This window comes from Tachysurus fulvidraco, chromosome 2 (assembly GCF_022655615.1).
Source record: "Tachysurus fulvidraco isolate hzauxx_2018 chromosome 2, HZAU_PFXX_2.0, whole genome shotgun sequence".
Classification (NCBI taxonomy): Eukaryota; Metazoa; Chordata; class Actinopteri; order Siluriformes; family Bagridae; genus Tachysurus; species Tachysurus fulvidraco.
The window spans coordinates 29,612,291-29,756,469 of NC_062519.1; the positions used below are offsets into that span (position 1 = coordinate 29,612,291).

The 144,179-nt window shown below is 38.1% G+C and overlaps 3 protein-coding genes across 12 annotated transcripts in view; 1 reads left to right on the forward strand and 2 right to left on the reverse strand.

Moving 5' to 3' along the window:
• samd13 (sterile alpha motif domain containing 13) overlaps positions 1-948 on the reverse strand; it is an 8,073-nt gene extending 7,125 nt beyond the window's left edge. Inside the window, exon 1 of one of the 3 annotated variants that reach the window (XM_047807198.1) lies at positions 795-948. The gene's annotated coding sequence lies outside the window, so the exon portion shown is untranslated. The other 2 variants (XM_047807208.1, XM_047807201.1) reach the window with 2 other exon arrangements.
• A 2,989-nt stretch (positions 949-3,937) lies between these two features.
• prkacba (protein kinase, cAMP-dependent, catalytic, beta a) lies at positions 3,938-21,657 on the reverse strand. 3 transcript variants are annotated; one of them, XM_027160408.2, is made up of 11 exons: positions 21,174-21,657; positions 13,007-13,015; positions 12,240-12,301; positions 12,019-12,147; positions 10,537-10,635; positions 10,349-10,431; positions 10,123-10,249; positions 9,929-10,024; positions 9,705-9,827; positions 9,336-9,500; positions 3,938-7,365 (listed from the first exon to the last, which is right to left on the reverse strand). In XM_027160408.2, the coding sequence occupies exons 1-11, from the start codon at positions 21,217-21,219 to the stop codon at positions 7,240-7,242; spliced, it is 1,065 nt and encodes a 354-aa protein (XP_027016209.1). In that variant the 5' UTR covers positions 21,220-21,657; the 3' UTR covers positions 3,938-7,239. The 3 variants fall into 3 exon arrangements, with proteins under 3 accessions (XP_027016209.1, XP_027016218.1, XP_027016199.1); XM_027160417.2 differs by lacking the exon at positions 13,007-13,015 and having other exon boundaries at positions 21,174-21,656; XM_027160398.2 differs by lacking the exons at positions 13,007-13,015; positions 21,174-21,657 and adding an exon at positions 14,812-15,086.
• A 2,748-nt stretch (positions 21,658-24,405) lies between these two features.
• Positions 24,406-102,415, forward strand: ttll7 (tubulin tyrosine ligase-like family, member 7). Of its 6 annotated transcripts, XR_007139965.1 has the most exons (25): positions 24,406-24,597; positions 34,508-34,819; positions 35,439-35,570; positions 37,128-37,249; positions 39,025-39,092; positions 39,286-39,444; positions 42,247-42,463; positions 42,778-42,942; positions 46,171-46,329; positions 55,479-55,573; positions 56,703-56,850; positions 57,540-57,613; positions 59,105-59,240; positions 61,750-61,836; positions 62,728-62,923; positions 64,274-64,608; positions 66,274-66,408; positions 67,560-67,640; positions 72,842-73,002; positions 74,450-74,626; positions 78,451-79,552; positions 82,869-83,065; positions 92,159-92,229; positions 100,283-100,396; positions 100,660-102,415. XR_007139965.1 is itself a non-coding variant. In XM_047810247.1 (22 exons), the coding sequence occupies exons 3-22, from the start codon at positions 34,795-34,797 to the stop codon at positions 78,557-78,559; spliced, it is 2,781 nt and encodes a 926-aa protein (XP_047666203.1). In that variant the 5' UTR covers positions 24,406-24,597; positions 27,123-27,197; positions 34,508-34,794; the 3' UTR covers positions 78,560-79,860. The 6 variants fall into 6 exon arrangements, 4 of the variants coding, with proteins under 4 accessions (XP_047666203.1, XP_047666204.1, XP_027016159.1 ...); XR_007139966.1 differs by lacking the exons at positions 92,159-92,229; positions 100,283-100,396; positions 100,660-102,415 and adding an exon at positions 83,529-86,612; XM_047810247.1 differs by lacking the exons at positions 82,869-83,065; positions 92,159-92,229; positions 100,283-100,396; positions 100,660-102,415 and adding an exon at positions 27,123-27,197 and having other exon boundaries at positions 78,451-79,860.
• The last annotated feature ends 41,764 nt before the right edge of the window (positions 102,416-144,179 follow it).

Genomic DNA, 144,179 nt, shown 5'->3' on the forward strand with positions numbered 1-144,179 from the left:
GAATATGATTTAAACTTAAACAGTTTAGCAGTACAGAATTTGCACAAAGTTGTCTGAACTTTTTTCACGATTTTCTCAGTAATGATTCTTGTGATCCATATCTGCACAAGCAGGAAAAAAAGCTCTCGTATTTTCACTCATTTACTTCTTTACACCATGACTTTATTATCAGTTTACTGAAAATGTTCCATATCCGGTGACTTCAGGAACTTTTTTTCCTCAGACATTTAATAACCAGAGAACCGTCATGAATAAAACATTTGCTCAAATAACGATATCATTTAAACCCATATTTGCAAATTCTAAATGAAAAGACATACATGATGTCTCGATAGAGTTAACGTAGATGTTTAACAAACATATTTGTCCTTAATAAGATGAATCGAATCTCTAATTGACTCACTAATACGATACCGAGTTGTTGTTAGCTTAGCAAAAGTCAAAATGTAAATATATCACTTCGGAGTTTCGCAAGAAAACCCACGTGTGAAACAAAACAACTTTTTTTCATGTTAAACACTCTACAAACACACACAGAGAGAAATTAAATTAAAAGATAAAAAAAACCAAAAAACATAGTAAACATGTCCACTAGCCAGCTAATAACGTTAGCACGTTAGCATCAGTCGCTTTATTACAGGCTGATTCGCTACAATAGTAAAAACACCCAACGTTAATTAAACTGGAGCTCACGTTACTGCAGGACTATAATTCTGTCTGTATTTAAACTCACACAGATTCTCTCCCACACACACACTCATCAAACGGGGAACACGAAAGAACAATAAACACACCTTTTTTGTTGAACACACTATCACGAACAGATCAATAGGATTGTGATGTTGCCTCTTGCAGCTCTGCTAAATTTGACACAAACCCATTTTAACTTCCGGCAAAATCCTTCGACGCAAACGAGCAGTCCAGCCAATCAGACGCGTACGGCTGGTGCTACCGCGATGCATTGTGGGCCATGTTGTTTTCTACATAAATCTATTTATTAAACATGACTTTTAATACAAAGGTGGAAACATCTGTACAAGTCCTAAAAAAGTGTCTGCACCGGGTCCTAATTCTGATTCAGGACTAAGACACTTCCTATGCATATTAATAAGCTTCCTGTTGTCTACATCAAGTCAAGAAGCTTTTATTGTCATTTCAACCATAGGGGAGAGTGGGGTAAGATGAGCCAGATTTTACTTATTTTTACTTAGTATAACGAGGACATCTACTGTTAATGTGGGATGTTGCCTATCAACTGAAAATATAAGAATGCACCTATGACATAGATCCTTGAAAATATGACCTCAGAAAAAAAAGTGTTCATGTGGATAAATTGACCATCCTATTTTATGCAAGTATAATACAAAACAAAACTTTTAAAAAAGTTTTTTTTTTAACAATACACTTACCTTTCCAAACAATGTCATTTATTAAAGCTACCTCAAACAACACAAAACAAACCAGTTAAAGTCCAACCTTTCAAGGTTTAGGAAGCTTTTTCAGCACATCATTCAGTGGGACAGATCCTACATAGAGGTGGAGGTTGAAGCCATGGGTTGATCTACAGAAGTAGACAGCACATCAGGGTTTGGTCTGTCTGACACCATGGATGGTTCAAACTCTGCATCAGAGAAAATATCTCTGTTGTAAGGAAAAATCCCTGTGGACCTGAATCCAGAACAGATATTCCATGGTGTCATTGCTGAAAGCCTCGTTCACACATACAGGGATGTGGTACAGTATGTGCTGGCTGTAATTGGTCTTGAATGGACCACAGACACTCTTGTCCAGAAGCTGCAGGCGATGAGATCTGTGGGGTGGAATTGTGAGCATAACAATCCCCTTTCTCTTTGCTTAAATCAAGTAGTAGCACTATGAGATGGTCAGAGGAGCACTTGGTATGCTGAACCAGATGTTCAAAGAACTCTGCAAAGGTGTCTTCATTGTTCCAACCACTGGTTCAATTTACCCCACATCATCTGGCTCACTTTGCCCCATAGCCACCATTTTGGTAAAAATGGCCTAGCTTAGCAATTCAGGCTAACTTTTAGCTTGATGATTCACATGGTTTTATATGTTGACAAATCACCAAAATGTACCATACACAACTTTAGACCTGGATAAATTTGCTTTGGCACAACAGCGAGTATACCTGAAATGCAAAAAATCAACTTTAACAAGCAAATAAGTGTTTTTGTGGAAAAAAAAAACAATTACTTATCTCTTGTTCCATGTGCCTCTCCTCTTCACAAAAAATTACAAATGATGGAATCCTTCAGAATGTATGGTCACATTACACCAAATTTGCATAGTTGCCCAGAAACAGGGGGTGGGTCAACTTACCCACTGGGTCATCTTACCCCACTCTCCCCTATATAGCTGTTTCAGTACACAGTGAAATGAGACATTTCTCCAGGATCATGGTGCTACATACAACATAGACAGAGCTATAAAGACTTAGTAAGTTAGTCCTAGATACATGAAGTGCTTCTGTGCAACCTGGTGCAAACAGTGTGAGACAAGACACAGCCAAACAGTGTGAGACAAGACATAACAAGACAGTGCAAGACAAGACACAACAAGCCAGACAAGACGGTGCAGGACAAGACACAACAAGCGAGACAAGACAGTGCAGGACAAGACACAAGAAGACAGTGCAGGAAAGATACAACAAAACACAGCAAGACAGTGCAGGACAAGACACAAGAAGACAGTGCAGGACAAAAGACAGTGCAGACAAAAAATTACAAGACATTACACAAAGACAAAACACAGAAACAGCGCTATTGTAAATACTGTAGGTTCAAACAATATTGCGTGTTCAGAAATACTGGAATGAACACAGTATTATAGCAGCAGGTCCCTGAGGTAATGTAAAGTGTTGTGCAAAACAGCAAACGACTGAAATGTGAGATAGCATGTGCAAAGAGCAAAAAAAAGTGTGTAATTCGTGTAGGTCTGTGCAGTCCATACAGTTGATGTGTGCGTATGTTGTGCTCAGTACAGTTCAGTTAAGTTATTAAGGAGTCTGATGGCTTGTGGAAAGAAACTGTTACACAGTCTGGTAGTGAGGGCCCGAATGCTTTGGCATGTCCATCCTCTCTTCTACTTTCTCTTGAATATATTAAGATAATAAAAAAAATCAAGCTTGAATTTAATGTTACCAGAGTAAAAGTGAAAAGTCCACTGTCATGAAGCGTTTCCCATGGCAGAAATCTGTATACATGTCTCCATACAGAAACCGTCAGCAGCTTTGGTAAGGCTTATTTTAATTCATTTAATATATGACTTTACATGAAATGTACATAAATAATTATCACCTGTGATTTGAATTACAGCCCGAAGACGATACATTTAGCAGACTGTGGTTAAATATGTATTATATTAAATAATAATTATAATTATTATATAAGCAATTTCAGAAATGAAAGCAGAAAAGGCACGTGGCTCATTTTTTACTCCTCTCGCTGCTCGAACCCTTAGAAATTTCAAGGCAGCTTCAAATTGTGCATACTCTGCAGTGGATTACACAATTAAACAGAAAAAAAATGAATCAACATCCACTTATAGTGGTACCGTGTCACAATGAGTAATATGCTGCCTCACAGTTCCAGTGTGTCCAGTTTGACCCGGAGTGTGGAGTTTTCTCTGTTGTCTCTGCGCCTGCATGGGTTATAGCCGCATTCTCATGTGTCATACTAAATCCCAAAAACATGGCACCTCTAGTCTAGGTGTGTATAAGTGTGTCAATGTGTGTGTTTGTGTGTGTCTGCATGGTGCCCTACAACAGACTGGTGTCCCATCCAGGGCATGTTCCCACTTTCTCCTGAGATCCAGCATGACCCTGAGCAGGACAAAGCTCATTCTGAAAGTGAGTTAGTGAACAATTCTTCAGTTCATACAGGACCAACGGTTTTAAAAAGTAAAAACACTGAAATACAAAGCAGTTTCCTTTATTTGCTACAGTGACATATTATTTAATACATAAAATATGCTACAGCGAAAAAGTGGACACATCCCTTAAAAATACATGTAGGCTAATAATGCAGGGGGAACAGGGCGCGCTTTCTAAATGACATTGTGCAAATTATCATACAAACTAAATACATAGACATTGCATACTAGAGCCCACACTGACGAGTGAAATACTAATTCATTTTTTAAGATATTGTTTTTGGGAATGCTGAACATTCAAATCAAATAAAACACTGGCTTCCACTAAAAACTGAAGAATTTTGAATGTTTTTTTAATTTCTTTTATTTATTTTTTGTAGAAATGTCATTCAGAAGGGTTCAACGAATAGAACATTATATGTATTATAAGTATTATAAGTCATCTTTAACATTTTGATAAATAAACTTCATAAAGAGAAACAGACATATGAAATGATAAACACAGTTCAGTCAGCAAAAGGATGTGTTTTTCTGTGCTGAATGTAAATGCCACGACCATACTAAAATCCTAGCGATCGAGTGAACGAAATAAAAAGCTGTGGAATGTAAGCTGGCTAGAAAAACATGAGGCGAAATACAGTAAACATTTGAGGATATTCTGGAAGAGTAACAGTGTGAACTGAGGAAGTGGAGTCACAGATTAAAAGCCTGTCTTTTCCATGCAGCTGTTAGGCCTGTCACAGTTAATATGATGGCTTAATCATGAGATTATTCGAACTGATTGAAAGAAGTAGGTCTGTGATGGCCTACTGTCTTACCTAGGGTTTATTCCTGCTTCGGATCCACTGACCGGAATAAACCTATACTGAAGTTTATGAGGCATAAAATTGGGCACTTATTATCGCCATATATACAGTACTGCACAGTGGAATACTTTTCTTCACATATCCCAACTTTGGAGTTTGGGGTCAGAGCGCAGGGGCAGCTATGATACAGTGCCCCTGGAGCAGGGAGGGTTAAGGGCCTTGCTCAATTGCCCAACAGTGGCAACTTGGCAGTGCTGGGGTTTGAACCCTTGATCTTGTGATCAACAACCCAGAGCTTTTACCACCTGAGCCACAACTGCCCCCATAAAATAAATGATTGAACGATTGTTACAAAAAACACTCAGTCATGCGATTGAGTAACGTCGACTTCCTGTTATCGGCAAAGTTGATCATTTTTCTCTACTAGAAAGTTTTCTTCCTCTTGCACTATAATGATTTGTCAGCATTTAATTATTAATGAGTGACATATTGTACTTTTACGTGAACATGTAACATTCTGGACTATCCAGTCGATCCATCACCAGCTTCTCTCGCTCTCTCTCTCGCTCTCTCTCTCTCTCTCAGCAGCTTGTCATGATACTGTACTTTATCTTGTACTGTACCTATGTTTTGGAGGAAAACCTCTGACCGTTACAAAGCTCTGACACCTGAGACTAAGCAAGAAAACTATTAAACATATCCCTACAGAAACTCTCAACAATTATATTCTATGTTAAATAATTTGAACTTCACATTTTATTTCTCTGCTTATCAACAGAACACATACTGATCATGTGCTGTGTCCTTCAAGATCCAAGTTCCTGTGAATAAGTAGCTACAACAGATAGAGAAATAAATTAGAACGAGTGCATTAATATAAACGTGACTTGAATTACAAATCAACAGTCAGAGCTGCTGTTCTTGAAAAAAAAAAAAAAAAAAATCAACACCTTTTGACCAATCAGATTCAAGAATTTAACAGTTCTGTGATATAAAATAACTTCAGTTCCATCACATACTGCGTGCAGAAGTTTATCGGCTTGTTATTTATCTACTCAGATCGCTGCACCATTATCACTATTTTCAATCAAAGACTTTAAGCAGGCTTAAATATTTGACTCGATTTTGTGGTGTAATAATTAGTGTAAATAGACTAACTCTTGGTAAAATGTGCAGAGATTAAAAGTTAGCATAAAACAATACGTTATTTGTTATTTCTAGTTTTTGCTTTTGTACCTTCTCATAAATTTCAGTAAAAGATTTTTTTTACATATTTCATGATTTGGAATTTGTGTCCCAGTGTTTATCGTTTTGAAAAAAAATTTCACTGTTGATAAATGCACAGTCTAGTGCAAAAGTTTGTATACCCTCATGAGAAACCAAAGAAAATGATGTAATTTTGTAACAAAAAGAAGGTTAATTATGACTGGGAAGAATTTTCTTTTCTGATATAAATGTTTTATCTAGAACAGATGTTACCCACTGACTCCTTTAGATTGTGGCAAAATGTCCTTTTACATTTTAGATTGTTGTCTTACTGATGATGCACATTTAATCTGTAGAATGTATTTGTATATAGTTAGAGTTCATCCTAAAAGCATGAGGGATGCAAAAATGCACTACTGTTAATTATACTACTGTTTTGCTTTTATGTAATGAGTAAGATAAAAGAAAGTAAACTGTAAGTGTTGGGATGCTAATTGTCAGGCAGAATTTTATAAATCGGACATGCCTAGCTGGCTCATGTACCGGTCTTACAAAAGGTAATGAGCATCTTAGCTAGGTCATCTGGAAATTAAAACACAAAAGTGATTCATTATTTTAATATGTATTTTTCTACAGTCTGCTCTGGATTTAATTGGGAACTTGTGTTTAATAATAATAATAATTATCATCATCATCATCATCTTTAAGAATACTCTTTCAGTAGGCTTTTTGACCACACACACATATACACACCACCCACACACAGTGATACACAAGCACACACACATTCACGCTACGTAGGCGGGAAGTGAATATGTCACGAACAGCATAAAGCTTCAGAACTAAATTAGCATGTAACTGATGTAATATGTTGCTGGCAAGAACAAGCAGCACCAATCCTTAAAAAAGTGCAATATCACAGACTAATAGTAATAATTTCCTCAAACACAAGTAAAAGTGGCCTCTTCGTTCATTACAGTTAAAAAAATAATTACAAGGAAAAAAAACAAAACATTTTTTTAAAATGATGCTAGAAACCTATCCAAAAAAAAAAGAGAGAGAGAAACAAATAAACTAAGAGTGTGTCTGGTGCTTTGTGTTGCAGCCCAAAAGAAACTGCATTTCGTGCCGAACTTCATCTATAGCTTGGTGCAAACTGCACGCAGAGATCATGGCACTCATTAATCTCTCGCAACCTCATGGAATGAAAAAACGTGAAACAGTCTAAACACACATGATGGTCGGAGCTTCACTCTCACCTTTGAAGGAGTGCAAAGTAAAGGAGGAAAAAAAAATCCCAACATGTAAGAGCCCTCTGAGAACTCTTGTCCTTCTAAAACTCCAAGAACTCCTTTGCACACTTCTCTGTGTCTGAAATCCGGATCTCCTCCTCTTCATAGTCATCGAAGTTGCTCGTGTCACCTGGCCCTCTGCACTTTGGTATGATGGGAGCCTCGACCTGAAAAGAGAACGCTCACAAAGTGGGTCCAAAACTCCTATCTAGTCATTGTACATGTCAAACGTTCCAACTACAGTATGTGGTGTCTGCTTTCTTTGCCTGGAAACCTAGTTAACAGGTCAAGTCAAGTCAAGACTCAAGTCAAGAAGCTTTTATTGTCATTTCAACCATGTATAGCTGTTGCAGAACACAGTGAAATGAGACAACGTTTTTTTAGGATCATGGTGTTACATAGAACATAGACAGATCTATAAGGGCTTAGTAAGTTAGTCCTAGATACATAAAGTGCTTCTGTGCAACATGTGCAGGACAAAAGACAGTGCAAACAAACAATACAAGACCTTACACAAAAGACACCACACAAAAGCAGTGCTGACCGGTGTAATTACTGTAGGTTCTATATTGCTTGTGCAGAAGTACTAGAATGAACACATTAGTATTACACATGCAGTTTATATGAAGTATTGCAATGTATTGTGCAAAGCAGCAGACGACTGAAATGTGAGGTCTAAGAAGTGGTAACTAATGGAATAGCATATGGCAAGAAATTGAGTACATTATCTGGGCAGGGGATGACTGTCCTTACTCTCTCCTGATAAGGTTATTGATGTCACATCACGATGTAACAAATCATGTAAATCTGGCTTTCGTCTTTATTTTCTCACATGGTTAACGATGGAGTGACGTATTGTGCTAGAAGGAGAGCTAGGCCACGCTCTTTCTTTTACTTGGCTTTGTCAATGTTTCCACATAAACTATATAGCTAGAAGTATGTACAACCTGACAATCAGAGCCACAAATGATCTCATTCTTAAACCATAGGCATTCCCATTTGCGCCTCAACTCTCCTGTGAAGGCTTACCACTTGACTTTAAAGCGAGGTTATGTGGATCTGTGCTCTTTCAGCCACAAGAGCGTTAGTGAGGTCAGGCAAAGGTTCCATCTGTTCAATGAGGTTGAGGTTAGGACCACTCGAAATCATCCACATCAAACTTAGCAACCCATGTCTCTATGTTGCCTGGTTTATGCCATTTGAATTGTTTTTGAGATATGATGTGTTTTATTTCATTTATTCTTAGCTGGGATGCTAACTTTACTACTCGTTTAAGACTGCAACCTTATGTAAAGTTTATTAGAAGTCTGAGTAAGTGAAGTGGATGGAAGTAATTTAATTTCATACAAACATCATATCGTTTCTGTAGGAAAGAACAGCAAGGTTGAGGTTAGGGGATAGTGGCAAAGATGTTCATGGCATTAATGAACTCCAACCACATCACTCTTATGCTTTCTAATTATGAATGAATTTCTCAGGAGATCAGGTTGACTCTATTCAGCAGCTAACAAATGAAAACATGCTACTGGTGTGGAACCAGTTGGCAGGTGGGTGGGCTAGATAATTTGCCTCACACCTCCAGGGTTCCCTCCTCTGCCATGTGTGTTTGGAGTCTGTATGTTCTCCCCGTGCCTCGGGGGTTTCCTCCAGTTATTCCGTTTCCTCCCACAGTCCAGAGATATGCTTTGTAAGCTGATTGACAGCTCTAAATTGCCTGCAGTGTGTGAATGGAGGCCTTTATTATTGCCACATATATATTACATGGGTGTGAGAGTGTGTGAGGGATTGTGCCCTGCGATAGACTGGCACCCTATCCAGGGTGTGTCTGCCTTGGGATAGGCTCCAGGTCCCCCATGGTCCTCCAGGTCCCCTATGACCCAATAGGATAAGTGTTGTAAAATAAGTGTTGGATGCACGATATGGCCCCCAATATCTCAACTACAAAAGTCTCCACTGTGTATTCTCCACAAAACTGCCTCGCTTATATTTGCGCATAATCTAAGAAAATCCAACATCAGCATTTGCGATACAACCACGGAAAAAAAGCAGAAATATGTAACGATTATTTCACATTAGAAGTGACTTCGACACAAAAAACCTTTTTAAATAATTAAAATGAATAAACAAGCAGGAATACCTTTCTTTCATAAATAGCGATCCAGTCTGTCGTAGAAAACCACTTGTGGTTTTTAATGTCGTTTACGCCGTTTTTTAGATTGCCAAAGCGTTTGGTGAGATCAACCTGAAGAAGATTTCTCAACAAGTCCTTCAGATCGGAACTGAAGTGAGAAGGGAATCGTACCTGGAACCAAAATATGCAAATGTTTACTAATGTAATTTCGACTGGAATAAAAACGTTTGTGTTGTTATTCTAAAGCTATGCTAAAATGGTCCAACACAGAAAAAAGAAAAACAAATTGCAAAGAAATGTCATTAGGAAAGCTTTGGAGATAAAAAAAAAAGTAAAAAAGTTTCTTCCAGATAACTATGGCATACAACTGTGTACCTTTCCAGATACAATTTTCTCGTATATCTGGATCGGCTGGTCAGCAAAAAAGGGTGGGTAACCTGCAGCCATCTCATAGATCAGAACACCAAGAGCCCACCAATCCACAGCTTTATTGTAGCCCTAAAAACACACAAAGTACAGAACAATATCATTATGTAATGTAGAAATAAATTAGCAACGTATATGAAAGCACTGCACAGGATATACAATGTAGTCTTAACCTTGCTAAGGATGATCTCTGGAGCCAGGTATTCTGGTGTGCCACATAATGTCCAAGTTCTGCCTTTTACTTTTTTAGCAAAGCCAAAATCTGTGACCTGACAGACACATGTTAGAGCTTGTAAAAAAAAAAAAGTAAAATGTAAGAAAACTAATTTAGGGTTACCCAGACGTATGGTGGGTGTAACTGGTTTACCTGAATGTATCCGTGCTGATCAATGAGAAGATTCTCAGGCTTCAGGTCTCTATAGATAAGGTCTAGCGAGTGGAGGTACTCGAATGTGAGCACAATCTGAGCTGCATAGAACCTGGCATGGTGCTCACTTTGGGCACAATGCAAAATATTAAATTAGTCCAAACTAATTAACAAATATTGCTAAAGATAAGGAGGGAAAACACATTCTTTCGGTCGTACTATTCACCTGAATCTTCCAATTCGTCGTAGGTGAGAGAACATCTCTCCACCAGGGACATACTCCATAACCATATACAAGTTTGAGTTGTCCTGTAATGCCAAAATGTGACTGTTAAAATAAGTGCTACGAACGTGATGAAATTATTACACACACACAGAGGCATTAATTGAGAAATCGTCCAACTGGCCATTTACCTTGAACGAGTATTCCAATCTGACCAGGAACGGAAAAGATACAGCCTGCAATATTCTCTTCTCGTTTAACGTATGTTCTATTTGTTTCAGCTTCACCACCTTAAAAAACAAGCAAAAAAATAGATGGACTGACTATAATGTGAACTTTATACCATTATATTTCCTACTTAACATTTTTTGTGAGTAGAAAAGCATTCCTTCTAAATGATAAGATCTTGGTTCGACTAAATGTGTATAATTTTGATCAACATCAGGAAACCCTTATTATTACTATTAATTCGACACATGAATTATTTTCTCACTACATTTACTTTCAGATGCCTTTATCCAGAGCGACCTACATTTCTCTCATTTAGTCTTATCTAGTGGAGGGTTAAGCAACGGCTTTAGTAATTCTACATCTTAACCACTAAGCTACCACTGCCTCCGTATTGCCATGTTGAGGAAAGTTTTCAGCTTCTGTGGTTTACACAGCCTTATTCTTATTGTACCAGTACTGCTAATATCCTTGCTTATTTTGTCTGTGGCTATATATAAAATTACAAACACTTGTCTCAAGACTCAATTTTATGTTACTTTTAACTTGTACATTGATATTTCAAATAGTATACAAAATCTTTCATATGATAATTGTGATACTTGCGTAGCGTGTTCAGAATGTTATATTAAGGTTCTCTTGACTGACATTATTTGATACACTAGTTAACAAACAACATGCTTCAGATTTATTTAGTCATGAATAATACAAACATATTAAATAAAATAAATAATACTTGGTCTAATTATACTAATCTTTCTCCACACTTTAACTCTGGGTCATTGTAAACTCCGGATAAGCAGAATCCTGAGATATCTTGATTTCCTTGTTCACAGTACACATTCATTACCTGGGGTCAACAATTACATTTTGGCTATTCGTAATCTGCAGTTTCACACCGTGAAACCCTCCTAAACCCTGGATGGATTAACGTTCATATTTTTACTGTCAATAACCATAACTGAATAACTAGAGCTTTAAATAACGGCTTGACTTGCACTTTGTAATCAGAGAAAAACAAACAAACAAACTAACAAACAAACAAACATTGAATTAAAGATAATCGATTAATACTTTTGTTTATTCATTTTACATTTATGTATGCTTTATTAACAATTATCTCCATGATCAATGAGGCACAATTAAGTCACCAAAATGCAGCAAATAATGTTAATTAAGGGATCCTTAATATAAGGATCATATTAAAAAAAACAGTGCCAAGAGAATAATAGAACATTTATAAAAGTCAATTTATCAATTTATTAAATGTGATTTGTGATTTAAGTAAATGTGTCAGGCAAATCTCAATTTTTAAAAGAGAAGATTTTTTTAAAGAGTGTAGGTGTCATCTTTAAGGTTTTACACCGAACACAAAAAAGTGTTTATTCTGTGTAGTAAACCCGGTCACCTAAAACACTGATTATTTTGTCTCGCATTCTACTCACTTTTTGCTTATCCAGAATCTTCATAGCATAGTATTGCTCTGTTCCTTTATGTTTCACTAACATAACTCTTCCGAAAGAACCGGTGCCCAGAGTTTTCAATCTCTCAAAGTCGTCCAGGCAGGTCGAACTCTGCAGAGATTAGAGAGAAGACTGCTTGTGTGAAAACGTTGTACATAGACATGGAAGTATCTCTTTGGAGAGTTGTATAGTAAATCCATTACCTGTGATGGACACTCCCATTTCCTCAAGAAATCCTCTCTGGCTTTGGCTAAAAATTCTTTCACTAACGGAAACAAAGAAAAATCGGATGTTAGGATTTTTTCCTGTTGTACATTTTCTATGCATGCAATGATCTAAAGATTAAAGGCACATTCCACCAAAAACAAACCTTTAAAAAAAAAAACTCTAAAAAAAATTAAAGCAATCCACGAGGAGGTGCAACGTTTTACAGCTAGCTGATGTACATGCAAACTCAAAGCAGACAAACCACAAGAAACATGCAGCTGTCCTAAACAGTAAATACATCTGCCCTTCATTTCAGAGACTGAGAGAACATGAAATTTCACTTCAATAATATTAATAGCAGTAGGAACAGACTAGCAAAACTGGAATTTTTCAGGATCATGATAAATGAATAACTGACTAACAAAGTAAGATGATAAGCTTAAAATTGTTACACAAATCATAACTATTGAAAGCTTTATAGCATTTGAAGAATTTCTGTTTTTTTTTTTAAACTTCTGATTTATTCACATTGGAGGCAGTGTTAAGATTTTGGTATCAGGCTAGAAAAATTTTCAGTGGGGATTCTCAGTGTGGGATTAAGAATAATATAAATAAACTTCTACCTTGTGCACAATGTGCATCTATTTTTATTAAATACTGATATTTTTTCATTTCGGTGTCAAATACCATAGAAGTTGCATTAGACTGTAGTTAAAAATCACATTCTCTGAAACACTGGGCAGGTTGGAAACCAAGAGCATACCAAATGCTTCTACAGTTCACCGAGGATTGCAGGAACATTCACCCATGCGGATGAAAAGAGAAAAGGGGATAAAAAAGAGTGGAAAAAAGTAATGTTTAGATAAATGTTAGAAATATTTAGATCTCTAAGTCAAATACAGTTTTTTTAATCTACACAATATAACACACTCTAAAATATGCCTGAAAGAGAAACATTTATATAGAAATAATAACAAAATGCTGTTTAAAAAACAAAATCTCCATTAGATTTTAAAACAGCTTCTAAGACAGGATTTTGTAGACCTCCAGTCCAGGTTACTAATAAGCAGGTACGTTTTATTTAACCAGGATAAAAAAACAAAATCAGTGTTATTAAATCCCTTTTACAAGACTGACCTGGCCAAGAAAGCCACAAAAGACACAACAACTAATCCAGATGCAACAACTATTAAAATATTGGGGAAGGGAGAGAGGGAAGGGAAAAGTTCAACACAATCAAACATCACAGAAACTTCCAACATGGCTATATAAGTTATTTACATGCCACACACTCAAGCAGTGAAGAGAACACGGCAAGCTTTAAGGGTTTCCCCAAGTTCCACGTTGATGAACTGTTAAATCTAAAAACTTTTTTTTCCCTACAACATGAGAAGGAAACAGAAGTCTTCCTGTCAGTGTGCAGATAGAGCTGTGCTAACCACAAAAAAACACAAGCCGGTTGGTCTGAAACGCCAACAACTGTATACACAGTCAGACTATACTCACAGTCCCAAATTTTATTAATCAGCAATTGATTTCATGACAAGTGAGGAGAAATATTTAACTCAACTAAGTGGTTAAAAAGGTTGAATGAAGGAAAGTGCGACAATGAAAAACCGGGAAAAAACCCCAAAAAATTTAATTCCACTATTCTAGTTTTCTATTTAAAAAACAGACGACATTTTAAAGTGTTTATCTTTGGACACTGTGTTTTTAATTTTTTTTGCAAATGTAAAAAAAGATGACTGAGCACATGCATTTCCTGAAAAAATAAAATATCAACTGACAGTTCTGATTTCTTACTTTGATAGTAAGCATTTAAAAGCTTGTAACAAGTTGCCAAAGGTGTTGAAGAGGCCGTGAAGAACAGCAAGTGAAACGTAACTACAAAAGTAAATGAGCAGATAAACCAGTATTAAATACTCTGACGTCTAAGTTTAAGCAAAGCTGCTATAATGATCTCTGGTTGCAGTAAATTTATACTGTAAATATTTGAAAGTTAAATAAGAAAGACAGCACACATATTCCTGACATTACCTACAAACCATCATGTACATATTTAAAAGAATAATGCAGTCTGTTGTCATCTTGCACAAAAAAGTGTACAATGAATTGACCTCAAACTTCCAAAAGATAAAAATTGTCTCAAATGTCAAAAGGTTGCAAAATAAAATGGCTTCACTTCTTTCACTTTCCGCTGTGTACAGTCTAGACAACTGTCTAAGAAGTCATTTTGTCCTGTTGTGAGGCCAATTTACCTTTACTCTCTTATCCATAGTGAAACATGGTGGATCATTTTATTCATGGTAATTAAGCAGGTGACTGAGATGCCCTTTAGCAACACATCACACCATTTATCCAACCATTTTTATTAAAAAAAAAACAAACACATGAACTGCACTGCCATAACTTGAGTTATGTATTTAACTTTGTTCTAATTTGTGGTATTTTACTGTACGCCAAGTGCATCCTCCCTGTTGCTCTGGTGTTGTGGAGGGTAAATTTCCCCTTGGGCGCTAATACATTACTCTCAACTCTCCTATTCCAGATCAGCTTGATTTCACTTACTTGTTTCGTCCCACATAACGGTGTACACGGAGACATGCGGCCCTTCACTCTCTTGTGATTTATCATTGTTTCCCTTGCGGTTCTTGTAAAAAAAAAAACGACTGGCCAAATTGTCCAGCTTTTGCAGAGCCGAGTTGGTGCCCACAGACTGGCGAATGTTTAAATCCCTTGCATGGGCCATTGGCTGAAGTTTTCTGTCCTATGACTGACTGATGTGTTCAGTGTGCATCGACTGTATGTTTCAGGGCCCTGCATGAAAAAAAATACACTTCCTGTTTGCGATACTTCCCTCACTTTGCTAAATAACAACGTTGGTCTGCCTTACCGCGAACACACAGCTAGTTCCACTTCCTGTTCACGTTAACCAGCTTCATATTTTTAAAGCAAGTGTTGGACACTGGTTCTGCTTAACCTTACTGAAACAATAGTATGTTATAATGGCTCAACACTTTGTGCATCCAAGACCTACAGTAAAGTTTATTGATATTAATTTAAATATCTATTCATAGGTATATATTTCTATAAATCTGCTTTGTGACAGCTTCTATTTGTTCTTCTAAGTGCTATAGAAAAATAATTCTTCTTCTACTTTTAGCTTTTCCCATTAGAGGTCGCCATAGCAAAAAATCTGTTTCCACCTAACTCCATCCTCTGCATGCTCTACTCTCGCACCAATAATGTCGTCTGTTAACACATCCATAGATCTCCTCTTTGGCCTTCCTCTTCACCTCTTACCTGGCAGCTCCATCTCCAACATTCTTATTCCTGCCTTTCCTATTCTCTCTGTCTACAAACCTTTCTTTCTCCTCTCCTTCCTCGACCAACAGTAGTCCAATTTCCGCCGACACCCCATAGGTCAACAGTGATGGCGGCGGTCGTCGTTAACCCGGGCCTCATCCAATCCGGTATGGAATTCCCTTTGACGAGTCATATGTTTAAATTTGGCACATTTTATGCCAGATGCCCTTCCTGACACAACCCTCTCTACGTATCCGGGCTTGGTACGAGCACAGAAATCACTGGCTTGCAACCCCATGTGGCTAGATTATACAAATAACAATAAAATAATTAATATTTCTAATTGAATTGATCTCTAGAATTATTGCCACCCTTCGGGCGAAGCAACAAAAATTATATATTAAAAGAACACTGCATACAGTGATTGAAAATATCCCATCAAACATTTTCCCTTACCCTAAATTCTTCTTCTTATTATTTTTTTGCATTTTCTCTCAAAAATATCTGTGAATCTTATTGCCAACCCTTAAAATGCCATTGCCAATAAAATAGATGAAATGAAAAAAATGGATGAAATGGGATGAAAAAAAATGGATGAAATGAAAATTAAAATGAATGCAATTACAATTAACACAGATAATCCGCTCCAAATTTATTCAAAAACAAACAAACAAAAAAAAAAGTTACTGACCTGTAGGAAACACATGTACAAACAACATGCCTTCAATTACAATTACAATCACAAACATAACAGAACAGTTTCAGAACAAAAGTCAGAGCAAGACGCATAAGCAGGATATTTTCCCCAATAAGAAAACTGGTTTCCTCTGAACTTGAGACTTTTCATAACATAACCCAAATCAACACTAAATGGTGACCTGTACATTAAAGTAGGTCCACATGCACAAACTCGAAATAACAGAAGAAAAAACTGGTTAGACAATAATGTTTTCTGTCTGAAGGTGAAGTCTGCTGGGTGGAATCAGTTGTAGCTCCTGAGTGAATGAAATTACATATAGATATGAACGTATCTGCTTTACAGAAAGTGGCTCAGTGCTCTTATTCTCTCCAATAAAAAAAAAAAGTTTTACGGTATTAATTGTGGTTGCTGTTTGTTCTGGAGCTGATGCCATAACTTTCACCTTTAAAACAGGGCGCCAATACTTCTGTGTATATCAGAACGAGTTGAAAGATTAGGGCTGGTGACGCTGAAGCCATGTGACTTTGGTATAGTCCATTTAATCAGAAAGACGTAAAAAAAAACACATGTAAGAATCATAAACTCTTGTTGTTCACAGAGCTTATTTTCTGCAATAATCCAAAAGCCAATGGAAAAAAATCCTGTTAGCTTTTAGGCAAAAAGTCCTCATCCCTACAGCACTCTATAACAGCATGCTCAAAGTGTTTCATTTGTTTCATTACTTAACTCCTAATGATTTCATAACTGCTGCCAAGTTCTAAACACAGATCAATGGAAAAGTCAATGAAATGAAAACAAAGAAAGAGAGAGAGAGAGAGAGAGAGAGAGAGAGAGAGAGACTCTAGATCTAGACCTAAACACTCATCACAATATTAACTTTCAACTAAAACGCTCATTTTATCGCATAATTAAATCAAATATTTACTTCAATAAAATCATCTTCATGCTTTAGCTGTTCTGTAGCATTAACCTAAGCTGTGAAAAAGACACAGGGATATTTTATGAAATGATAGACTGACAAATAAAACAACAACTGATAACTAAAACACATTGTGTACATACCAGTTCACAAACACAAGTTTACTTTTTCATTATTTCTTTTGATTCTAGCTAAAATTCAGCATGGTTTAAAATAATAAAAGCACATAAAGCACGCACCTTTATTACAATTATTTTTCTTTAAAAAGACATATTTTTAAATATTTTAAAATGTTAACAATATCCTTGCTTTAAAAAAAGCCTTACAGATTCAACATGTGATGTTCTGGTGTTGGAATAGAGTTTTGATGGCATACTGTCATTTGCCTTAGTTATTTTCTGTAGTAACTGAATTTAATGAGGCGTCATCCTCCGTGCTTCTACGACCGGACGCTCCAGGATTTCCTGAATTTGCGATCCCTCTCTGATATCAGAAGGAATTTGCAATTCTTCAAAATTACCACAGATTTTCCGCAGATTTGGCGCCAAGACTCGTCATGTGACGTCATCACAACACAACACACATTCAGCCAAAGCCTTCTTGGATCCATGTTGTGTCTTCACTGGTAGGAGTTTAAAATAAGAATCCTGTACATGCAATTTTATTTACAGCATTTGGCAGATGCCCTTTTCCAGATTGACTTACATTTTATCTCATTTTATACAACTGAGCCATTGAGGGTTAAAGGTTTTGTGGCCCAGCAGTGGCGGCTTGGTAGACCTGGGATTCAAACTCACAACCTTCCAATTGGTAGTCCAACACTTTAACCACTGAGCTACCACATCCCCCCAATTTTACCATTCACATTTTTTTCCACAAAAAAAATTAAGAAACTGCAAATTTTGTAAAATGCAGCAAAAAAAAAAAAAAATTAACAATCACAAAAACTATTGAAAGACTGCACAACCATATCTTACATACTGTATAACTCTTTACAGAAGTTACAGAAATGAAAATAATAAGTCAATAAAATGAAAATAAAATAAAACAAAGGAAAGTGAAAGAAAGTGCACATAAAATTGTGAAGCATTTAAAACATTAAGATAAAGTCTTGAGATGCAATCCTCAGTGGTCAGACTGACCTGTAAGCACACAGCCTGGCTGAACAACAGCCTCGCATTAACAGAAATTAATCAGGTTTCTTGAACCATAATTTCACATGCGATTCCGTTTAAGAAATTTCTCTTAAATGTCTTGCAGAGAAAACTTGAAACACAAAATCATCAAATGTGCCATCAAACCTTTTTTTGACACATTTGCTTCAATCTGAGAAATCTGTGAGCTATAATCAGTCCAATTTCACACCGGAGGCAGTGAATATCACTTATTACAATCTTGTGCGTGCATCAGCATGCTGAGCCAACAACTACACGACAAAATAAATGATATAAATACCTTCATCACAAAGCCATAAATCCATCATTCCCTTTCTTTTTCCTGCATCGTATACATACTGCCTCTCATGTGCCCCATTCAGGAAACGTCTAAACACCCTGAAAGTTGGGGGCAAATAAGAGCTTGATGTCTGCTCACTATGTATAAACTTTCAGAGAGAATCAGTCTCCAGTCGGAACACCTCCCGCACCAGGGAGGTAGATCTGGACCTTGAATTTGAACCCAAATGACACAAAACCTCTCTCTAAATGCAGTTGTATACCTAGACCATGATGATGGCATGTCTTCACCAATCTGGTCTATAAACCATGGCAAGTGTAGCTGGCACATTTCATGCTGTTAAACTTAAATCTGTCGTGTTAAAGCTAGCCTCTGTGCCAGGGTCCCTCTTTGGACCTGTGGCAGAAGATTTGGCAGAAAAGGCCTGGGTTTCTGAAACTGGAAACCTGCACAGCCACTATTTAACCAGTAGGGTAGCGTATGGTCCAGTGGTACTCATTTTTTTATTTCATAATTGCTTCTCTTACTACTGGAATGCACACCTGGGCATCTTTACAAGTTTTGGCACCCTCGTCCAAATTATCTGCGCAGGCAGATTTGGCCTCTCTGCACCTTTGGACCCTGAAGCCAAAGAAGCACTCTTAAAAAGCAAAAGCTCATACTATACAGGCCTTGTTTACTCTCATCTGTAAACTGGAGTGAGCTGTCCTACAGAGATTACCCCTACTGTGACTTTGGCATGCAACTCTACAAGGGAGTGTCTCCCTCTCATGGCCATTACTTAGAAGTGTGCTGCTCCAGGAACATCTGATGCATATGACACACAAAATTGAAAAAACACTTCAGTCAGAGTTCATCTCAGAGAAATCATTATCTGATCGGTTGGATTCTGCAAGACTTCCAGTGTGTCACGGCTTTTAACGGTCCGTCTGTATACAAACCATTGTGAAGCTCTGCTAGAAGAAAAAAGCTGTCATTTTTACAACTGTGACATCAACTATGTGGATCAACTAAATGCTGTTTTTTTCCAAAATGATGTGAAATTCACGGTATAGAATCATAGAGTCTGTTTATGTAGGGACATTGACTTTACATTTTCACGCCCTGAAACATGATGTTGAACAAAACGAATTGTGCTTTCTGCTTTACATGTCAGTCAGTCACCCTTTTGGGTGGTCCTTGGCCAATAAAAGGATTCCAGACCTTCTGTTGTCAGTCTGAATGTCTGGCAATGTGAGAATAGCACTGATGCTACTTGGTTAGCATGACTAGCATGGCATTCATCTTCCAGCTGGATTTCTCATGGCATTTCCACAACTGTGCTAGATTATTCGTGCTGATGTAGAAAGCTATTTACATATGTACACATGTAACAGTCATTCCATGAACACTGGATTATCAACCACCAGATACTTGGTCGTTCAATCAGTGCCAAGGAATGACAGTATTTGATTTAAATACTGTCATATGTCACTTCATGTCTTTGTGGACACATCTCAGCATGTACATGCAGTGTTCAAAACCACAGTAATATGTATCTACCATGACTGATTACTTTCTCGAAACCTTCTGAGAATTAAATGACAAATCTGTATTAACAATCGACACTTTTTTAAGAAAAGATATTTCAAATATCAAGTTCTTTTTTTAATAGACATGCATAGTAGTGATCCTTTTAATATCAGCTCCACTTTAACCTGGCGAAACCAGTTTTGGTCGAATAAACTGCGATTTCTATGCATAAAGCCACATCAGAACTAATCTTGTTCACAGCTCAGTGACTTTTCCGTATCGACTACTCTAATTCTATCCTCTTTGGTCTCTCTCACAAGACTTTACATAAACTCTGACAGGTTCCAAATGCAGCTGCCAGATCTTCACTAGAACTCCATCCATAATGCACATAACTCCTGTTCTGCTGTAGGTCCACCGTCTCCCTTTAAATTTCAAGTAGAAATCTAAAATCCGGCTTTTCACCTTCACGTCTCTTCATAATGCCACCGTACTCTTAGGTCCTCTTGTCTTGTGCTATTCAGCTCATCACATTGGGTCCAGAGCCTTCAGTTGCTCTTCCTCCCTTCTCTGCATCTCTCTCTCTCTTCCTCATCACATGTGCAGTACTGATTTTCTCTCCACCTTTAAATTCCGGCTTCAAACACACTTTTACAAACTTGCATCCTGACCTCACTACACTTAATGTATATTCTTATTTTTGCCTGATTTTAATGGTACTTCATGCTTTGTTGTTTTTAACTACTATGTATGGTGTCCTTGAGTCCATTGAAAGTCGCCCATAAATGAAATGCATTATTATTATTATTAGTAGTAGTAGCATTATATTAATCATTATTAATCTAGAGTTTCTGCTTGTTATCATGGTAAACTGTCCAAGTCAATGCAGGTTAAATCCTTTCAGACTGATAGCCGCAGTGCTAATGAAAGCTTGGACATTTTCAGGCACACAGTAAACGAGTGAAATCCTGTCCTGCTGCAGTATAACATTAACCTCGGTGTTAGCTAGCTGACTAATGTATAAACCTAGCCACTCACCGCTCTCTAATTCGTTGCCTTTCTTGGCTGCAGCGGCGTTTCCCATCGTCAGGAAGACTCGGAAACCCTGTCGGATGAGTATTGCTGGGACACCAGAGGACTCCCGGGTTAGTTGGTTAGCTCGCTAGCTAACAAGCGCTCTTCCTTGTCTCCAGTCCAGGTGGACAGCTGGCCTGTTAGCTAGCTGTGCGCTTCAGCTTGCTTTATAGTTTGCATTAATCGTGTTAGCAAGCTAGCTAGCAAGCTGTCAATGGTAGCCAACACCGGCGGCTAATCGACTGTACAGCTTCCAGTGGGAGCACTTTGTATTGCCTCACAGGCGCTTACACATCATCGGCAAATCTACCCGTTATTACTGACATTCATTCCTGTGCATTATTAGACCCGTGAAACGTCGCCGACCTAAAACAGTGCAGCCACAGAAAACTCTTCTCCGAGCAAAAATAAAAACAAACAAATCCCAATGAACAACCGGATATGACGCAGATTGAGTGGTACCGCTGCTGGTTTTAAACATAGCGCCAGTCAGTGGATCACAAGCCACATTACGGCCTGCATCAGGACCCGAAAGCATCACACGCCACATCAAGCATCACATTCTCTCTGTTGGTTAACGTCACAGTGCCTTCAGTTCAGTAAATTGAGTTCGGTAATGGATTTATCCTGGTCAGGGTTGCAGTGAATCCAGAGTCTGTCATTAGAGGTTGTACAGGAATAGTCTAATCGAGTCGAGTCGAGTCGAGTCACGTCACGTCAAGTCAAGAAGCTTTTATTTTCATTCCAAACATATATAGCTGTTGCAGTACACAGTGAAATGAGACAATGTGTCTCCAGGATCTTGGTGCTACATGGAACATAGACAGAGCTATAAGGACTTAGTAAGTTAGTTCTAGATACATGAAGTGCTTCTGTGCAACCTGGTGCAAACAGTGACGACAAGACAAAAAGACAGAAGGACAAAAGACAGTGCAAACAAAAAAATATAAGACAAATACACAAATGACAATACACAGAAACAACACCAGTGTAAATACTGAATGTTCAAGCAATATTATGTGTGCAGAAATACTGGAATGTACACAGTATTATAGCAGAAGTTACATGAGATATTGTAAAGTGTTGTGCAACACAGCAATCGGCTGAAACGTGAGACAGCATGTGCAAAGAGCAAAAAACAGTGTGCAACACATCATGTAAACAGTTTTGATGGATATCAATACACATTACAAAACCTTTGGGAGGTAGTAGGAGTAGAAATTGGGCCACTGTGGGAACATTTACAGAAACTTAACATGGACATTAACCTGGGTTCAGGATCAAAACACAAAATGGAATTGCCTTGTTTGTAAAAAAAAAACAAAAAACAAAAATTGCAATAGGTACTGCATTCATACATGGTTTTTTATATCCTCATGAAATTCCACATGCATGTTAATTAAGATCCACACAGACTAACTGCGCTCCTGTGTTAGAATAGTTAATACAAATAGTTGACTGAGTAATTATAACGTTAGCTATGTGTTTAAGAAGTTTGTGATGTATACAGATACTTGCATATTCCATGCTTGGGCAATGTTCTCATTAAAATGCAATGTTAAATAGGTTAAATGGACTCCTGCCTGGTCACAAAACATTTAACAATCAGATCAGCAGTCAGTGAAGTCACGTTTTTCCCCATTCTGAAGTTTAATATGAACTTTAACTGAAGCTCTTTGGTGCTACAGTAAATTTGTATGCTTTTATGACATGTCATTAGCTAGTTTCATAATTACATGCGTGAATACTGGTGATCCTAATGGAGTGGCTAGTGAGTATATACCAAGTTTATTATTACTAACAATTACAAACTTATGGAAATCTACATTGGTGTATGGAGGCAAGTGCATCAGTTTATCAGTCTTGATAAGCCATACAGTCATGTAGAAGCAGAAGCAGCCATGTAGGAACAAGCCATGACCAAATAAGCCTCTAAATTTTAGATCATAAGTAGATTTTCATTCACCACAGTTTGGCCTTTTCATCACCTTGGTAAAGGTTAATCTGGATTTAATGACTTGATGGCTCATATTTGAATTTCTGACATAGACATAAGCATTCAAGCCCTCAAGACCAGACTGTGTAACAGTTTCTTTCCACAAGCCATCAGACTCCTTAATAATTGGACTGAACTGAACTGTACTGAGCACAACACACACACGCACACACATCAACTGTATGGACTGCACAGACCTACACCGATTACACACTCTTCCATTATACTGTACATCCATCAAAACTGTTTACAAAATGTGTTGCACACTGTTTTTTGCTCTTTGCACATACTGTCTCACATTTCAGCCAATTACTGTTTTGCACAACACTTTACACTGTTCATTCCAATATTTCTGCACACGTAATATTGATTGAACATACAGTATTTACACTGGCACTGTTACTGAGTATTGTCATTTGTGTATTTGTCTTATATTTTTTTTGCACTGTCTTTTGTCTTTCTGTCTTTTTGTCTTGTCCTGCACTGTTTGCACCAGGTTGCACAGAAGCACTTCATGTATCTAGAACTAACTTACTAAGTCCTTATAGCTCTGTCTTTGTTTTATGTAGCACCAAAATCCTGGAGAAACGTTGTCTCATTTCACTGTGTACTGCAACAGCTATATATGTTTGAAATGACAACAAAAGCTTCTTGACTTGACTTGACTTGACTTGACTTGACTGGCCATATGCCCATTTGCATTTTGTTAAATTTGACTCTTACATGATTCTAAAGAGAATGCAATCTCTTAAGGTAAACAGAACAGTACATCACAAGCAACAAAAAATCATAAATATCTGCTGTATTTTTATTTTATTTTAATGTCTTCATTTTCATTTTATTTAGAATCAAATGTTAAAAAAAATAAAAAATGTAAAGTAAAGAAATACACATGTAAATAAAAAAGAAAACAAAACACCAGAATACAAATGAGCAGATTTCACTAATTTATCTAGATTATATTTCTAGAAATATTTCTAAATCTTTCTCGTGGAAGGCACCATATCCTAATTATAGGAAAGGGAGTCGGTAGATAGCATATTTCTCTTTAATAAAGAAATAAATATTAACAATATTAATATAATCAGGAAATAAAGTAAGTATTAGAAAACAGTTAGCAATGCCTTGGAGTATGTTTCGTGTCTCACCGATGGTTATTAAAACCATGGATCCCCCTGTGTGACGAATGGACCGGTCCGTTAACCCCCCCACTATACGCTTGTGTTGACTAGGCGACACACGACAGGTTCATTCTCCACTACTGTAGACAGCTAGCTATATTGTAAACGAATAAAAAAAACATATAATACTGATAACAAACGGCAGTGCGTTTAATAAAAAAAGGAAAGAAAACGAAAAGGACGCAGCAGAGAAGCTGGAACAAGTGTTCAGGTAAAACCTCACGACGTTCTCAGGGTTATTTATCCCATTCTTCACTTGCTAGCTAGCAGCTAACTCACCGGCTAAGCAGGTGATTGATTGATTGATTGATTCACGGACATTATCCTCCTTATACCGGTAACCACATAATAATTTATAGTTGTGTAAAGCTGTAGACAGATGTGTTGAGCACTAACGGCCCAGCCGAGTCTCTGTCACACTGCATTATGGGATATAATAGTGCAAATAGTGAGAAATCTGCGCCCATTGAAGAACCTGAGCAGAAATAGCAGCGCGAGCTAAATACTAAAGCCCTGTGTATTCAAACGCATCACCTAAAATTGCATACGATTCTAAACTGCTTACATGTTTATGCATGTGTATTTGCGTGAGATTTGACTTTGCAGATCCGCAGTATGAATCTGGGGCACAGGATTCCTTCACTAAGATGATCTCGGTGAACTATTGGCTTCATGCTCACTATAAAACTGTTATTATGCAGCAAAAAAAATGCGTCCCCATCTTGATTTACACGTCTGTAGTAGGGATTGCGGTGGGGCATTGACGTGACCATAGCATTGTTGTCACTGTTTTCAGGGGCAAGTAGCTGATGCATAGTCAAAAAGGTCGCTAGAAGTCGCCGGATGATGTCATTGCTTCATTTGTATATATTTGCATAACCAAACATTTTACATGAATATGGAAGTCTTTCCAAAAGCTTTTAAACACACAGAATACATTTTACATAGGGTCCTGGGGTCCATTATTATTTGTGATTTTATTTCATCTAGATTGGGCACGTTAGTGTTTTTCTCTGTGCTCTATCCAGAAAATTACAGGTCGAAACGACCTACTGGTTTTCACCCAACTGAATGATCATCTAATGATTTTAGTCCTTTGGTACACATTGTACAGATGTTGCCTCGTGTTGGGAGAAACAACCATCTTTGACTGCTGCTACTCACTGTATTTAGCCTCGTAAGCAAGTATATCAGTGTCTCATCCCCAGATATTAAACACTTCCCAAATCTCAAAGTAAAAATGTATGCTTTAGTAAAAGACACTCATCCATGTACTTGGTCTGGGTGGAAAAACCTTGACTATACTGTATTACTTTATTTTTATTTTTATTTTATCTGCAGTATAATATAAATGCATATTAGCTCACTAGAATAACTGAGTTCCTTAAATATCCAAATGTTAAATGCTGATAAATGCACACTGTCAGGCCCACTGTCACTTGTCAGTGATGTAATTATTTATATTCTAATTCTAGTTTATATTGTAATTATTACTTACAGTTATTACTTTATTAATAATTTAACATTAGATATTTCTGAGGATGACCACAGCAAATGTCAAACGTCTTCTAGAAACCCTAGAAACTCTTCTATACTTTCCATAGTGGAAATTCCTCAGATAATTTAATTTAATCCCAATACTTGACTTTTATCAGAATAGAGAGTAAAAAAAAAAGTCTATTTAAAAAATACTATAATTTCTATAAAGTAAGCTGACAAAATGAAGAATCATTAGGGAGAAGTTGTTAAATTATCTGTAATTATAAACAAGAATTGAATATTAAGAACAAAGAGGTGTGGGGTGAGACAATCAGTGAGTATCGATTGGTTGTTCGGAACAAAATTTGATCAGTGATTGGTGGTTGAGATCATTGACGATTAATGATTTATCATTAGGAACATAAGCTGTGTTGTCAACGCATGTCACCAGCAGCTGTTATTTCATGATACTATTTGTCATTGCTAACATCTGCTCAAAAAGTGAATAAATTTTAACCAAACACTAGACTGGAACAGAGAGAGCATCAGGGCAATGTGATGCCGGTTTGCCAAATCAGCATGAGAACAAATCTGATTCTTAATTTGCAGCCGAGAGATATATAATAGTAATGATTGTCTGGAAAAAAAAACAATAGTGACCTGCCTGTTCACCTGCTACAGAGCGGCTTGGATTACGCTAAGGCATGCTGGAACAAATGTTTATTGATACTGAACTTTTGAAACAGACAAAAGACTTTTTTTAACGCTTAGATTAGTGTGATCTGAATTCAAAGATCAATGTTAGTAAAAAATAAAGACAAGCTCATTTATATTTAGTATTTTCATCTTTGATAAAGATGAATTGTTTACATTCACACAATTATTTCATCATCACATTTCAGCAGTTATTATAAAACCTGATTAAACCACCTGGATTAAGAACAGGTTGTTGGAAAAAAACAAAAACAAAAATATGGTGAAACTAAATAAAAAAGTTTTCTCAAATAATTTGATCAAGTGGTCTTGAATAAGAATCAGCTGATCCAAAAAGCAGCCTGTAGTTTTATTGCAGTGTAAGCTTTACACCATCATTTTCTTTTGAGATGGAGTCTGGCCAGTTTCTTTGAGCTGGTCTGGGGTAGATAAACCATCAACTGTCCGTCATCTGTTGGCAGAGAAATCAGTGATGTACTCTTTATAAAAAAGACCCATTCAACTAAAACTTTATGTGCTGATTCTGTTTCTGTTTCTCTTCAGTTCGAGTCAGTGATGAACCTCTTCACTTTTAAAATTGATGTCCAGAGATAGGGGAAATTTTATTCGCATAACCAGGTAGCCACACACAAATCAATATACATTTCTTAACCATCACATCTAGGCAAAGGTTTTCTCCCCTATCCCATGTTATGGTTAGCTAGAAACTCTACATTTATTATAATCATGATCACCGGGGACTTGGATATCATTTGGATGTATACATGTTTATGACTTATTATGCATTTCCTATACAAAAAAACGTTTCAATATTCAAGAGCTGGTTGTCATATGTGAAGAAGACACTCAGTTACACGATACAGTGAAATTCTTATCCTTCCAGCAATCCCCGACAAAGTTAGACAGGACACATAAGATTACTTGGTCAGGTTGTCAAGTCTTCTTCCCAACAAGGTCTTACTCTGAACCCTTTCTGGTAGGGAAGCATTACACAAACGCTTTAAGGGCTTTCCTAGAGGGACAACAAAGAACCTGTACATGAATTAGTGGTATCCCAGTGGTTAAAATGTTGAACTACTGTTTGGAAGCTTGTGAGTTAAAATACCAGCAGTGCCAAACTGCAAATGCTGGACCCACAAGTAAGGCCCAAACCGTCATCTGCTCAGTTATACTGTATATAAAAGATTTGATAAGTATAAGTCACTCTGGATAAGGATGTTTATCAAATGCTGTAAACTACAGTAAACTAATATGAAAGATGTGTATATGTGGTAAACTCTAGTCACTTGAGTAATACTTTGTACTACTTGATTAGTACTTTGAGTAAATATTATAGTCTTGCAAATGTACTTGAGTAAAAGTATTTAATTCCAGTAACACTTGAGTAAAGTACATATCCTACATAGAAATTTAGTAAGTGCTGATATCTCTGACACACGATCTCTGCCAGTGCGTTAATGATTTGCAAACAAAGGAAAGATTTTCTTAAATGTCTACAGACAAACCGGTGGATGGGTTTCCTTTTCCAGGTGTCAGTAAAGCGTCAACTGTTCTTATACCTTCATCCACAAAAGCACTATGCTTTTACAGCTGAACAATCATTGTGTATGTGTCAGGGCGTGATGGATGGACCTTATCACACGTAGACCACACTTAATGCTGCTTCCTGGATCCACTTTAAACATCTATGTAGCTGTGTTTAATTTGAGCAAAAGCGATTGTAAAATAATCACACATCTCTGTTGTTTCCTCTACACCAGACAGACTGGGCCCGGTCATGACTGTGTGTTGTTCAAGGACATTTCTATTTCTGTTATTTTCTACTACATTATCTGTGCCGTGGCTGGTGGGATGTTTATGAAACATGGACTGTGATTATGGATTGACAATAATTGCTATAAACACTTCCCTTTTCTTGCATTTTAAAATAGTTGATGGTCCTTTATCTTTGGTCAGTTTTGTTTCAAATGATAAAAACTTCTTGTGGCAACATTAAGCATTTGTTACATATTTCTTGTGACTTATTGAACACACCCAATAAACGTTCACAGTTCAGGAGGAAAAAGTAAGTGCACCCGTGGAGTTAATAGCTGGTCGACCCTTCTTCAGCAGCAAGGACTTCAAGCAAGTGCTTTTGGTAGCTCTGCATTAGACCTGCACAAGGTTTAGGAGGAATTTTAGAACATACATCTTAACAAAACTGCTCAGATACATTTGTAGGATGTCTGGTGTGAATAGCTCTCTTGAGGTTATTCCACAGCATCTCTATGGGGTTATGGTCTGGGCTCTGACTGGGCCACTCCAAAAGGCACAATTTCTTTTTAGGAAGACAGAACTAAGTCTGTGGTGGATTTACTCTGATGCTTAGGGTCATTGTCTTGCTGCATCACCCAACTTGTAGTAAGCTTCAGCTGACAGATGGCCACCCTGAGATTATCCTGTAGGATATTTTGGTAAACTAGGGAATTTATTTTCCCCTCAACGATGGAAGTGGTCCAGGACTTGAGGCAGTGACCAAGCCCAAATCATGATGTTGTCTCCTACATACTTTACCAGTGGGATGATGTTGTGATGTTGGAAAGTTGTGCCCTTTTTGAAACGATTCAACTTTTGTTTCATCAGTCCATAGAACATTTCCCCTCCTTGCATATGGTAGACTCATGATCAGAGATGTTTGCCAGTTCCAGTGATGTCTTCAAGCCTTAGCTGTTACTCGAGGGTTCTTCTTTTACCTCATTGAGGATTCTGCCTTGCGTCATCTTGGCTGGGAGCCCACTTCTAGGAAGAGTAAACAGTAGTAAACTGTCTCTATGGGTAAACAGTCTGTTAACTGATGGATGTCTAAACACTTTGAGATTGTTTTGCATCCATTCCATCCTTATAGATATCAATTTTAACAAACATAAATAAGCTTTTGTTGAAGTAATTAGTCTACAGGTTCACTTTCTTTGGGTTCAAGCACTGTGAAGGTTTAATGTGTCTGTTTAATAAAAACACGAGAAAAATCGAATTGTTTGTGTGTTATCAGCTTAAGCACATTGTGTTTGTCTGTTGTTGTGAATTACTAGAGGATCGGATGACATTTTATGGCAAATTACTGCAGAAAACCAGTTTATTCCAACAGGTTCACCTACTTTTTCTTGACACTGTATCACTTCTGCAGTAACAGTGCTTTCACAGGGACCTGTATGGCAGACTTTTGCCAAAATTAAATGAAAAAACAAACAAACAAATTTAAAATGTAAGTCTATTTAACAAATTAAACGTACAATTGATGATAGAGACTGCCCCAATGCTAAGGAGCTGTCGATTTAACACTTAAATTATATGAGATTAGATTTGATCTGTTGCCATTATGCAGATAACTTGCAATGCAGTTAGCATCTAATTAGAAAAAGTACCACTGAGTGATGCAAGAAAGAGAGAAAGATTTATTGAACATTTTAAGAGGACTGGTGAGAGAACTGGTCACAGGAAATACAGTTGCTTTCCGTTTCTTTTGGAACTATCTTTTGAGAAGCAAATGTTTTTAGAGAACGGTGGGCTGTGGTAGCTTAGTGGTTAAGGTGTTGGAATAATGATCGAAAGATGTGAGTTCAAGTCCCAGGACCCAGCAAGGCCCTTAACCCTCAATTGCTCAGTTGTATAAAATGTGATTAAATGTAAGTTGCTATAGATAAGAGTGTCTGCTAAATGTTGGAAATGTAATGGAGGTGCAAGTAAAAAAAAAAAAGGGGCTATTGAGGGAACAACTGTTTATAGTTGCTATAACTACGGTGGCCGAGAAGTGCAAAACACATCAAGAAATCTGAAAACAAATTACAAATCTGTATATCGGTAAGTTTCCATTCACAAACTATACCTACCGTTTCCGGGTTGTCTGACTTGTCGTTGTGTTTTCGGATTTTTTAATGTGTTTTCGGAATTGTTGTTTTGTTTTCGCATTTGTTAATGTGTTTTGCACTTCTCGGCCACCGTATATAACATATCTGGTAAGAGGAACAAAATGCCAAATGTCAGTTCATCAATACATTTTTGTACATAGGTACAACATTTTCTACAGGAGTAGAACCGATGTGGTCTTCTGCTGTTAAAGTACTTCAAGGTTCTGTATGTTTTGCATTCTGAAATGCTTTTCTGTTTCTCAGTTGTACCAAGTTTTTTTTTTTTTTTTGAGTCTGACGGAAAACCTCTGACTGTTCTCATCACAAGATCGTTTACTTCTTCAGAACTGTCGATTGCTACGCATGTGTGTTTTTCCCCACACCATTGTGTGTAAACTCTAGAGACTGTTGGGTGTGAAAATCTCAGATCAGCAGTTTCTGAAATCTCAAGCCAGCCTGCCTGGCACTAACAACCATGCTGCTGTTAAAGTCTCAATTCTGGTGTTTACTTCTGGTGTTTACTGTGAACAGAAGCACTCAATCTGAATCTGCATGCGTTATGCTTCCTCCACATTATGGACTGATGGCATGAATGTGCAGGTGTGCAAATGGTTAATTAGTTTATATGGATGTTTTTTGTATTACTGACATATCACAAGCCTCGCTGTTGATAATGATACAGAAATTTTTGCTTCTTATACTAAATGGTTTGTGGCATCTTCAGTCAGCATTACGATTCGGTAGAGATCCTGTTCATAGAAGTGCTCGTCATTGCTGGTTCCATGACTGTGATGTGGCGGCATTTTAACAAGACAGAGTCAGCATAAATCAGATCCACTGATTATGGCATTTTGTGTACAATGAATTCTTAAAGGTGCATAAATAGCTGCTGGACTGCTGCTTTTTAAACCTAACTCTATTTAACCAGAGGGAGAAAGATGGAACTTCCACCAGTTTTGATGCGCTCATGTTTAACATTGGATTTCACCATCATGTCAAGTATTTGTTCCCAAGTACTTGTTAATAAGCAGCTAAAATAGAAGTATAATATTTCCACTTAAATTCTGTGTAAGGTTTTTCCAACAGAGGTAAAAATGTCTCACACTAAAAGCCAACAATGTCCTGACTAGTCCAGAAAGTCGATTTGGAATGGAACGCCAAAGTACTGGTAAAAAGAGTTAAGTATATTTCTTAGTCTATATGAATGTAAACATTAAACCTTAACTCTATGTCTGCTTTACCTAGCATATGAATGACTGTGCTTTTCAAATATATCATGGCCAAAGAATGTTTTACAGCAGTAATATCTCCTCTTGCTTTTCAATATAGTGTGTATTTCTAAGCAGTACAGGTTCTTATCTATCTATCTATCTATCTATCTATCTATCTATCTATCTATCTATCTATCTATCTATCTATCTATCTATCTATCTATCTATCTATCTATCTATCTATATATATATATATATATATATATATGTGTGTGTGTATATATATATATGTGTGTGTATATATATATATATATATATATATATATATATATATATATATATATATATATATATGTGTATATATGTATATATATATGTGTGTGTTTAGGAACTCAATGTGTTTAGTGGCTGTGGAAGCTGGTTCTTGGCACTCCGTCCAGACAAATGTGCATTTGTTATCATGACTAATTTAACGTTCTATGATCATCGACATTACAGCTTTGTTTTCATTGTGAACAGGACACCGGTTGTCCTGGCTGTGTTTGCTTCAGGGATTGCTTCAACACTGGGCTCTTTGTAGATCACTTACTATGTGTCCCATACGATTCTTTTGTGTCTATCTACAGCATCACAAGAGAGAAACTGGCTTTCAGAGAAACACTTGCATTCAAGCAGTTCTTGGCCTAAAATAAATGACTATTTTGTCACACTTCATTGGTTAGTTTTAGAAGTAAAGTGCCCATCTTTTACTAATAGGACTAATGAAATAGCAGCAGCAGTAGTATTGTTTAAATACAAAATAAAGCAGAGGATATAGATGCTCATATAACTTGCTAAGTAGGAAGCTAGCCTTTATGTAGCCCTATGAGCTTTTGCCATAACACGTAATTCTTTTTAATTGATCGAACACAGACACAGCACTGTAGAGAGCACAGTATTGAATATCTGTCAGGTAGTCCTGGGTTCCTCTAGAAAGCTTTTTATGCTGAATGAGCATTGCCTGGGATTGAGGAAGGGGGGCTGCGGGAAGCAGGGTTGCATATGGGGAGGGAGCTTCGGGCTTAGGCTTGGTGGTGGTGGTGTGTGAGTGAGTGAGAAAGAAGTGTTTAATAGATACAGCTTCACAAAGTTAATAGTATTTGCTGAGTGAACAAATTATGCCACAGATCACAGCACATTCAGGTTGTTGGATAGTACAGTGCTTTAGGGACGGCTGCGCTTCCTCAGCCTTTCTGTGACCTTCTGTCTGGTTTCTCTCAGTTCAGTGACAGGAGGATTATGTTTAAAATTTTATACAGCACTCATTGTAGTGTATAATTTTTGATGTTTGCTGGAAAAGTATCAAAAATAGCTGATTAAGCTTTTCATTTTTCAGGCTTTCAAATAAGGTTTTAGATTTAGAGCTATTATAGTGTCACCGCTATAGCGTGGATACTTGACCATCACACCTACACGTGGGTCTTCTTCAAACTGTTGCCGCAAAGTTGGAGGAACACGATTCTAAATAATGTCTTTAATTGTGTGCTGTAGCAGTACAGTTTCCCTTCACTAGAACAAAGAGGTGTTCTAGCCTGTCAGTGACGCTGTGCACTAAGCGCAGGCCCATGAAGACATGGTCGATTATACTGTAGGTTGCAGTGGAAAAACTCAAGCGACCTGCACTGAACAACTTTGGTAGAATTGGAACACCGACCTCACCCACCTTCAGCGCATGATCTTACTGATGATCTTGTGACTCAGGGGATTATCCCTGACGATGGGGACACCCTGGACGATGTGCAAACCCGTTGTAGGGCACAAGCTCTACACACTAACATTCACAAACTACTAACAATTTAGAGATACCAATCAGCCTACAACACATCTTAGGATTGTGGGAAACTGAAGTATCAGGACAAAATCCCTGAAGCACTTGAAGTACATGGAAAGTCCAAAGCAAAAGGTGGAATTTAGACCCTAGCAGTGGCAAACATGAGAAAAACGTGTTAAACACTAAGCCACCATACCTACTGCCTCAAAATCTAGTGAAAGCCTTTCCCAGGGATTATTACATGATGGACTACAATTGGAAGGGATGGTCAGGTGTTCACGTAATGATGGCTGGTGTATGTTAGTGTTTCCCCTGTAACAGCTGATTTATTTAGTATACTGTAGGACCTGAATTTCATTTTTGAAAAGAAGAAGAGCATAATTTCATCATTCAGAAATAAAAGAAACAGATCAGGACAGGAACAGTTTACCTCCTCTATTTCTGTTACTTCTGACACCGAAAGAGAAGAATCTGTAAAACATGACTGACATAAAATGTTTCATCATTTTGAAGTAAAGGTTTTTAATTTTTGCACTCAGCCGCACTTGAACATGTACTCAGCTGTGCTTCACAAATGAACCACAAGAGGTCAGGGTCGGGCAGTGAATGCATCAGACACAATAACCAGTCAGAAGTAGCCAATCAGGTCAAAAGTACTGAGATACACAGATGGACAACTTGTCATCTAAGACCTTATGATTCATGACACTGATTGCAATGTTAAATGTTTAAAAAAGCAAAACCAGAAGCTGTTAATTAGACAGCTGCATTAATGTTTTATCAGATTGACAGAAGACAGAACGTTGTCATCTGCTTTTAACAACTGCCGAAATCCTCACTCAGATGTTAGAGGGTGATCAGCCAAGCGAAACTGCTCATGTCAGGCTGACTGATATGTATTAGAACAGTTTGAGCAATGCAATTGCCACCCACCTTTAGCCCTGACAGTCTGTCTGTCTGTCTGTCTGTCTCTCTTTCTCTCACTCCGTCTCACACACACTTTATTTCCTACTCTCTCAATAGGCAACTTGTCCAGTCATCTATCCATCCACATAAATGCACTGTGGTTACATTATTTGGGAGAAGAAGTCCCCCTTCCCTTCCTCCACCCCCTTCCCTCTCCACCCTATTACTGAGAAAGAGAGAACCAGATCCAGGAGGGACAGTAAAGGCAGATGAACGGACAGTCTGCTGCTCACAACGCCACACAGACAGGAAAGACAAAGTAGATCTGTGGAAAGTTGCATCAGGCTTTGCTGGCAAGTCCCAGAGGCCTGGCGGAGGAAACGTCTGGTCCACACATCCCTGACATGCCATCACTCCCCAATGATGGAGGTGAATATCAGAATATAAGAAACTCCTTAAATATGTGCAGTAACATTCAGTTTATCATTTAACATATAACTCTATAAAACATAACATATACCTGCACTAGAATGTCATAAATGTGATTAAATCAGAGTAATTTCTGACACACACAAATACCAAGTCTATTAATGATACCTTGCTCTTATAATTAGGATTGTTCCAATTATGAAATTTTAATTAATATCAAAATAATCTAATTGTAAAAACATTGCAAGTAATGAATTAATTGTCATTTTTTGTCGACTGTGTGCCACTCTTAGAACAGCCATTTATCACCATTGAACATGTCAATCAAACGTCTGTGTTAAATGTCAAAACAGAAGAACAAAGTGAAATTGAAAGAGATAAAAAAGAAACAATGTGCTATAGCGAAATATAAAAATGATAGATAAAACGGCTTTAGCTTACGTAATGTAATGTAAAAGCATCATTCTATGTCTAGGAGATATTAGACATGACTTATGGCTAATAGAAAATATTTCAGGAGATATTAGTTGTGATACGCCTGCTAACATCTCATGTCAGTAAATGAGTTGGGTGCATGTGTAAAGAAGGGAAACTCACTAATGTTCTCATGCTTTCATAGATGATCAAAAGTCGTCCCCCGTGAACTTGCCATCTGCACTGTCCAATCAGAATGGTGTAAAGAGGAAAGTGCGCACTAAGAAGAAGAAGGGCATCATCACTGCCAACGTGGCAGGAACAAAATATGAGATTGGTAAGAACTCCCAGCCAGCACTATTGAAACTTGCTGCATTCCTTCCTGTGGATCACACGTATTACAACTTGAATTACTTGATCAAAAAGGTAAAATGGTTGCTAATGAACTAATTTACATGCTGAACAGATGCACAGTACTTTTTCATTCTCCCTGCCTCCCTTCACAACTATGGCTGGCCTTCACAAACAAAAGATGTGCGGCTGTTCCGACGACTTTACAGCTAACTGGTTAAAGGCAGCCAATGGCAGTCTTTGTAAAAACGTACCACTCGTTTCTATTCTGAAAGAATTTTCAGAATTAGGAATCACTTTGGCAAATTTTCTGCAGCCCCAACAGTGTAAAAAGTGATCATGCTGCCATTCTGTGTATTTACCACTTAGTTTCCTCATTCTTTAAGGAAATGAGGCTGAACAGGGCCATTAATTAGGACTTTGCTTGAGTAAGTTATTACCATACCATGTCACATTAGTGTCCTTCTCACAGGCCTCACTATGGCTGTTTCCTTTAACACGCTGCAAGCAAAACAAACAGAAATTCACCCATCAGCATTATCACATCTCGAAACACAACACTAATTGGACTTTAAAGTGCTCTTGTCTAATGATAATGACAAAATGAGGTTTATCAGCTAAATAACGGTTATATTTGAGAGATCACGTCATCACCAGGTTGTTGCATTAACACTTCTGGGCTTTACACTTTAGTTGTTATAACCAATTGGAAATGAAGCAAGAAAGTCATCACACAACATTAGATGTAACATAGATTTTAATGGACTGTAGAAATAACTAATATCCTGCTTCATTAAATTTTACTTTAGTGGCTTAATAATGAATAGTCATTGGTATAATGTACAAATTTGTACCTATTTGAAATGTTCAGCTACCCTTTGGAATTAAATACATTACTGTTTGTTCATTTATCTGTTTAAAAAAGGCATTTCTGGAGGCTGTGTACCACTTAGTGCACTGCTGGTGAATACAGTTTTCATCTAATGCTCTCTTCGGGTTGCGTCTTCGGTCATAGTCACTTACACATCTACTTCAGTGCCATCCAATTACAGGAAGCAGTTTATTAGTTTATTAGTATTTACATAATAGAAACATCACAATACTACAAAGTACTGGAATAAGGGAATAGTCTTTAGGAGCATTGTAATACATATATGTACTCAGCAAAAGATTTTCCACTAACACGAGGTAAAGTCATTTTTATAGCACGGGGATTAAACAATAAATTTAGAGCAAAGAAAATATATCAGTTATTTAAATAGGCATTTTTTCCATTTTATCTCTGTCATTAGCAATACGAACAAAATTTATGGTAATAAATCATTTTATTTGCCTGATTTGAATAAATGTGCGTGTGCGTGCACGTGCGTGTGCGTGTGTGTGGTGAAATGCAACAAAAAGCAACCTCACAAATTCCACATGTTTTTAAACCTTCCAATCCATATTTGCAATGTGTTATTGTGACTTAAATTCTATAGTATATACAAGCTTAGTATTGTAATCTATGCCCATTGTAAATTCCTTTTTTTTTTTTTCTTTCTAGTTCGTATTGTTGTTGGGGAGATGGCTTTCCACAAAACCAGAGACGAGGACGAAACAGCTAACCTCATCTGGAACGACTCGGCCGTACAGCATGAGAAAATCGCAGAGCTCAGGAACTACCAGGTGCAGTGCCATTCACCCACATCCACACATCAGGTTGCAACACCGAGCTAGCGACAGGCAGTCAGTAATACGGTGAAGGTCATTGAAGGAAGCATGTAGTCTTTCTGTGTGCGTGTGTGTGTGTGTGTGTGTGTGTGTGTGTGTGTGTGTGTGTGTGTGTGTGTGTGTGTAGTCAGGCATAAGGGCCTCCGGCTCCTACATTTCTGGGGTGTGTGTGGAAAGAAACATGTCTGGCTCTGCCAACGCTTCCAACTTTCTCCACTCTCCCCGCTGTCAGCCTGCCATATCCATGTGCCAGTCAGTCTAAACCCAGCCTTAACACTACTCTGAGTGGCAGGAACACATATGGGCCTGAGCACACCTCCTTTTCCTTCAGGTTAATAAAAAATCTTGATTGATTTATTCATTCTGTAGCACATGTTTGCGGTAAAGTCAATTATATCCTTTGACAGGCTTTGTCTTTTTGACATACGGTACGGACAAATTGTTCATTCTCTGCTGCTTATTTATTGTGGTTCTATCAGAGTGATGCTGAATCCCAGAATTTGACTGGTCAGATGGTGCTGATAATTTTCTGTAACATTACGCTTCTGACAGGACTGCAGGCTTTAATTTAAATAATAGGATTCTAATAAAATGACCCTTTAGTATATTTCTGTAGTAATAGGAACGTGTGGCGAACAGTCTACAAGTATCCTCGATAATCCTCGATATGGCCATTAATGGAAGGAGTCTCGGGGTCTGCAAATAATTGGAGAGAAAAGTGAAATAACACAAGTGATAACAGAATCTAATTTGTCTCACAGATATTCCATAGCATCAAATGAACAAACTGTAGCTACAAGAAAAATAAAACGTAGGATGTGCCGTTGTAGGAAAGCAACAATCCTGGTGGCTTGTCGTATCACACAAAATAATCATGGATCGTTTTCTGATAAAAGCAGGGCCTGTCATGATCTATTCCTTCCTAACCTCAGGTAGAAAGCTACTTTATTTTGTTTTGTGCATTTTGAAACAATAAGTAGCGTGAACTGCTGTCATATGTAGGTTCTGTTAATGTTTTCTGAAACAACAGTACACACTAACCAGCATCTTTTCCTTTGGCTGGTGACCTCCAGGGTTAGACCTTTTGTACAGAATGTTTCGTTCAAAATGATTTGTTTTAAATGTACACTATTGACTTTCTGGATTTTTGCATGTATGACATCCTCTCTCATGTCACCATGTTGTTGATCTTCTTCCTCCTTATGGCTGTCCCATCCAGATAATGACATATTTCTTTTACACTCACTAACCCCCCCCCCCCCCCCCCCCGTCCTTCCCAGTGATTTGCTCAGAAACTTTGCTGTCAAGCTGCAGTTCATACAGTCCTAATTAATGGCCCTGTTCAGCCTCATTTGCTTGCAGAATACAGAAAAGCCCACTTTTCATACTCCTTTCCTTTTCCCTCTTGTTGTTTTCAAAGCAATACATTCATCTGTCACTACCTACACTTGCAGGGGCTCTGATGCAGAACCAATTACTTTGCTCCTTGAAGATGAGATTGATTGTCTTTTTTTAGTGTTCATCTAAAATCATCTGGCCATCTAAATAAGGGTTAAGAAAGGTTTTAAAATTGGCTTTTGTTTTGTGTCTGTAATTGGGTATAAATGTCAGAAAATAATAGTTCCACTTCATGTTTTTTGGCTGTAATGTGTTGCTTTTATTTCTGTGAAGTGAATTTTTAAACGACCACCGAATATTATTATTATTATTATTATTATTATTTTCCTCAGCGAATAAACCACTTTCCGGGAATGGGAGAGATCTGTCGGAAAGACTGTTTGGCAAGAAACATGTCCAAGTAAGTCACTTTCACATAAAAAAAAACAAAAACAAACAGACTCAAAACATTTCAAGCACACACATAAATATTACAACACCTGATTAGCGACTTACTCATCAAACACCGTCCTCCAGCTCACTCTCCTAATCCAAGCTCTTGAGGGACTGTTTTTTTTTTTTCTTTTACTACTTTTTCTCCTCCTTCACTTCAGGATGATTAAAAGCCAGCCTCAGGAATACAGCTTCATTCCCAAAACTTGGATCTTCCCGGCGGAGTACACTCAGTTCCAGAACTACGTGAAGGAGCTTAGACGCAAACGGAAGCAAAAGACGTTTATCGTCAAACCGGCAAACGGTGCAATGGGTCATGGGTAGGTGCTTGAGTCTAGTCCACTTTGTACATGTGTGAGCAATGTTCACACAGAAATAGTCATAAATACTCTGCAAGCTTTGTTTTTGCCAGAAATGACTATTAATTATTATTTTTTTTTTTTACTGTGTCTGAACTGTCCCTGTATCTTTCTGTGTTAGTTGCATTTTTTTAAGACTTACATTTGAATCATATTGTTGTAAATTCTGTTTAACCGATTTCCCACATTTTGTATGTTTTTTATTAATGTTTATTAATGACAGGCCTACCCTAGAATCTGAAGTTGCACAGATCGATGGGATAAAGTGAATTAAAATGGATGTAGTGTTATTATTAGATATCAAATCGTGGCCTTAGGACTTAACGTATACCGCGTGGACACCTGAAGTTTACATCATTAGTACTGAAGAGATGATAAAATTTTCATCATAATTTCCATCTCATATATTTCCATAACAGCTCTAAACTTTATTACAAGTAGTTTTCTCAGGACCTTTGGCTTGTTGTCTTCTAATAATCACTTTCTGTTAACTTTCAGCTGGTAGTTTATTTATGCACCAGCAGATGGTGCTGTTGACACATAAGGCAGTAGAAAAAACACAGGCACCTTTTTTTAAATCATTTTTTTGTTAGTCGTCCTTTAGGTATATGAATGTGCGTTGCTTATGTACGTATGCTACAAGTAAGCCTGTATTTATTAAAACTAAGAGTCATCAAAGGTTGAATTATTGCAGCATGTTATAAATGTGAAAGAAGATGAGCTTAACTTGGCCACTCGCAGGGGGGAGAGGCGGGAGATTAAATTTGAAAACGCTCGGCGTGACGCAGGAAATGAAGTTATATCTTCCTCCGTAATTTATTTTCCAGTTGGAAAGCTAAACTCATTGTTTATGTCTGAGCTTAGGCACGTTAAAAAAACACAGAGCATCAGAGGCGTAAAGAAGAGATCCCCACCGGTGCCAAATTAAACAGTTGGCTAAAGTGGGTTTTGATTATCTGCCATCAGAGCTCATCAATCATGTCATATGATTCGCCACCACAGCCGCAAACGACTCTAACCCCGTCCGGATGTAGTGCAGCTCAGGGGAGTGGAGCCAGGTTTCAAAACAGTACATACAGACAACAATATAGTATGATGTATCACCATGACTAGGTTATGTAGCCGGTTGTATTCCATTATTAGTGTTAAAGACTGAGTTATAGATTTTTAACAGCACTTTAAATGAACAAAAGTCTGTTGGCCCAAATGACAGGTAGTATTATTGGCACTACACATGTAGTCATTAAAACATCTTGGAATGCTGCTGAGAAAAAATATAGTCTTATTTCTGTAATGGTATGATGTGTACTTAACATGGGGTCTGAACAACTGTATCATTACCACTGGCTTCACATTTAAAATATTACCATGCTGTGTTTGCATTGTAAGCAATAAACCACTTAGCTTTGCACTGGTATAGGAATATAATCAATAACTGCATGGTGTGATGCTGTTCCTACTCCAAAGTCGATTATTTTCTAATAAAAATAGCAGTTTATTTCTTTTATACAACAGAAATTTGCAAACGATCACAAATTTTAGTTTATGAACAAATGACACATCATGCTTTTTAACCATCTATAGTTATATATAGCTTTTTTTCTCCTCTTGATGTAAAGGAATAAACACAGCGTGTCATGCTTTTTAAGTCTTTCTGGTAACATTAAACCTTCTGACTGTTAAAACGCACTGAAACCTGTGACTCCATAAATAAGCTTCGAATAAATGTCTCTTTACACAGAACTTCACCACATCACCAAGTAGGCATTTATATTTGTTACACAGATCCCTGTGAATGAGCTGTTACATTTAAGGACACCTTGACATAAAGCCAGCACTAGATTTATAGGAAATTAATCAAGACTTTCTGACCAATCAGATTCAAGAGTTCAACAGCTCAGCTACAGTATGTTAGATTTATTTAATTTGTTAGGTTTAATGCAGAAGTCTGAGATGCTGTAGTGCGAGGTGCTTGCCAAATGTCTTTTGCCCTCATAACAAGATTTAGATTTATGCTTCGTTTCCCCAAAAGATTCCTGAGATACAGCTGTATTCCAAGATCAATGATATGTTTAATGGAATTGTTTTATTTTGTATGATTTTATTAATTAGCTTAATACTTTCTTTGATAAAAAGCCTAAACAAGCACGACCATTTTTGATGTGTCATGGGAAGCTGGAGGACAGCAAGTGTAACATGTCTGACTCTTAATAGGTTGCAGAACAAATGAACTGTATCTCACAAACTCTTTTCCCTCCACTTGCAAGTGGCTTAGTGCCGCAAAGTTAGAGCCTCGGCTAAACATTTTTAAACTCATGTAAACCAGAGTAAGAAAAGCACATAACCAATTAAGCTATCCTCGCCTGATGTCAGTATATTTTGCTGCCTGAAGAGGTTTTTTTAAGGCCCCCTGTTTGCAAAATCCCCAGCACTTCACTCCATCATGCATTCTTCCACTGGCGCACGTACTCATGACTGTGTGCCATAACGCCTGAGCTCCGGCGACAAGCTCCCCAAAGCAAATAAATGATTGCAGAGGCTGAAATGGTCCGTGATGTCTGATCCTATTAACCTGCGCCTAGTCATGGTCTAGAAACCAGCTGTAGAGGCAGTCTTAATAAACCCCGGCCTTTTTTTTTTTGTTATACTACAGAGATCCATATTGAATACCAGCACACAAATCCACTTCTTAAATATGTATGGAGCACAGTTCAGGAATGTTTCCTTTAAAAATAAAAACAAATTAAACCTTTTCTTTCGCAGTATATCTTTGATTCGGAATTGCGAAAAGCTCCCGGCGCAAGACCACTTCATTGTGCAGGAATACTTGGACAAGCCGTTTTTAATGGAGGGATACAAGTTTGACCTGCGCATTTACATCCTGGTCACTTCCTGTGACCCTCTAAGGATCTTCCTCTACAATGACGGCTTGGTGCGGATGGGGACGGAGAAGTATCATACGCCTAACGAGTCCAACCTGGTGAGAATGCCACACTTTATCAAAACGGAAAGAAAACAGCGTCAATATTTTGGCCTATTGGATATTTCCTTCCTGCAGTTCTTTGATGAATTCTACACTTTCTGTCATTTGATACTAAAATGATTCATGGAAATATGCCTATTATCAGACAATCATCTGGATACAATTATAGCGTGATATTAATTGTTAGCACAGACACGCACATAAATCCCACAGACCTCATTTGTTGTTAATAGGCCAACAGATCTTTTGTAACGGATACTAAATGGTCACTGCTAAAGCTGATTTAGTTATTTTCTTTGTCGTTCTCTCAGAGTCAGCTATACATGCACCTGACGAATTACTCAGTAAACAAACACAACGAGAACTTTGAGCGCGATGAGACCGTGGACAAAGGCAGCAAGAGATCCATCGGCTGGTTCACCGAGTATCTCCGCATCAACAACTACGACGTCGGCAAATTCTGGGGAGACGTTTCCGTAAGTCTGCAACGTTCAGAAAAATGACCGTGTGTGTGAGACGGCCTAGGGGAACTTCACGGTATGAAACCCTGATCTTTTCTACTCCTTAAATACGAAATCTGTTTCTCTTTCGCACGTCTAAAGCACAAGTAAAATCATCGCACTTTATGTAAAATCCTAGCATCTGGTTTCACCCTGAAGTAAAGGAAATTGCATTTAAAGATTCCATTCTAAGAGAATCTAGATGTGTTGACAGTCAGTATTCGATTACAACGTGATTGATTAAACTTTTGTCTATAGTACATGGCTATAGTGCAACTCAATAAAAACATACACTGTGTGAGGAAGTCACTTAGCTACTGAGGTTTTAAACACCTTCACACACACTCTTAAACCGGCCCCTTTCCCAACACGATCTTTGCAAGCAGGCAGCTGAGCGAAGGTTCGAGAATAAATAAAAACATTTCCTTGTCAATTTTATAAACTATATTTATGGTTTCTTGATGCTGAGGTGAGAAATTATGATATAAGCCGAGAAATACATCTAAACTCGAAATGTGAATTTTCTTGTACTTTCCCCAAGGCACCTGACATAAGCAGGAGTTTTTTTTTCCCTAAACATATTTAATACGTTACAGTTCACAGAAAACGTGCATTTATCTCTGTACTCCTGTGTTGACAGTGCGTGTTCAATTAAAACAGTATTACTGATGGCAGGGTATGTAGCCTGATCCGTCTGCATGAAACGTCCATTGTTGTTTCAATCACATTTACCCATATGTTTCTGGGTAGCCACTTTAGCCTGACACTTGGGCTACATGCTATTCCACTTTACCCTTTTTACCCCCAAGGGAACTTTTTTGTCTGCAGCCTGCAGTTTGAGCTGTCATTCTTTTTTTCCCCCCGCTGTTCTATTTTCGTCCTGTGCTTCTGTGTTTTACTAGCTCATCTGTCAGCGCTGCGGTGTCTCAGTGCAGCGTTGCTAGCTATAGTAGGCAGCCTCAACCTGTCCCACTCATGTAGCTGCCCTTCACCTCTCTGACACCCGTGAACGTGTGAATATGCAGCTATTAGCAATCCTGCTTTCCGTTTTTCTTTACCAGCCTGGTTTTAACGGTTTTAAAATCCTCCTGGATTTTGTAAACGACCAGCAAACGTTTCCTTTTTATTCCATCCTTCGTGATCCTTTTTTTCTTCTTCTGCTTAGATTGATCCAGTTTCCTGTCAGTGTGCTAATTATTTCTTGCACCTCTTTGACCATTTGACTCGTTTTATTACTTTCCCTTTTAACGTATTGTATATCGATATCCAGTTCTTACGCAAGATAAAGATCTATGCCGGGTTTCACTCGGCTTGAAAGGAACATCCATGCGAGTAAATGCCACACCCACCACGCTTCCACCATGTGGCTGGTTCTTGCTGATCCTTGACGCATTTATTTCTCTGTGTCTTGTTTAAACTTGTGACCAAATACTAATCACTGAGAACGGGCGGACAGATTATATACACATTAACTACCCCACAGGGCAAGTCCACATTTTGTTTGGCTGGAAAAAAAAATGGCATTCTAGAAAATGGCATCTATAATGTAATTGAACCCAAACAAGCTAGTTAGCAGGCTGTTCCTTTGAAGAAAAATCCCACCCTGAATCACAATAAATATGTTCATATTGAAATATTTGCCATGTGCTTAGTGATCCTACTGCTAATTTGTGCTGTATTCTGTGAGCAGTTGGCGGTTGTTTGCTGCTCTGCCATCACAGGGGGACATTGCCAGGTTACAGTGGTGTTGTATTTCAGCTCTCCATCATAAAGCAAAAGTGTAAAAGCTTATTTTCTTCCTCACAATTTTCCAGCGTATTAATGGATAATCAAATGCAGAGATGTTGGAGTTGCATGCCGAAATATTCCAGAATGTTATATATAACAGTTAACACCCCAACAGCATGGTCCAGTGTGTTATTCCTACCAAACCATGGCGTAGTACTTAATGCATGCAAGAGCACAGAATCACTCTTCACACAGCTGGGAGTTTGGAAGGGAAACAGAACATTTTACAGGAGTATCTCAGTACTGTTTTTGTAGCACACCACAACTCTAACCCGTATACTGAAATGTTGAGGAATCCTTTTTAATTCTTGATTTCTGTTGTTACAGTAACTCCATGTTAGTGAGGAACTAGCAGAGGTAAATGTGTGGGGCTTTTTCCCTTACACTAGCGCACCGTTTCGGGAGAGTGAACCAGACTAAAATAGCATGTGCAATAATGCGACTTGTTTGACTTTTACTCCGAGTTCAAATAAGTAGCACACGGAATCCTGTTTCAGGGTAGGAGCGATATTTGAAATATTACTTTGTAAAAACCAATGAAACACAAGAGGAGATTGTGGGTCTCTCTCATGAGCCCATTTGTAAATTAAACAACCCCGTGTGAGGTTGCGACTCCTAGTTTGGGAAGCCCTGAAGCTATAGCTCATGTTTTTCACGCACGATTTGTGTTGATCCTCTAGCCGTTTTCTTTAGCGTCATTTTCTGACCGCAGAAATCTGCTGGCTGGATGTTTTTGCATGGTGGACATTTCTTAACTGCTGGGCCTGATATGTCTCTGCCAGAATGAGACGCACACTAACATTTTGTCATCACTGAGAATGTTCCATCACCCAAATAACATATGTTCATCGGTGGTTCTTTTCAATTGGTGGATTCATTCTATTAACTCTGGGGTTTGACAGATTGCGCATAACAACAGACAGTACTATAGTCAGTAAATATAGACCTACAAAAATTCATGGCAGGCTTACTCACACTGGTCAGGGAGTATAGCTACAGTAGACTGCTAAAATGCTGAAGTACACATTGATACATAAACAGCAACCGAAATATGACTTCCGATGAAAGACCAAAGAACCAAACACTCACTCTTCAGTACTGCTGCTCTGTACTGCTCTGTACACGTAGAACAAAGCAGCATTAGCACATCTGAAGGAATTGAAGGCTTTTTTTTTTTTTTTTAAATCTTTTTATGATTTTTTTTTTTTTTTGTTAGGATGTACTTAATGGTGATGATAATTTCATCTTCCGTGTATAATTTACACCTATAACTTCATTAAACTCACTACTTGATATCACATGACATCAAAGATGTGAATTGGTGTGGAAAGATTTGTACGTCATAGAATAAACAATAAACATCATCGCTAATTCGACTAGTGTTCGTTTCTCATTTCTTTTTTTCTCCTACGGCAGGAGCTGGTGGTGAAGACGCTGATTGTGGCCGAGCCTCATGTGCTCCATGCATACCGTATGTGTCGCCCAGGACAACCGCCAGGGAGTGACAGCGTTTGCTTCGAGGTCCTCGGCTTCGACATCATTCTGGACCGCAAGCTCAAGCCGTGGCTGTTGGAGGTACGTATTTTTATTCTCAATCTGTGTAGTTGCTCTTAGATCTCAAGAGTATGTAAATGGAAGATTTCTGCTGGTCCCCAAATTTTCTGTAAAGTGGCAGGTAAGAGAGAGACAGATTGTTGTTAATGTCAGCGTCAAAAGTACAGACTCTATACTGAGTTCTCCGGTTTCCTGCCACCTCCTAAAAATATGATGATAAGTGGACTGGGTATGGTATTATTGCACCCAGTTGTGTGTGTGTGTGTGTGTGTGTGTGTGTGTGTGTGTGTGTGTGTGTGTGTGTGTGTGTCTGATGCCTTCTGATGGCTTTACATTCCTCCAACTGTATAGCACTCATTCTTCCTGGAATAGTCTTCAGGTTTTTCTTCCTCTTCCAGTCGACTCCAGGATATGAAGTGTCTTCTAAATACTACATTTTTTATTATTGAAAACACATTTTTCCTCTGCATTTTTCTACTTTTTCATAAGCTCTTAATAAATCTTTTCTAAAAGCTCCGACATTCATTGTTCCCGGGATAGGCTCAGGGATCACGCTGACTAGGATAAAGTGGCCACTGAAGATGGATGCATGAAAACCCAAGTCTCAATCCCAGCTTCGTATAGTACATTATACTGCAATACTGCATAAATCAGTATTAATACTAAATGTTTTATAAGGAGAAGGAAGCCATTTGGCATCCAGATTTAGTTTACGTAATATATAGCTGCTGTAATATTACTCAAAAAATATTGTAACAGCCCATAATCTGTTTAAAGAACCAGCTCAGACTGATGAAAGTCTGTATCGATCTAACGTCTCTGTTGCCTCTGAATTCTCTATTGATCTAACCACGGTAAGAAGAGTTCAGTGTAATCTGGTAATCTGGTTAGCATTTCAGAGAGACTTACATTTGAGAAAAAATGATCCTGAATAGTCGTAGAAGGTAATATCTCTAGGTAGTAATATTCTTGGCCATAACTGACGACCTATCATTAATATAGCTTTAAATCTACCTCACAAAAGACAAGAACATACTGAAGATAAATATAAAGCCCAGTCTGCATGTAATCTGCATTTTGTACTGCTTTTCTGTTCATTATGGCTGTAAAGAGTAGTTATTAGATACACAACAGCCGTCCGTTCAGCCAGAACTAACCTGCCATTCTGCTCTGCCTCTTTAATCAGCGAGGTGTTTCTACCTGTCTGGCACCAGCAACCATGCCAAGGTCAAAGTCACCCAGATCAAAAATAGCCTCAGTCTTTTGGTGTGAACATGAACTGAAGCTGTTGTCTTGCATTTATTTTATGCATTGTGCATCTGCTATAAGATTGGCTGATGACTGAATCATTGAGCAGGTTCCTGTTAAGGTGGTAGATATCGCAGGAAGAAGAGGAACGTGCAGTGCATCAGCGGATGTAGTAAGTTCATGGTTGTGCCTATTACACCAAAAGTCTTTTTATTAGCTGTGCAAAATCCTGTAATTCTGGAAACTTTATGTACCGTGCTTAAGCATTTAATACATCTGAGGTACACCACAGTTATTTCCTAGATACTTCATTTTAATTACATCTGCTTTTATCTAGAATTGTGTATACGTTTATATTTCTTTAATGTAGATATAATAGAGAAAGCCAGCGTTGCTGAAATAGAAGGGATAACTGGCACTTTTACCTGGCATGTTGTTTATATCGAGATGGTACAATAATTTCACAGTCTTCGGCCAAATCCTGAATAGAAAAAAGGCATAATTTAGTCATAATTTATTTACAGTTAAAATTTGAAAGTGAAATGCTTTACCCTTTAAGTGTGTATATATGCGATCTGTAAAGCTGGGTTGTGGTGCAGCACATGTTTCAGGGTATGTGGACGGTGAAGATTTAGAGGCAAAAGGCTGTCGGGAGCATCTCTTTTAAGACAGCAGCGATAATCAGGAAGCGAGTAATCACGTAAACATGAGGGTAATATGGCTTATTCTACATTCTGTGCTCTCTCTCTCTCTCTCTCTCTCTCTGTGTATCTGTCTCTGTTTCGTTTTCTCTCAGACTCACAAAAATGTAGGTCAGGATTGTAATTTCGGCAGTGGCTGGGGCCCGCGATTGCTAGAATTCTTTCTTTTTTTAGTTTTGTGTGTGTGTGTGTATGGGTGGGCGGTAGTAGTGCTGGTGGTGGTGGTAGTGGTGGGGGGTGTTAAGGATTTATGGAATGCTTGTTTCTGAACATTCCATGTCAGGTTTTCTTTCTGTCCCACACTGATGTCAGCCAGTTAAAGCATGACCCAAATCCTTTAACCCAAAGTGCTTAAAAAAACCTACTTCCACCCTTTTCCTTTCCCCTCCAATTGACTCCAGGATATGAAGTGGCTTCTAAATAGTAAATATTTTTTATTATTAAAAAAGTTTTTTCTCCCACCTACATTCTACTACTTTTTTATAAACTCCTAATAAATCCTTTATAGAGCCTTGAAAGTGTAAACACGCATGGATTGTTTCTCTCTGGTTACTTTGGTTTGATTTGTAGGTCTCAGACTGTGGCCATGTTTGCTGAATGCTGAATGAAGCTGAAGTTCACAGACCTGGTCCTCGTACTGTAGGTGTTTGTGCGTCTGTGACTGGGCCAGAGTGCTAACAGTGGTAGATACAGTTGTTACACTTCAACGCTAATGATCTCTTGGTGCTACTAGCAGCCCACCGCAAACTGTCATCAATTAACATCCCCACAAGTTCCGCACAGAGGGGGAAAAAAAGCTGTTTCTCTTTCACGCTACATTTACAGCGGTACACATTTATTTCCGATTTCGAGAGATTAGTCAGGAGACACTTCCAAACTCAGTCTCGGTAGAGGCAACATGGACTCACTGTAACTTTTCAAACGTGGGAGAGACATAAAAGTGAGAGCGCTGTTAGAAGCTATGTAATGGATAAATAATGTGTAGCTAGCACAATAGACACATTATGATTAGTCTGAATATAGAATTTTCATTTGTATAAAATGCAAGTTAATTTCACACAAAAATGTGTTGTGAATGCTGTGATGTCTAAAACCTATTTATTAAATAATTATAAATTGCAGAAGAAATATAATGTAACAATAATTATTATTTTCATATATTTTTTACATTTATTATTCTTTGATAATTATTAATTATTATTCCTGTTTTTTTTTCTTTCCCGAAGCACTATTTATTTCTCTTTTCCTGTGCAGATGGTTTCCATCACTGAGTCTTGGCTTGCCTGATTGGTGTCAGCCTAGATTAGGCAGCCGCTCTGATAGCAGTCCCAGCCCTCAGCCTCTAATGGTGTTAGCAAGGCCCTTTTCCTGCCTTGCTTCAGACAGCCTGCGAACTCCCGAGTGCAAGTAAACCTAACGAGGGAACGAATCTACGTCCCAAATCAATTTTGCGCACATATGCACACTCATCTGAAAGGTAGATGATGTATAAATGTAGAACAGGATTTTTTTCCCCCCACTTGCATGGCACATATTTCAAGGAAATGTCCTTCACATTAAATTTGGTAATTACACTACAAAGTAATTACGTTTTTCAGGCTTTATGCCGATTTATTCCTCAATATCTTCAGCCATTACGGTTTTGTGTACGTATTCATGCAGACAGAAGAACAAGAATTCCACTCCCATAGCAATATTATCTACTTGAACTGAAGCAAAAAAAAAATCCAAGAGTTCTATGTAAAAGACATTATAATATTTGCGCGGAACTTCCACGTGTACACCTGTGAAAATTATTCCGTAGTGCTTCACTCTTCGTCAGATGTATGACGGGAACAAGATAGGAGGCAGAGCAGCTCGGCAAAATGTTCAAGCTCGTCAGGCACACAGCATTGTGCCGCGCTGAGAGAAAAGGAAGCTTTTGTTACGATCCTTATCTTAATTCCCCAGGTTTTCGACAACCGCTTTTACCTCCCTTTGACATTCAAAACATTTGGGGCATTTACATGAGTGAGGATGCCAAAACAGCGTAACTTGAGAAGCCTCACATACTTCACTAGATGTGGTTAGCTGCCGTTGTTCGGTTCTTTAGTGACTGCTGCTGTTGGCATGCTAATTTTCAGGGCGATGTGATTCAGGCCTAGGTTGCTAGGAAGGATAGCCCCCTCCAGAGGTCAGGAGGATTCCAGAGGGACACGAACACCCATTAGTCAAATGCTGTGGTGCAACACTGATATCATTGCCCCCTGGGCACACTCTCTGTTTTTTTTTTTTTTTTGCTTCCCTCCCATCCGTTTTTTCCCTCAAGTCTTTGCTGAAGCCGGTCACACTGGAGCTGTTAAGCTGGCATGATGAATAATGCAAAGGCGAAAGGAAAGGGAGATATTCAGGGTACACAGAAAGATTGAGGGACAGAAGAAGATAGACAAAGAGGAAGAAAGGCAGAGAGAAAGCCAGATAAAATATACATTCACAATAATGTGTCCCAGGTCCATGAGGGCGGACTCTGGCTGGGAGGGGGTTTATTATGGTTATGAATTTTGTGTGGCGGCTTTTACAGGCCTGTTGTACAGGGGTGGAAGACCCCTCACAGCGTTCAGCCTCATTAAAGCACAGATTACTTTGTGGAATCTAAATACACGAGCACACACTTCCACACACACATACACACATATGCACATGCAAAATGTGCAGTGTGTGTGTGTGTGTGTGTGTGTGTGTGTGTGGGGGGGGTGTTCTAACCAATACAGTAATTATACCTGAAAAAGGATTGGTGGGAGTCTTTGTCCTCAGTGACAGGAGGGGTTACTGGGTGCGCACACACACACACACACACACACACACACACACACAAACATACACAAACACTGTCACTATCCTTGTGAGGACCTTTTGGCTCTTTTTTGACACACACACACACACACACACACACACACACACACACACACACACACACACACACACACACACAAGGATGTCTTACTATCCTTGTTGGGTCCTTGGATTGACATGATTATTAATCAAACTAATTAATGCTTAACCTTAACTTCAGCAAGCAAAAGATAACCTTTTGGCTATTTATTTATTTAAAATAAACACATAGTATATATGTATACATACATACATACACACACACACACACACACACACACACACACACACACACACACACACACAAATGCACTATAGTTATTAAACTAGCAATGAACTCTGCTTTCAAAACAAGGGCCAGAGCACATGACCTCAGCACTCATGGCCCTGTCCCTGTTTCTCTCGACCACCACATACTCAATCGAAAATAAACACAGCACCACGTGTTGCCACGTCTATGACGAGTAGTACATGCAGTTTTTTGGGCTTGTTTTTAGGTCATGTGGCATAATTGCCATCTTGCAGGGGATGGTGTGGAATGTGTGTTGTGGGTGATTGGCAGCCTGCGAAGGAGCCATGAGGCAGAAGCATGTCTCCATTACAGGGATAGTACTTACCAAGGGGCCAAAGTGTCTCCGTATCTCATCTCACTTCCATTCTCTCTTTCTTTTCGGCCTCCACGTCTCTTCTTTTCTCTCGCCACCATTCCAGCCCCGATCATTTCAAGATGAGCTTGGTCACCTTTTTCCCTTGAAAGGCGACATAAGCCAGACCTCGGCTCTTTCTTCCCGTGCAGACTGAGTGAATGAATGGAAGTGATCTGGATCAGAGAGCGTACACAAACAGAGGCCCATTTGAAGGTGCACTCAGACACGCCTGTTTGATCTTAGGGTTGTCTCTGCAACCTTATGACGGCCAATTCCCCCATGTTGCATTGTGCAGCCCGGACATGCATGCTTTCAGATGACACACTACAAAGCTGATGCATTCTCTCAAAGATATCAACCTAGTTTTTTGGGGTATGTCTCTACGCACATTCTTTCATTTGTTAAACAGTATCTGTGGGTTTCACAGGGACACGGGAAAAGACATACTTTCAGTGAAAAAATGTAAAGACTGGCATTTAGTTACACATGCTTTCTGAACATCAAGAATTTTTGCGCATGAAACAAAAATTTCAGATTCTTTTATATCTGATACAGGATTAAGCACTGGGTTCATAAATTATACAAGAAGGGCATAATTTTATAAGGTCTTATAAGGTTTCCTGTGTCTGTTAGTTCCTCTGTGTACATTTACCATTAAGCAAAATTTTGATTCATCTATATAAGCTGCTGTGCTGAGTTTTGATGAGTTCAATAACTCTAGATGGCAGTGTTTAGCTTTCCCGTGTGGTGCCATCGGGAGATTTATTAAAGAATGATAGCAGCCATCCATTCATCTGTCCGTCTTTATCTATACTCACACAAAAACTAAATTACACTTTTACTGTACTTTCTGAAGAAATAGACACCTTAAGGATGGGCAATGCTGCAGAAGAGCCACAACAGTCATACTGCCATTTATCATTAGGCCATGGGTTTGTGCAGCCCAAGAGACTGTGTGTGTTTGTCTGAGACCGTGTGTAAGTGTGTGTATGTGGAAGCCTTTTCAGCCGTATGGTAAAGGTGACCTCAAGGGCTGCAGGTTGGCTAGCTCCCTGACCTTTAAAATGCACAGGCGGCAGCTATTGAGTTTCAGTGCTGGAATTAGCCACTTGAAATGTGGCGAAGGAACAAAAAAATGATTGATAACGATGTGAAACGGGAGCCGAAAGGTTTCCGTAGGGCACCCGGCTGTAACGGTTTTCTCTTTCCACCCTCTGATTTGCATTGTAGCAGTCGGTCTGTTCTACACTCTGTATTTCCGTATTGATGTGTGTTTTGCTTACGAGAATCCAAGAAGCACCGTTTGTTTATTCTCACACGGGCACGGATATGATGATCTTTCTAAAGATAAATATCACATATCAAGTTTTTAAAATATTCCTCTGCAAGCTTTTGTGTTCCTCGCAAATATTTATTTTTGCACCTTTTGGCGGTCAGACTATGCAAAATTTATGCTTGCGTTCATTTCCTTGATTTCCACAACAGGAATATTCAAATCAAATCTTGTAAAATTTAGCTCACGCTGTGACTCTGCGTCTGCACTCGAAGAACACTAATCAAAATCGTTAGCCCACTAGTAGATCAAAGTAAACCCAAACCAAAAGCCTCATACATGTGGGACTAATCGCACAGAGAAATTGAATCACTGAAGCTTCGTCTCACACCACTGGTCCCTGAGATCACTGACAGGTTATTTATGTATCAAAGCCAGACATATTCAGGTGGGGAGGTGAAAACTAAAGACTCAGTCAGTATAGTTTACCCCATAAAGCATGCTGTTAATTGGATTGGGTTTTAAAAAATGCAGAATAGGAAAACCCCCTGAAAAATGATATTTATTTATGTTGTTACTGCCTGCTTTCTGTTACATTATTATGGGTTTGTCCGTACAACATTTTTTTTTAATTCGGGAAAAAATAGATAAATAGATCAACAGATCAACAATTTTATTTAATGCCTACTTAATCATGGCCGTTAAGACCCCAGCTAAAAGGTGCACGGAAACAATTGAGCACCGAGAATTACCGACTACAGGGATTCATTAACCTCAGACCTGCTCGGCTTCCTCAGCGTGAGCTTGCCCTGATCGCACCCTGATAAATGCGGCCTATGAATTAGAGCGAAAAGAAGCTCAAATGCTCTGCCACACACAATCCTGCGCTGTGTCTGATGTGGAAACCTATGACGACTCCCTGGGAGCTGCTGTGAAATCCAGTGTTTTTTGTAGGATCAAGAACAATAAAAGTTGAAAAAGAGCCGTTCTTTATACCTGACATAGTAAATGTGCAGCACACCTGGGTTGCCAAACTTGATGAACCCTCTTTGTTGGTTTGTGAGTCGAGCCATTTGTGTGGTTAACGTTGCATAGCTGAAAGCATCCACAGAGAGAGAGAGAGAGAGAGAGCGAGCTGCTAAGGTTACATCTGGTACAGTAAATTCGTTGATTTAACCCACTGTTGCCGGGCCTCTCTCCTTTTATTTGTGCCTGGCACTCAGTTGTGATGTAAATATTATCTTACAGCTCACTTCTAAGCTGGACACACATCAGTAAGCACCTTTGTGGGATTAGCATCCAGCCAGGGCTTGATTTATCCAGGGAACTGGAAGCCTTTGTGTAGCCGTGGCCGCATAGGAGGAGGGATGCAGCTGGGTTGCTCTTTTCACCACCTTTTTTACTCCATGTCCCAATCTGCCACCGTTGTGCGTGTCCGTTTGCGCTGCCCCTGCGGCCCTCTTAAACACTCCCAGCCTGATGAAACACACTAATTCTCTTTGAAGAGAACGATTTTAAAAAATACGATAGCGTGTTTACGGACTCCTTTCACACCGTTCTGCGATGCATTAGGAGAACGGCATTGACGCTTTGAACGGATTATTTCACTTTACTCGTGCACTCAGATCATATGGACAAAATGGGGTTTGAAATGTTTTTGTTTCTCTTAAATCTTGTAGTAGAAAAACCTTCAACAGTATTCTGTTGGCATGGAGTTTTCCAGAAGAATGTGTCAGATGGCAGTGTCCTAACGCTTGTGCTGAGAGGTGGCACTTCTACTGTTATTTGACCTCACTCTTTTTTTTTTCCACTGGCCAGCAATTCAATCAGTGCACTCCTTCGGTCCTTTTGTTACACCGAGCAGCTCTCGGGCCATCTGGAGAGACAGAGCAAAGAATTGATTTTGGCATGTTACAAATAACACTTGATACCTGAATTCATTGGCTTGACAACTGTTTACCTACTAAAAAGTAAAGGAAGGTTATTATAAGATTCCGTAGGTTTTTTGTGGGGTGGATGTGTGTGTGTGTATGTGTGTGTGGGGGGAGTTATCAACTTCCATGGCGACCCCTTATTAGCAGAGAACACGATACAGTCTCCTGATATAGTAGTTTCTCTTGTGATGCTGGTAAAGCCTAGAGTAGTTTTCAGCAGTTGGTTATAAACAAGGATGCTGAGACGAAAAGGAGGTAAGTGACAGAAAAACAGAAAGAATGAGCCTTTGCTGCTGACTGACAGGAGAATCTAACTATCAAATGACAGCTGCCCCAAGCTCGACAGGATGTACTCAGAGACAAGGTCAAAGTTCAATTCGATCCCAAGCACCCTGTATGTTTCTACTTCACTACAGTGTTTGCTACTGTTTCCTGGGAATGTAGGGAAGAAAGAAATGCTATACCCACAAAAATGCACTCTTGTATTTATTTCCAGATCAATCGAGCTCCGAGTTTTGGGACAGATCAGAAGATTGATTATGACGTGAAGAGGGGGGTCTTGCTCAATGCCCTGAAACTGTTGAACATCAGGTAGGCTGAAATGTGTCTTTCTATTGTTGTTTAGTTTCTTTTGCCACTCAACAGTCTTTCCTAGTAGAAGTGGAGGAAGTCTGGAAGGCACACGTTCAGGCATTTTTAGTTTTATCGATTAGCTTGAGTTCATCTGTAAAGGATCAAGCTACTTTTCATGTTTCCGAACGTCCCGATTAGAGCGTCTGTGAGAATTTAATGCACACTAGCTTTGTGCTTGTTTATGTGTAGGAATCTGTAAGAGTGTGGAATAATTCCCCAGTATTGTTTTCTCTAAAGCCCACTGACCAAAGTCACTTTTAACAATGCTGAAAGTATGTAAGTGATTGGGATCGTGTGTGTTTGTGTATGTGTAATTTGATATGTAGCATTGAACATGCCTCCTGTTTGACTGTGTACAGTAATTAATCACTTGCATACAGGACATACTGTATTTGCGTGTGTTTGTGTGTGTGTGTGTGTGTGTGTGTGTGTGTGTGTGTGTGTGTGTGTGTGTGTGTGTGTGCAAATACAACAGTCCCCAGGTAGTACACACAGTCCAGGCTGATTGATCATCTCAGACCTGACCTCTATGCTTGGACTCTTGTGTCCTAAATATAGCTCTCCAAAGCAGCGCCAGCACTGCATCAGGACATAAGAGGACGTGGAACGCTCTGCAGCTCACAGGATCATGTTTCAAGTGTAAACGAACCAAGATGCATTGTGATCCAACTGTCAGAGCGAATTCATTCTAGCCTCTCCAGACGTTTAGTGCGGTTCTGTGGATTTCCAGACTAAGAGTCATTCCTGCTTGAAAGCCAACACATTTCACCATTAAACAGGCAGTATATCGTCAGTGCCCGAGCGACCTGTCTTCCCCATTCCGGAAAGTTAGCATGACATCTTTAGTGCTTGGAAGTAGTAATACGTTGGCTAGGTGGGTTAGTTCTTCCAGCACAAGGCCTTCATGTCAAACAAAAGAAGAATTCAGAATTCAGTGACCTTAGGCAGCCTGAGAACAACAGCAAATTAAAAGCTCCAGTTAGTGAAGACAAAAAGCGAGGAACCCGTTAACAGCAAATTTTGCCGACATATACTACTGCATGGCAATTCGTAGCTTTTGGTCATGTTTACATTATTTTCTTCACAGAGCAAGTGATAAGCGACGAAACCTGGCTCAGCAGAAGGCCGAGGCACAGCGGCGCCTCTACGGCCAGGGCACCATGAAGAAACTTGCAGCAGGTTCCTCCGAGTGGGAAAAACAGCGCCTCACCCTGGAGCGGAGGAAAGAAGAGCTGGTGAGGCATAATAGATTTTTTTTTCTCCTGCAGTAACTTTCTCTAAAACTTCTCCCCAGGCACACGGGTAATGCTTCGTTGGCAGTTCAGGGCGACAATGCAGTATTTAATTATTCATGTTCAGAAATTACAGAGGCGATACATTTCAAACTTTTAAGTGGCAGTTCAGCGAGACGTGCTCTGTGCTCTGGTCCGGCTCTTGATTGGTCTTTCGGGCCAAGCTTTATTGTATGAAGTGATGAATGAATGTAAAATTGCCGCAGGTAGGTGGTATTTTCAAAGGCCAGGGCGAAAAGTGCATAAGAGGGTAAGAGCGTGGGATTGAGGAGGGGGGGTCTTCAGCAAGCGATCATGTTCTAGTGTTTAGCAGAGATCAGTGACTATAATTGGAGGCTCCCTGCTGCTCCGCTGCAAATTGACCATCTGACCTTTTCACAATTACCGTTTTTGATGTATTAAAATGGGAACACGGGACTTAAATCCATATGAATTATGATTCAACTCTACATATTAACAAGTGTAAGGGAGAGGTGGATTTTTGCATTCAGCTCTTTGTTCGCTCTGATACTCGACTTCATTAAGGTGCCTCTAATGGGGTACATAGATGCCTGATGTTGTTGTTTGTCGAAATAAACCCAATTGAGTTTGATCCTTTCTAAGGACCTCACCCTTGTATATTTTTGTTTTAGAAAGAGAGGCTGGCCCAGGTTCGCAAACAGATCTCCAGGGAGGAGTACGAAAAGCGTCATCTGGGGAACTACAGGTAGGCCACGGGAGCATCTCGTCCTGCGGGACTCTTCTTACATTTATAAGGTCAGCTATGGAGCAGGATGTTCCCAGGAGAATAGAGCACTAGCGAAAGTAACAGCTACACGGCCCAGTTCAGGGAAGAAACAAGAAGCGGAATGGGTCTGAAATGAGAAAAGACAGCGGCCAGGGCGTGAATTGAATGCCCCTTGGTATGCACACACTTAAACATGCACATTCATAGACCTACGGCATGTTATGCCAAAGTATCAGGAGCTTTCCTCTTACATGAGGCCACAGAGAACAGGGATCATCAATTTTTAATATTCGCCTGTCAGATGAGCAGATGCCTGCTTCAGAGGACAAGTCAGGGGTGGTTTGGCTTCACCTCATCCTTTGCTCATTGCCAATGCTCTTTTGCTTAAAAGAAGTGCTTGCTATACGCCACAGCAGTGCCCTGGGCTTTATTACCATTGCTGCTCTCTGTTTGTTACACTCGAATGCCGAGCGTCTGGTGCTGCCTAATGAAGACCCCCCAATTGGGAAGCGGCACTGGGACTTGATTAAGGCGCCCCTCATTAGTTGAGTCTCCCAACTAACCTTTTTTCCATTTACTAGAACAGAGTTCAGGTACAAGGAGCCTGCTTCAAAGAGGAGCCACAGCCATTTAGTGTCTGTAGCATTTATCACACTGCTCGATGAATAATTGTGACGAGTCGCTCTGGAATAATGCCACCACTTAAAAAGCACAGAGGAAGCACGGGGAGAGAATCTGGTTCTTAAATAGGTTGTTTTCCAGCTGATGTAATTTTTATTCCCTACATATCTATCCTAATAAAAACAAACCAAAAAGATGCTGAAACATTAAAAAAGCTCAGAAAATATGTGGGGCAGACCAAGATTTAAACATTACCACGTATGAACAAGGCGAGAGAAGAAGAGGTGAGAAGATTCAATGGCCCACGTCCCTCTAATAGGTTTATGCTGCCGCACAAGTTTGGCCATAATGTACATATGCAGGCCTTAATGGATTTTAGAGCTTTAGCCAAAGATCTTAACATTTACATTCCTTGATCCCTTAATTATCCAACAGCTGGTCGAGCTCCTGACTACGGCGGGCGTTCAAACATAACAGAATATTTACCAGGCAAAAATATGTATCTCCGACAGATATTAGTTAGAATTCCTACTAACCTTATGTTTATATAGATTAATATCATGACACGGTAAGTACACGTTAAATCATGATGTGTGACGTAGATAAAATGGAAGGTTTACACAAGACTTGTTATGTTATTCTGTTTAGTTTTCACCCTCGAGTTCCTTCCAACAAAGGCACTGCAACTCCATCAAGCCTTAATAATCATATTAACAAAAGTGCATTACTTTAATACCAACACTGGTGTCAAACATGTGATTGTGCATTGTTTAAAGAATATGATAAGCAGGTGCATTCTCCTCACTCACACTCTATGGCCTTTCTCTCTCTTTTTCTTTTTGCTTACAGACGTATTTACCCCCCAGATGACAAGCTGCTCTTGGAGAAGTATGAGGGCCTCCTCTCGGTTGCCTTTCAGACGTTCCTCGCTGGGCGAGCAGCCTCACTTCAAAAGGAAATGAATAATCCTCTGAAACGAATGAAGGCATGTACCTGAGTCTCAGCAGAATCAGAATACTCTTTCTTTCCCCCCCTCCCTTCTACCTCTGCCCTCTCTGTCTCTCTCTTCTTTCCTTCTATGTATTTAGAATATCCCTTCAGCTAGAAAATAGCAAGAGAAGAAAGGAATTGTTGCAAGATACTGTTGTGGCTCCTCCTTATGTTTCCTGCCATGACCTTGTTGCGTGAGTCTAAGGCTTTCCAGTCTATAGTGAACATGATGTTTTAAAGACCAAACACATCCCTTTTTGTTATAAGCACCACCTGCCTTTTTACTCGTTGTTTTTTCCCTTCTGCCTCTGTCTTCATTCTTTATTCGCCTGGAGTTCATCATCGTCCCGTGCCTTTTCTCAGTAATATTTGGAGATGTTTGAAGAGGATTTTCAAGGCATGAATATATGTCAGCTCAGGCACATCAGCCTGCTGCATTGTTGGACAGCCTCTTTAAATATCGCCCATTCACACTCTCCATCTTAATGGAATTTGAGATGCCTGTGGTGGGATCAGTTAGACATGCATCAGAATGGCTGATATGGCCTGGGCAGCTCTTCTGCTTTCTAATGTACATCTATCTGCATGAGAATGCAATTCCTATACAGTGGAATCTGTGGATCTGGCTTATTTGGGTACGGGTTAGAATTGCTGAGGAAGAAACTCGCTTGCGCTTTCAAGCATTGGATTTGAAGAAGAGGTGATTTAGAAATCAGTTTCCTTAATCATAAGTCGCTGGAATGTTTCACAACATGGAGAAGATAAATGGCTTCAACTCACATGAGTGTTTAACAGCCTGATTTCTCTTTGGATTGTTGCCTGAATGGTAATCTGGATTTAGGAAACAATGCACAGATGTGTGAGAAATGGAGTTGAATATGCTTATGTCCATTTGCACTAGTGGAACAAATCAGGGAGGAGATTACAGGTGTTAACTCTGCAAGAGTTTATCTTTTTTTTCTTCTTCTTTGTTGAACAGCGGACAGTATTTCTCATTATAAACCTGCCAAGATGACTGGAGACAAATGTTCATCTGAGAGCCTTTTATGTGATGTTTTATGTCAAGGATATTTCATCTTTCAGAAAATGTAATTCATTGTGTATTCACTCTTTTGGACAGAGGAATAAAATCAAGAAAATAAAACATAGTTTAGTCTAGATATTTGCTGGATTTTATATTAAATGATTTTAATTGACTGTTATTTAATATAAACACTAACACAAGGTGAAGTGTGTATTGAGTATGGCACTCTGGTGTATAGAAGGAACATAAAAGGAGTCTGACATTGACAGAGGGGTTCACATTCACATTTAGTACAACTGTGTTAATTAAATTGTTCACCGAAAGTTAATTATCAAAGCTCCACAATGGTTGTCTGTATACCTAACTGGCTAGGCTAAGAAGTGGTAGTAGACTAGTTAGCTTTTTTAAGCGCATTGATCTAGACCAGGGGCATTCAATTAAAATTCAAAGAGGTCCAGTTACTAAAATTTCCTCCCAGCAAAGGTCCGAATCTTATATTGTGACTTAAAATAGTGTACCCTAATGTTAATAAAATCAATAACGCACATACATTTCTATATAATTTATTGTTACATTTCAAGTGTTTTCAAAGTCTGAACTTGTATGGCACTTGAATGGAAAACAATCCTGTAGTTGTCTTTACTACATGTCAAGTAACAGACAACAGACGCTGAATTTCTTCTGAATAAAATAAATAAAAAGTGCAAACACAGCTTTGTGCAGCCTGAACTTAGGGCTATATTTCAGGTAATGTAAAACATTCAGAATCTTCTGAATAAAATAAAAGTGCTTTTAATCTTTAAGAAAAAAATTAAACAAAAGACTTTTGAGCTGCCCCTTTTTTAGACATTAACTACATTAATAACACAGGAACCTTAGGCAAAAGAACATTTCAAGTAAAACAGAAAAGGGCAGAATTTACTGAATAAAAGAAAAGTGCAGAGCTTTGAGCAGCTCCCTTTTTCCTCTCTCCTTTCCACCTCTCCTTACTCCCTTTCCATCTTCCGTTCCTAGTGAGAGAAATGGGCATGTAACTGTCCTGCCAGCAGTTTGAATCTTGGCTTAAATGGGGTTAGTGCCAGTCTCATGCTCATGTGGAGATGCTCATTGGTGAGAAACAATCGATTTGATTGGCTTGGCTTTTGATGACGCTCCTGTCGTAATAACTAGATTAACTGCGCATGAACGAAAGATTTATCTTTTTATTAATATCAAAGAGTTTATATAATCTTATAATACTAGATTATAATAAAGAGATGCTTAATATGATAATATTAGAATTTTAACAAGTCCGGATCCGGACCGCGGTCCGCCATTTGGTGAGGCCCGCTCTAGACTAAAGGATGCACACACCTGTATGATCTATCAGACGTTGATTTAGAACACTTTTTTATCCCCCGGCAAAAGTCAGCAATCTTTGGCCAAACGGTTCATATGACCATCATTTAAAACACAACATTTCTGTATTGTTTGTGTATAGGAAGAGGACATCTTGGATCTGCTGGAGCAGTGTGAGTTGGACGATGAGAAACTGATGGGAAAGACATCCAGGCAGAGAGGAGTGAAGGTAAGTTGCCTTTTTAAATACATCAAGCTCACAAGGCTAACTATTCTTTCTTACACAATTGGCATTAGTTGAAATTAATTTGCCCCTGTCACTTCTGAGTATGCTTTTCTTCTTTGACAACCCATGAGCCCACAGCGCTCAATGATCTGATGGATAGACAGACTCCCAGGGGTGCTTTATGGGCCATCTGGAAAAATCAGGGCAGAAATGAAGCAGTTGAAATACTGCGGGATTCAGTTTTAAGCATTTCCACTTAAATATGCCACGGAGAGCAGCACAATCAAAAGGAGATAGATGTTTGAGTTCGTCTCCGTCTCTTCAGTCTCCGTCTCCCACTTTCTCTAATTGATTTGTTTAAACCTGTGCTCGCAATAGCTGCCTAACTGTTAATTTTGCAAGAGAAAGCCGAGCTAAATTAGCTGTTGAATAACTGATGTGAATGCTTTATTAATGCTAACAGTGTGCTCTTTCCTGAGCGCAAGACAGGCATTCACTTCAATTAACTCTGCTTCCCTATCTTTTTTTTCTTGGGAGGAAATGATAAATTAATATTCCTGAATGCTTAGCTGTGAAAGGTGGTATCTGGGCAGAGTTACTTATACTGAATTAACGCTTCGCCTCTGTGACATTAATCACAGGCAGGTCTACACTCAACTTGTCATCAAGGTGCACACCAAGGGCCGTGTCACAATCCTACTCCCCCTCCTTTTCCCATCACTTTATCCACCTACCCTCTCCACTCATGTCACCTTAGCTACTGCTGATGACAAATGCTAATTGGAGTCAGGATGAAAGCTATATCCGCCAAGGCACTGTCTCTGTCTAACATTGTCTTTTCCTCCCAAAGTCACTGGACATCATTGGCTTGGACATGTCTATCTGTCTCTGCAGGCCTTGTCCTCCATGCCTGAAAGCGCCCAGATGCCCAGGAGGCACAGGGACTATGAAGACAGCTCAGGCAGCTGCAACAGTAGCAGAACGTCAGGCTCAAACACAGATGAAGAGGAAGAGAGCACCAATGACCTCCAGGAGAAGAAGGTCTCCATTGAAGTTGGGGAGAGCAGACAGAAAGCCTCAGAGCGTTCCAGTAAGTCTGTGAAGGAAATGATTCTTTGTTAGTACTCATCAGGGGCCAGTTAGGACAGTCTTCTCTATGCTGCACACATTCCCCTTCTTTTATATCACAGCCCTTGATAGGAATTCATTCCCTTGATGCTGTTCATACAACCATGAAGGCTTCTTAATTACTTAAACAAACTTATACCATTTTCACAGATAGACATACACACCCTCAAGCCTTTTTTCTGGACAGATCAACTGTAGACACAATTATGCAATCTAGTGGTGTCAGCTGCAGTGCTAACCCCAAATTACAGATGTAAATCTAGTTTAATGCATTTGTTTACCTAATTAATACATGAAACAGGCAAAATCCATCTTTTTTAATTAGGGTCACAAGGATCTGATGGTGCAGTCCAGAGGCTCTTAATTTGACTGGCTGGCAGTAGTGGGTGATAGCTTGAAAGCTCTCTAGGCTCCCATACACAGTGGCCTTAATGAGCTTTTTTGATGTGTTTTAGTCCACTAGTCTGTAAGGAGCCTAGGGTCTCAGCTTGGGAAAGGCGCAATTCCGGGAGATCCTCACAGAAGGGCTTTTGGTTTACCTTGAAAAGAGAGCAAACAAACCCAATTCTCTCAAAATGGAAAGGTTTCAAACTTCCTTGGGGTCCACAAACATATAGTTCTTATAGTTTTATTTTCATCACCTGCCTTTGTCCTTCCATGCCCCAGGTCTTGCTATCACAACATGCCAGCTTGTATTGAAGTGTCACAGGGCCAGAGCGGATTGTTTAAAGATTCTTTTTTGCTTGAGCAAGCGGTCAAACTCTCCAGTTTTTCCATTAGCTTTGGAATGAAGGACAAAGCCGTGATTTGGCTGAAGTTTGAGGGGTGAGTGAGTCGCTGAGGCTGGAGTGACTTTGACGCCCCATCTGGGGGTGGCCTAAGCTAAGCCCCTATAATGCGCACGACTTGGCAACTTCCTTCCCTCAAGACTCGCAGGCAGAACACCGAGGCCGGCTGGCCCGTGGACAAGCTGGAGGTCGTTCAACACTTCGGCGCGCGTGTGGGCAAAAGCTGCTGCGGCTCTAATCCGAAAACTGCAGAGCTAGGCCACTAAGACCAGCACATGCCTTTGTGATTAATGGAAGCCACAGTTATTCTGTGTTTGTTGTCAGGGAGGGGGAATTCTTACTTCATCTGTGCCTCAATACAGGCCTGTCAGTGCTTTTGTGTGTATCTAAGAGTCTAGTCATTACTCTCTTAGCTCACGTATTTAGTTTAAAGACTTAATTCTGGCATCTAGTATCACTCAATGGTTAAATAAAAACAACAACATTTGAAATGTAAAAAAGCTTTGTTTTTTCCTCTTTTTCAGGCCGAGTGCACTGGAAGCCTTCTCCCAAACCAGAGAAATTGGGCTCAGTTTCCTCACCAGCGCTGTCAGGACTCATCCGCCGCTCTGTCTCTTGCCCACGCTCCATCGCTTCATTTAGTGGACAATCACCCAGCACTGACAGTAGAAGCACCTCGAACAAGAGTATGCCCCAGATGGGAAGCACTGCTGTGGCATCAGCCCATGCAGGAGCTTTAGCTACGCCAACATCGTTGGTTCGACCCCACACAGCTCTGCGCTCACACTCTCTTAGCCGCAACAGCTCTGCCCACAGAATGCCCCACAGCAGCAGCCTGGGCACTATCCATTCCACCTCGGTAAGTGTAAAACACACACACTCTTACCTAAACCAGACTATGTTCACAGTAATTTAATCTAGCGCCTTCAGCTGAAAAGCCAAGTATGTACTGTATGGTATAATGTATTTATTTATACATTTACTGAACACTTTATTATGAACACTACACTTATACTGGCAAGGCTCCCATTTCTCTCTTTAAACAGCCTCTGTTGTTTGTAGCATGATGCTGTATGCTGGAAACATTTCTTTGCAAATCTGGTCCATGTTGACATGATTGCATCATGCAATTGGTACAGATTTTTCTGTTGCATTTTCATGCTGTGAATCTCCCATTCTACCACATCCCAAATGTGTGCATCGTGATTCAAATTTGGTGACCAGGAAGGACACCGAAGCATATTGAATCTTTGTGGTGTTCATGAAACCAGTTTAAGAGGACTTTTGCTTTGTGACATTCGCTTTGTGGTGCATTATCATAGATTGTCATAAGAAGATTCCTAAATTGTGGCCAAAGGATGCACATAGCAACAATACTAAAACAGTCTGTGGGATTCAAGGCATGACTGAGTGGTATTAACACCTTCCTCACACCATTACACCACCTTCACCAGCCTGGACTGATTACACAAGGCAGTTTGGGTCCATGGATTCATGCTATGGGCACCAAATTCTGACCCTACCATCTGTGTGCCTCAGCAGAAATTATGATATATCAGACCAGATTTCATTTTTTCCAGTCTGCAGCTGTCCAGTTTTGGTGAACCTGTGCCCACTGTAGCCTCAGCTTTGTGTTCTTGGCTGACAGAAGTGGAGCCCAACATGATCTTTTGCTGTTGTAGCCTCAAGAGTTGACATCAAACATACTCCAAATAGACTGGCACCAAAAATCTTTCCTTATTCAAAATTACTAAGATTTTTTTTTTTCTCATTCTGATAGTGAACATTATCCGAAGCCGCTGAGCCATGTCTGTATGATTTTATGCATTGCACTGCTGTCACACAACTGGCCAATTAGATAACTGAATGACTGTGTAAAGTTTTTCCTAGTTAAGTGATTGGTGAGTGTATATAAAACAGTTAAGTTGGATCTTTTTTGAATTAGGGTCACTTGTATGATATGGGCTCTTGTGCACACCAAAGTCAGTTGCCACAAATTTCTGAGTGATAGTATGCACACACAGAAATGTGTTCATAAACATGTCAGAATACGCACCATGGCTCCATCACACACTCATATCCCGCATTTGCTCCCTCTAACATGTGCCCCAGCTCACACTTTCTTTCTTTTTATGCTAATATTACTAGCCCCTAAACTCCCTCCATTCAGCGGTGCTCCTCTCTTTAAGCACTTTTTGTAACGAGTGTTAAGATGTCCTACAGTCAGCGCTGCACTAACACTTTTACACTCGTCTCACAATCTGACAGTTCTGACATGCTGAGCCAACCTCCAGTCACCTGGGCTCATCTGGCACAGCGGGTACCTCTGGGATCTAGGCTGGAGCCGCCAAGCAATAGCTTGCGGCTGTGCCACTCTAATTGTGGCATCCTTGCCTCGCATCGCTCTCCGGGCCTGCGGAGAGCGGTGAGAAAAGGAAAAGCTGATGACGGAAGGAAAAAAGGCAGCGTGCGCTAATTCATCTTCATTGCATTGTGTGTGTGTTTGTGTGTGCGCATACCGCAGGGAGAGTCCCTGCTGAACGCGAGGAGCAAGGAGCAGGAGGCGGAGCTGACGCGGCAGACGCTGGCCGCGCTGGGGGAGTTGCACATCCGATTCCCAGGGAAGAGTGAGGAAGAAGCGGAGGCCGTGCTGGACGAGGTGAGTTAGTATGCCGCTCTCCTTGTTCCCCCAGCTCATTTGTGGAGAGTGCTGCCTGTAGCACTGGCTCTCATTTTCTCTCTCTCTCTCTCTCACTATGTCTCATTTTGTACATAGTGTCATTAGCCGTCCACCTGTATGGTTAATGAGAGCTATTAGCTGTCGCCATGGAAAACGCAGCTGGGCAGCAGCACCTGTTTGAGACCCTTTCCAATATCATAAAATTTTTTCACTTGCACTTTCAAAAGGAAAATTTTACAAATGTTTGCAAGTTTTGTGCTTACTTTGCCTCTCATGTAATAAAAAAAAAAAAAACGTTTCCAGTAATATTTCTGAAAGAGTTTCATGTGACTAATATGAATTCCATGAATTGCATTTACGAAAGCTGAAAAATCCCTTGTACATTAACTTTCATTACAGTACAGTACTTTCCATTAGAAAGTGGAACACTGTAATTTAGATATCGGTCTGCATCAGTGTGCATCATAATTTATGGCCTCCTGATTAGTAAGGAGCAGATGTAAGCCTAAATGAATTATTAATGATTTATCCAAGAAGATGAATTTAACGTTTATGACCATATCAATGCCAGAGTGCTCTGCCATCATCCTTCATTGTAACCATGTCCACGGTTCGTTTCCTCCGAGGAGGAACAAGCCAGAGATTTGTCTTGACTTGCAAGTCCACTAGAGAACATAAATAGAATATTAGCTCAGTAACACAGGGACAAGACGGGCTGATGAGAGAATAAGTATACGAAGAAAGATTTGCCTGTTCATACTTGATAATAATCTCAGTGTAGTCACACATTAAGATTGATCTATGAACTAGTTAAAAATGAATAAAGGAAACAATAAAGTATGCAGCGTCTCATTTCAGAAAGAAAGAGGAAAAAGAACGCTGTGTGGTCTGTGTGTCAAGATTTGTGTTTGTTTATGCATGTATTGCAGAGAGACATTGATTTTATTTCACAGCAGTAAAAAACAGTTCAAATAATGTAAAAACAACTTAGCAGGGCCATTCTTAGGAAATGCCTAAGGGAAAAAATGCACTGAATATCAGCAACTTAATGGGAAATGCATACTTAATGGGACAGAAATGTTGTCTTTTGTCACAAAATGAATGTAATGCTTTTTTTTTGTCACCCACAGATTTTAAACAACTGGAAATATCATAAACCAAAAGTGGCTTCTTATTGGCTTGTGAAGTTAGATGCCACCAAACAAAGAAAGGTAACGGATTATAAATCCACTAACAGAATTTGACTCCGTTATATACAGATTTAAAATGTTTTTTTTTCATAGTAAAACACAGAAATTATAATTGAGATCATTAGTTTGATAAATAATTTAGCTAAACTGTCTTTACATTTTGATGGCACTAAATAAAAAAATCAGTTGTTAGTGAATATCCTGGAAGTAAATGATTTCCACCTTTTGTTGTATTATTCAATCATATGATGTGGTCTGCCTGTTAATTGTTTTGTGCATACACGTGCGCTCATAAAGCGGAAACTTTATGGATTTGACGTGGAAGCAGTGCTGACAGTCAGCTGAATATTCCACCTGAGAGTGGAAGGGCTTGAGCGCGACACTAGCTTTTGTGACTGCTTCCTATTTTATGCTGTGTTTCATTTTGAAAAATAGGCTTTCCTGAAGTGACTGGTGTCTTCTTTGCACATATCTCAATCGCAACTTATAGCAATTTATAGATACTTCCAAAACTGAAAGTCTGGAAAATGCCATTTATTGGGTCCATTCCTCTTCACTACATTTGTAACCTAATCTACTTAGGGAGGGAGGGGGAGGGAACAGCATCCCTGCCAAATTTTAGTCTAATTCAGTTACTCTTTGATTATCAGCATCATCCACATCAGTCTCTGTCTAATCACCTGAGGTAAAAAGGCACTCATGGATTTTTGAGCCTCATTATCATCCTCTTTTCACTCAAACTGATGTCTGTTAATGCTAACATGCCTTATGAAAATAATCACTGATTAATGCTGATTAATAAATTTCTATTTTCTTTTTAGATTTGTTTTTTAACCAATTTGTTTAGATGAGGTAACAGTACAGGCGCTTTGTGGACAAATTCTCAGACCACCACATATTTTTGTCTGTACAGTCTATATAGCAGTATCTATAAAACATCTAGTTATATATAACTTAATGAATATATTGTTCTTAAAAGGAGATAAAAGGATGAGAACCAAACCAAAGAAAGCCTCTAAATCTAATTCCCCAATTTCTTTGAGAGTGATGATAATACATTTATTTTACGTTCAAATGAAATTAGGTTTGTAACCCATTTGGCTTTGTGCAAGTGCCAGTCTTTGGAGAAATGGTTTAAAGAGAGATTTTCTTGCCTGACTTCAAGTTAGGTGGTTAACTCTAGGTAGGAAGAAGTGCTAGCATTGCTTACAGGAGCATTAATCACTAAATACGAGTATGATAGATTTGGATACAACTGTTCTCTTGACTGTTTGCATTGTTAATATCATAATATCTTATTTAATTGTCCTTCACTATTTATAGATTATGATTATAGATTAAGTAGTATGCTATTTATTCATTGATGCTATTTATTGAGCATACAGAAGAGTTTCCCGTTCTTGAATACTCCATAGTAATGTATGGACTAAAAATTTAGAAACATGCTTATGTTAAGGTTAACATAACTGCCTGGAATCAGATTCGACATTCCCACTTCTCTACAGTATAAGCGCTCCAGAATAAGCTTAATTAGATTTTTTTCTTTTTGCCCCTCAAATGTTTGAATGGACGGAAATTCGCATTGTGCAGTATTTTCTGATGAGGTAACAAATTTTGAAAAATATTGCTAATTTATTAAGAACTGTTATGTCAGCATTCTTAGTCCCTCTCAGACTGGTGAAATGTCAGAAAGTTCTTACACTTTGCCATTGCAATGTAAAACTGCTGTTATATGGACTTGTCACTTGGATTTGTCATTCCAAAATAACCAGCCTGAGTTTTTATTCCATTCTAACGAGCGTGCATTTTAGGGCTTTGTCAACTGAGTATGACAGAGTGAGGGCATCTTTTCTTGGAATGATATAATCAGCTCTGTTCAGCTCTGCATCCTTTGGGAATAATGCAACTAGTTTAATGAGCCTGTTGATAGTAAAAGGTATAACAACATCAACTCTATTATTGATTTATTATTATTATTATTATTATTATTATTATTATTATTATTATTATTATTATTATTATTAGTGGTGGTGGAAGTAGTAGCATTTTTTTTAGCACTAATGCACTAATCTCTTGTCATTTTTGGTTTGATAACTCTTGAAAACTCTGGATCCATGAAATCATATTTATTTTTCTTATGCAAAATAGCCTAAAGTTTGGTAGAGACAGTTATTTGTGTTCTCTAGTGTTATGTTAAGTATAATGGTGTGAATTACTGTGAGAATCCTGTACTGCTGGGTTGCTAAGTAACAGCTGCTGTCTCTATATCAGATCATGGCAGTAGATCCTGGCCTCTCACAACTGTAGGGCTGTACATACACTGTGCTCCTGTCGTGTCCCAATGTATAACCGCTTCATTCACCTTGCTGCAACAGCCAGCACCAAATAATGAACCAGCATTTCCTTGATAAGCGTCAGTCTCCTCTGCCTTATTCTCAGACTAGAATATTGTTAACTTCTGTGTGTTTTGTGAAGCATGCTGCAGATTGAAATGAGCTGGCTAATTACTGGATTAGAGATTGATTTGACACCCATCAAATCTGTTATGTACTAACGTAACCCATATTCACCTTCCACCATTTTAATATAAACCACTACTGAAAATATTAGAACAGTTTCCATAACTTATTATTTTATTGACTGTGATTTGTGTGAAATAAAATCATTGATAGATTGCAAAGTTGCTGGTATTCAGATAGGGATTTAGATTTCCTTTCTTTGTTTTCAACATTTAAAAAAATCAAAACCTTCTGTTTAGTTCCAATTTACAGTGAAAAACTAAAACCCTAGATTCATTTTGGTCTCAGTCTTTTGGACCCCTCTGTATAAAATGCATTCTGGGCACTTTATTAGGCTCTGAAAACAGCCTGATTGTTTTGAAGATCTATTCCAAGATTTTGGAAGCATTTCTTTGAGATTCTGCAAATCTCCTCCTCTACCACATCCCAAAGGTGTTCTATTGGATTCAGATCCGGTGACTGAAAAGGCCATCGAAGAACACTGAACTCATAGTCATGTTCATAAAATCAGTTTTAAACTCATTTTGCTTTTGTGACATGGTGCTTTTTAATACTGGAAATAGCCAATAGAAGATGGTAAATTGTGGCTATGAAGGGATACACATTGTCAGCAACAATACTCAAACAGACTGTGGCATTCAAGCCATGATTAATTGGTATTAACAGCTCCAAATCGTGCCAAGAAAATCTTCCCTACATCATTACACCACCTCCACCAGCCTGGACTGTTGACATAATGTAGGATGAATCTATGGATTAATGCTGTTAGGACCCTGTCATCTGTGTGCCTCAGCAGAAATCAAGATTCATCACACCAGGCATACATTTTTCTGGTCTTTATTTGTCCAGTTTTGATCAGTTTGTCCCCACTGCAGCCTCAGCTTTGTGTTCTTGGCTGAGAGAAGTGAAACCCAACGTGGTCCTCTGGTGTTGAATCCTATCCACCTCACACTATAAGCAATGGGTGATGCTCAGTGAAGAGTAGAAATCCACTGGTTACCTGGATATAAGTAGTTATACAGTATACAGTGACAAATGTTGAGCTGGTGTGGCTGGGGAAAAAGAGAAGAAGTGATGTGTGTTTCAGATGTTTATACATTTTTACTGTGGTGTGATCTCAAGCAGTTCATTGATCCAGGATAAAAGATCTGAGGAAATGGAGGACCTACAAAATTTGTTTGTTTCTTATGAGGTTCTTGATGTTATTAATGATATAAAGGATTATGTGCCTTTTTCATAAATAACCAATGTCAAAATATGGCTCTATATTTCTGTATGACTGTATTCATAGAGTCATCCATTAAAACATTTTTTCACATCTATATTCAGAGCTCAGAACCGTTTGAGCCAAAAATCCATGTTATATGCATTACTCAGCATTGCTGGCATTTTTACAGTTCTTAATATAATGTATACATAATGTAACCATATTATTTCACCCTGGAATTGAAGCTTTGTGCAACATTAACATGTACAATTAATATATAAATTTGACATTATGACAAATAATCATGAATTGTCCATACATCCTATGCAATTATATACAACAGCAAAACATTTAGTCATCACTAAGCCCTCAAATTCAGGTACGCTCAATACCCTTCTAGTTTATTCTGTATAAAAAAAAGACTTTCTTTGTTTGGCTTGCATCTCTGTGATAGTTAGGAAATGTGGTATATAGTAGTTGTAACGATGTAGTAACTGTGCTATGTATCAAGTGTTAATTAGGCTGGCAGCGAGTTAATGTAGATAGAACCCAAACTGCTAATTTTAGAATCATTTGCAAAGATGGGAATAGAACTAATCATTAGAATTAGACACAGTCTATTTAAGGATTTAAGATTTTTCTCAATGTTGCCTTTTTAACTGTATGTTATGACATTAGTCTAAATGACATTTGCAGTTATTTGTCTTTTGTATGCGGCAGCATGTTTCTTTATCTAGCTGGTGCTTGTAAAGGTGGGAAAAATCGTGAAAGCATTTAGTGCATGCAAATTACAGTAACCTGAACAAACTGGCTAAAAAACTTACACAAATCTAAATGTGAGTCATTTTCTCCAGGTATTAACCGGATCATATTTTGAACATAATTTGCCAATTTTCAATACAGCCCTATAGATAATTAGGATAACTTTAAAAGACTTCTGTTCAAAACCTTTTCTTAGACTTGTACCTAAATCTATAGTGCAAGATTGACGTCCATCCATTTTGATTGACGTGAAAAATATAATGAAGGTCTGATTATTTTCAGTGATGGTCATTGTCATGCTGAATATTAGCTGAAATATAAAAGATCACACTGCAGAGAATTTCCAACAGAAGATCTTTTAGAGCTTGAGTGTCACATGACAGAAAATTGCCTGAAAAATCAGCCTGTGGGACTGTTAGGGTTCTTCAACGTGTTTAGCCTGAGTTTAGCCTGAGCATGACATTCTAGTACTTACTGTATCTTTCAGCCTTGCACTCCAATCACTCTATTCAGTCTTTGCACCTGCCTATCCATATTTCCCCCTTCTCCAGCCCTCACTACAGACCTCATCGATTGATTAGACCTGCACCAAATCTGCATTCTTGAGTCTTTTTTGATTGTGACTATAGAAAGTGAAAAAATATTCTTAGAATAATATGATTTTAATTGTATATGCTTGCTTAGATTCTGTAGTGCCATTCATTTGTTCTCATTTATGTGCTTCATACGTTAAGGTCCTGGACATCGTCCGCACAAATGTTCGTTCATTGCTCCAGAGGATCTGGAGGGAGCCTGACATTGACAGTTTACGTCTCTACCGCCTTTTTAACCGTGTCTTCAGCCGCCTGCTCTGGAGCCATGGTCAAGGCCTGTGGAACTGTTTCTGCAGCTCGGGGTAAAGGGCACTTCATAATACAGCTACAGAGCAAATAAATAAGATGATTGGCTGAACTCCTCTTTTGACTTAAAGATTATTTGTAACACTCTTCCAGAAAATGGTTAGTAACGTTATTGAATGAAATGGTTTCATTTGTTGAAGAAGTATCCAGGTTAACTTAGCAACGATTTATAGACATTTACACAGAGATTCAAAATGGTGCTTTCACTTATCGGCCACTTTAATAGCAAAACATGTACACCTGCACATTCATTAAATTATCCAGTCAGCTAATCAGGTCACAGCAGCACAAAGCATAAAATCATGCAAATACAGCTTAAGAGCTTCAGTTAATTTTAACATCAAACATCACTGAAGAAGTCTCTCCACAATTTACCCTTCTCATTGACTTTGAGTGTGTCATGATTGTTAATGCTAGACTGGTTGGTTTGATTATTTCAGAAACTGCTGATCTCCTGGGGTTTACACATAGCAGTCTCTTGAGATTACACAGAATAGTACAAAAAACAAGCAGCATTTCTGTGGGTGGCAACGCTTCGTTAATGTGAGAGATGGACAACAACAGCACAAGAGCACATCAGGTTCCACTTCAGTCAACCGGGAATCAGGACACAGATATAAATAAATAAAAAAAACAAAAAACAAAAAAACATGCAATGTTTTTCCACTCTTCAACCATTCAGTTTAATGAACCTGTAGCTCTTTATCTGCATGATTTTCTGTATTGCTCTGCTGCTGTGTGACTGTCTTATTGGATAATTGCATGAATGAAAATGAAAATTCTATTGTGTAATTGTCTTTAACAGCATTTAAATTGACTAGCCAAACCAGAATTGTTTTGTGTTTCTTGACCGTTAGGACAACAAAGAAATACATAAAATCCCAGAAGTATTCTTCTATTCATTTCTTGTGTGGGTAGTGTAGTGGGTCTACAAGGTTTTTCAACAACCCACTTGTACGTATAATTGACAGATATAGAGATATGTAACCACCCAGGTTTATTTTAACTTAATGAGAGTATGCATGGCACTAGGGGATTAGTGATGGTGCTAAGCACCCCATGCTGCTGCCATTTAATCAAGGCCCGGTGCATGCAGGAGGTCTGTGGGCAGCTAGTGCTCAGAGGAAAGCCCAGCATGGGAGCATTGTGAAGGCCTCCTCGCCTGTAATGTACTCTCAGATCCCCAGCCATTATATTCCTTCATCTCCACAATCAAACACAATCACTGCTGCTGTCCAACTTTGAAAAGAAAAAGACATTATTTTAGCTCAATATTTTCCCTTTTATTCAGCCCACGCTGAGGACCAGGGCCTTTGAATTTTTTTGACACTCATTCATCAAAGCATCTGGTGAGACAGAAGTCCTGGGGTGTTTACTGAATTCTTTTTGGAACCTTTTATATTAAGATCCTTTTTTTTTGCTTGTACATGCTTGGACCAACAGCAGGTCATCATGGGAGAGCATCTTCAGCAAGAGCAGCGATGTGGTGACACCACAGGAGTTGCAGTGCTGCCAGCGCTTGGTGCAGCTGTGCCGTGACTGCCTGCTCATAGTTTACAAGTTCGTAGTGGAGTCGCGCGGGTCGCTGACCGGATTCAACCCGGAGTGGGATGACCCCAGGTAAATCCCTCCATTCAGACTTTCTTTTTCCTCCACGCCTCTCTTTTCCATCTGTTCCACCTCGGTCCCCTGAGTAGCAAAGTTCACGGGGACATGGCTGGGAGGTGGCATATCTGACTTTTCAGCTGCACAGGAGAAGCTGTGAACAGGAAAGAATGACCCTCAGATTATCACTTAACTTAGTAGGCCCCCTGAGGCGCAGCTAATTCAATTATAAAAGAGATGAGACAGTGCGAAATAATCTTAAAAGCTTGTGCACAGCCTGAGGATTTATACCTATATATTCTAACAGGCGTTTGGTTGTAATATATAGCACAATGTTTTTGCTTTTAGTTAGAATGTAATGTAAATTTAAAGGCTATCAATTAATAGTTTCTTTCTAAACAATCGAGACAATTAATTGCAGGTGAACTCAGCGTTTGCTAACAGCTGTGTAATCACAAGGTGTAATCCAAAAATTAAGGTGTAATCCAAGTCCAGATGTTTGGATTTTTTTAAAATGTTTACGTGAAATAGGTTTATGTATTTCTATTTTAAACTCTCTGACTTTCCAGCTTGTATTTTTGCTTCACTGTACTTGACTCAAGTCTATACCAAGGTCCTGCCCATACAATATTTCATTTCCCATTTATAAAAATTAAGTGTGAATAAAGCATGTCAAAAGTATGCATGATAAATCAAACACTTGTGTTCAGCTGTATACTTATTTAAGTCAATCAAACATGCTACATTTGTGTTTTTGTTTTTTTTCCACTGTGTTGGAGTCCAGTTCTGGTTAAGTGTTATCCTTGCTCAAAGACACCTAATTCAACTTAGCATTTAACTACCAAGTTTATTAGGTGTCTTAGAGCTGTGAAATTTTACTGGACTCTGGCCAAGGACTGAAGTTTCAGATTTTGTGCTAACACTTCATTTATTCCAACATTTGTATTATTCTGATGCTAGTATTCACTAAAATATTTACTGACTTGAGAAATTTATATCCTCCCTTAAAGATTAAAGCTTTGTATGGGCATGGCCTCCAACATTTTCAGCTCCCACATTAAAACTATGACCCTGTCTTTCTGCTCTTGCGGTGACTTGCGGACTTGCGGTGAAGCTCGCCCTCAGCAGCCGGACCAGTCTCGTCTCGTGGCTCGACCCCTTCCTCCTCTACCCTCTCACTCCTTGACGCAGGTCTTTCTACTCTTGATTATGGATCAACCCCTCCCTCCATATCTCCAGTCTGTCCAGACCTTAACCACCCACCCTCATGCACCTGTTTGCCACTTTAGCTCGCTTGTCTCTAAACATGGCATCTTGGAGGGGGTGCTGACTGACTAAAAAAAAAGTTTTCTAAGAAAGCAAGCAAGCCATTCCTCCATCCTCTCCACTTACCATGGCAACAAGCACCCGCTCATTCGTCACAGCGAATCGCAACAGTTTCACTGCATGGTGCATGACGCGCACTTCCATATCTTTCCCAGGACATGCCTCATTGACGGCTCAGTGGCAGAACGGAGCAGGGGGATGACAGATTAGACTTTTCACTTAGCCGGCATATGCTTTGCCTCGTTAGGAAAATGATGTCTGAGTAGGGGCATGGCACCATATTGCTGGTGACCCCCCCTCCTTTCAACAGCCACTCATCCTCCTCTCTGGCATGTGCGTTGCACCCCTACCTGCACCCATACGCTGCCTGTCCTACATCTGCCTCCACTTGCCAGTCTTGGCCAGTGGAGAGACACAGGGTCCAGAGCCATAAGGGTGGCAGAGACAGATTCTCTGAGTGACTGTCTAAGATGCATTTCTAAAAGGATGTAGGCTGCAAACCATCATTCCAGTCATTCCTGTTGAGATTGATCTTAGAATATATGATGCTTGTTTGAAATTAAGTGGATTTTTTCTGGTCCAAATTTTTTTAACCCTCTAATGACAGTTTACAGATTCAAATATATTAAATTTTAAACATGAACTTTGTTATTGAATATAATACTTCAAAAAAGTATGTGTGTGTGTGTATGTATGTATGTATGTGTATATATATATATATATATATATATATATATATATATACATATATATATATATATATACATATATACATATATATATATTTATATATAGTGTGTATGTATGTATGTATATATATATATATATATATGTATATGTGTGTGTGTGTGTGTGTGTATGTGTGTGTATGTATGTATGTATATGTATATATATCTATATATATATATATATATATATATATATATATATATATATATATATATATTGTGTGTGTGTGTCTATCAAGTCCCATATCACATCATATAACAAGTCTGATTTATTTATTTATTTTCCCCATCAATATTCTGCAGTACAGTGTGGCAGGACTACAGAACATATACTTTAAACATGCAAACTGACTGGAGATACGTGCAGATCTCCAAGTCATTGTGTATAATTAGGAAGACCTGCACATTCTCAAAAAAGAAAAATACAGTTAGACAGCTGCTGGCTCTCAGGGGGCTTTCGGTTGGCAGGTTTTCCTAAGAACTACTCAGTGATCAAAAGCCAAGGACCTGGTGGAAGCATTATAGAGGCCCAATTAAATATTGCCGGCAGCTTGATTGGACTCTGAGTCATGGAGCCCCTTTACATGCATCCTTAAACAGACACCTTTGTCAGAGACTTATATGGGAATGGCACCTTTGGCTGGCAAAATATTTGTGAACCCCATTTGGAATTACATGGATTTTCATGTGAATAACTCCTAAAATGTAATAAAAATCTAAAATCTCATCTCTTAAATGACTGGCATACATTTTAAATGACTGTACATCCAACTAAGTGTCTAATTAATGTCACTACTTGATAAAACTGTTCATATTCTCAAATAGTGACATTTATATATGGGAATAAATGAGAAAAATGAGCTTTGATGAAAACAAATGTGTCTTTTCCCCCCATTCATTACTGCAGATTGGTGAATGGATTGGATGTACAGAAGTTAATCTACATTCTAAAATATCTGCTTGACAAGCACTAGCAGTACTCTTGAGCAGTTTCAAGGGCATTCTTCTTGAACTAAATGAAGTTAATTTGACTTTTCACAAGTCTCCTGGGTATGGCGGCAATGCAGCAGAAGCCCTCAGAGCAAATCTTTTTTAGTATACTTAGAAGAAGCAGCATGGCTAATTTGTCCTGGGGATATTATACAAGGAAACTGTCACAAGTTACAGTGACAAGCCCAGGGGTTATTTTACAGTTACCATTACAGTTGTTATTTTTGTTTTGTTTTTTACTGACAAATTGCACTAACCAGGTTTTAGGTCATTTGGTTAAAGCAAACCATTGTGTTAGCTTTCTCTGCCTTTTAATGAACAAACAATTTAAATGCCCTCATTAACAATCTGTGATGAGATAAGAACAGCTATCCTATGTGGGTCATCTCATGTCTCAGTTGGTTCACCTCTACGTCTCATTTCAGGCCTTAATTATCTGAGCCTGTATCTACTTTCGGACATCCTTCTCCTGTTAGATAGATTTACCAGCATTGATGTTAAACAGTGTCCTCCGCCAGTCTATTAACACGAAGCTTGTTCAGCTGCCCGAGTGAAGATGCAAAATGTCACTCATCATTAAAAACAGACGGCACTTACAAGAAGGGATCAGGGGAAAACAGAGAGGTTGAACGTGTTGGGTTGGACAGTAGGGGGGTAGCTGGGTGGGTTTGCTTTATGTTGTCAAATTGCTAACGCAGCCTGATCTCCTCATTTGACCTTTTGCAGCTCTAATCCTGCTTTCACATCTCCTGTCCATCCCCGGTCCCTGTTTCCCATCTCTCTGTGTGTGTGTAGGTATCTGGTGCCAGTGACCTCCCAGTTCATCATCAAGTGGCCTTCCTCCAGCTCAAGCCGGAACGTGGCCTCTCGTAGTCTTTTCACCACCCGCATGGGCCACTTCTAATCCACCTTGGACACTCGCCGCCTCCTGGGGAGGAAAGGGGCAAAGATGCCTCCCCTCCTTGGGGATAAGCTAACTCTGAAAGCATGCAAAAAGGGGTTTTGCCAGTCCGCTTTTTTAGATGTAGTCGTTGGTACATCGGAGGCAGACGTTGGGCAGTCCCTCCCTTGAGTTCGGCTTGTGCCCGTGGATCTCGTGTAAAAAAAAAAATTGCTGTTCAGTTATATCCTTTATTATACTGTAAAATATGATTCCCCATCATGGATTTATGTCCAGGACTTGCAAAACAATTCTGTCAATAACAGTGAATGTTTCAGTGAAATTTAGATGGAATGGGATTTGTGTTTATGCTCATTGTTTAAGAAAGATAACATACAATGCTGTTTTTCTTTTTCGCTGCTTGCAATGTTTGCCAATGGCCGGTGCTGTTTTTCTTACATGATTTTATTACAGTTTGCCACAGTATGTAGTAGTAAGAAGAATTTAGGGGTACAGAAAGGTTCTGTCAAACTACTTGAAGAATGAAGGAAGGTCTTCTGAAAACATGCCTCTCAGAGAAGAGAGTACAATTCTGCACTGCTGCAGCCGACATACACATGTTTATGCCTACACTTCAGAATGAGATGTTTTCAGCTGACGAAGGGAAAATCACTGCACATCAGAAATACTTGAATTTATTTATGCTATTTATTTTATTTGAAATGTTTTCATTTACATGCACTACTAACTTAAGTGTTTTAAAGCATAGTTTCATTTTGTGTAAATTGTATGTATTATGTTTTTTTATTTATTAGGTTTTACTCATTAGGGTTTTCTGTGATATACTAAAGGTATGAGAATGAGTTTTAAAGTAACATAGGTCTATGCTAAACTGCCATGTTTGTGTTTTAGCAGCAATGCCCTGCATTTTCTCAGCCTGTATGCAAGTGCCAGTGCAGATTATGGCGTGCCAAGTCTAAGCACAACCAGGAATGTGTTAATGGCTTCTAAATTGAGGTTAGTGAGTAATTAGAATGCTCCGTATGACAGTAGGTAGTGTTAGAATTTCAATTTGAAAAAGCTCCTGGTAGCTAATTTTCAGGTAGATTGTATTCCGTAAAAAATGCTAATGCAGGATGTTTTTGGTTATGTCCTTCAGCAGTCCTTTTTAATGAATATGCCGATAACTTTATGCTAAGAATCCTGTATGCTATTTTTTTCCCTCCTATCCCTTAGTGTCAATTCACTATGCCTGGATTTCATTCATGTTCATTCTAGATAAAGATTTTTAAGTTTAACAGCAATAAAAGACTGGTGGTTCTAGATTTTTTTTTTCTGTGTAAATATTATTAAGTTGTCTTTGTCTCTTTTGATTTTCTGCCCACTGAATTGAATGGCAATTTTGTCTTTGCTTTTTGTTCTCTCTTCTAATGTTGTTGTAATACGAGCAATCGTGAGAATATCTAAATAACTGACACACATGTGCAACACCGACTTGTCAACGTGCACAAAACTGACACTCTGCATCATTCCACCCTGTCTCATGTGAAAACTCAGAAGAGCAACCTCACTAACCTTGTCGTGTCAAGTCATGACTCATGGTCAGGGGAATAGATGTGATCCTATCCCTTATTTACACTAGTGTACTCAATTCCAGGCTGCCAGCCATCTTTTTCTCGTCTCTGCATTCCCTCCCCCTACATCCCTCTATCCTTCTATCTGTCAAGTGTAGTGCTGTAGAGTCGTGACCTTGAAATTCTTCCTTGAACAATGGCAGTGCTATCTAAGTAACTCACTCAGAAACTTGAGGACTATTCCCCTGCCCTCTGGTGTTAAATCCTTGTCACCCAGCATGGTCAGCAAGTGGGAACCGAGCTGCACCTGCCCTGGAGTGTGGACACTACAGTATGTAGGATCTAGCCAGTGACCCACTTACAGGTCTTGTTAATATCATGGATATCAGACTCTGCCTGTCTGTGATCACGTCCTGGGTGAATGCGATAAAAAAAAAAAAACTATTTGTTTTAATCCTGTATTTCAAAAGGACAGAAATCCTTCATAAAATGCTTTAATCGTAAAAATAAGATATCCAATGGCCTAATTTATAACTTTAGGCCATTATTCCAGTTACTATTATCCAGCATGTCTTTTTTTTAGTTTTACATGACTTCAATATCAGTTGACACCAAGAGACTGTGAAAAGAGTACTGTATTTTTCCTGATATATTTTTACCACTCTTGACTGGACCCTAAGTCCCAAGCTTATCTTACAAAGAGCTCTCAGCTGTTCCAGAACTAGGATGATGTGCAGCATGGAACTAAAGTGACTGCTCCAAAGACCATCATCCGAGTGTGCTGAGATAATAGATTTACAGATATAGCTATCTTCATGTACTACACTTTCAATAAAAGTGATAGATTAAAGATTGAGCTTGCCTTCCTGCCCTGAACCAGGAAGAATAGCAAATTCACAAGCTCCTTGTTAAGGCCAAATTAGCACTTCTGACACAGCTGGGGCTTGGATCTCTAGAGCTGGATCACTCCCTTCCTCTTTCTCTCTACCACTTGGGGCGCTTCAAAAGGCAGGAAGGAGCCCCACTGCTCCTTCTCAGTGGTATGACAGTGTCAGAGTAGAAAGACCAACTGTTCCCAGGGGACTGGTCTGGGAGTTCTTGTGGGGATTGAGACATCCTCGTGGAGATTATCAATATATCCCCTCCAGCCAGGCTCAGAGACATGAGACAGAGCTGCTCTGCCCATTAGTCTACTGCTGAGCTCAGGGAACAAACAGCTGTCTGCTCGCTCAGAGACCAGACAGACTCTATCACTCTCCCACCTTGATGTTGCATGCCAATGCACTTGAGGCTTACCTTTGCTGAATTTAGCTAATTAGAAGTGCTAGCTGTATTTCTAAGCTGTAATTCTGCATGGTTACCTTTGGATCAAGAATCATCTTGAGGGACGCTTAAGCAAATGGAAACAGATTGATCCATTGACAAAGTGCTCTAACTTTGCCCTCCAGTCTCCCATTCTTTATGCTGTCAAGATATCGTGAGACTTTAAGGACAGTTTCCTGATGTTGACTCACATGCAAGTATTGATCTAAAGATCACAAGTAGCTTGGGTGAGAGGACTTTCCCACCTCACACTGATTGGTTAACCTCCATAGGCTTGGTAAGAAGGAGTACACAATTATTTAAGTTGCAAAAACACTTCTGAACCTATTGAACGGAATTTTGCTTCACACTTTTTTTTTTTTGCTTCTCGTCTTCTAGGTTTCAGATTTAATTCATTTTAAATAAATTCCATTTATCCATTAAATATTTTGTTCGTTCTGATTGTAATTAATTTGATCAAAGCATACTACTTGCTCTGGAAAGTTTCTTGTCCGTAGCCGTGAGGAAACAAGATATTTATTTTGTTCATAAAGCTTTAATTTGTTTAGGTTTTTTTTTCATAGAGAAAACTCATTTTGTACTCATCATGTTAATGGAAATCAAGTCCAGATTCTTTTCACCTTGTTTTCAAAGCCACAGTATGCTGAGTGCAGTCATTTTCTGAATTGATGGTTACTCACAGGCATGCTTAATTCTGTTCAGCCCAACAGTGCACAATAAGGGCTGTCAGAGTGTTCTCTGTATTTCAGAAAATGTTGGATAGAATCATAAGATGAGCAACAGAAGGTCAGTGTGAACCATAAATAAACCGTATATAACCAGGGTTTAAACCTTTGCTCCGTTCCTAGACCTCACTCCCCTCTTTGTGAATATTTTCCTCATATCTGACATGCTAACGCAACTGTAAGGTCAAACATGTTCTAGCTAAATTAGCTCAGGTTTGAAGCTGTGAATCAGACAGAATTTTTTCTTCGAGAAGGAGCTCACATTTTTCAAGCTGTTGGTCAAAAATTATTTTAATGGGCTCTTATTTCAGAAAAAAAATCTTTAACAAATTAAAATTTCTGAATATGAACACTATTAGAAAAAAGTTTTTATGTTATTCCACTAGGGACCCTCATTAAGGTAATATGTGGATCCTTACAACAAAGGGTTTTAACCGGAGAAGTTAAGCCTTTAGGAAGTGTAAAAAAAATGTGGGTTTCCTCTGGGTTCTTTAGTTTCATCCTACCTCCCAGAAAGATGATTGTCCATGTGATAGATTGAAATGCCATCTAGAGTTTTTTCCTGCTTCATTTATAGTGTTCATTCTAGCCTCTGCATCCACTGTGACTCTGACCAGGCTAAAGCTGGTACTGAAAAAAAAGAAAAGAAACAAAACTTGGATAGTTTTCAATCAGTGAGACTTTCTCTTTTTATTCTTTCCATTTACATAGGCTCATGCATTCTTACTTGCCACTGCTACAACTGTCTTTGGACCTCGTGCCAATCAGTAAATCTGGCCAGCCTCCACTGGAAGTCAAAAATTAGGTTAAGCTCCGCTCAGAGTCAGAAGATTTGAAGCTTTTTGGGCTCTGGTTCAAGACTGCCAAGCAGAGGTTCTGGAAATCGGGAAGCCGATTAAGTTCAACAGGTGGGTCTGTGATCTCATTCCACTGCAGAGCAGAGGTCTATTGACCAGCAGGTACACATTCAGTGAGTTTTTTCCTGTCTAATGTATTCACAGCTTATTGAGTAAAAATCAACTCAGAACTTGGGTGTTCTGAATGTAATTTAATATTAATTCTAAATATGTCAAAGCTGTGCATGTCTTTTTTAGATTTTAGCAAATATAGTCAGCTCAGCATTCCCTTCTGTTTTTATAGCACAAGCTCTCATATAGCGTTAATCATGCCTCGTCCTTCTCTAGCTATGTAGCTTTGCATGACTCATGTAGACATTCTTACTCCGAGTAGGCAATATTACTGTTGCAGAACCAGAAATTTCTGATGACATGTGCAGTGCCGTGGTCTAGCATGCAATCAGTTTTTGGTAAATATAGCGGAGTGGTAATACAAATATAACCGTCTGTCATCTTTTACCATTTGATGAGTCAGAGGCAAAAGGAATTTAAAGGAATCACTCTGGAGATAGCTGCCTGCGGAGGATGAGGAGGATGTGATCACTCTACATGCCATCAGACCTCTTATTCACTTTCCACCTTCATTTGATCCAATGGGTTGGGACTAAAATATTGCGCAGGCTTATACCTTGGGAGGATTTTCAACCTTAATTCAATTTTTGATTCCAGTGAAGGACTCTGTTTAACAACAACCACAAAAAAAAAAAAAACGCTTGTTGTTTGCTGTATATTAGGTCAGAAGCTGAGATTTTTTTTTTTTTTTCCTTTTATCTAGCTTCATTTATCAAGCTGGATACGAACAGATTTATTTTATTCGGAAATTGTCCGCAGGTGCATTTACATAAGAAGTGTAGTATTCATGAAAATCCAGTTAGTATAAAATAAAAATAATGAAAAAAAAATTGTAACCAACTACAGCTTTTGAGTTTGTATGAGGAGACTCACTAACGTAAACGCTGACTGATAGGCTTCAAGATCAAATAATTGGCCTGGGGTACTGCAATTTTATATACAGATTACGTTGTCAAGTTTAAAAAGCTTATTTATTTAAATAGCAAACATTATGAAACAGTCATACTATGGCTTCAACTCATGTAATCCAGAAGAAATCTGTAAATGAAATAGAAATAAGACTTGCTATTCAATTAAGACAAAACAAATATAAAAGTAGGAAGAGTTACTTTGCGTCCTTGGTGGTGCATAGGCTGCAGTGACTGAGGTGTTACTGGATTTAGTGCATTCGTCTTTGAGGTTCTGCTTCACCGTTTTATTTTTCAGCTCTCTGTGACCTTTGGCTATTTGAGTTTGGTGGCACCTTTAATGTGTCCTGAACTCGCTTTGTGCCTTATACATGATGGCTAATGATCAGTATACATGTGCAAGTATGAAGAAAATTAGCTGGTAAGAATCTGGTGGGGATTTTTTGTTTCATGGCCTATGAAAACATATCCAAACAATTTTACTAAATGGCTGATAAATGGGGCTCGCTGTATCCAACCTCTTGCCTTGAAATAAAAGACACTCAGTGAAATCACTTGCTTGTTAACATTGTATTAACCTGGCTAATGTCAGGTTATTTGCCAGTCCATCGAGGATTTAATGAGATAAAATGGATTTGATCATGAAACAAGCAGAAAGTCACTTCCCTTTCCCCTTGTGATTTAGCCATAATACTGTGGCTGTATTTAAGTTCTGCAGAATTGCTTGATGCTGATGGATTTATGCTGAGAAGCGTTACGCCTGCTGGAGAGAACTTCCAAAACATGTTTTCATGTTTCCACAGGGGGACATTGCTCTTCCCCTGCAACCTTTCTTAATGTTCTCTTAACATTCTTAGAGCCTGTATTTCTTACAACACTGTCATTAGCGATATGAGATATGCAGTCCAAAGGCATTCTGTTGCTTTATGAGTGTGTTTTTTTGTTTTTTTTTTCCGTTTTGTTGTACGAGTCTCTCAAGGCAAAGTTCTGATGTAAATCTAAATATCTGGTGAACGTGTGGTGTTTTTTTTTGTGTGTGTTCTTTTAAATGCACTTATTAAATTAGTCAGAAAACTGTGTTCAGGGGAATATAATAGCATATACTTATTTTTATACATATAATTATATTTATTCTAATTCTAATTAGCAACTCCCGTGAAAGCTATTACAGCCTTTTTCTTTCGGTTCATTTCTTTTACACTATATGATGTTGACACGACTCCAAGATAGTCTTGTCTTTGATGCACGATGATCAGAGAGATCGTAATAAACACTGAAGCGCAAAACGCAAACCATTCTATAGTCGTTCAATATTAGCCTCAGTTTTCATGGAAAATCAACCACACGCTGGTACTGATACTTAAGAGATTTCACATCTCGATGAAAACGCAGCACACTCCGGATGAACTGGGTTGTGGTTGAGTTAAGAAAATTATTTTTAAGGCCTCTACCGATAGAACTGGTCTTATACTTCTTCAGAGTAAATCCCCTGCTCCTACTAGGCTCTGAAGTTTGAGTCTCTAGCCTGTGTTTGAGTAAAAATCTCAGGGGGAACTCCGTGTATAAAGAAGTCATAAATAATACTCTTATGATAAGAGTTCCTGAATGTGTTCAGTACGTGCTTGGGAGGGGGGAAAAAGAATGTACATGGTCAAGTGTTCAGTAGCTGCGACAGTCAGCCGAGACAGTCAGACAGGTGGCCTCCTACCCGCATAGCTCCAAAAAGATTCTGTCTCCATCCGAACACCCAGGCAGCTATCTTTTATATCCTCTTGTCTCCGTCTCTACGGTCAGATCGTCTGCCTTATCAATTAAGCCGACACCAGAGAGAGGTCATAAAAAAAGCCTTTCAGAAGAATCCGAACATGATCGAGTTTAAGATTTATACAAAGTGAGGCTCTAACAAATGCGTAAGTCATTTTGTATCAATATCAGTCCAGCTGTTTTTTTTTAATGATCACACCGTTAATTTTCAACATGAATGTGATGTTTTCTAGGCTACTGGTGTAAAGGTTAGTTGAGATTGAGCTGCAGTTTAGGGAGGATATCAGGCAGTTTGAGAAAGAAGCACGTTTTCTTTTGCAATCAAAGAGAAAAACAGCTCAAGAGACTCTTGGGTTGGTAAAAATAGCACGAGGTCTGATCAAGGCAACGAGAGAGGATTTTAAAATCCTGATTACAATAGCAGGAATGCCGACAGAGACCTGATGGAAATTCAGGAACACAGCTGCCCACATCTGTTTGGAGTTGACATATATTTAGGTTCACAATCATAAAGATTGTGCTAATTGCAGGATTCTTATTCACTGGTAGTTATGTTTACTTTTACACTTCTATACCTGTAAACTATAATATAATCCTCCTTGAGGATTCTTCCTCATGTCGACCCCTTACCAGTGTTAACTTTAAATCTATATCCAAGTACCTGTAAAGCTGCTTTTTGACAGTGTCAGTTGCTAAATCTGCTCTAAAAAATGGACTTGGTTTATTTCACAAATCCTGTACAAACTAATGTTCCATTCAAGCCTTGGTGTATATCCCACACATTCAGTGTGAAGTTAAATAAACCCTTTGATCCAGCTGTGCCTTTGACCAGATGTTCAGTTATCCAGGTCTTTGGACATTTTACAAAATTGACTCATATTCCCTTGACCCTAGTTGACTCGTTCTCAGCCTCCCACAAGTCCGGTAAAACAAACGGACCCCCGACCCGCACAGACAGGGTGTTTGGAGACACGCTCAGCCGTGTCCAACCGTGAGATGTCCTGCTGCGAGAACCACAGGGATGTGGACGGGTCACAGGCTCCTACACCCCACACAGAGACACGGAAAGATACAAAGCAAAGAAAAGAAAAATAATATGGTATGAGCGCAGAACAAAAATAGTAAGAGAATACACAGAGAACCTGAGAACATCCCAGCTGCACGTCCCATCCACCCCTACTCTACTCATTAAGCTTGGAGATTTGGCTTGTCTGTACAGGGATTGTTTTCACCAAACTGCTCAAGCCATTAACCGAGTGGCAGCTGATATGCTGTTTAATAAAAATGTTGGAGTCTCTTTTCCCATCCGGACATCAAAAGAAGTTTAAATGGCTTGATGTTGCACACAGCAGGGATGTTACTTTTGAGCAGTGGCTATAGCCTCTCAGGACACAGTGACAGGTGATGTCTAAAATCATCAGATACTAGTCAGCCACAAAAGTCAACATCCATGATGCACTGAAGGTTTCTAAAAACCTTGGTCTAGAAAGAAAAACACCCCTGAAGTTCAACTGAACATACACTGCTTTATTCTCTCCGAGGTTGAATCATGCTGCTACTGTTGGCACTGTTTACTTACAGCATGAAAAAGTGTTGCGCTATGAACACGAGCACAACACACTGCCCACGTTTTTGTTGCTAAGTAATTATTGTCCCAAACCAAACATCGCCTTCGAATTGTTCTTCGTTGACACTTAAAAGCAAACACGCTTTTCAACTTAACATTCGGTAACAAGGAGCAGGTTGTAATTACAAGCTCCCATATTTCTCTCATTTTTTTCTGATTGATATATCCCATCTGACAGCTTTTCCAACAGAATCGGGGCCTCGACTGCCAGAAACTCACAAAGTAAATGAGCTGAACACAGCTCTCATTATGTGTCCAGACTGCTCTGCTGTTACTCAGCTCCGCCGTGGAGGACAGATGGTCACAAACACTGGCCAGGCATTTCCTGGTCACCTGAGTGCTGAGGGCCAACTCCTCGTGTGCCCACTTCCTGATCGCATTTGCGGGTCCTGAGAAGGGTCACGATGGCCTGATGCGTGGAGGGAACCATACCGGGATATTTGTTATTCTGCTTAAGTCTTCTTTCAGGCCTGGAGGATAACAGGCCACCAACGTCTTTGAGATTTAAGAACTCCAGTTCACAAGATGACCATCTGATCTCTGGACATGAACTTGCAAGATTAAAGAAGGTCACTGAAACTTTCCAGTATGCTACATTTCTGATACAATCATGTATTGTATATAAACAATTTTTTTTTATTTAATCTTTAATTTGATCAAAAGTTGATAACAATGCAGTGCCGTTTGTAGCTTTTAGTAGGATTTCATTGTATATTTGATGCTAGAGGACAAACAGTGACATGCAGCAAACCACACCAAACATGGCTTTATTACTTCAGAGACAGGACCCTTCTGTTTTCCTTCTGAACCGCTGAGCAGAGATTACTCTGTTATGGGAATCGAGATAAGGTTTGAATTATGAAGGGAAATATTTACCCAGCCAGAGCAATATTACTCTCCCCCTTTTAGCTGTTCCCAACATTCACGAAAGTGAAGAGACAATAAAGTGAAGGAGTGGAAGATCTAACTTTATTAGTTGCCAGGAGTAATGAAGGCGAGTGAAGATCACTGACTCCGATAGGCCAGTATACAAACACTGACTTTAATGCACCTGGCCAATTTATTGCATTTTATTGCGTTTACCAGCATCTGAGATGAAACAGTGACATACTTTGGCTTCCGAGTGGGTATCACTGAAATGGGGATCCTTTTTTTTTTTTGCTGTAGATCTTAAGGGTCAAGCCCTCTGAACAGTAATGATCCATGAGGAAAGAGATTTTCTCTAGGATTATTGCTTGGAAAAATGTGCGTAGACCAGCGAGCCATTAGAAAAACTACAGAAATGCCTCCCAGCGATAGTGAACCGCTTCTCTTTCACTGTTGCTGCACAGCAAAATTACCTTGAGTTAATATAATACCTACAGTGTTAAACAGTTCTCCGAGGTACACTAGGCAATTATGCCCATCAGTGTACGCTGTAAGTGTTCATTTAAGCGGAATGATTTGAATAGCTGTGATCTGTAATGTGGTCCGTGGGTGTAAATATGATATTGTATTCATAAGACATGTAAGAACATAATTTATTTGTAACCAAATAATAATAATAATAATAATAATAATAATAATAATAATAATAATAATAATAATAATAATAATAATAGAGTATTCAATCAAATAATTTAAAATTCAAATAATTTACTGAGAATTCTTCTGCAGTTGATCTTACACTCAGGAGAAAGATTCATTATTTTTAATACTCAGTTAACATGCCTGATGTATAATAATAATAATAATAATAATAATAATAATAATAATAATAATAATAATTATTATTATTATTATTATTATTATTATTATTATTATTATTATTATTATTATTTTCAATCAAACCAACGATTCTAATAAAGACATCTTTCTCTGTAGCTCTTCCAGCAGTTGCTCTCACACTCAGGAGCAAGATTAATGGTTTTCCAAACATGATTAATGAGTGCGATTCGTGATGACAGACTCTAAATGACACGTTACAGGTGTGGGACTCATGCAGCCCCCTTCCGGCGTCTTCCTTTTAACAAAGACAGAAACAGCTGCTTCCGTGCACACCACCTTACCCCTTCAATCAGCTGTAAAGAGCCAGGACTTTTTGTAAGAGATTATCACAAGGCACAGGCTTAGACTGTGTTGATAAACATTTGCCAGGCTCACCGGCAAAGTTTTTGTCCGACGTGTTCTCCGTCAAATCCTACGGCTTACATAGCCCTTAGCGACCACAAGAGACCTCGGCAGAGCGAAAGAAATAGTTAAGCTGTCATCTACAGATTGGACAAGCAGTGGTGTGGAGGACATTTGGTGAGCAGTTGGCAGGATTCATGGGAAATATCAAAGAGCCTGAAAAACAACTGCAAATGGGTTTTATGTTACAAAGTATGAACTGACCCAAAATGACAGGAAACATCAATAGGGAGCTTGTGTTTCCAAAACATTTAATGAGAATCTTACAGTGTGCTCCTTGTGCAAACAGGTTTTGCTTGCTTCTGTCAATTCCTGGGAAGCAAATGAAAAATCTCTATTGCTGCAGGGAGGGTATTATACAATGTCCAAATTTTGGAATGTGGTGCAGAAACGTTAATAAGGATAAGTAGCCTTTAGGCATGAATGTAGCCACTTTATAGCCAGGACTCACTGGGACAGCTATTGAAAAACAACGATGGTGGAACGAATTCTCAAATTAATCTTCGCATTATGGTGGAATGGCACAGCAATTTATAAGGGCCCACAAAAGTCATTACAGAAGCAAACATCAGTCTTCATTTGTTGCAGCAGCATTATCAGTTTAATTAATTCAGGATTAGGCTTTTCTGCAAGCTCGGATGGTGAAAAATTCCGTAGTTATTTACCATGGACGGGCCAAGCAAGACATCTTAGCATGCCTTTGAGTTTGCTAAAAAGAATAGCAGCAAATGGCTAAAACCCCCATTGTGTATTGAGGCTCCCCTTTACCTCCCAATTCACCACCTATTGCTCCTCTCCAAGAAATGAAAGAGCAAAGAAAAGAGAATGCAAGCACAAATCATTCTGCTCTGTAAATGGACTTGACAACCTCCGATATTGCCTCACCTCCCCCAAAAGAGCTCAGTTCTCGCTGCAATTTTAAAAGGCAGGGATAGTTGCACAACCCGAGACTGCTTTCACTCATTGAAACGACTGGCTTTGGCGAGATCGCACCCAGTGACAGGTGAAAGTGGACTGGGGCAGGTTTTTGAAGATGCACCTTTCTTCCTCCCTGCTAAAAAACAGAGGTAAACAAGAACTTTTTTTTCTTTGCCATCAGAGAATTTGAATGAGCTGACGATCGCGATGAATTCAGAACAACTCACATTAGCCAACAGGACGTCACAAGAAATGAAAGTAAATGGAAAAAGGTCCTGAAAAGAAGAGAGGAATGTTTGCCTATAGAGGGGCTAAAAAGTGCAGAAAGAAAGGTTCGGTACAGTGGCAGGGAATTTGAATGAGATGGGCATTGCAGCCGTATAAAAAGTAGGACGACACATCGAGAAACGAAATGGCGCCACAAGAAACAAAAATGGCAAAAAGGGAAAAAAGCTGTCCTAGGAGGTAGTAAAGAGGGGAAGAAATGAGATTTGGGGCACTCCCAGGGAATTGAATTCAGGCGGCTGTTCCAATCATATGAAAAGCAGGGCAACTCGTTTTGGCAAACAGAACAACACAAGAAACAAACAAATGAAGAAAAAAAAAGGTGTAAAAAGGTTGGCCTAGGAATAACTAAAAAGGGTAAGAAGAGATTTAGTGCAGTGCCAGAGAATTTGAATGAGAAGGCCATTCTGATCAGCTACAAAGCAGGGCAATTTATATCAGCAAAGAGAACAACACAATGAGGTATAAAAATAGCAAAAAGGGAAGAAAAGTGCACGAAGGGTGCCGAGGACGGACTAAAAAGGGTACCAAGAGTGATCTAGTCCGATGCCGTGTAATTCGAATGAGCCTTTTCAAACAAAGGGGAACTCATATTTCGGCCAAGAAAACAACAAAAAGAAAAGAAAGAAAGGGCAAAAAAGGGCATAAATTGGAGCAACGTTGGCCAAGGAATAAGTAAAAAGGGTACGACGAGAGAGAGATTTAGCACAGTGCCAATGATGCTTTTTACTGATTTACAAAGCAGGTAAGTTCATGTCAGCAAAAAAAAAAAAAAAAATCACAAGAAACAAAGCGATAACATTGCACTTCACTCGCTTACTGCTGCAAAGCAAGCTCTGCAAAATAAAACAAACAAAAATAAAAAATAAAAGAGGGAAATCAGAACAGATCGAGGCAGAACGAGGACCCTGTGGACTGTTAAATCTGGCTGAAGCAGAGTGTGTCCTGTGTAGCTCTGTGTACTTTTCTAATCGGACAGCAGGACCGAGCCTGTGTTATGATGTAGTACTGGGCTAAACCAGATGGTGGTGGTCTCCGCTCTCACTCCATAAATCACCCACTCATCTGTCCTCTCTTGTGTTATTCATTAAAGCGGCCCAGAATAATAAGTCCCTAAGAAACAGGGAACACGTGATGAAGTTAATAATGTATATATATTTTATCCCCTCCCTTTCACTTTCCTAGTCTCCCTACATGTCCTCCAAAAGCTGGAGCCCTCCCAGTCGTGCTCCCATGCACGCACACACATACACAAACACACACACACACAAACGAACACACCCTTGCCATGAGTGAGGTAATCACGTTTGACATATTTCTGTTTTGCTCTACTTTGTAACACAAAATGTGAATTATTTTCAGTCAGATCGGACAGCTCCTCACGTACCGGCCATCAAGCTGCAGGACCATTACACTATTTAATGTGATGACAGGTATGTAGTTACTCCTGCAACTAGAATTTTTATTTCATAAATCTAACCATTTTGGCAAAACACTAAAGTTCCCTGTCAGACACACATACTAACATATCCAAGCCTGTTTAAAAATCCGCAAGTGCAAAGCTCTCTGTTTGCCTGGGCTGGTCTTTTTTTTTTTTTGTTCAAACCGCTCTGCATGGCAGTCAAGGATTTTTCTGCGGAGTGTCTTTGACAAGGGAAAACATATAGTTTGAGCTTATGCAGATGTCTAAATCACATACATACACACTCACAGACTTTTGAACCATTTTGCAAACACCAAGAATGAGAAAGGTATAAAAACAGAAAAAGAAGGGGGAAAAAAGGGTTTAGTCTGTCTTTTTTCACTAATTTATTTTCCATTTGAGCTAAAGAAAGATGTACCATTTATTAGTTTTTTATTTACATTTTGTTCTTCTTTAATGGATCCAAGCTTTCATCTCCTCATGCGGTCTCATTGGATGAAATGTAGATTTCAATTGCAGATCAAATTCACATGCGTATTTTCTTCATGTCGCAACTGACAGACAAAAGACAATCACCTCCTGAAAAGCACAGAAAGCATTGTGTCTTCGTGGAGGCTATGTAAAACACTTCAGTCCATGTGCGCACTGTGTATGTGGTGGCTTTGAATGAATATTATTTGACCAGAAAATGTTTTTAAAAAAAAAAGAAAAAAATACATGAGAAAATTTTGTTTGTTTAACAATTTAACAAGGTGACGGTTTAATTTTTTTTTAGCTGTATTATGTTTTCTTGCGTCTCTTTGTGTGTGTGTGTGAGTGTGTGTGTTTGTGTGTGTGTGTGTGTGTGTGTGTGTGTGTGTGTGTATGTGTGTGTTGAGTCGCAGCTGTCTGGCTGATCAATTGGTGTAGACTTTGTGTTATAGCACTTCTATCAAAGTCAGCTCTTTTAACAGCATTCTGCTTGGATTGTATTCTTTCTTCCCTTTAGATGCTGTGAATATAAAAGTGTGCACAAAGGCACGCATTAAGTAACGCCCTAAGTTTCTCTGTGCTGCTCAGCACACGTTGTGCCTCGGACTCAGCGTTGTTCGCTGCTTTCCCATAAGCTGCAAATAGAAATTCTCGTGTGGTTTGTTTCACAAGGAATATTATTTCACATGAATGTGGTTTGAGACCACAGATATTTCTGTCATTTGGTAGCAAGCATTTGGCCTGTGATGCCTAAAAAAAAGGGCATTATTAATTGATTAAGTTTTTATTCCGTAGATAGCCAACTGTCACCTTGCAGACTAATGACACTATATTGGCCTAGATAAAACTTCCCGCTGAGTTCATTGTGTTTCACGAGTTTAAAAAGTTCACTGTTAATATAATTACTTGATGATTACCATATAAAATCAATTATTTATATATTATAATAATATCATATATAATATAATAGATTATAATATATAATATAATTTATTTATATATATATATATATATATATATATATATATATATATATATATATATATATATATATATATATATATATATAATTCAAATATTTTGTCTATATTCACTATGGAAATGTAATAATTAGGATGTAGACATGCACTGTAAGCTGATATACTGCTCGTTCATACACCTATTATAAATAGAAATGTAAAATGCTTAGACACACATTTATATTCAAGTGCATTTGACTCCCTGCACTACACGCACATGTACATCTATGCTGACATAGCCTTTATGTGTTATGATAATGCTGCTTTCTCTAGACAAAACAGATATACTATTCTGGGTGTTTTTATAAATTACACGGACTGTTTGTTGGCTCGTTTCTGAAGCTTCTGTGGAAACACTCCAATCTTAACATTTTAACACTGATTAGCTATTTTTGTTCTGGTGTGATCAAGTGAATTTCTCTTCTTTTTTTCACCTCTGAAATGCACATTTTCTTCAAATAATGAGAAATGCCTTCAACTGAAATTTGTCTGGTTTGGGAAATGAAAGTAATATGTTATATTTTGAACAAACTGACGGGATTTTTAGAGTTAGAGAGCCATAAAAAAGCGTTGTTCCATTTTCAATTAGATGCATTCACTACCCAATTTTCAGCTCCATAATGAGCATATTTCAACAGAACGTCACATTTTATTATTTATTCCAACAAGTAAAATGGCAGAGAGACTGAAATATTAGGTTATCAGTTCTAGATTTGTCTATTATTAAAATGTATCAAAAATTGAGTGAACAGAGTGAGTCAGCCTTGAATTTTCTGTTCAAATATTTATAATAGCCAATAGTAAGAGCCAGAGAGACAGAACAGCAAAAGCAACATTTTAGGGGACAACTATAAATTTTGCCAAAGTGAGAAGGTTACATTTGGGAGCTGTAGAGTGGTGACAATGCTTCTTAATTATTCAACACCAGCCTTCGAGTTTGCTTGGCAGCTGTGCAAGACCATCTCTATCCAAGGAAAGTGATGCTTATTTTAAGGAAACAATTCACAGTGATTTCTTAAATGAATCTGCTCAATGCTGGCGAATTGAAATATGGCATGCATCTATAATGAGCCTAAAATCCTGTGCGTGCAAAACATATAGCTTCTCTTTCTACACAACTGCACAATCGTTCATGCAAATTGACACACTCCAGAATGCTGGAAGAAGCTCAGAAAAATAGACACGAAAGTGTTGATTAAGCTGTTTTTATAAGTTAAAGTTGATAAACTAACAAAGGAATTGTCAAGTTACCAACACAAATAAAAGAACTAATAATAATAATAATAATAATAATAACAATAATAATAATAACTACTGTTATTATTATTATTGTTATTGTTATTATTATTATTATTATTATTATTATTATTATTATTATTATTATTATTGTTAATGGTAATGCATGTTATATTCAATCACTGAGCACTTTATTAACACATGTACACCCACACTTTCAAACAATTAGCATGTGGCAGTAAAACAGTGCAGAACTTCATACAGATTCGGAGCAGCAGCTTTAACTAATGTTCACACCAACCAATCAGATTGGAGAAAAAATTGGATCTCAGTGACCATGGCATAGTGCCAGATTTTTATATTATAACTGCTGATCACCTGAAATTATGGATTTCTCTAGAGTTTCCTCAAAATGGTGCAATGAAGCAAAAACCTCCAGATGACAGAAAGGCTACAGTAACTCAGATAACCACTCTGTACAATTCTAGTGAGCAGAAAAGCATCTCAGAATGCACAATACATCAAACCTTGAGCCACCACAGCAGAAGACCTCAGGTTCCACTTTGCATATGCCAGAACAGAAAGCTGGGGCTGCTGTGGGCAGACTCACCAAAGTTAGACAACTGACTGTAAAGACTGTAAATTTATGTAGCCTGGTCTGGTGAATCGTGATTTCTGCTGAAGAACACAGATGGCAGGGTCAGAATTTAGTCCCAATAGCGTGAATCCAAATTGCCTTGTGTAAATAGTCCAGGCTGGTGGAGGTGATGGAGGTGGTGTAGGAGTGTGAGGAAGGTTTTCTTGGCACATCATGGGCATGTTAGTATAAATTAATCATGGCTTAAATGCCTTAGTTTGTTTGAGTATTGCTGCTGACCATGTGCATCCCTCCATGTCCACAGTTTATCTGTCTTCTAATAGCCACTTCCAGCACAATAACACCATGTCACAAAGCAAAAGTAGTGTCAAACTGGTTTCATGAACATGACAAAGATTTCAATATGCTTCAGAGTCCTTCACAGTCAACAGATCTGAATCCAATAGAAAACATTTGGGATGTGGTAGAATGGGAGATTTTCGTCATGAAAGTGCACCTGAAAAATCTGCAGCAATTGTGTGATGCAATCATGTCAACATGGACCAGAATCTCAAAGGAATGTTTCCAAATTTTTTTGGAAACATGCCATAAATAATTGAGGCTGTTTTCAGAGCAAAGGGAAACCTTTATTTAGTATAGTGTAATTATAATGTAATATTGAACTATTGTTAATTAATTTGGTACTTTAAAATTATTATTAGACCAAGCAATATTATCCATAAGTCACAATTTTTTAAGTAATTAAAAATAAAATATGAAATTTAATAAATATTAAATGAAATAAAATGTAAAATAAATATTCATAGTTGTAGCATAATAGTAATACAAGAAATACAGTGGGAGTTTTAAGATAGTAAGTATCGAAACTTTATTATTATTATTATTATTATTATTATTATTATTATTATTATTATTGGTATTATTATTGGTGTATATAGATTTGTGCAGGGTGTATATAGATGTGTATAGGGTGTATATAGATGTGTAGAGGGTGTATATAGATTTGTGCAGGGTGTATATAGATGTGTGCAGGGTGTATATAGATGTGTAGAGGGTGTATATAGATTTGTGCAGGGTGTATATAGATGTGTAGAGGGTGTATATAGATGTGTAGAGGGTGTATATAGATTTGTGTAGAGGGTGTATATAGATTTGTGTAGAGGGTGTATATAGATTTGTGCATGGTGTATATAGATTTGTGCAGGGTGTATATAGATGTGTACAGGGTGTATATAGATGGGATGTGGTGTATATAGGGTGTATACAGGGTGTATATAGATTTGTGTAGGGTGTATATAGATGTGTGTAGGGTGTATATAGATTTGTGCAGGGTGTATATAGATGTGTGTAGGGTGTATATAGATTTTTACGGTGTGTATATAGATTTATACAGGGTGTATATAGATTTATACAGGGTTAATATAGATTTATACAGGGTGTATATAGATTTATACAGGGTTTATATAGATTTATACAGGGTGTATATAGATTTATACAGGGTGTATATAGATTTATACAGGTGTATATAGATTTATACAGGGTGTATATAGATTTATACAGGTGTATATAGATTTTTACGGGGTGTATATAGATTTATACAGGGTGTATATAGATTTATACAGGTTTATATAGATTTATACAGGGTGTATATAGATTTATACAGGGTGTATATAGATTTTTACGGGGTGTATATAGATTTATACAGGGTGTATATAGATTTATACAGGTGTATATAGATTTATACAGGTGTATATAGATTTTTACAAGGTGTATATAGATTTATACAGGGTGTATATAGATTTATACAGGTGTATATAGATTTGTTGTTTTTGTGAAGAAGCCCAGAACCGCTAGATGACATTGGCGAGGTGAAAGTGCAGGATTTCGTGGTGCCATTTTGCTGCTGTAATGTTAGAAACTCCCACATGAAAGTATCAGTTGGCCGCAGCTCTTTCTTCCCACTGCTGCATATTTGCAAGTGATGAAATGGAAAGACGAATTCAAAGGGAAACCTGAGGTGTTCAAAGGAGAAGTCCCGTGACTTGCATTTTTTCACTACTGCACTAACTGACATGTAGCTCACGTGTTTGTGTTTCTGGAATCCCAGTGATTAAGAATCGATGACAGTCCGGATGAAGTTTACCGTCACTGCATGAGGCCTGCCGCAGCAAACTTCCTCGCGTGTCTAAATGCGCGCACGCACACACATTCGACCCTGTCTGCCTGGCAACGAACGCGCATCGTTTCTGCGGTTATACCAAAAAAGGCAGTCTTTCATATAGGAAGGGTAAAAATATTTCAAATAAATTTTACTTTAGAGGCTCCTAAAAACTCGGATATCATTCTGTGACAGGCCTCATGTCCCTCCTGTGTGAGTACTTTTTTTTATTACACCAGTATATACGGGCGAAAGTGCACCGGGAGTCATACAACGATAACACCATTGTGGTCTGATTGGATGGCGAATCAGCATAACCTCTATCCCGCGGCCAATCAGCGGGCGCGAAGTTTTGACGTGCAACTTCCGCTTTTCCTCGGGCCAGCCTGAGGCGGCTCATTAAGGAGGGAATTCGAGGCCCAGTAGGCAGCAACGCTTGGCAATAGCATGTAAGCCTACAGTAAAATAACTAAAAACTCATCACTTTCTCCCCCCAAATCATCATGTCCTTGAATGAATCACTAAGTCAAGTGCATGACACAGACGGAAAGAAAGGCTACAGCCTTTAGGTGTCACTCTACTTTCAAGAATAAAGTCCCTGAATGCACCCAGAAAACAAAATGGTGCCTTGTTTTAACATTGGGACAAGAAAGTGGGTGGCTAAACATTTCCAGATGGTTTCTGTTGTGGCCATACATATTTCTGTACAAGGCAGTAAACATGGCTTTTCACAAAGGCTTGTTTTGGCAGAAACTGTGGGTGAAAGTTTCAAGAGATGTTTAGGTTTTTATTTTATAAGTATATAATTGTAATATAACATCAAATCCCAATAATATTCAATACACAATGATCCTTTCTTGTCTCCTTTTCCAGTTTTTGGCTTTGTGGCTCTTGCACAAAGAAAATCCCTTATGTTACACAGTGCGGATAAATAAAACTGTATTTGTGTGGCATTCCAATGCAAAAGCCAAAAGAAAGAAAAAAAACAAACCTTTAAATAAATCTATATGTTTATAAAAGCTTTTACAGCTTTAATAGCACATTTCTCTGTAAGACTGATAAGAAAACCCTGTAAGAAATTGATAAGAAAACCCGGTTTTGTGTCGATTGTTTAGAATAATGAAACTAGATTTGATTTCTAATTTTAAATGTTATTCTGTTGTAATCTCTAAAATATATAAACATCATTAGTGCACACCCCTTATTTGAACTTAGGAAACATTAAGTTAAATGACATGGCATAGAACAATTTATTTAATATAAAATATGAAAAACTTGATGACGTGATAAAAATATATATTTCATATTAAAACATATTTTTCAAAGGTGTTTTTTTTTTACACTATGCCAAAAACACTTTCCTACTCACATTCTTATAATAAAGTGGGCACTGCTGGCTCAGTGATTAAGATTCTGAACCAGTAGATGAGAGATAGTGAGAGATGGTGAGTTCAAATTCTGGTGACCCCCTGATGAGCCCATAAGGAAAGCCTTTAACCCTCAACTACCTGGCTTGTTTTCACTCGCAATTTTGTATTAGAGGCAAATAAATGAGTAATGAAAATTTTACTGCTTCAATTTTTCTATTTTATTCTAGTCATGATGCTAGCCATTAAAATAAAATTTCACATGCTAGTTGACTAATATTACAATAATTTTATGAAATATAAACCACAGGCAAAAAAAAATAAATACTGAATTTTGACACATTAAATGACATAAACTATATATATATATATATATACACACAAGACATATAGTGACCTACACACACACACACACACACACACACACACACACACACACACACACACACACACATACTGTATACAGTGTATATATATAAAGACATACATGCATTTGCTAACAAGATGATCTGATTACTGAGAGCATTTTTGAGCCGTGAATTCTGTTCAAAAAAATTAAATATGGTACTACATTTTTATATATGTTAAAACAGTGTGTTATTTATGAAAGCATATAAATACTAACCAAATGCATATGCTTCTAACTGAATTATTTAATTTTTCACGCAAAAAAGAATTTAAGAATTATTTAATTGGTAATTTAATGGCTGTCTCATTTAATTATTTTCTCAGACTGCCTAAAATGCATCTCTGATCTCTCTTTGGGTTTAGCAAGTGTTTTTTTAAGTTGTTGTTTTTTCTGCAATGTATTAAAGGCTTAATGCTTTATTTTATAGACTGTATATGAGAGGCAGAGGAATTAATACAAATGACAGTGAGTTTCTAAACAAAAAAAATGCTGAAACAACACAGGAATAATGCCATCCTAATGCAATATGCAAGTTATTGTTGAACAGAGTGTACGTATTGCACTAAAACTTGACGGCATGCGATGGCTGAATTTAAATAGTGTTACCTTCTATAATATATATGCACATTTACATATATAAAGCAATATAGCAACACAATAGTGCTGGTTTATCTCCAGCAATTGCTTATTAAATGGATGCAGTAACAGCAGGCGTTTCATTTTCTTTCTGAATGTAGCTGTAAAAAAAAAAAAAGAACTGCATGTGTCGTCTCCAGAGGTTTGCTGTTTTCAGTTTTTTTTCCAGTGTTGGATTGCTTTTGTCTAAGGATGCTATATGCAGATAGTGGTTTCAAAGTCTAGCTGCTCAAATGCCATCATTCTTGCTAGAAGTCAAGAAGGTTACAGTGCTACTTATTAGGTGAGTATGTTTTATTTTAGTATTTATTTATTTTATTTTTTTGGTTTTGGAATTCACTACAAAGCCTAACTCAGGCTCCTGGAAGATGCAGGAAGATGCATGAAAAATAAAATATAGTCAGAGCCAGAGAATAATCTCTCATACTCGCTCTTTTCTCCTGTCTCTCACCCTCCCTCTCTTGATCATTCACTTCTCACTTTTCTCTGGTGCCCTCCTTCTCGCCTCTGTGTGTCTGTTTGTCCATCTGCCTGTTTCTCTCTCAGGATTGGAAGACAAGACAATCATATGAATATGAATCATGTGCAGCAACTCCCAACATCATGGCTGGGATATCTACTATTATACCCCACAGACATGCTTGGAAGAAGTAATTAAAGCAATCTTTCTCCTCCCTCTCATATTCTTCTAAAGCCATCAGACACACATTTCAAGAACATAAAGTATGTAGGGCAACTCACTGTTGGCTTGTGTATATGAGAGAGAGAGAGAGAGAGAGAGAGAGAGAGAGAGAGAGAGAGAGAGACTGTGTGCATTGTAGAGGGCAGGGAAGCAAGTTTGTGAACGTCTTTATGTGGTGCACTGAAGATAGGAGGTCAATACAGCTCACCTAGATCGTGGGTTGGGACTTAAAGCAAGTGGAACAGGGAAGGAGAGGGAGACAAAGAGTGAGCAAGTGAGAGTGAGAGAGGTACAGAGATGAAAAGAGTGTTGGATTTCAAATCCAGAGCTTAGACATCAGTGGGGCAGGACGACCTTGAGCTGGTCTCACAGCCATCTGCCACCTTCGTCTCGCTTGTCAACACACCTTGACTGCTGCAACGATGGCACATTTCCTGAGACAAGAAAGCCAACATGAGAAAGCTAAGCCTGAGGGTCAGCACTGAAAGAGCAGGCCTAAAATCAAGGTCTGAACTTTGCCTGGGCCAGATTCATACTGCTATACTGTTTCAAATGACACCTTTGATCTGATGCCAGCTATCATCTGAATCTTACATAACACTGACAGTAAGTTGAATGATATGATGTTATATGTTGCTATGTGGTATGAATGAAGTGAGGAATATATGGTATTCAGAGATTTTTTTCAAAATTGCCAAAGATTTGGACCAAGACGGATCATGTGACTTCATCACAACACTTATTCAGCCAAACCCCTTTTTAATTCATGTGTGTCGGACATGTGTACAGTGATCATAGAAAGTAATTACATTTGTGTCGTCACTGTTAAGAGCTTAAAAGAAGAATCCTGTGCTTGCAATTTGACAAATTCAAATAGTTTTCTGAAAAAAGTTGCATCGCAAATTTTGAAAAAATGGGCTGCAAAGTCAAGCATTTGCCCCAACAATCACAATGTGGATTAGCTCACGACAGCTTTCACTATCTAGCTAACCAGCCGGATTTGTGTTACAATGGAAAAGACTTTGTAACACAGGAATGCATTGGCACTGTTTATCTTAAAGGCAGGTGCACATGGATGACACATTTTATATTTAGATTTCTAACTTTTGGAGAACTTCTGTGTTCCTTTGGAGTTTTTTCTGAAATATCCAGATTCACAGGAAAATAAGTTCTTCACTGAAAATTGACTACATTTACAGTTATCACACTACACTACGCAAAGAAAAAAGGAAACAAACAAGGAAAGAAAACCTGGACCCTAATTAAATATAAAGACATCATTGTAGGTTTACCTGCTAAATCCATGTGTCATTAATAGAGCACTAATTAAGATTGTTGTTGGGTTCAAAGATGGTTCAGTTTATCCCTTAAATATGAACCATTATGTCTTTGGTTGGACACCATTTTAATTTACAATAGGCAATTTGTACTTTTATTTAATCTTTTAGATCACAAGGGATTAAACTGTGCTAAAACATAAAGACATTCAGGTCTTCAAAAAATGTTTAACACAGTGTAACTCATGCAGCTTTTTTTTGTTGGTCTAACTAAGAATTAAACTCGGATTTAGGAGGTGGGGAAGCCCTACTTCCTCCAGTGGGAATAAATGCAAGAATACTACTACTGTTCAATTTATGTGTTATTGCAGTTCTCATTAACATCTACTCATGGAAATGTGACTAAAACTGGTTTACAAGATATCTTTTACTACCTTAAAGGCTTAATTTAAGTAACTACAATTAGTTGGCCTGACTTCAGGTTTTGAATTTCTTTCGTTTTGGCAGTAAAATAATAGTCAAACTCTCTACTGGTTCTTTTCTGGTAAAGTTCCATGACATTTTAAATATGACAAATAGCAAGATTTTGCCTTAATGATTAATCATAGCATTTACATTATACAATGAAATGAAATGAAATCTCTAAAGAAGTGTAGGGCTGTATCACAGCATCATTATCATTACCACCATTATGTCATGCTATAATTTACATTTCCTTAAAATCATACTAGAGCTCATCTCTACTTGCCATACACATAAAATAAAAGTGCTCATGCACAGGGCTTAAACTGGTGAAGGGTGTTCTGTGGCTCCTCAAGGGAGTGAAACTCCCCTGACCCAAACACCCTAATTTTACCCTGGTGCCTCTTTTGATAAAGCTAAACTGTCTAAAATGACCCAAAAAACCCATATAATTGTAGTTATTTTACCTCTTCATGGAATTCATTGGTGTTTTCTTACACACAGGTGACTGTTGGTTGAATATGACTCATTAACTCAGAAGCACAAATGGATCATTTACACTCTTAGGTTATTATTCATGTAATCAATGTGTTAGCTAAACACTAGTGAACTGAAGAAATGGTGTAAAATGGAGAAAATGTGTGCAATTAAACATAGACATGTTAATCATGTATTACATCAGTTCACCAAATGTGTTTTTGTAACTTGGTATATTCTGCTGAAAATGGGACTTCGAAGTATGTTGGCTAAGACTGTAACAAAATTACTACAGTATACTAATATACATGGAGAAACTGTAGCTAGCTAAATTATATAGAAAGATTGCCACTTGCCAAATGAGCTTGCTACAGACTACACAAAATATGTTACCTCAACAATTCAGATCCTGTACTAGTTCTTTTGTTTTTCATTGAAGCCAACTAAAACAATAGATTCAGTAGATCTAGTAGTATGTTGTTACAGTACACTGATGGAACTGGTTTGTGACTGGTTTGTATTTGTTGTTCATGCTTTTAATGTTTTTTTTGTGTGTAATTGGAATTCTGTTTATATATTTTTATGGATTGAAATTCACCATTATATACAGAACTCTTAACTCAGTTTTATTTATATAGCACTCTTAAAAACAACAGAGGTGACCAAAGACAAGCACTATTAATGTGTTACACTCCACACATGAACGACATTATAAACTACATATACAAAGTGCAATCAATATCAGAGAAAATATCTCCAGTACTCAAGGTTCCGCCAAAACAAAAGTCAAAGTACAAAGATCTGTTTTCAGCGGAGGCTTATAAATCTCCATTGATGAGGCCAAGCAAACACAAAGGGGGAGATTATTCCATTATTATTGCTGATTGCTTATGCTGAGGGTCAGTCAACATCATTTGATTTTTGATCCTCAGAGAAGAAAATGAAGTATAAACTCTTGATCATAAATTGTAGAAATATCTTAATCTCTTGGTCTGTGCATCTCTCTATTTAGATACTATATTAATACTGTATCATGATAATATTTATCTTACTTTATATTTGATCACACACTTTTGTTTGGCCCTGCCACATTTCTGTGCAGCAATTTTGATAGCCACAGCTTCATCAAGCCAAATTTAATCACTATAAAATTATATTCAAACCCTCAGCATCTGCACTCTTTTTGGTACCCAAGCATTTAAGGAAAATTACTTGAAAATTTCATTAAACCTGTTGAGTTTTCCCAAAGGTTCCATGTCTGAGTTGGAGTTTTTTTTTTTCTTCTATCATAATCTGCTAATTATGTCCAGGTCTGCAGAAATATGTGCAAAGCCCCTTCTAGACTTTGCATTTCAAAAAAGAGATAAGAACTAAGGGATCAGGCGGCTCATTAGAAGTCTAATCCTCCAAATGAAGTCTCCTGACAGCTTTGGGTGAGCACCTCTACCAATAAATTGGAACAGCCAGACTAGCATGTACATTGTTGAGCTAGTAAGGGTGCCAATAAATATATATTACCTGCAATATGTCCCAAGCAAAAGAACCAGTTATTGAGCCCAAAGTATTAGTCTAATGTAAGTTCCAATAAACAACATCATCTTGAAAGGTATGATGTTAAGTCAGGATTTTACAGAAAACTAATATGCAACATAATAATAGGACAATTATGTTACTTTAACTTCTGTTCTCTGGGATTTGAAACGAATCTTTAACTAAAGCTAAAATCTGAAATATTTTCTCTGATTTAATTGTGTAACCATTTTAGGTGAATTGAGCAGACACTGTAGTATAGATTATAAAAGAAGTGCTACAGAGAGATACAGATCATTGACTTATTACTAATGTGTATTTTTTATATTTTATCGTCATTTTCAGAATCTGATTACAAATATCTAAAATCCATGTGTACACTTAAACTCCCAGACATACTGTCATCAATCATGTGCATTTGATGTTCAGTAAAAAAAAACAAAACTTTGGGGCATGCTTTTATCAGAAAACAATGAACATTGAGATGCTTTTATGATGTTTGACACAAATTGGTTTTTAGTATACATTTATATATAAAAAATAAAACATCCTTGTTAAAAATGGGAGGGTTGCATAAGGAAGGGCATCCGGGATAAAACGTGCCAAATCTAATCTGTAGACCACGTGATCTGCTGTGGTGACCCTGAACAGGGAGCAGCTGACAGAATATAAATAAATAAATAAATAAATAAATAAATAAATAAATAAATAAATAAATATTAGAACAAACAGTATTTCTTTAGGAACCAGGATATTAATATCAATTTATCATTTGAATTGTAATTACCATCAGAAAAGCTTCTGACGTATCAGATTTGAGAATTCAGTATCACTGTGATATAAAGTGTATGTCAGTATTTAGGAATCAGGCTAAAACCTGATATTTGAAGGTTAAAGGTTTCCTGTAATTAATAATAAAAATGATTTCAATAATAAATGTATTTATTTAATGTTGCTTATGTTTTCATTTATTCTAAATAAAATACAATAAATGCCATTTAATTTCTTTATTTTATATTTTCTTAAATCAGTGGTTTCCAGCTTCATCTGCTGCCAAAAACACTTAACATCTTAATAAAGAGCTGACAAACCTTTTACTTAAGTCAGGTGAGTTGTGAGCAGAAGAAAAGTCCCCGATCTTTGCGAGGCAATGGGATCATAGTATTAATGTTAGGAAACCCTTCTGAGTACATTTTTAGTTTTAAATTGTGAAATAGGGTATTATTTTTACTAATTAGCTTATTACTTAAGAATAAATGTAATACTTTTTACCCAGCTTTTTAAAGCTTTATAGTAGTTACTGAAACAATTGCTATAGAATTAAAAAAAAAAAACGAGCAGTATTCTGGGATTTTTAGCTGGTAGATGGATAATATTTCTAGGTGTGGGCTGTAATTAATCCATGCCAAAAGTAAGTAGGAGGATACCCACTTTTTTATACTAAATGAAATAAAATGAAATGCACTATAATATATAAACAATATACTTTAAAACCTTTGAGGGAAGTAACATGAGCATCTTCATGAATTAGTGATATTTAGTTATTACAGACATCTACAGCTCTTAGATTCTTATATATGATTTTAATTCTGCAACAAAATCCACAGCATATCACTTCATGTTACCTTTATGATAGACAGTACAGTGTCTTACAGTAAAACCAAACCAAAACAAGATACAATAAGGTCAATCATTCAATATATATGCTACAATCAAGTGTCAGTTATGAACCCTAGTCCTGTATGCCGATGTATTCACATGCGCTGCTCTCCCAAGAGCCATCTGTAAAATGGCAAACCAATTCTAATACTTTTTCATCCTCCGCCAATAGTCTCCAAAACAGCCTCGGTTTGTTTTCTTGCCATCTGAAAGTGATATGAGAGGGAAGTGCATCACTGACCCAGGCTCTGACTTTGGGAAATTGCTATGACCTTGCAGTGCTTATGAGAGGAAACAACCTGGCACATACCAAGTAGGAAAAGCGGTCAGCTTTGAGGCGGACTGAGGGGACCCCTTTCTGCCTTTCATATACATGTGCAGGGAGTTCCTTGCCGATCCGGTTTCAGCTCTGCAGCACTCTAGAAGCAAAAATGCTCCTTTTTTTTTTTTTTTTTTTTTAGCTTCCTTTAGATTATGGGAAGTGTCAGCGCTGACTACCTGTGCTGCTTAGAGATGCCCTGAAAGCCAACTGAAGTAGAAGATCATGGAAAAGTGCACAGGGAATGGAAATGAAATAGTGACCTCAAAGTAAAAGGGGCTTCCCAATGGCCTCAGGGTATGCACCGAGTAGCAGGTCAGACACTGCAGCCCAGAGCCCCCAGAACAAACACACTCAGTATGCCACACAGCCGGCTCAGCAAGAGGTCACACCCCCTTACACTTGAATCACACACGCTGAAGCAATCCACCTTGGACATCTTGCTATAATAACAATTCCATAAGGGCCAGAATAAAGAGAGAGTAAGGAAAAAATAGCTGTGTGAAGACACCTGGTCTTGAAGGATTGGAGACACGCACAGAATAGGACTTGGATTTAATGCTACAATCAGTCATATTAAAATAATAATAATAATAATAATAATAATAATAATAATAATAATAATAATAATAATAATAATTTTGTATTTTAGTTCACCCTTTATATCACTAATTCAGGTTAAAAATAAGCATCATGGTGGTCTTTGTAATTAATAATGATACAAAAAATATCCAATAAAATACAGTCTTAACAAATGCATCTGGATTTAAAAACACCTAGAGGTTAAATTAATAATATGCCACTGTGTATAAAATGCAATACAAAAAAAATATTTTTATTTTTCTACTATTTCTCTTGTGGTGTTTGTCCTATGATTTCCATACTTCATTTATAAAATGTCGTAATATAAAAATAATACACTGCTTTAACAATATACTGCACAGACGTATTAAATTAAATTAAATTAAAAAATAACCTAATAACCTCTTGAAACCTCTTGAATTAAAAAATAACCTAATAACCTCTTGAACATAAATATTACATGAGCTCTTTTACATTTATGATTAACCTAACACATTTTCACCTACTACTTTCTTTAGATCGTGAGGTAAATTTTAGGACCTTTACTATTATGATTAGTATGATGATTATTATTATTGACAGTTATTCCGTACTTGCTGTGAAGTTTGATTGTTGTTATTCTTTTAATTCACTTTTGGTGTAGCAAAAATAATAAACTCTAATATCTGTAGTCTACTTGGTGACATTACGACTTCACCAATTACACACCTAAATGAAAAATAACAGAGCAATACAGATGATGATGATTATGCACCAATTGCTGCTGTTTGTCCTCATGCTTTGGCAGCGACCCACTAAAAACCCTGCCAGAATGTTAAGAGTGGATTTTTTCTCCATGTCTATTTGCTACTATGTCTATCAGTTGCTCAACCACAACCCATAGCTGAAGAGCATTTCTCCTCAAGGATCACAACATGGGGGGAAGAGCAATGTGCATATGAAAAATGAGATTTAGTCACCTCGCAGGAGGCTTTCAGAGAATGGCAGAGAGGAAAAAACTAACACTCCTCCCTAATGTAGAAGGCCAGGAAGGCGGGGAAATAAAAAAATAAGAGCAGAAGTTTGCACCTCCTGACACGGAGAAAAACAAGCTACAGAACAAATGTATATACACACAAATACTATTCTAAAATGTCATGACTACAGTAAAGCAAATATCCAGACAATATCTACTCCAACATCATGTCTAAGAAATATCTGCAGCTTAAAAGCAAGCTTGTCTTGTCAAAATAAACTGACTGGTAATATATTTAAAGCATTAACATATAACTTGAAGGCTTTCATTTTTGTGCAAAGAAATGTTATATATTTGAAATCAAATGGACTCTAATTTGACCTTGAAATTAAGTACTAACTAACTAGAAGTTCACATACTTTTGCCTCTCACAGATATATAATACTGGATATGTACAAAGATATATAATAAATAACATTTTCCTCAATAAAATAATTACAAAGGATAATATATTTTGGAACTTGTGTTTTGGCTAATATTTATGCAGAAATATAGAAACTTCTAAAGGTTCATAAACTTTCAAACGACACTGTATATATATATATATTCCATATATAAATTTCCATCATAGGTTTCCTTTTACTGTTAAAACATTTCCATTAACTCTTCTTCTATTAATGTCTAGTTGGCATAATTTTATTTAAATTGCTGCATATATTTACTGTATGAACTGGATACTGTTTTGCTGCAAATTCTGCATACATAATCTCTGTGTAATGTCATCACAATTTCATTTTTTCCCCCTCTGCATGACAGCCTGCCATGAAATGTATGAAATAATATAACATGTACTATCACTTTCCAAAGCAAAAGCAACTTCTATTCTATTTCAATAATGATTAAGTTTATGCTTATGTCTTTTGTTCTATATTTATATACACCAATCAGCCATAACATTAAAACCACCTTCCTAATATTGTGTTGGTCCCCCTTGTGCCAGAAACAGCACTGATCTATTGAGGCATGGACTCCACAAGACCTCTGAAGGTGTGCTGTGGTATCTGATGCCAAGATGTTATCAGATGTTGAGTTGGGACATGCATTGGACTTGTTTATCCAGAACATCCCACAAATGCTTGGCCTTGAACTCTTTGTTATGTTCCTGAAACAATTCCTAAACATTTTTTGCACTGTGGAAGAATGCATTAAGGGGCCATTGCCATTAGGGAGTAGTGTTGCCTTGAAGGGGTGTACCAGATCTGCAACAGTGTTTAGGTAGGCGCTTCATTTCAGTAAAACATCCACATGATGCCAGGACCTAGGTTTTCTCAGTAGAACATTACCATGCGTATCAAACTGCCTTCACCAACTTGGCAGGCCACCTTGTTTTGCTGTGCCATGGTCCAGTTCTGATGTTTCTGTGCCCATTGTAGGCACTTACAACAGTGGACAGAGGTCTAAATAGGGACTCTCAAGATGCTGTAGCGATTTTGGCTCGCGAAGCAAGGTAAATATTTATAAGCGACTATAACGCTACAATGCGATACACTTATTATTCTGACACTTTTCTTTCATAGCCAGTATTGATAATTAGTAATTAGTTGACATTCCATGGACCGCATTTGGTAGGTAATAGAGTTTAGAAAATGCTCTGGCCCAGTAGTCAAAGTCTCTCAGTTGCTCAGAAACTCCTAGCACAAGTTCTGAAATGTTTATAATTCTACACTTTTCATGAACAAAAATGTGACTGTTTGTGCTGTGATTGTGCACAAAACATATGAGAAAGTTGCAGACAATTCCTTAAATACCCATAAATTAAATATCACAAGTTTATTTGTATATTTTATCCATCCTAATTGTAGGTTGTTGCCACAGTAAACTGGTAACTGGTTCAGTTAAAAAAGTTGAGTTCAAAATGGCAAGATATTATGCGGATGTCTGTGAAATGTCAAATCTGCCACATACCAACTAGAAAAATAGGAGTGAAACCGTTAAACATTAAATTATGATATTAATATATTTAGTGATGTCGCACAAATCTATTTCAATATGAAACATATTATAAATTAGTGAAATAGATTATAAATTAGTGTACACATTTTTATGCAGTTTTAAAGTTATTTTGCCTTTCAGTCTGTGAATGTGCCTCATGCTTTAAGAGTCTCTACCAGAGTCTAAATTTCTGTATATACATTGTATAATAAAATCATGTTTAAAAACAACAACAAATTACCAGACATTTTTTATTTTCGTGTCTGTTACTAATAGCTGCATGCTTCACATTGCATCCTGTAGATCATTATAATTCTGACAGCAAGTATGAAATAAGTGTTATAGCTGTGGGGGGGGGGGGGGGGTTATATACATAAAATGAGTGTGAGATATAACACAGGCTACGATGGTGCACCTTTTTCCAATTTCCCAATTCAAAATAAACCAGGCAGTTCTGCTTTGACTGTGAGTTTATAATCAACAAATGGAGGCAACACAGGAATTAGTGAAGCACAACATGAAATAACATTGGTTGGTAAAAACACAAACAAGAAACATAAGATGAAAAATGTCAAGGAAAATCACTTCCATTTTGCTGAGGCACCCAACACTGAGTGAATTGTTCTGTGTTGTGGCGGCTGAAGAATTTTCCCTAAGTGATGTCATGTGGACTGCAGTGTTAGTCTCTGAGAGACTATCGGATTATTCCTCATCTCGACAGGCCCTCACTCACGGTAGGGGGGAAATGCACCTCTTTCTCATTTGCAGCAAATAAAGGAGACAGGAAGGCCTTGCTTTGCTGTATTCAAGCAACAGGCTCTACCCTTGTTTGGACACCTCTCTGCTCGTTTCTGGCATTAGCAAGTAATTTCAGTTCAGAAGCTGATTATACAGTAAATCCTCTTGTTTATTCAGAGCAGGGTGCAATGTTTTGGAAGTTAGTCTCTCGATATTATTGCTTGCTGGTCTGCTTGTGCTATTCAGATATGTATAACCCTGTCATTGTGCCAAATTACTGACAACTTTATTATTGATACTGTCATTTTCAGTACTGCTACTCATTAAGCTGTGCTTATTTTCGCCTGTATGACTTCAATTATGCCTCAGGAGGAGAGTCGTGTTTAACACAATATTATTGTATATATTATAGTGAACAGTTCATGACTTTAACAAAATGCACTTCATGTTAAAGCTAGAATGAATTTCCTGGTTACACAATTTCAAATTTTTATAAATAGCACACAGTTATAGAAGGGAAATGATTCATAATCACACTATCTGCTGTCACCCAGATGAGGCTGGCCTCCCTTTTAAATCTGGCTCCTCTTAAGGTTTTTCCTAAAATCTTCCCAGAGAGTTTATTCTTGCTACCATCACTTCTGGCTTGCTCATTAGGAATAAATGTAAATTTAAATCCTAAATATATATATAAAGCTGTTTCATGACCATAAAAGAAAATTAAACTGAACTGATTTGAATGGATCCAAGAGATTTACAGCCACGCTATTGTGGTGATGGTTTTAAATTCCACAGTCATATTTTTCTTTAAAAACATAAAAGGATGTTTAACACACAGGAAGTTTCAGCAAATGAGTTTCAGTCTTAGTGAGCTCATTAGTATAAATAAAGTTGCAATTCAGTATAAGAAATTCACAATTTTTTGTAAAGCTTTTCAATTAAGAACTTGTAAGGCTTATTATCTTTTGTTGTGTAACACAGCGATATTTAGCAATACTTTGTCATTAATAGAGCCAATTTACATGCAGACAGTGTAAGCTTCAGAAATCATCATAGGCAAATAAAAACAAGGTAAACAAGGTACTCGAGATCTGAATAAATTTTTTTTTTGCTCATTTGAAAATGCTTTATCAACTTTTCTCTGTGCATAAATAACTTTTTAATCCTATTAAATTAATCCATAAAAAACTTTTAGATTTAATTTCTTTCATTTTCCTACATTCATTTTTTTAATAGATTTATATTTTCTCTTCTGTTTTATATATGTATTTATTCTATTAATTACCAATACCAATGTTTCATTTCAACTTAAGCATCATGGTACATCTGATGGTATTAAGATGAAGGCCACTACAGAATTTAAAAAATACTAACAATTATAATTAGTATAATTTTAATTAAACTTTTTAATGAATGCCCAAATATTTCAATATTAACATATATTTCAGGTAGGCTGTCTTCCTTTTTGAAAACTTTTTATCAACTTATTTTTCATTATTAAGTGACGATAGGTAAGTTCAAATATTTTATTGTATAATATCATTTTATAAAATAAATGCTAATTAAATCTCACAATTACTTCTTCTGCTATTAAATAAAGAGTATTTAGAACATTTTGAACATTTGCAGCCTTTTTTTCTAGCTATTAAAAAAATATTAATTTAAAAATTATTTATTAAAAAAATATTTGTAAAACCAAAAAAATAACTGGACAAGCAGGATATTGTGTTTTAAAATAAATCAAACAAACAAAAACAAACTTTTACTTTAGGTCACTCTCACTCTGTGGTTTAACTCTGACTTTGGAGCACTAAACAGATACAGAATGAATTGAACAGATTGAGCGTTTACATGTCTGAAATATATGTAAGTCTTAAGCTTCTTTATAACATACATAAAGTATATAAAACATGAATCAAAGCGTCATCAGCGATTCATGGTTAATAATTGAAACATTTTCTTTCTCACACCATTAATTGTCATTACCAAGGCCACAGTGATTATTAAACAGAGTAAACTGACTATTAGCCTTCTCTGATCCCCTGACTGTGATAATAATTCTATATTGTATATATATATATATATATATATATATATATATATATATATATATATATATATATATACAGCTCCTTCTTTGTTACTTCTTCAAACTATTGCTTGTTAAATTTTTACAGAGCTGACACCATGTTAAGCAGCACAGCTAGATACTGTAGTTGTGGCTGTATGCTGTGGCTTTAATAGGCATGCAGGGTGCTTTGGCTATATTTCTCTTATATGTATGCGTATAAATTTTCTCTATACGATCAGTGTTTGAATGCAAGTTCTTGTTAGTGGTCAGCGCAGCCTCATTATGACAAAGTATTGGGATGTTGTGATTGTTTGCGCTTTGAGAACTGAGCAGGACACGGATATTGTTGGTACTTTCAAATAAAACTCCAGTTACAGCTACTGCGCATGCTGACACGAATTCAGCACTTATTTGATTTTTTTCCCCACACCGTATCATACTACTGCTAACACAGAAATAGTTTTTCTTTTTTAAATTTACCGATACAATGGGAAATTGCACATGAGATCAAATACATCAGACACGAATATTTTCTTAATAATCACAGCTATGTTTGAGTGAAAAAATAAAAGACTTCCAAAATGTTCCTTCCTCTTTGTCTTTCCAGACTAATTGAAAGTATTTGCATGCTGTCTGGCTAATGAAGGTCTAGTTTTGCATGTTACATCTAATGTTACACTAATTCAAATAAAAGCTTGGCTTTTGACTCCATCCTGACATTTTGTTCTCCTGTATCAAAATGGCCATTACAGGAAGAGAAGTAACCTAATTAGCTCCTACAAGATCTGATATATGACCTTCCTCCTGTACTCAGAGTGCAAATCAAAGCTGCACATCTTCTAATCAGATATATTGTGCCTAATTACCAAGACATTGAGTTAATTTCTACAGGTAGGCTTTATCTGCATGCTGGTCACGAATACAGATTTCACACACAACGCTTGGCAGTCTGACAGACTGAAATATGTCAGAATGAAGAAAATATATTAAAAAATAAATAAATCTGTAATTAATCACCAAAAAATTCTGTCAGTGTGTGTACTTTCATCTAGGAATGCTCAGAACATGAGTTGACATTGTTATGGGAATAATAATCAGGCATAGATATCCACCAAAACTCATGTAAAGGTCATCTCAATTATACAGATGGACTGTCAAGCAGTCACGGCCTGCATAAAACGGATGATATAAAAGTAAACATGGCACGTTGTAGAGCAACACCACTGCTGTCGTACTTGTACATATTCAAGGTGATGAAGGCAGAGAAGGGGAAATCTGCTGGAACTGAAATTCAGGCTGAATATATAACCTACATCCATGGAAAAAAGCACTTTTTGACATGGCTCAGAAAAAAAGCATGTTTCTCGTATTCCATAAGCTGGAAATCCTGAAGCCATATGTGTGTGTGTGGCAGTGGCGTGCTTGGCACAAGGCCATGGTGTAACCTTGTTTGAACTGAGAGTTATTTCTAATTTCTCATCTCGATTGTCTGTCAAGAGAAAAAGAAAAAAAAAGGAAAATCTTACCATCAACCGTAAAACAATGTGAAATCCAGGAAGTACCATGACTTCGAAAATGATTTTTTTCATTAGATAATGACAGGATGATTTGCTGTTATTCCACTATAACTGCAAAAATCAACAAATAAATAATTAAATGGAATTAAAATAATGAAAACATACAAGACCTACTGTTGTCTGAGACACAAGTGCTATAATTCCTGAACTCCTTGGCAAAGACACACAGAAACTGAAATTAATCCTTTGAAAATTAAAAAAGAAAAAAAGAAAAGAAAAAAAGAAAAAGAAAAAGAAAGAAGTTTAGGCTCCTTATCACACCATAAATCAGATGGAGAGGAATTAAAAGAAGAACAAAATGATAGCAACAAACACGGCACATCATGCTGCTTCTTAACTATCCATACTGTACCCTCTTCACAGCTGGCGATCCAAAGCATAATAACTTTCACCGCCTCTCATAGTCACCTAGAGGAACATTGGGATGCTTTTCAATATATTTTTTTATTGTGCGTGCTGATTCCATCATTAGCCTTAAAAACAGCAAGATGGCTAAAGGATTGGCAATGTTCTGCCAGTGACAATAGAAATGGGATCCAGATGAAACTGTCCTCTAAATGAAACAATTGTAGAGATGCAGTACAGTACAGTACAGTAACAGTGCTCTGTCGTTTCTTTTCTCTGTCTTTGTGGAGGTTTGAACTTAGGGCAACATGGAGAACAGCCAAACAAGGAGGAATCAAGCTAGGCTGGAATTACCACATTAATGGGAAACAGATGGACTTTGGCCTGAGACATGATTGCAGATACAGTGCGTCCCTGCCGAGACCAAGTCCTGTCCAGCGGTGCTCTGTCAAGGGATTTGCTAATGATTGATACGCTGATCATTTGCAAAAGATCTGAAGCACAGCTTTGGTGACAAGGCCTTTAGTTCAAATCTGAATATTTTATCCATCGTGCTTCCTTATAGAAACATAAAAAAGATGAACGGTATATATACACAGATCAAACAAGTCTGTACTGTGCTCTCAACAGCTAAAACTGAATTCAAACAAAGCTCTCTCTCTCTCTCTCTCTCTCTCTCTCTCTCTCTCTCTCTCTCTCTCTCTCTCTCTCTCTCTCTCTCTCTCTCTCTCTCTCTCTCTCTCTATGTCTCCACAAAGCTGACCCTTCATTTCTGCTACTTGAGATGTGGGGTGCTGGATGTTTTTATTATTTTCTTCTGGATTACAGATGTTTCTCTCTCCTTTTCAAACAATGGCACTCCTTCAATTCAACCATCATTCAGCAAGGTCCAATTTTCAAGGCCAGTCTATGGCTGGCTGAATTTGAGCTGCTTCAGATTTTAATCAGTGCAAAAATAATGAGCAAGAAAGAAAGAAAGAATGAAAGAGTACTTGAATTTTGCTGGCTTAACATCTCTCTCCACTTTTGCCCAACTACTATTTTTTTTTTGCTGAATATAAACAAACACACAAAAAATAGAGAGAGTGACCAATCAGTAGTTATGGCCATGATCGCCTCTTAAGGTTCAGGGAAGCTTGTCATGGTGGCTGACTCGCTAATGAACTAATCACCTTGGGGCCTTATTCTCAGTTTACTTAAACAACCAGGGGAGTTAAGCACACATGCCAAAGCAAGAGCTTGCACATGTAGGTGGCTGACCCATAGCCATGCACATAGAGACTGTTCATCTCTCTTTAGCGCCAAAACAAAAGAGGGAGCATATGTTTCATGTCGTTCTAGCGAGGCCCAAGATGGCCAATGTGATGAAAGGGAAAGCAGAGATCTGACCAGCTGAAAGTAGCTCGTCTGTCTGCTTGCTTATTGTTTCTCGCTGATGATAAAAGGAACCCTAATGCCTTGTCATCGCAATTAGAAAGGAAAACATGGCACTCCGACTCCAAATTAACCATGATGCTTCCAGAGGAACCTTAGAAGAGGAAAAAATGCTTAAACAAAGATCATGTGCATGCCCACAGTGGTGCTTTGTAAAACATCTGTTCTTCTGGGACAACTCACACAAAATGAGATGAATGCTCTTTTTCAGTGGTGGTACTCCAGAGAAATTTGGGGTTAAGTATCATGCTTTGGTTTGTGGTCATATTCTCAGGCCTGTAAGCAGAAGAGCAGCCTACTATATTTTCACAAAGCATGCAGGAGGATTTTTAATGTTTGCAGACTCAACATTAATGATTAGTCCTTCGTTCAGTATCATGTCATCATTATTGCTATGTTACTCCTCAGTCTGAGATTGAGTGAGACCTGCTTCATGCTTTATACACCACACTGATGTCTAGCAGCTGTGGAGGAAACTGATGAGTCTGGGCTCTAAGTTTAACTAATCAACATGGTCTCCCTCATTTCCTGTTTACCTCTCTGCAAATGAAGGGCAGAATGTACAATAAACTCTGACCAGACTAATATTCTGATCTTCTAAAGAGTCCCAGCTTAGAATTAAGTGAAGAGGTTAAAAACGGTCTCAAATTTGCAGCAGGTAATTAATATTAGATGCCCAATAATATGTGAACTTTATGTTAAAACCAACACCACCACCTAATATATCATGTTCAAATCAGATCCCATTCTTTAAATCATAGATTTATTAATTTATCCATTTCAGAGCATATTTTTAAGAGGTGGGAGGAAATTGGAGAACCAAGACAAAACAAAGCAGGACATGACAAACACACAGTCAGTAACCTGAAGTCATTATTGAACCTGGAATGCATGGAGCTGTGAAGAATCAACACTCCCTGCTATACCATTATGCCGTATAGTATAATATAAATATTACCAACACACTACTCAATATTCCTACAATTATTATTACAGGTATTGCATATTAATGATGGCAGCAAATTTTGCAATAATTCCCCTAGCTCCAATTAACAACCTATACATATCCGTGTCTGGTTAAATAAATAATTAGTGAAATAGAAAATTAAAATAGTGCCTAAGTGCTTATTATTCAATTATTTTGTGGTTAAACTAATAGAAAAATCAGTGCTCCAAAATATAGGGGGAAACCTTATCAGAAAAATGGAACAACTGAATATTAATACTAAAAAAAAATCACATCTGGACATAATACACAGATGTCCATATACTTTTGGCCATATATTGTATGATTAAAGTAACACAACAAGGGACAAGGAGTCCATTGCACATTTTCTATATGTTTAACCTCACAGTATGTTCACAACTGAACTTTTATTAGAACAGGTTTTCCAAAATTACCTTTTGCTATTTGAATATAATTTGAAAATGAATACTGATATCAGTTTTTCTTAACTTGCCAAATTGTCAAGATTACTTCACAATGCAGTAATGCGATATATATAGCATCCTTTCAGCGTTGTGATTCAATTTATCTGTGGCACTCTGAATCCAAACATATACAGCACACATATACAGTTTTTTGAGCAATGGCCCAACAGGTTCAGAGACAGAAACAACACATGCTTAGTTTTTTAACTTGTTCTGCAACATCACTTTAGACATACCAGTTAGTCACGAAGGAAATGAGCCAATTATGCTAACCTAATATATACTCACATATTTAATTAATTGTGTTATTATTGTTGAATTTTATTTTTCCACTAAATTCCAGACACTCCAAATCTAAGCGCTTCCAATGATGATCCAACAAAAAAAAGTATAGAGAAAAGGCATGCAGTGAAGAAACTCGTGAAGTGGTAAACGTGTGTAGAACCACTAAACCCTGGAAGGTTAGGGGGTTAAATTCAAACTGACATATATAACCTATAAATCATAGCCATGCCCATTTAAGCCTGAGAAAATGAAACCACTTCTTAAGCTAAATCCATCTATTGACAAACAATTGTTAGAAAGATTTGGAAAAGGTTAATGCTCCACTTTCACCTCGCAAAAATGGTGGTTATCTATACTATTGCAGTTTTGTTCAACTGATCCGTGGAACTGTTTTAGCATAAAGCCTGTATGCTGGCATGGGAAACAAAGCATGAACGAAGGTGAGGCAGGAGCAGCAGGGACACAGGCTTAATATCCCACATCCATCTCTGCTGAGTGGTCTCACGCTGTCTCATCACATTGCACTGCGAGCTCGCTATTAGACGAGTAGCAGGATTGAGGGAAGGAAAGGGGGAGGTGGAATCCTCTCGACAAAATGTCTCATGTTGGTAGTGCCATGAGTTCTCTTTAAAATGCTCTTCTCTGAAGAGAGACAGGGAAGTGATATTGGAACTGTTCTTTTTATACGGAGCTCCTTTTTACATTGGAACTGAGCCTTTTATAAAGAATTCAGTTTGACTGTGTGACTGCTACAGAGAGACCTTTGTGCATTTTAATTGCATTTAATGAAAAGGTCAATTTATTAAAACATTTTAAATATTAAACAAATAATTTAATTTGTGAAGATTGATATTCCACCCAGGTGCATTTATTTATTTATTTATTTATTTATTTATTTATTTATTTATTTATTTATAATTTCATTTCATTATTTTTTTGTATATCATTTTTATATCAGTTAGGCAACATACTTAAAAAGCAAGATGGATACATATGTGTAAAATAATCCACAAATACAACAGAAAATAAATAAATAAATAAATAAATAAATAAATAAATAAATGGATACTGACAGATATATAGAAAACATTTTGAGCTTCCTTCCTTCCTCATATTGAACCATTCTCCTGGCTCATTTTTCACAGGTTATGCTCTTATCAGTCTGCCTCATATTTGCTCTGTTGCAACTCACGTCAAAGCATCAATTGAGAGTTGGTTTGGCTTCGGAGATGCGCCGTAATTTACAAGATTGATAATATCTGGCTTGCTGTGCTCTAATCACTCGGCTGATTGTAATAAAATCTGGCAATAAACTGAGCTGGAACGTTGTGCAGTCTGTGGACGAGGCCCAGAATGCTTGCCTGCTCTTTCATCATGTGGTTTGTAGTAATGTACTAGATTATTCTATATACTTTCCAGTCCTTAATTATATCTAAGTGTAATGAAAATTCTTTGGAAAACTTTGCTTGGAGACAGGCTTTTTGTAACTAAAGATTTAGGGTGGAATGAATAACAACACTCATTTATTTGAAGCGATTATCGTTTCGATATATTTAGTTAACTGAGTGTGAAGACTGGCAGAGTAAATGTTTTTAACTGGTTTTTATTGCTTAGTATGAAGAGTCCCCAATTCATTAGACCACTGAGACCTTTGTTTTCTATAATAACTAGGTTTACTTTATAGTATCGTTTTGTGAAATATAAGAATTGCATGTTATTTTTTGTATTGATTGGCTGAAGAAAAACCAAAAAGCTCAAGTGGGAAAACTGTGTACTTTGACACAGAAATTCTACTTTGTCACCTTACTATTAGGTAATGATCTGACTCTTGTGCAGCTCCAGTGCATGAAATTAAGGTTAACTAGAAACTACATAAAATCATTGTTTTTTATGTGCAACAAACTCACATACAGTATGCATATACACTAAAGTATTGACTTAAGATTGTAGGCTTATAAAACAATCCAGTCCGACTCCAAACAGAGATTTTTCTTTTGACCATCACTTGGCTACAAACCCTAGAAAATGACAGAGTAAACAAGATTTATTGGAAATGAAACAAGCCATGTCTCTGTACACAATGAAACATATGTATTCCATTCTCCAAGTGGTCAGAGTGAAGTCACTGTTTACTCTATCATTAGGATTTGGTGTATTTTGGCGATGCACATGTGATTACTGAAGTAGAACCTTTCTTTTGCATATGAAAGTATTTCTCTAAACCCGAACAAGTATTTAACCTCCACTTCACCAAACATAGTACTGTCTATCATCTGATATGATAAATATGGTCATGACAGGGTTATAGTTTAAAGAAAAAAAAAGACATTATTTGCTGGAATATGTCTGATATCTTGATATATGACAAACAGAAAGAATCAAGGGAGAGGGGGAAAAACTCCAGAGAAAGCTAATACATTCAATTTGATGAATTATTAAAGTTGTTCTAGTTAAGCTGACTTTAAAATCATCTTAACTTTGAAACATTTTATACACTTTATATTTAGTATGGCAGTCAATGCTTGTGGTAATTGTAATAATTCTCATATCCAGTACATTCTAGTTCATTCTTGACTGAAGCCCAAATACTAAAAGACACAATAACATTCTGACACTGTTTTCTAGGGCAGGTAGAGGTAACAAGGGCAAAACAGCATGCGCGAAGATGCTCCCCTTGTCGACACACAGATATAATAGCAGTCTCAGCTGGGGCTGTGATTTTTCCCAGAGCAGAAAAACAATAAGACAGGTCTGGACGCTCCTGTCAAGGGGAATTGGAACCGAGTAGATTGTAGGCACCCAACTCTAGCATTGTGGCACGGACAATACCACTGGGAGTAATTCCTCTTCATGGGGTCTGATTCCCCTGTCATTGGTAACCACTAGCTATGCTGATAGCCAGTGTAGGCAAGTGACAATGCTACAATGGCTGCCTTCCATTGCACTGCAGAGGGCCACTCACCCAGGCCTGGCTACGCATGGAATCTGCATTAAGTGGGACAAAAGAGATACCTAGGGGGCTCTTAGTGTACAATAAAGATTCCTAGAGTTGAGACCACAACGGTCCCAACATGTGACCACCCACCAAATTCCTACTCCATGCAAGTAAAGTAGATCTTACAGTGCATGCGAATCATTATTAAGAATATAAACAGCAACAAAAAAGAAGTTTTGTTTGCGAACAGCAACGTATGATTGATATTTTCATGTATTACAATTTTAGAATGCATCAGATGAACCTCTGTCATACTGTTCATTAAATAATCACACTGCCTGAGGAGGAACTAGTAAGGAGCAGCTCCAACATTGCTGTTTGTTCGCTTGTGGCAGACTACACTCTTCGTGTGTGTGCATAAGGCGAGAAGTGGAGCATTGGCTGTATTCAGATATTTCTGCTCAGAATTTTCTACTACTCTTCCCTGTTTTCTTTTATGCTTCATGCCATGTAGATTTTGGATGCAGAAAGCATTGTGAATGTAATTAAAGCAATGATTAATACAATTGCCTTATGTGTGGTTTTGTGCAGCTGTGGTCATTGTTTTTAGTTTTAAATTTGAAAAGTTTGACTCATTGAGAGATTCGACATCCTTCTATATAGCTGGGAAATTTTCCAAGCACAAAATCTTCTGACACCATATTTAAGTGTAAATATTATTGGTAAACTAAATAGATAAACCACCTGTCCCTTTTAGCCTGCGCTGATGAAGACAGCTGATGCATCATTTTATGTTATTATCAATGTGTGAATCCATTTAACATCTCATGCTTGAAACAGCATTTTCGATGAGTCATCCATTACAGGATATGAAACATTTACAATTTAATTGTGCTCCAATACACTCACTCAAACCTGTTACCTGAACACATTCACCCCATAAAATATTTGGAATATTCCACACACATATTCCAGTCACATATTCAACAAGATGTTTTATTCAACTTTTCCTAAAGATCCTAAAGAGGAAAAGCCAATTATCTCATTATTTTTCCTTGATTCCCAATGATGTGGTGATAATGACTAATATTTTTAAAAATATATAGTCATATATATGTAGTCATAGCCATAGTTATTAATAGAAAAATTTATAATAATTAATTAAAATGCAATTAATCCACACATGACATTAGCTTGTTTTTAGTTCTGATCATTTTGTGCTAAATACTCATTTTAACCCTGTTACCCATTTAAGAGTAAAATATTAGCCTTATAAAATGAGATAGGGTTGTCTGAGATGCCAAGCAATAAATAACAATAAAAAAAACAATAAATAAAAAGAAATCTTGTTCTTGATTTTGATCACCACCCATTCAAAAGCTGTTAAAACAAATATATATTGTAGATATGATGTTATTTGTATCTGCAAGTGAATAGATCCTAATTACAAGATAACAAGTGAAAATAATAGCATGGTGCTCATTAAAAGTTAGTGTTGCAACCTAGGGACAAAGAGCGAAAGTGATCCACTTAAAAACTACTCAAAGCTTGCCCATTAGAGTAACATATGCAGGCATCATTTTATGAGAGAAAGGTGGTGTGAGGAAATTTGTGGATATTTTATTGCCATTGCTGTCAGCCACCAGTCACATGCACACGTACAAATAAGGAAAGCAGAAATGCCTTTATAGTCATACACTGAAAATTATACATGCACATATATTTCCCACTGCATTTACGCCAACTTTCTTCTTACTTTGCATTGTTTCAAGGTATTGAAAACATTTAGTTAAACTATGCAGCTATCCTTGGTTTTCGCATTCAGTACTCAGTGCACGTCACAGTGACAAAGATTTGTCCTAATGCATACAATATGCATAAAGGAGATAGCAAAGTCATCAATTTAAGAATACCTTTGCTTTTACCTATTGCTAATACACACCAAAAAGGGGGAAAAAGGGGGAAAAAAAAATCAGCCAACAAGTCAGTGGAGGTCAAACAACTCATACTGAACAAGCTCGCCTGGAACAAGCTGCAGCATCCCATTACTAAAATTAGCATGCCTCCATAGTACAATCCATAGTTGATGGACTCTTTGAGCAACTGCAGGTACTGAGGACACACACACATACACACACACGACTCAGACATACCATTTTCCTTCCTTCCATCCCTAATGGACAGCGCACTATTGTCAATTTACCTTGCCCCAGGAAATTCAAGGGAAGGTTTGTGCCAACTCCCATAGCAAAAGACACGCTGCTGTTTATCTCCTAATTGATTCTCCAAGGAAGGCCTGAGATTGACAGTGTCAGACTAACATCATAAACAAAAATCCTGTTGCTGTGGCAAAGTCATGCAACATGTGTTAATAATACATAATTTGACTCTCATTGATATGCACATGCTCTGAACTTCTTTCTCCCTTTTCCCCATCATACTTCGATGGCAGGTGTATTTATGTAGGTCAATGGAAATGGCACAGTACCAACTCTGAATATTAAAAGACTTCAAGCGGCGTGTTAAATGACGGCACAGAGGATAATTAAGAGAACATGTCTTTAAGGCTATCAAGGTTAAATTGCAAAAGACGTAATAAGAACGTAGCCATTCAAATTAAGATACGTATGCTGCGTTCAGTGCTATTAGTGCTAGCAGGTGTGGTCTACAAGGGATCGTATCTTCTCTGCGCTAGATGTAGCTGGTGTGGGATCATGTTACTGTTTAGACACAAAGTGAATTTGACAAAGCGTGAATAAAACAGACAGCTTATTTGACAGAAGGAAAACTCTGGTGTAATACTTTTGTCGCCTGTAACAACAAGGGACATTTATAAATTCATTGCTTGTTGATACTTTTTAGCAGAAGTGTAAAATCTTGACGTTCCTGTTCAAGTCACCCTTAAGAAATATCATCAAGAGAATTGCTGCTTGGCATCAGCTGTGTTTATGTATTTAGTAATAATTATTATAATAAATCATATTAATGAAATAATAAAAAATATTATTATAAATAATTATCCAGTTCCTATGAAGTTGACATAGACATTATTATGTACTTGCCCTAATAAATTGCTTCTGGTTGTGCCTTTCTAACTACCTTGTGTTCTCATAGTTCTCATAGAAGAAGCAGCTTTTCTGCAAACTGACACTACTTTTCTAGCTGTATATGTAACTCTAGTCCCAGCTGCATCGCTTGATAATTATAACATAGAGCCTCCAGACTAGCCCTGGCCCCTACATCTCTGTCTGTCAGAGATCATTTCCTCACATTAAAATGAAAATGTGTGACATGTGTCACATGCTTGCATGAAAGGTGTCACACTGTGTTAATAGCTCATCCAGCTGACCGTCGTCAGAGCTCTCGGTGCTGACAGCACTTCTCAAGAGCCGCTTGTGCTTGGCCTTCTTTATGTCTGCTTTTTCAAGCAACCTGTTGTTATGTTGATGCTCATTCACATAAAACCAGCTTTTCCATAACCATCAGGTTTCAGGGCTGCTCTTCACTGGAGGAATTAACTGCTTGTGCTTCAGATTCTGGTTCTATGCTAGTCAGTACTATAGGCTTAAAAACGGTCAAAAAGCTTTGAAAGTGAATGGCTATAGTTTTTGTTCTGGTGACAGCCTAAAAAAAATTAATGGGAATGTTTAACCTGGTTTGTGCTAATAGACTTTTATTTAGAGATATTTGTAGTCATGCTCTAGTTTTATGACTCTCACCTGATTTTCCCCAGCAAGATATTAAACTGTTTGTTCACAAAAGTCCTGCTTTCTTCATGAGTAAAAATAAGTAACAATTAAAATGTATGTGAGAACTAACATTAGACACAGTGTCAGCTTATCATTTCCTTCACATGAAATTCAATTCAGTTTTTCCTTCAAAATACAAATCCTTCAATTGTTTTGGATCATTACTTTTTGAACTAGCAAATCTGAATAGTTGATGTGACCTTTTGTACTGCCCAGGTTGTTAAAGAACTCTAAGTGGACAAGACATTTATATAACTTTCACTATTAACAAAGGTATAATACATTAAACACATTCTCATTTTGCTCTGCTGTAGGGGAATAAACATCATTCGTTACAGCATGGACCTTGATACAATAGATACTTCATTAACGTGACTGAAGGCCTCTGTTGTCACAAACCACGAACCTCTTGAATTATGTATGAATCACAACCTACTCTTACTTTTGCTTTCTTATGTTGTGACTGACAAATATAATTGGTACACATGTCTGAACAGAACATAAAATGTCAAGGTCCTCCTTAACTAAGTTTTATATATTGTACAGTCACACAGTCACCTCTGGATCTTGCCATTATTTTAGCAACTGGTAATAAAAGTTCCAATTACAAAATATCTAAATGTGTGTGTGTGTGTGTGTGTGTGTGTGTGTGTGTGTGTGTGTGTGTGTGTGTGTGTGTGTGTGTGTGTGTGTGTGTGTGTGTGTGTGCATGTGTGTGTGTGTGTCTTGGCTAACTTTACATCGTCATTAAATGAAGCTTGAAGCTTTGCCATATCTAAAGTTTTGCAAAAAGGTTCCTCCCTCAAAGTGAATATATTCCCTATGTTATAGATGGAACTACTACTAAATCAAATCTTGTGTGTTAAGTCTCAAATCCTGTGTCTTTCTCTGTACACCCACATTTCAGACAATACAAATTTCCTGCAGGTGAATAAACAACCGAAAATTAGGAAACATGATCCACCAATTCAGACAAAACATCTTTTTTCTTGTTGCCGAATCGTCTCAGATACAGCGATAAAAAGGTCCTGGTAGGCAAAGTGATACAAGGAGCCGTTTTTAACATTGATGTCACATGATCAGAAATGATATGGAGGAGAACTAATTCAGAGACCAGAACAAGCTTTACAGCTTTAGGTCTTGTCCTAGTTACAGGTATAATTTCAGGAGTAAAGGCATATAAAAGTGAATCAAACACTCCTTCTTTTTTCTACATCAGCTTTATCTCTTTCACTGACTTGAGAGAATAACAAATCACTGCTGCAATGCAAAAATAAATAAATAAATAAATAAATAAATAAAAACAAAGTAAAATTTATATATATATATATATATATATAAATGTATATATGTAACAAAGTAAAATATATATATATGTATATATATATATATGTGTGTGTGTGTGTGTGTGTGTGTGTGTGTGTGTGTGTGTGTGTGTGTGTGTGTGTGTGTGTGTGTGTGTGTGTGTGTGTGTATTTCATCATCAATCAGCACTACTCTGATTGCTTTAATTTAATTTTAATTTACATTTCACCATGCAGATATACACTAGTGCTTCATTTGTAAATGATGAGGTGCCAGAACACCACGAGAGCAATGATCTAGGTAGCCATCAGGGAGGGAGAAAGGTGTTAAAACATATAAACACAGCAGTGCTCCAGCAGACTTGTGTAATACAGTAGTGTTGAGTGCTGTCATATTGATACAGAGCATACAGCTTTGATATGATGACTCTGGTACAGTGAGGAATTGCAGAAATAATGTGTTCCTAGTGGGGGGGTTCCTATTAAAATCGTGGGAGGGCAGGGGGCGTCTCCTGCAGATTACACCAGTAATTATTTAAAAAAAAAATTCTAAACTAGAGATATGCACAAAGACAATATGCATTCAATCACACAATTTTTTTTAAATTAAAAAAGGGTTTTTACGTACTTACTGGGTTTACCAAATGTTACCAAATGTTAAAATACAAGCTGACTGAAAATAATATGAGGATTTTGTTCGCTACAATAGAGCACAGTCTTGACTCTAAATATCTATGATAATAATATATGAAGTATGTTTATCGCGTATTATGTATTTTACAAATAAAATGCTTTTATAGGAAAATAATCAATTGGAGGGGGTTGTGATGACTCTCCAAAGTTGATTCTTTTCTAATAACAGCTCCTCTCAAAGTCTTTTTTCCCCCCATCTTATTCTACACCTATTTACCAGTGCATGCCTTTGTTTTTGTCCATTTCTATTCATGTTTAATGTTCTGGAACATATGCAAAACGAGCTAGTTACATTATAACCGCTATGGATAATTGTTCCTTTATGAGCTATGAATGATTCCCATGCTGTTTAGTGTAATTTAACAATAATACCAAATGTAGCTTAGCATGTTATCAAGAAACTGCAAAGTGCAACATTCTCAGTCCTGAAGACTTTCCTAGTTTCAGAAAACCTAAAGTTATAAAACTTACAGTATTTTAACTGACAGCTTCACCGTCCAAAAAAACGTCACCATATTAGCAGTTGCACTCGCCTTTCCTCCTGTTTTTTTCTGCAATTTGGACACCTGCTAATTCCTCTCCACCTGTCAGCTCTTCTCTACAAAGAGCCACCAACTGGAAGGATAAAGGCTACCATGTGCTTCCTCAGAGACACTTGAAGCGTTGATCTGCTGCTGTTTCTACATTAGTGGGTGTAAACATTTACTGACTGCCTTCTTCTCCATACATGAACCAACAGATGCTCTCAAATGCCATGGCGTTGCTGTCACTGACAGTACTCAGTATGCCAATGCTAACACCCAAAGAGCATCAGGATAAAATTCACGCAGGTTTATTTTAACCTGTTTAGATGGACTTCTCCACAACTCCCAGTGCAAGTACAGTATTACAATATTAAGCATTTCTTAGGCATAATAGAATGAGCACATTAATCTAAACCTTGTACTCAGAACTACTATCAGAGCTCGTGTTATAGAAAATGTATCTAATTTATCATAATCAATCATTCAGCAGTGCTGTGGTGTAAATGCTTATATGTTATTTAGGTTAAGTAGTGAATACATATTGTAATATCATTATTACAAAAGTGATAATGCACTACAACTCCTAGCGCACCCCACCCCACACCCAACGTTACAACTTGCCCTGCCCTGCCCTGCCCCCATTCACCCTGCACCGCTCCTGTACAATTGTCTATGTATTTGATGTGAGGTGAAATTAAATATTGTTATAGTTCATAGAATTGCAGAAACGTACAGAATTTCAATGGAAAAAAAATCTTGCTTTTTTCCAATTATCCAAACTGCTCCACCTGCACTTGTGACCGAACAACAAAGTCACCTGCCATTTTTGCCACTTAAAAAAAGGTCTTCATTTGCTTGCATGACCGCCGATGCCTGGCCATGTACCATGTGTGACTGACAACTTGATTCCACTATAATTACGATTCGATCTTTGCTCGTTACAAGACAGAATTGCAATTGCATTTTTGAAAGGGACAGAATACATAAAGACCTGTCGGTATGTTATAAATGGGATTTTAATTCCCTCTTCTATTATTAAAAAAATTATACATTTTTTTAATTGTGCGTCAAACATTTAGAATGTCTAAAAAAAAGTTATTGAACAAAGTTGAATCCTAATCTGAGAGCTCCAAAATGTCCGAGAGGATAAAAAGAAAAGCTGTTTCACCCGCACGATTTTGGTTTCCTGCCTTGTAAGATGCTGTTTTGCACATGCTCCCCAGCAAGAGTCTTATGATCTTTGCTAATGTGGTTCATTACAGGGAACATTTCAGACACAGGAGAACAATGTGGCTTTTTGACACAACAACAGAATGATAGGATGGCTTTGTTAATTCTTTCTTCTCGCTAACTTGGAGCTCCAGCAGTTCACCAACTTCGAGCGAGCAGACAGGAGATTCACCTGCTGTGATGAGGAAGGCAGGCTAAGGAGGAAGGCTTAGATTCACATCCTGCTACATATTGCTTACATGCATCACACACCAAGAGGGGGAAATTATTCACCATACAAATACACATTCATGTGTGCCTGCTCTCTCTCTCTCTCTCTCTCTCTCTCTCTCTCTCTCTCTCTCTCTCTCTCTCTCTCTCTCTCTCTCTACTGCATGCACACACAGATCTTTATCACTCTCAGGACTGATTCTCTAACATTGTTTCATCCACCCACAATGCGGTGTAAAACACAGAAGATGCTCTCTTTTGTTAAATAACACGAGCATGAAGACTTTTGCTGGAATTACCAGAACAAATGCAGAGGGAAAGCTGATAATGCCATGTCACCTTTTTTTTTCTTGAGGTGAAATGTGTACGAAAAAAAAAACAAACCAAGAAATAAAGAAAAGAAAGCATGTCTGACCTTACAATTGTTATTCCTTATGGGATGTACAGAGTTTCAGCCGCTTCTCCACAACTAACAGTGCCAGGATTTCTGCTCCAGGGCTAACAATTTAGTTTGGGTGTCCATAGGGGTGGGCTTTTGTGTGTATGTGTGTGTGTTTGTGTGTGCAAGGAGACACACACACCCCTGTCTGCAGGAGAAAGAGAGTGTGTGTAATCGTATTCCTCTCTCTGGTAATTAACTTGACAGCATGAAAAATGGACGTGATAAACGGTCTCCTTTGATAAAACACAAATATCCTATATTATTCCTCTCACAAACTCGATGAGCAAAATACATCTGAGGATGGGATTTGATTGCACTAATCATCTGGAATAGTTTCCAACTAGAGCAGAGGAACAGATGCACTCTTTTTTTATTCAGGAAACTTTAAAAAAAAAAAATGTTCATGCCTGTAGAACGCATTATGCCTTCGGCTACCTTCCTTGGCTTCCACTGGGACTCCTTTCTAAGAGCTAATATGACTATTGTGTCTCACAGTAAAGTGACACTCCTGCTTTTTTCGGTCTCTATTATTTCTGTGTAATTATCACCACTCATCCTTGTCAGCTTTGTTGATTTATACGTCTGTATGATGAAGTTCCACTGGAAGCTAGACTTCGCAATTTTCCTCACTATCACTTACCTCTGCCACACAGCAAGCGAAACACGTAGGCCTGTTCCGCTCTGTAAAAGCAAACCTAGGCCATTTGAGGAGACTACACAATTCTGGTGCCCTTGCATTATTGTTCAGCCATTTCTTTGAATCAAATAACTCAATAGGGCAGATAAGCCTGAAGAGAGGATGCAATTTGATTAAGACTCAGCTCAGCTCACCGCTCCAGTTTGAAGCAAAACCAAATTAATCATGTGTTTGTGCTCAGCCAGCATCTCTTGATAATGCAATACATTAAACTGCAATCATTTGAAGAAAAATCTGTGAAACCTAAATAAATAAATAAATAAATAAATTTGTTTCTGGAAAAAAAAAACGAAGCAGCCGAGCTCCTTCTGCTAATATTTACACATTACAAATAACAACAACGATAATGTCAATAGAAATACAATAAGGTCGAAAATCAGATTACTTAGCCATGCGTGTAGTGACTTGAAAATTTGATTTGAAATTTGAGAACTTGCTCAGACTGTAAAGCCTAATGCTGCTCTGGAAAAGGGGGCAAATGCAATAAAGCCATGAGAAACTTTTAAAATGCATATTGCTCCGATAAGGCTGAGAGAACTGTACCTTTTTTTTCTAAAGTAATTATGAGATATTTTTCCTCGCTGTCATTAGTCAAACTGACAGGTGCTCTCCTCTGGCCAGGGTCCCCTGTGCTCTGCGACGCTCACCTATCTCCAACATAGCCCTGTAATGAATGTTTACAACACACAGGTAATGGAGTAAATATTGGAGTCATCAATTATTGAGGTTGAGGGACAGACAATCAAATCCCATGATTATTGAGTCCTTAGAAAGCAGGGCCAGGGTGCTTGCGGGCAAAGATCTCCTGTGCATGCAACATTTTGCATGTTGGCATTAAGCATGAAGTAACAAGCAGGAGCACGGCCTGTTGGCATTTGTGTCAGGAAATGATCGAGTGAGATGAAATATTTAAATGATGCCATTATCAATGCTGTTGTGTACGTGAGGGATTGAATGTTGTCACAAACCCTTTTCAATTAAATTCAATTAAATTCATTAAATATTTTTTTTTAAATCTGCTAAATGAGATCTAATCACTAAAAAAAAAAAAACTATGACATATTTAAAACACTTTTCTATTTGAAGCAAGTTCTATTATTTTTTTTCCTGACACAACCCAGGAAGAATCTCATAATAATCAGCAAGCTCTGGAGAATGAATGACGGCCTGTTTATGTAAGTGTGCATGTTCGTGTGTTTGTTTTTTGTGTGTGTGTCCTTGTGCGGACATCCAGCGCTATCATTTATGCTGAGTTTTAAAGGAGCTGAATTGCTGGGAGCACACTTCTCCTGCTAACTTCTTCAACTTGTGCTGATGCTTGCTATTTCCATGCTTCTGACAGTGTGCTGTTTTCTGTCGTGTCAAATAGTTACTTAAACTGAGAAACCTCTCTCTCTCTCTCTCTCTCTCTCTCTCTCTCTCTCTCTCTCTCTCACACACACACACACACACACACACACACACACACACACACACACACACACACACACACACTCACACAAACACACACAAAATGAATTTCAAATCACCAAAAGTTAATACAATAGAGACTTTTACCAGGAAGGTGGATAGCCTGTCACTTTGAGTTTGAGTTATGAAAAAAATGGACTTTAGCGAATTGAGGACAAGATAAAACAAACAAACAAACAAAAAGAGACAGAAAAAAATAAGCCAAGTTTACAGGATTATACAGACTTTATCTCAGAATTTCTTCAACATTTGCGTTCCTGATCGAACAAAATTAAAATAAAGAAAAAAACAACAATCCAAACCAGAGCATAATCTCACTGTTGGTGGGTCGCCTCACTAACAGTGGAATTGCTTTTTTAGATATAATTGAGGAACAAGACTGAACCACCACCAGAACCTCAGGGACAGATGTTAGCGTGCACAAGCTCACATGACACAGGCTGCGTATCAAAATATCAACTTCATAATCAAAGAACCATTTGAATACAGACGATCCCAGACAGCCTTTTCATCATGTCCTGGGCAGCGCAGCATGTCCGGCGCGTGTTGTATCGAGCCGAAAGGCCCAGAGCAACGGCGGACATTATGTGAGCCTGCAGAATAATTGAGTCAATATCCACCAAAAGGGATGGTGAGGGTGGGGATGTGTGTGTGTGTTTGAGGGGGAGGGGGTGTAAAACTCGTAGCATTTTGTTGTTGCCCTAATTTGTGAAGTGACTCCAGGCAGACAATGGCAGCGCTAATGACTATGCATTAGAGATGGCCTCCGCAGCTGGGCTCAGGCTGCTGAAGTGTGCAGATAGGGCCCAGGGCTGGAGCAGGGCCAGCTGAGAGATTCTCATCCTCACACACACACACACACACACACACACACACACACACACACACACACACACACACACACACACACACACACACACACACACACACACACAAACACACACCCACAGATCCATATACTGCACTCTCACTCATGCAGTCCAGCATCCCACTGCATGTCATACTGGCATGAAATAAACAAACAAACTGAATTAAGCTGTGTTTACTTATTTCATTAACACAAAATACAGTCAAACGTGTTGTCATTACTTCATGTGAATCATGATGAAGTACTTTTGTCCTGGTCTTATGACCTGTCTTCTTTGATTACATTAGTTGGAGAATTGCTACAGAAAATGGCCGCCTCATGTCCGGCCACAACTCCTGTAGCCTTTAGCCTCTCTTCCTGTTTCCCCATTCCCTCTTCCTCTGACTGCAGGGTAAGAATCTAAAGAGATGGGTCGTCCTTTGTCTCTCTCGCGAGGCTACTTGGAGCTAATGGATAGATAGAGGGGTGGTGGTTGTGGCTGATCAAAGCTTCTTTTATCTTTTTTCCCCCTTTCTGTCCTTCTCCCTCACTTACTTTCTTGCTGCATCAGACTCACTCGCTCGCTCGCCGTCTCACCGACATCAATACATTTTAAAGCAACGTATGAGGAATGATCGGATTATCCAATATACAGCCCACACAGGAACGGCTGGGGAATTAATATTAGACATTAAAATGAACTACAGCTGGGAAGCAAATGCAGAATATGAGGTCTGCTCTCTGATACACCATAATATGAATAGACTCAATGGTTCTACCACCTCATGAACGTTGTGCTCTGCTGAAAAGATCTGATCCTCAATTAAATTTTTTCAATTTTTAAATAATCACAAAACACTATAAAAGATGTGGCACATCTAGTGTACTGAACATCTGGTGAAGAGATTTTATATAGTGCACATGCTAGATTTTCCCAAGAGCCTGCATTCTTGCTTAAAAGTAAATCGGAGCTTTCATTACTTTTAAATCCAGCACAAGATTTTTATGAAATATTTTGCTCAAGCCAGGAAGATAGCTACTTTGCATATTCTTTCTCAAGAGGCACAGCATTATGGAGAATTACGGCCAGCAGTGATAGGAAATGTGTTTTATAGTTGCCTAGAAAACTGAGCCAAGATAAACTCATTTCACTTTACACAATTTTTTTTGTTCTTAGTGTGGGATAAACACGTGGTATACAACTTTTGAGGCATAAACGTTTAACTGGTGAAAAAAGTATGAACGTTTCCTGTGCCGATTTTTTCACTTGGTCTGTATTAAGTTAAGCCTTGAAACTGGCATGCAGCCTATAACTCGCTTCACCGGAGACTTTCTGGTGACAAAGTAATCAAAAAGAATCCGACATCATAAGCAAGTGCTCTAAGGCACTCCCTTGGGGGAGCCACATCCATACCTACGCACGTGTACACACATACGTACACACTTTTGTGCTCCACTTTTTGACAGCTGAGTAAGGGACACCACCAGGAGCGTCAGAATCAGGCTGGAATCCAGAGCTCTTGGGCACCATCACGTCTAATAACTTTATCATTAACTGCAGCCTTTGGGGACGTGGACTCCTGAATTAATTAGTCTCTGCAAATGAGAATGAAGAATAACAATTCAGATCAGAATTTCCTCATCACTCTTATTTTACAGGTCTTGGCTATTCCTTTTAATATACACCATTTGAACTATCCATGCTGGCCTAATTTAGGTACTGTAATTCCTGAATTAAATATATATGCCCTAATGTCACAATGCAAAGCCTCCAGTATGTCAATATGATTGATTTATATAAGAAATAAGTATGGGTCAGGAGTGACTAATAGCAGCTTTTTTTGCACCGAGCATTTAGTCTGTCCGAGTGACTGATCTGTCTGTATGGAAAAATCACACACCTAGACCACTACTGAATGAAAGATGACAGCCTCTCAGCATGTCAGTGACGTTAACCTCAGATTAAAAGGTGTGCTACCAGGTTGCTGGGTTTCTAAAAATGCCATCTTGTATGTTCTAAGCCTTATTTTTTTTCTCTGAATACTGTTCCATGCTTTTTGATCTTTTGGTCTTTTTGAAACATTTTATTTTGATCATTGACTGATTTTGACACTAAATTTTTCGTCCTTGACTAATCTCATTAGTGGAGTTATGCATGTAATGCATGAGCCGCCCTCCACCTTCTGAAATGATGCCAGCAGGTGGATTGGCTATGCTAAAGGATTGTAAAGTGTGAATGTGTGTGTGTGTACTCTGGTGTCCCATCCAGGGTGTAATCCCACCCCACACCCAGTGTTCCCAGGATAGGCTCCAGTTCCATCACTTGACCAGGATATACAGTACCGTGAACATTACCAACTATTCCAAACACATGTACAGTACAGGATAAATATAGAACAGCAATCACATTTACTCCAGTTTAACTAGAGAGAAAACAAAAGAATATTGATGAAAGCAACTGATTTAATGCAAACACTAATGGACATTATTAAAACACAGCATAGGTTTTTTCCAGTCCACTCAAACAGTGAAGCTCATATATTGTGGAAGAGACGAATTTCATCACACTGACTTTTGAATTTTGCCAAAATAATGGCCTGATCTCGGGGACTGTGAAAAATGAAACAATCCAGGGTTTTACTATATTTTCACTGCTTTTAACGTAATAATATAACAAAAAACCCTTCAGTGCCAAATATGCATTTTATTTTAAATCTCTTGAACCCTTGAAACCCCTTTTACTCATAATGACAATTACTACAAAAGATTTTTGATGGCTGCTTTAAGGTTTTGAAGGTGACAGAAAAAAAGTAGATATAATTATAGGTTGTCTGCATCAGTTCTCAGGCAATAAGCTGAGAATGTTAGTGACTGAGTGTCTGTGGTATATGGCAGACTGACATAAGGTAGCAGGTTTGTAATTTCAGCTGATAGCTGACAGGGTGACACTTGGGCCCATGTGCACTTCACACTTGTCGTCCCGACCTGCTGCTTCTATTCATGGTGCATCTTGGCATTTGTTTAACATTGTTCCCAACATCTGGACCATTACTGTAAGACGCTGAGCTATGCTCAGGGGAAAATCCCTAAAAGGATAGGTGTACAAAAAAACAAGCAGGAGAAATTCCTGGTGAAAAAACCTTTGGAAGAGAAAAATGGGACATGAGGTAGAATACGGCTTTCAGGGAACTGATGAGTCTAGCCAAGTCTGGTTAAAAAAGTTTCTTTCAGTCCTGCATGGTGCGACCACTTGGGGTTTTTTTTTTCAACAGGATTGCAGTCACACTTCACTGACCTATGATCGTCAGTCACGTCCGTCCTTTAAGGCAGCAGCAGGCCCAAACATGGCTATCAGCTTCCCTTCAGCTGCTGTCTATCAATGTCATTCTGGATCAACAATGCAGAACCTTTCCCTGTGCCTTCCTCCCTTACTCACTCTGTTGCTCAGCCTTCGCTTCTCCCTCTTTGCATTATTGTCAAGGGCAGGAATTTCTGACTCCAGACAGCACTCCCTCCAGTCGAGTTATATATTTATTTAGCAGAAGCCACAGATCAATACAACTCTTCTTTTCTGGAGCGGTATCAGGCTAGCTGAACACAAGCTCATCAGGAGAAAGTGCTAGCTGACACTTGTGGGAGCTAGAAAGGGTTTTGTGGGGGGAATTTAAAGCTGAGATGCCCTTCCATTTGGACAGCAAGTGGTGAATAAACACCAGGTTTATTTTTTAGCTCATTGAGTTTGTGTGATCTGACAGTTGAAAAACATAATTGCATTATGTTGGGAATAAAAAACACATCAAGCTTCTACAGGAAAATCAACGACAATGGGGTGTGATGCTTTACCACTCTGAAGTTCTTTATTTATCTACAAGTTTTGTATTCCTCACAACAATTTGTCAATAATTCAAATTTTCAATTCATTAGATTACAACACAACATATTTTTAACCATTTAAGCAAGAAATACTTACATATATCTCATTTATACTGAACAGTTAAGGTTTAAGGACCTTGTGCAAGGGCCCAGCATTGGCTGACTGGTAATCCTGGGATTTGAACTGACAGCCCTTCTATCAGAAGTCCAATGCCTTATTACAATTATGCTTAATGCTGTGGAACATCTGAGAGACAATTAGAACATCTGTAAAATACTGGAAACTCCGCACATAAATGTTCAGTCAACAATGTTTTCAACAAAGCATCAATGTATCAAATAGCTGTTGTTCTAGAAAATGAATGAAATTAAGAAAATTTTAAATACTTGTGTATAAATGCATTATAAAGTCCACTTAATCATTCTACTGTATATGTGCTTCGGGTGATTCTAAAAATAAGTGAAGATTACAATTTGATTTTATTGTCATAAACAGTGGGATGTAGGAGATGTATTGCACTGACTAAGAGATACTCACTTGAACACATTTTAGACAAACCTGGAAACCTCAGTCAACTCAATCCACCATTTATTCTGTTACTAGAAACTTGTTTTTGCTTGTCCGCAAACACTCCAACACACATTTGTAGTAGAAATAAATGCCTATGAAATTGGTGCAGCACCCATATCATCACAATGCTATGGCATGGCCCTTTATCTACTGTGTGCATGCTTGGTCTTATCACTCTTGGACTGTAGACGCTGGGGTTGGCAGTTGTTTTATTTAGTGCACTGGAGTGTTATGGTCCAGAGGCACAGTTTTTGGTAACAGTTTGATTTGTCACTTATACAGGAGATCTACCATGAACACTCCATGTGCATGAGCCCTAAATCAAGCTCATAAAAAAGGGGCTTTGATTCACCCAACACTGAAATTTTACACCCAAACCTCAGAGTTTAAATTACTGAAATACTAATCAGTGGCAGTGATCGACATCTATATGCTTTTAATAATTATAAAACTGATATATGGTGTTTGTGTTTTTTTTTTCTGTCTTTGTGTGGTTTCTATATTTGCCCTATAGATTTGTATCTTCTTCATTTGTATTGCTTCTCAATAGGGAAACGATATTAATTTGTTAAAGACGTTCTCCCTTCTCAGCATAGTGAGAAGAAACAATTTGAAATGTTGCATATTATTGATCTTACAATTACGGTCCATCTCAAAACGGATAATATGTTGTTTGAAAATGAAGCTGTGAGGTTTGAGAGTAAGGAATACAAATACATTTCAGAACAAATTAATGTTCCTAGTTAATGAGATTCTGAAGTTTCTGGAATTTCAGGCTATGCAGGGAAAATCAAACTTAGTGAACGCTATTCACTCAAATGGAAATCATAACAAAATTTCAAAAAACCCTTATGAGTAAAGTAAAATCAAGGTCCTTGACGTCGCCCGGTAAGGCGCAACCGGGGCCCCGTCCTGGAGCCAGGCCCGGGGTTGGGGCTCGCATGCGAGCGCCTGGTGGCCGGGTCTTTGCCCACGGGCCCGGCCGGGCTCAGCCCGAAAGAACGACGTGGGGCCAATCTCCTGTGGGCCCACCACCTGCAGGAGAAACCGTAAGGGGCCGGTGCAATGTGGATTGGGTGGCAGTCGAAGGCGGGGGCCTAGGCGACCCAATCCCCAGACACGGAATCTGGCACTAGGGACATGGAATGGGGGGAAGGAGCCTGAGCTGGTGCGGGAGGTTGAGAGATACCGACTAGATATAGTTGGGCTCACCTCCACACACAGCTCGGGCTCTGGAATCCAACTCCTTGAGAGAGGCTGGACTCTCTACTACTCTGGAGTTGCCCATGGTGAGAGGCGGCGGGCTGGTGTGGGCTTGCTCATAGCCCCCCAGCTCAGCAACCATGTGTTGGAGTTCACCCCGGTGAACGAGAGGGTCGTTTCCCTGCGCCTTCGGGTCAGGGATAGGTCTCTCATGGTTATTTGTGCTTATGGGCCAAATGGCAGTGTAGAGTACCTGACCTTCTTGGCGTGTCTGGAAGGGGTGCTGGAAAGTGCTCCGACCGGGGACTCCGTCGTTCTATTGGGGGACTTCAACGCTCACGTGGGCAGTGACAGTGACACCTGGAGGGGCGTGATTGGGAGGAACAGTTCCCCCGACCTGAACCCGAGTGGTGTTCTGTTATTGGACTTCTGTGCTAATCACAGTTTGTCCATAACGAACACCATGTTCAAGCATAAGGGTGTCCATCAGTACACATGGCACCAGGAAAGCCTAGGTCGGAAGTCAATGATCGACTTTGTGGTTGTTTCATCTGACCTCCGGCTGTATGTCTTGGACACTCAGGTAAAGAGAGGGGCGGAGCTGTCAACTAATCACCACCTGGTGGTGAGTTGGTTCCGATGGCGGGGGAGGAAGTTGGACAGACTTGGCAGACCCAAACGTACTGTGAGGGTCTGCTGGGAACGTTTGACAGAGTCTCCGGTCAGAGAGATCTTCAACTCCCACCTCCGGCAGAGCTTCAATCAGATCCCGAGGGAGGTTGGAGACATTGAGTCCGAGTGGACCATGTTCTCCACCTCCATTGTCGACACGGCCGATCGGAGCTCTCTATTTACCGGTTGATCTACGTTCCTACCCTCACCGATGGTCATGAGCTTTGGGTCATGACTGAAAGGACGAGATCCCGGATACAGGCGGCCGAAATAAGTTTCCTCTGCAGGCTGGCTGGGCGCTCCCTTAGAGATAGGGTGAGGAGCTCTGTCACTCGGGAGGAACTCAGAGTAGAGCCGCTGCTCCTCCACATTGAGTTGAGGTGAGCTGAGGTGGCTCGGGCATCTGTTTCGGATGCCTCCTGGACGCCTCCCTGGGGAGGTGTTCCGGGCATGTCCAACCGGGAGGAGGCCCCGGGGAAGACCTAGGACACGCTGGAGGGACTATGTCTCTCGGCTGGCCTGGGAACGCCTCGGTATTCCCCCGGAAGAGCTGGAGGAAGTGTCTGGGGAGAGGGAAATCTGGGCATCCCTGCTTAGACTGCTGCCCCCGCGACCCGGCCCCGGATAAGCTGTAGAAGAAGAAGAAGAAGAAGAAGAAGAAGAAGAAGAAGAAGAAGAAGAAGAAGAAGAAGAAGAAGAAGGAAATCATAACAAGGCAGATCAATCTACCGTCACCACCCTCAGGGAAGTATCTAGGGTCCTTTCTACTCTGATAGAGCATCATATGCTTTGTGCTGTTCGTTTTGTTTGACTTGACAGTGCAATCATCAGTTGCTGGTTTCAGAACAGGTATGGATGTCAGGATGTATGTTTCATGCTTCAGATAATATCTAGAATAATCCAACTATAGCCTAACCACTAGTGTACTCCAAAGGTCAATGATTTGTCACAAAATGGAGAAAAAACAGCAAAAGATGTATAAACAAGAAGCATAAACATGAACAGTGATATAAATCCGACATATTGGAGACTATGGGAGATTTTGTGACACAACAACATTACAACAACAATACTGCAGCTTGATAAGAAAACAAACAGAAACCAGAACTTAAATAGGGCTGCTAATGAGGATTATCATAAAACAGGTGTGAAGGATTAGGACATGTGACATGCTGGGGCTGATGGGAAATAGTAGTACATTGTACCGGGACAATCCAACCAGATTTTCTGAGGTCCACTACAGGATATTTAGCTTTATGGCACTTAAAAGCCAAACATTCACAAAATGGTGCTTAGCTTTATGGCACTAAAAAGCCAAACACACACCACAGAATTTTTAGCTTTATGGCACTAAAAGCCAAACATATGTTACAGGATTGTTTTTTAGTTATATGCCACTAAAAAGCCAAACATGTGCTACATGATTTTTTTTTTTTAGCTTTAAGCCACAAGAAAACACAGTTATATGGCACTAAATAGCAAACACACACTATAGATTTTTTAGATTCATAATATTAAAAGCCAGGGTGGATCTTTAGATATATGGCACTAAAAAGCCAAAGATATGCCATAAATCCTTTATTTCTTAAGCCAAACCAAAACAGCATTTTTAGCTTTTTTTTTCAATCGAATGAAATATAATATATTTTTGCAATCTAATGTTAGTGTGTATTATTTATGCTTGACTGACTGTATGATGTGTAAGACCTTCTGAAAAATGGCAGAAGACAGAATAAAAAGATGTCAAGTGTGAGATGATTTGCCACAGCAGTTTAATAGAGTATTAGGATTTTTTTTAACCATGTAGCATATTTTACTTTTAAAGTAAAATCCCTGTGATATAAACAAATACATTAGTTGCATCTTTATAGCTTCTATTTATTGTCCCTTTAGAAGTCCAGATTTGAGTTTAGAATGAGAGAGATCATACAAAAGAATACAAAAAGAATAAAGAATAAAAAAAACAAATAAAGATATATTTTATTTTTACAAGAGAGAATGTCTAGAGATTGCTGGTGTTGTTAAGACATCTGATCTGACCGCTACTTGGCTGTTGTGGTGCAAGAGAAAGCTGAGGGAAAAAGGAAAAGAAAATGTATGGCCTATGCTGACTACGGCTTGTGGGTGGGAGGAAAGTATGTGTTCTAGTTAATCACATGTCACCAACAGGGATGAAAGGTTGAAATTTAGCACAGTTCAGACGGAAGCATACTACTTTATACCTCAGAATTTCCCACTCCAAGAGCTGCCTGAGTAATGGGTGAATGTGTCACCACCGTGGTGTATACCAAATAGATTAACTGATGGCTGCTGCTGGGAACCATGCTTTGGTCTGAAAAATGATGAGCTTGCCGAATCTGTTTATAAAACTGCTTCCTTTCATCATTTCTGTGCTTTTTTGTGTGTGTTTGCCACATTTTTGTAAACATGCCACACATACTGTGCAGAGAAAAGAAGCAATAGGAAACAGAACAAGTTTATCATCTGGGAGCCTTGCTCTCCCGTAGGATCCGGAGGACCAAAGAGCATCTGTTTATTAATGTAGACTATCAAACCAACTGCTTTCTATGTACTTTATGTCAGTTTCTCATATCCTCACATAAATGGAGCATGCACTGCAGTTTTTCATGTGTTTCCCGTGACATTTTTTTGTTGTTAACAATTTGATGGTAAACATGCATAAGCAGACATTAGTTTCGAATGCCTACAACATTCTGTTTAGTTAACCCTTGTGTTATGTTTACTCTTTTGCCCCATTGGTACTGATCGAGTCAAACTGACCCGGGATATTATTAGGGTTTTAAAAGCACTGCAGTAATCAATAAAAGAACAAACTTACAAAAAAACCCTTTACACATATTGTCTTTATCTCAATTCCAAACAATATTATAATATAAATAAATAAATCTTATTATATATAAAGATAATATTTGTGATTACTATCTGCAATTACTAGATCACACTGAAATATTAATAATTTAATAATTTCATTGATTATTTAAATAATTTATAAATTAATCATTTCATTTTCAACTTTCTCATTTCACTCTATTTTTTGTAAAGCTGCTTTGACTTCATATCAATATCCATTTTTTAAAGTCATACAAATAGAATTGAACTGAAGGGACTTTAACAATGTACATTAAACTGAGTTATAATTTGTGTTACAAAATACGCAATATAGATCTTGGGATAAATCTAGGAATAAAATTGAATAATGTTTCAGTTAATGTTTGTTATTCTGAACTGATTCGTCAAATGCAGTAATGAACAACAATAAAACAAGAAACAAAAGATTATTGATGTCACTGGCTATGAAATACAGCTCTCATACATGCATCTGTAAATGTGGATGTACACTATTAGTAAAAATATAAAATAGGTTCGGTTGCACTGAACACCACACAAGGGATAACAATATAGAAAAAAAATCTAGAAAAAGGTGATACATGGTTGTATGATTGAAAAAGCCTCCATCATCTGAAAAAAAAATCAATTCTTTTAAGTCTGTGAGTCTCAAATGTCCATGAAACCCAACCAGTGCCCACAATATCTTTATATTTTTATATCATGATAATCAAAAATCCATCTGAAAATTGCTGTGAAAGAATGAAAGAATAAAGGAGTGTAAATAGTGCCAATTTGACTGGTCACTTGAATGAAATCCAAATATTTTATTTAATAACTTAAAAAAAAAGGTCAACTCGGACATAATGAGGCTGAAAGTTTTGGAAACAAAAAGCTGTAGGGCTCCAATTAATAGGAAAAATATTTTAGCAATTAAATAATACTCTATTTCTATGTTAATAATGAGGCTAATATTTGAATAGTTCACTAAGTAAATATGAGCAATGGGGGTTCTTGGAAATTATTTTCCAGTTAAAGGAGTTCTTGGCTAAAAAATGTTTTTTATGTTAATCCTTTTGATTCACGAATGTGATTATTTTTATGGCTTTATTGCTGAGCCTAAAGAGCCAAAACATCATTTAGAGAGAGAGAGAGAGAGAGAGAGAGAGAGAGAGAGAGAGAGAGAGAGAGAGAGAGAGAGAGAGAGAGAGGGATATCCTAGGTGGCATGGGTTGACAATGTCCTTGTATCAAAACAGATGGGAATCAGTAAAGTCATCAAAGGGGCTGTGAGATGAAAGCTCAATACAATGAGACTAATTAAAGTACCTTTCAGTACAGAGAATGTGCCATGAGAAATGATAATGCTCATTTTCATATGTAACTATTCTCATAACCTGACAGAGAACAGCTCGTCCCAGAGCTGGGATGAATTAGGAGATTATACTGTGACCTTTTTCCTCTGAGTACGGAACTCTCAAATCTCACTTCACCATTTGTGAACTGGTTTTTAAAGCAGCCGTGATATTACCTTGAGTACTGCGGTTCAGGAAAATGCAGTGTGTCGTGACCATGCTGCTGAATTTTAAGTCCACATGTACGTCTCCAGAGCTCACTTGTCACATATCACTTGTTTATAACGAACACCGTTCCTATAATCCCTTAGTCAATGTGATTTACAAAGCATTATTACTCAGCACTGTTAAATTCTCAAATCTGACTGGTCAGAAGATTAATTATCTATAACAGCATGGCTCTGACATTAGTGCCAGCTATAATTAAAATCACTGGTTTAACTAAGTCCAGTGTCTAAGCACTGCGTAACAGTTTTTCACTTTATCTCAGTTTTTCAGTAACATGAAAAGCTGAGTTTAGGTTTTGTTTTATTAACATCAGAAGAGGAATAAAACAGATATTAATGCTATAAAGTAAGAACTAACTTCTCTTGAAAATGTTCCACAGCATTAAATGTCACTATAAATTATAAGTTATAATTGGGACATTTCCCTGGTATTAAAAAATAAACAAAAAAAGCCATTGGGTTGTTACACGAAATTTTCTAAAATGTTGATTCTTTTTCTAAAACTGAACACCATTCATGTTTTATTCATTAGTTAATGTGTGTGTTATAGATCTATCCCATTAAGAGAATGTTCAGAGAATGTTCAGTGTGAGTGTACTTTATTTTTTATTTTGTGGACATGACCTGTTGTGTTATATTTGGTATATTTGTTGTCATACACAGGGATTTAATTTTCACCAGTTTTAACAAATTAGTGACTGATGTTTAGATCAGTCATCTAACTGGCTTGTTGAGTGACACGATACAATTAAAAACAAATTCTAACCTTGCATTAATAAATCTCACATCAGACTGGTGTACAGTACATCCACACCTTGGAAATTAAGCTACTCGTATTCCTATCCATGTTTTTAAATAGTTATGAAAGGGTCAATGTGCTCATGGTATCTGCTATGTTAGTAAGTCTTTTCTGAATTGAGTCATTATCTAAAATATCTACAAAAGCTCAGAAACTGACAGTAGAGATGACATGAATATAAAATGCAACTGACTATAGAAAGACCATGAGGGCAAAAGATTGAAAAAAAGTACAGATACAGGTTAATGCAAGGTAATTTTCTTGAGCTGAAATGATTACAAGGTCACATTTATCAAATAGGTCTTTTTTTTCTTACCCAGATCAGCCTGTATCTGTATTAAATCATATCATCAGATAATGTATTATGTGCATGGAAGGCGAGCGCCTCAGAAAGCAAATACAGCGTTTAATATATCAGCAATCCTAGCAAGATAAGAAATCGATTCAGTTCAATAGGTGATACCAATTAAATGCAACAAAATACAGATACTTAACTGTCTGTGCATCAAGTGCACATTGTATGGGTTGTTAGGCAGTCGATTACAAAACATAATATAACTAAAATAATTCTTCTTATCAATTTATATTGGATGGAGTCATAAA

Coding starts and splice junctions, on each gene's coding strand:
- prkacba (XM_027160398.2), bottom strand. CDS start 14,992: ATGGCCCATGCAAGGGATTTAAACATTCGCCAGTCTGTGGGCACCAAC. Junction 12,302..14,811: donor CGTTATGTGGGACGAAACAA/GTAAGTGAAATC, acceptor TGTTTCCGTTAG/TGAAAGAATTTTTAGCCAAA. Junction 10,636..12,018: donor AGATTCTGGATAAGCAAAAA/GTGAGTAGAATG, acceptor TTGTTTTTTAAG/GTGGTGAAGCTGAAACAAAT.
- ttll7 (XM_047810247.1), top strand. CDS start 34,795: ATGCCATCACTCCCCAATGATGGAG. Junction 46,330..55,478: donor TCAAGCCGTGGCTGTTGGAG/GTACGTATTTTT, acceptor ATTTATTTCCAG/ATCAATCGAGCTCCGAGTTT. Junction 55,574..56,702: donor CTGAAACTGTTGAACATCAG/GTAGGCTGAAAT, acceptor TTTTCTTCACAG/AGCAAGTGATAAGCGACGAA.